Source organism: Vicugna pacos, chromosome 10 (genome assembly GCF_048564905.1).
Source record: "Vicugna pacos chromosome 10, VicPac4, whole genome shotgun sequence".
NCBI lineage: Eukaryota > Metazoa > Chordata > Mammalia > Artiodactyla > Camelidae > Vicugna > Vicugna pacos.
Genome location: NC_132996.1, coordinates 50,796,560 through 50,917,281, shown reverse-complemented (window position 1 = coordinate 50,917,281; position 120,722 = coordinate 50,796,560). Strand labels below are relative to the sequence as shown.

The 120,722-nt window shown below is 42.0% G+C and overlaps 4 protein-coding genes, 1 long non-coding RNA gene and 1 pseudogene across 9 annotated transcripts in view; all 6 read left to right on the top strand.

The window, feature by feature from the left end:
- Nucleotides 1-5,181, top strand: part of LMO2 (LIM domain only 2) — an 11,156-nt gene extending 5,975 nt beyond the window's left edge. For all 3 annotated transcript variants that reach the window (XM_072969768.1, XM_072969767.1, XM_072969769.1), the window contains exon 4: nucleotides 4,179-5,181. In XM_072969768.1, coding sequence (XP_072825869.1) covers nucleotides 4,179-4,398 — 220 coding nt within the window. In that variant the 3' untranslated portion in view covers nucleotides 4,399-5,181. The remainder of the gene's footprint in view (nucleotides 1-4,178) is intronic.
- Nucleotides 5,182-34,536: 29,355 nt separating this feature from the next.
- Nucleotides 34,537-40,846, top strand: LOC140698758 (uncharacterized). Of its 2 annotated transcripts, XR_012076657.1 has the most exons (4): nucleotides 34,537-36,141; nucleotides 36,595-36,632; nucleotides 37,622-37,713; nucleotides 38,045-40,846. It is a non-coding gene; the product is annotated as an uncharacterized lncRNA (long non-coding RNA). The 2 variants fall into 2 exon arrangements; XR_012076656.1 differs by lacking the exon at nucleotides 36,595-36,632 and having other exon boundaries at nucleotides 34,542-36,141.
- A 6,209-nt stretch (nucleotides 40,847-47,055) lies between these two features.
- Nucleotides 47,056-59,482, top strand: LOC102543593 (ADP-ribosylation factor 1 pseudogene; annotated as a pseudogene).
- A 1,903-nt stretch (nucleotides 59,483-61,385) lies between these two features.
- Nucleotides 61,386-93,370, top strand: FBXO3 (F-box protein 3). Its single transcript, XM_006198323.4, has 11 exons — nucleotides 61,386-61,515; nucleotides 65,607-65,696; nucleotides 67,586-67,749; nucleotides 76,243-76,357; nucleotides 77,852-78,056; nucleotides 79,152-79,197; nucleotides 81,929-82,013; nucleotides 82,856-82,978; nucleotides 85,189-85,304; nucleotides 86,527-86,717; nucleotides 91,747-93,370. Exons 1-11 carry the CDS (start codon nucleotides 61,412-61,414, stop codon nucleotides 91,918-91,920), a joined length of 1,413 nt encoding a protein of 470 aa, XP_006198385.1. The 5' UTR covers nucleotides 61,386-61,411; the 3' UTR covers nucleotides 91,921-93,370.
- A 2,480-nt stretch (nucleotides 93,371-95,850) lies between these two features.
- CD59 (CD59 molecule (CD59 blood group)) lies at nucleotides 95,851-114,018 on the top strand. Of its 2 annotated transcripts, none has more exons than XM_072969764.1 (4): nucleotides 95,851-95,988; nucleotides 104,181-104,265; nucleotides 106,347-106,448; nucleotides 112,491-114,018. In XM_072969764.1, exons 2-4 carry the CDS (start codon nucleotides 104,190-104,192, stop codon nucleotides 112,694-112,696), a joined length of 384 nt encoding a protein of 127 aa, XP_072825865.1. In that variant the 5' UTR covers nucleotides 95,851-95,988; nucleotides 104,181-104,189; the 3' UTR covers nucleotides 112,697-114,018. The 2 variants fall into 2 exon arrangements, with proteins under 2 accessions (XP_072825865.1, XP_072825866.1); XM_072969765.1 differs by lacking the exon at nucleotides 95,851-95,988 and adding an exon at nucleotides 98,231-98,336.
- Nucleotides 114,019-116,150: 2,132 nt separating this feature from the next.
- On the top strand, nucleotides 116,151-118,076 carry C10H11orf91 (chromosome 10 C11orf91 homolog). The gene is made up of 2 exons (XM_031681047.2): nucleotides 116,151-116,853; nucleotides 117,842-118,076. Exons 1-2 carry the CDS (start codon nucleotides 116,364-116,366, stop codon nucleotides 117,910-117,912), a joined length of 561 nt encoding a protein of 186 aa, XP_031536907.2. The 5' UTR covers nucleotides 116,151-116,363; the 3' UTR covers nucleotides 117,913-118,076.
- The last annotated feature ends 2,646 nt before the right edge of the window (nucleotides 118,077-120,722 follow it).

Here is a 120,722-nt window from a genome sequence, read left to right as displayed (position 1 = left end):
TGTTCTTGCCAAGGCACAGCAGGCAGGCCATGAAGTCAGCTATAGGTTTGGGCCCCAGGACCATGGCTTTCTAGCTCTGTAACCTTGGGCAAGTTATTTAAGCTTCCTTAGTCTCGATTTTTCTCATCTGTAAAATGGGGATAATAGTGATACCTACTTCCAAGAAGGTGGTGAGGATTAGATGGGGTGATTGATACATGTAAAGGGCCTGGCCTAGTGCATGAGTGTCAAATAGGTGTTAGCTGCTCTTGCAAGTAACCCTCATGACATTCATCATTACACTCTTTAACTATCTAATGAACAAAGAGATGGAGGAATGGAAAGGCAAAATAGGAACTCTAGAACACCCACTGAGATGGGCACTGAGGCCATCTGGGATGCTCTGGGTCACACTCTTGGCTATGTGAATTTCCCTTTGCCGAGAATGTTCTAGCATTTCCAGTTTTATATTAGCTGCTGCAGAGGTAACTCTGTGCCCTCTGCTGTCAAATCTGCTCAGCTGTGTAACTGTCAGTTTTTGCCATCTTCCGGGGGCAGCGGGTCTGTGGAGCATGCAGCCATGATACATTAGGACCACCCAACCCAGCGAAGCTTGTTTAGACTCCAGTGCCCTTGGCTGCCAGGCCATCTCTTCCTCCCAAACCTGCCCTCAGAGCATTTTACATTAAAAAAAAAAAAAAGCAAGCAATTCCATGGTGAAGGAAGCTTATCTGTTTACCCAGAGACTGACAGAATAAGCCTTTTTTTCCCTCCTAAATTCCCTGATAAAATCCTCGCAAATTTGGTGGTTCAGAGAAAAGAAGTCAGGTTTCCAAGGATCATGATTTTAATTTTGGTCAATTTTTTATTAAGTTGGAAGAAAATAGAAGCAGGATAAGTAGAGATTTTGCTCCCTACCAGTTTGCCAAGTCAGTGCAGAAAGCAGACGGGTAAATGATTCCCATTGGACCCCCTGACTACAGCCTGTCAAATCATTTGAATCTTATTAAATGAAGTACAGATAGAGTCAGGTCAAAAGAGCCCAGGCTGCTCCCTATCTCTGTGGTTTTATGTAACATTCAGGAATAAACCCCGCGCTGCCTGGGCTTGTTAATCTTTTGCATTTTTAAAAAGGAGAGGAAAAAAATAGTCTGGGAGAACCCAATGTTAATTAGCTTGTGTCTTGGTGACATGAAATTCTTCTCCCTGCTACATTCCTAGGCAACATGTTAATTAACTCTGTGTTAGCGCAGGCGTTTCCAGCCATCCTTTCATATTTATGTTATTGTTATTAAAATGGGCAGGAGGAAGCTTAAGACATGACACCTCTTGACAGAGGAGAAAAACCATTTCTTGCTGCAGGGATGGCCCTTTAGCCATGGACTTGTTTGCGTGCATTCTTAACATATCTGGCAGTGTCTTTGCAAAAGGCAAGTTGGAGGAGGGACTAAACGGGTCCTGTGATGGGGTTCAGTCCTTTTCCCAGCCACCCTCTTCACCTCTCCCCAGTCGCAGGAGAACTTCTGATGATTTCCAATGTAATTTCCAATTACAGTCCTTTTCAGACACTTAGCCTTAGATATTATGAGACCTCCATGCAGAACCTAAAGAAACCCTGTGCTATTATATTGTTTCACTGGGAACCAAGCAGTAGCTGTTAATGCCAGTGCCCAGCCCAGATCCCCTTGGATCCCCACCCTTTTTTTTAAACTAATTTTTATGAGGAGCACCCCCTTCCCGCCCCCCTCCCCCAGTGTTTTACTTTCAACATCCAGCACCTGCATCTGTTATAACCAAAAGTTTGCCCACTCCACTCCCCAGATGCCCAGCGGACCTGGCCCAGTAATGACTGGCACTGCTGGAGACTGAAGTCCTGCAGTCTTGCCTGGAGCCAGGGCCACTTGGAGACGTGACTCATACTCCTGAGTCCCTGTGCAGTCAGGCTGAATCTCCCCTCCGAGGGACTCAGCGCAGAGATAGCAAATTTGCCTGCCTTCCACCCCTTTTGTCCGGCTTCCCTCGCCACCTTACCAGTTTCCCCTGATTACACATCCTCAATAAATCCTGGCTGCAGGGTCCACTTCAGGGATATCCAGCCTAAGGCACCAATTCTTGGTACCAGGGGTGAATGCTCAAGTTTGATGTCAAGTCCTGGCTATTTTCACTATTAGGAAAGTCTCAGCACACCAGAGCTGGAAGGGGCTGCCGAGGCCTTTCTATTTCTGCCTTCTTGCTTTTCAGCTGCAGACGCAGAAGCCCGGGCAGGGGACATCATTGGCTTCGGGGCACCTGGCTAGTTAGAGGTGATGCTGGGACCTGAACTCGTCTCCCCAATGTTAGTCCTCTATCCTCTCCTTCGTTAGCTGCCTGATGTGTGTTGTAATTTACCCCCGACTTCCCTTTAATAAACGCTCTCCTCCCATAAGGGTCACACCCCCAGGCGGTTGGCTTCATTCCACACACACTGGTTTGTGAGTCGTTTATCCTCGCTCAGGCCCAAACTCAACTTACTGAATAGTCAGGAAACCAGAACTGTCTTTCCACTCCGTGACCTCCAAGGTGGCAGTTCCCTACAGCTCCACCATCTGCTGCCTCAGGATAAAATGTTCTCCCCCAGTAATGAGTTTGCTCCCAGGTGGTGCCTTGAAAACACTCGGAGATCTTCAGATGAAAAGTGGGATGTGGAGGGAAATTAGCTGGCCAGGCTGTAGCCACGAGCTCTCTACCCACAGACCACGTCTTCCTGATTCCATTCATTTTGCCCACATGTTTCAAAATTTGTCAACTGTCCTTACCTCCCCTACGACCCCCAGAGTGTACCAGCTGTTTCTCTGCTGTTCTGAAGTTAATAAGAACTTCCTGGGAGAACATGCATTCACCTGAAACTACCCTAAAGGTTTTACGTGGGAAGGACCTGCTGACATGTCATATGATCAGGCACGTGCAAAAATGATTTCTTGCAGCAAGACTGCCACCATTGGGAATACCCCTGAGATGCGTTAAAATACAGCCAGCGTTGGCTTTGCCCTTGGCCACTGGTGCTTTGACACGCTGCAGTTGATCCTTCTAACAGCCAAATGAGGTGAACGCTCTGATCACTGCCATTGCACTAGCCCAGAGCAATCATATGTCTCACCAGGGTTGCTCAGGTACTCAGGGCTAGTCCTGGACTGAATCCGAGTCTTCTGATCCCAGTGCTTGTGCCATCCCACTCTTGCGGGCTGATTCTCAAACTTCAGCCTGCATCAGAATCACCTGGAAGTGCTCAGGAACACACAGACACACAGCTGGGCATCACCCTGAGTGTCTCAATCAGGGCAGCATGAGTGTGCATTCCTAGCAAGTTCTCAGGTGATGCAAATACGGCTGGTCCAGGACCACACTCCGGAAACCACCGCCCTAGGCTCTGCCCTGTTGCATCTCTCACTCTGACATTGAACGTTGCTTGAAATCAATGACCAATCAACTGAGACTTAGTTCTGACATTTCAATGTCAGAAGAGGAGTTTCTCCAGAGCCTCATGCCATCTGGGCAGCGAGGATCTTGAATTCAGTCCTTCTGTTCTATGTGGCGAGATGCTGTTTGTCCTCCAGATCTCTGCGGCATGATTAACCACACGTGTTTTCTGTTGAACTCCCTCTGTCTCCCAGTGAACAACCAGGTGGAGATGGCCTTTGTAGCTTTGAAGGAGTTTCAAGACCAACCCTTCCCCTGGGTGGAACTAGTGGCAGTTGATGTGATAGAATTTGGGGGCCTCAGAAAGATGCCCATTTCATTGTGTTCCTGGTCAGTTTCCTCTCAAAGGGGCCCCAGGGGTTTACTCCTGCTCCTCCTCTTCTAAAATGAAAAGTTCCTCTGGGAGGAGGCACACCACCCATGCCTAATCGTCTTGAATCACTTCAGCTGAGAGTCTTTTCCACAGAGGCGGGGCCAGGGCAGCCTGCAGGCATGAAGTGTGGTTGCAGCAGGCAGGGAGAGCTCAGCAAAGGGATGTGAGTTATGCCAAACCCAAATGCCACAGATACAGTTTCATCCCAGAGGACCCTCTTCCTTCTAAGAGCAACTACGCACGAGTCGGCCGTCTGTCTGGACCCAGCTCATCCTTGCTTCCCGCCATCCTGGAAATCCATCCTCAAGCCCTGCCTTCCAGTGTTCTCTGCCACTATCTTCTTAGCTTTTCTCTCTTTTTTGTCCTCCAGGCTTTTTGGCCAGGACGGTCTCTGCGCTTCCTGCGACAAGCGGATCCGTGCCTATGAGATGACGATGCGGGTGAAGGACAAAGTGTACCACCTGGAGTGTTTCAAGTGTGCCGCCTGTCAGAAGCATTTCTGTGTGGGCGACAGATACCTCCTCGTCAACTCCGACATAGTGTGTGAACAGGACATCTACGAGTGGACTAAGATCAATGGGATGATATAGGCCGGGGCCCGGCACCCCCGGGGAGGCGTTTCACTGAAGTCACTGTCTCCGCGGGGTCTTCACTCTTAGGCATTTTGGGGGATTTGAGGGTGGGTTGAGGCATTTCTTAGGGGGTGTAGACCCTGACTGGGCACCAAGAAGCGAGACACAGCATCTAAGGGACAGAATGCAAGGGACAAAACTAAAGGTGACAAAATGACTGGCCTCTAGGGAGAACTTCAGGACAGTGCCCACAGCCTGTTGGTAATAACTGACATGACTAGTGAAGGACAGGAGTGTTGGGAGGCGCTGGGCCATCATGGTGGGACTTCCCATCTACAGATGGGGACTTGTTCCGTCAAGACTCGTTATGTCTTTGACCCTTGAAAACTAGAGACGTGCAATTGATTTCTTTTCTTCCTGGCTTTTATGACAACCCTGTTCCAATCACTGTCCTCCGCACAAGGGAAGGACAGAGAGAAGAGTGGCCATCCTTTCCTTCCTGGCCACCTTCCCAAGGCCTTAAGCTTTGGACCCAAGAGGCACTGCATGGAGACAACATTTCAGTTGAGAATGAAAACTGCAACTTTTAACCAAACAATTATTTAAAGCAATGCTGAGGAATCACTGTTTTTAGACACCTTAGTTTTGAGGTAAGAAGTTCCACAGATTGTTTCTATATAAATGTAAATCTAAAAAAAAAAAGTTGTTCAACTATTTTATTATCTTAGATTATATCAAAGTATTTGTTGTGTGTAGTTAGAAAAAACTCTGCAGACAATAAAAATGACAGACTAAAATGCAGTGTGGTTTATTTGGTGATGACTTACAATTTGGGATGGCAGAAAAATGGCTTTTTATATTGCAAAGGAGAAGTAAATAAGCAATTTACTTTTAAGTCGAATAAAAATGTGCGTTTATGGCTAGGGTTTATATGAGGCAGGTACGTTTCTATATTACTAGCAATTAGTATGTAACAGGTCATCATGTAGCTCAGAGGGATGTGGAATAATTAGACTGTTATTGTAAAACATGCATTTCACTTCAGCACTGTACAGAGTGAACGGAATGCAGGATCATTGCCTTTGGGAAACCTGTAACCTAGAAAGGACACAAATACATAAAACAGGTTCCCTTTGGGAGAGAAGGTAATTACCTAGTTTGAAATGTGGCAAAGATGCTGAGCTTGACACTTCGATTTTCCAAGACGTGTGTCTCAGGGTATTTTATGACAAGTGGTTAAGAGAACTTTACTTTGAGGATTTAAAGCACGCACCCTCCTCTGTGCATTTGCCTCTCACGGCTTCTAGGTGGCCATGAACTGGCTCAGAGCGCCACCTGCTGCTCATCACCTCTCAGCTCGCTAGTTCAAGAATGGCCCAATGAAAGACAAAAGATGTACATACTTTTCAATTGTTACATTAAAAAAATATTGGCAGGAGGAGGGTATAGCTCAGTGGTAGAGCATATGCTTAGCATGCACAAGGTCCTGGGTTCAATGCCCAGTACCGCCACTAAAAATAATAAAAATAAGAAATATTGGCAAGTACCAAAGAAGTCTGAGTGTGTGTAACTATCAAGATGTCAGAAACATGCATCTAATGCTACAATTAATTAACTGTGATATTCCTTTAAAAACCATCATCACTGAGGTTTGTTTGGTTATTTTCTTCTGGATGAGGAGAAATAATTGTGATGGCTCTCTTGGCCTGTAAACTAAGAGTGGCTGGGAAATTTGACTGCTTACGGTCACCTATTTAAAACAAATCTAATTATATTGCCTTTCAGCTCAGATGGTGGTAAGGGGCTGCCAGTGAGGGGATGTATGTTCTAAATCAACGAAGGGCAGTGGTTCTCAGATGGTGATCCCTGAACCAGCAATATCAGAATCACCTGAGAACTTATTAAAAGTGAAGATTCATGGGCTCCGTCCCAGACAAAGTGAGTCAGAAACGCTGGGGATAGGGGTTCAGCAGTCCAAGTTTTAACAAGCCCTAAAGATGATTCTGACTCATGCTCGAGCTTGCAAATGGCTGTTCTTGAACATTTCCCAGTTAGACAGATCATTTTCTCCAAGTTGTCATTACTTAATATTTGACCCAAAGGTTAATCACTGAGTAACTTTTCCACATGTAGACAAACCCTGTCTATCCATGGTGACCTATTTTGTCACTCAGCTAGCAGTTGTCATCTACCAGATCAATCCCAATTCAATCCACCATTTTTAACCATATTGTCAATAATAATAATAATAGATTTTAGTTATGTAAACTATCTTGTAGTATTAAGTAAAAATTAAAATGATTCTTGCCTTTGAAATGTAAATTTATTCTTAGTCTCCATGATAGTACAACATACATAAGGTTCCAGAACTCAGCCAATACCTTTGCCATCCTTGATAAAGCAATAATGAACATTTTCCATTTGTCAACAGCACCATCTTGTAGAATTGTGAATGCACAGGCAGAGTCTTTGTGGCAAGTCACCCGAGGGGCCCAAAGGTCTAACCCACAACTGACTTGAGAGGAAGGACATGTAAAGGGCCTTCATGAGGGACAGGTTCCCAGAGTCCACCCTGGTGGCCCTTGTCTGAGTGTGTAGCCCATTTGCCTGAGACCAAGAGTCAGGGAACCAGGCACCTGCTCCCTTCCCCAGTCCATGCCCTAATTCAGCATTTTGCTGGAACATCTTGCTTCCTCTCACCTTAATAATGTCTTATATCCTGAATCAGCTTCCTTTGATTGCTGTCTCTTGTAGAATCACTGCTTCTTACGGAATCTTGGAATTCTACCAAGTTACAACAGAGCAGTGGCTGGGAACTTTATCATCCGAGGACTTGGATTTGGATTGCAAGACATGTCTTTATTTACTTAACAAACATTTACACAGCACTTACCATGTGCCGGGCACTGTTGTATGGGCTGCACAAATATTAACTCCTTTAAGCCCCAGAACAGCCCTGTGTGGCAGCTTCTGTTTATTGTCATCTGCGTTGACTGCCAGGGAAACTGAAACAAACACAGGCTTAGTCACCCGCCTAAAGTCCTACAGCTAATACACGGCAGAAGTAGGCTATAACCACCTCACCCTGTGCCCTCAGCCTCTTTCAGACTCACCTCCCTGCACCTCTGGTTTCTCATCGACAAAATGGGGAAGATGAATACCTTTCTACCCAGGTTATTTGAGAATAGTTGAGTTCAGCCTAGCCAAAGATGTACAATAAAGTACAACAATACAGGATTAGCACCATAATAAAGATATGTAAAAAGTGCCAGGGAAACAGATAAGGGAACAATTATATCAGTCCACGGGTGTCTGTCTGGAGTAAAGAGGACAGCAAGGAGATGAGATGGGCAAGAGCAAAGACTCAGAGACCTTGACCTTGCAGAGCAAGAGGGCAGGTGAGCCCAGAGCTTTCAAGGTGGTAGCGGTGCTAGTGGTGAGCTTTGGCTGGAGAGAGGCTGAGCCCATAAGGGAATAAGCAAGGGAGATGAGGTTTTCCATAGTTTTGAGACTGAATGGCAAGTCAGGATCCAAACCCAGGAATCTCTGAGAGGCGGAGGGAGGGCTCAAGGGATGTACAGATGTGCCTGGAACATCTTACTACTCTAGGAATTAAGGAAGTGCTAAAAAAAAAAAAAAGATATTGACATGTCACAAGGAAAAAGAAGCCAGCTTGAAGGAACCCTCAGTGGCCAAATCTGGGGCAATTTGACTACCAAAATAGAATAGTAAGGAGTTATTAAAGCATTGAGGGAAAATAAGGATTTGTGAATTCATACCAATAACAAATAAATGGAGAGAAGAAAGGGCTCTTGTTTACAACAGAATCTTGAGTGCCAACTGGTAAATGCAAAAAGAGTATGGGAGTTGGAAAATCATCACTCTGCCATTAGCATAGTATAATGACAGAATCAGGCAAGAATCATCAATAGTTGGTAAATTTCAACAAAGAGCAGGATACTTGTACGGTCTTTAAGTGCCTTCTCATATATTTTTATTAGTTGCAAGCAGGGGAAATCAGTAATTACACAATGGAGAAATTGGACAGCACCTTGAGCAGGTGGTCAATGAGGGGCAGATGGACAGTGTGTACCTCCAGGTGTGATTCTCTATCCAGGACACACGGTCACTGTTAGCATTCCGCCTGAGAATGCACGGACTGAATCTAAGTATGAGACTAATTACCAGACAAACTCAAGATGATGAACATTGTATTTTTAAAAAGGGAGGAGATGGACTGACTCTATTCTCAAAATGTCAGTGTCATAAAGAACAAAGAAAGGCTGTGAGAATTTTCCAGATTCAAGAAGGCAAAGGAGACCTGACTACTAAATCCAACACCTGGTCCTTTACTCCAGCACCAGAGGGGAAAAATGCTATCGAGGACATCACTGGGTCAATTGATAACATCAAAATATGAATGGTAGATTAGTTCAAATTATTGCACAAATGCTAAATTTATTGAGGTTGATAACTATACTGTGGTTACACAAGAGAATATCCCAATTTTTAGGAAACACACTGAAATATTTGGGACTAAAGGGTCATGACATATACAACTTATTCTCAAATAATTGAGAAAAATTTACATGCATGTGTGTGTATCTGTGTTGTGTGTATGGGAAGACAGAGAGAGGGCGGGGTGGGAGGAATAAATGGCAAAGCAAATGGGTAAAAAATGTTAACAGGTGAATCCAGGTAAAGGATATACAGATGCATTATGTTTCTTCTTGCAACTTTTCTATAAGTTTGACACTTCTGCAAATAAAAAGCTGTTTTTTTTAAATTTAGAAATCTTGACTTTTTCTTGTTTGGGCTTTTAACTGAATGAGGAAAAGAATAGGAAAGCTAAAGAGAGGAAAAAGAGATATTCTATTATTTGCTTGTTACAATTTTAATGTATTTTTGACCTTAGAAATAGAGGTCATGTGTCTCAAGCCAGCAATTCCTTCCAAATATACACATATAATGTAAACGATGCGTTTAGGCGGATATACTTAGTGCCATTTTCTGAAGCAGGTTATTTCTCAACCTTATAAAATGAGCTTGCTACAAATTCTGCATTTCCTTTGAAATTAGGATCAAGATGTAATCACCTCGCTCTGAAATATGTGTATTAAAGGACTAGGAATCTAAGCTGTAATGTTTTGCATGTAGATCTAAGAGTTGAGTTGAAAGAAGTTTCAAAGCACAAAAGTGACTTTCGTCCTCTACCAGTGGCTGTGTGTTAATTCTCCCAGAAAACCATTATTTCTCTGAGTTAATAGAATCTTTGAAGCTAAATCAAGTCAATTTCCATTGTCACATTGTGAAGCTTTTGAACTGGGCTCACTGAATTATCCTATTTGATGGCCACCTTGAAGATAGCTTTGTGGTGATTCTAAGAAAACCCCACAGCCTTTCCACCTGACCCGACCCGACTCGTTCTCATTACTTAATGAGCAGCTCAAGGCAAATGCCACCACCCCACCCCTTAGATAGATAGTAGATAAAATAGATATGAAGGCAACGTAATGCGATAGAAAGAACGTTGAAATGGAAATTGGGAACCTGATTTTGCCTCTAATTAGTGGTGTGCCTTTAGGCAGATCCCAGTTTCCTCATCTGCAAAATAAGGAGTTTATTATAGACTATCTCTAGGAACTTGCTAATCAAAATTTGGTTTACAGATGCGTGAAAATTGGGCATAAGCACTTGTAGTAGCCAGTCTCCAAGATGCCTCCAGTGATTCTTACCTCCTGGCTTCATCCTTGTGTGGTCTCCACCCACATCAAATAGGGCTAACCTAACCAATAGGATGATGCACAGACAAAGAGTGTAACATTAGGTTATTTCCTAAAAGACTTCCATCAAGCTGTCTCTTGGATGACTTTCTCTGGAGAAAATCAGCTGCCATGACATGAAGACGTTCAATCAGCTCTGTGGGGACGTCCACATGGTAAAGGGGAACTGAGACCTCTTGCCATCAGCCAGCACTCCCTTATCTATCATGTGAAGGAGTCACCTTGAAAGCACATCCTCAAGCATCAGTCAAGTCTTCAGGTGACTGCAGCCCTGGCACAACATGAAAATGACCTCACAGGAGTCTCCTAAGCTAGAATCAGTCAACTAGCAGCTCCTGAATTTCTGACCCACAGAAATTATGTAAGATAAATAACCATTGTTTTAAGCCACTGAGTTTTGAGGTATTTAGTTATGTAGCACGCCATAATTAAAACACATTTAGAAACTTTAAAAGCAATTTGAATGTATAATCTTTTGTCTATTGAATCTAAGATAAAAACAAATTGGGCTTTTAGTTTGTAAGCCTTTAAATTAAAAAAAAAAAATTCCATTCACTATTTGTTGTGTTTTACTGAAGTATCAGCCCATGGTGGATTGAAAATTAAAAAAACAAAAAACAAAAAACAAAAAACAAAAACTGGTGCCACTCCCCAGTGAGTTTGAAAATTACTGATCAGAATAAAACAATCTTAGAGCTAAAAAAGCTTTTTGAAATTATCCTTTCTAAACTTACAGCTTTCTGCAACTTTTCCAGCAATAAAATTCTGATTCTCAGCAGCAGTTTTATTATCACCATTATTATTAAACATGCCTTTTATTGAGAGACCAGATGGGAGGACACTGCATAATCCAAGTGCGAAATGGCTTGGACTAGTGTTTGCAATGGGGATGGAGAAAAGTCAGGTTCAAGATATCTTCCAGAAATAGCTGAAATTACTTAGCAGACACTTAAAAGATGATTGTTTTCTTGTTATTACTATTAATAGGGACTTCTTGATCATCTTAGGTGCCATTTATTGCTGAAGAACCAACAGGATGTACTGTGTGTATATATCAATATATACACAGGGAGAGAGAGGGGGAGAAGGGAAATTTATTTTAAGGGATTGGCTCATGCAATTGTGGATACTTGGCAAGAACAAAATCTGCAGGGTAGGCTGGCAGGCTGGAGACTCAGAGAAGAGCTACAGTTTGAATCCAAAGGCAGTTTGCTGATAGAATTCCTTCTTTCTCAGGGAGGTCAATTTTTATTCTACTAAGTCTTTCAACTGATCAGATGAGGCCTGTGCACATTCTAGAGGGTAAACTGCTTCACTCAAAGTCCACTGGTTTAAATGTTAATCTCCATTCAAAAAACACCTTCACAGAAATGTCCAGAACAATGTTTTACCAAACGTCTGGGCATGGTGATCCAGCCAAAGTGACACATAAAATTAACCATCACACATGACTAGTTCCTAACTGATAATATAACATAAATCCACATGAACATATATTGTAGTAAAACTAAAGAATACCAAATAAGGAGCAAATCAAAAGAGCCAGAGAGAAAAAATAGATTGAAAAAAGGGATGACAATGGACTGACAGTAGACTTCACACAAGCAATGATTAAAAGCCAGAAAACAGCATAATACCTTCATACTGCTGAAAGATGAAAAACTCTTATACCCAGCTAAACTATTATTCAAGATATAAACACAGGCATTTATGGCAAAAAATAAAGGTATATTCAGACAAGAAAGATTGAGAGAGTTTATCACTCACAATTTCTCATGAAAAGAACTCCTTAAAGGAAAAGGGAAAGGAAGGGATAAAATACAAGAAGCAGTGGCCTTTAAAGCAACTGGTAAGTTTATATGAACAAATCTACATAAGCATTGATCTTATAAGATGATAAAAATAATGACAAATGCAGAATTATAAAAACAAGAAGGAACTAAATTACTAAGCCTGAGCAACATATAAGGCAAGAGGGCTTATGATAGGTAAAGAGTGCAGAGGTCATTGTACTATTCAACAGAAGAATAGTGATATTGATGAATCCTAGACTCTATTAAAATGTTAAGAATGAACACTAATAGAATAGAAGTCAGATGTATAACTACAAAACAGTTGAGAAAACATACAGAAATAAAAAAAACTTAACTGGATAGTAAGCAGTTTAGAAATTTAAAATTGATCATCAAGATATTGACATTTCTAAATTGTTGCAGAATAAATAGAACCATGACTAATATTTCACAATTTATATGTGATTACAATTGTTTGCAAGTCTTATTTATTGTTGGCTACAAAAATATGTTGTTCTTTAGGAAGTTGAGGGAAGGATGGTTAGGCACCACGTCCCCAACACCACCATTGTCTGTTCAATGTTTCACTTATGTTTAGAGAGTATAGAAAAGGAAGTGCAGAAAGCTGGATTTGTTGAAAAGATTGATAGAACTGATAAACCTCTAGCTAAAGTGATGAAGAAAATAGAAGACATAAATTACTAGTATCAGGAATGACACACAGGCAAGATGACTAGAAATCATAAAAACATTAACAAGATAATAGGAACTTTATGGCCAAATTTATGCCAACAATTAGACAACTTAAATGAAATTTGTTATAAGACACAAACTACCAAAGTTCATTTAAGAAGCAAGAGATAACATAAACAATCCTATTTCTAAAAAGAAACTGAATTCATAGTATAAAAATCTTCTCACAAGGAAAACACCAGGCCCAGATGGCTTCTCTGGTAAATTCTACTACTACTAAATATTTATGGAAGAAATAATACCAATTCTACACAAATGCTTCCAGAAAACAAAAGAGGAGAGAATACTTTCATTTTATGAGGCCAGCATTAATCTATTGTCAAAACTAGGCAGAGACATTTTAAGAAAAGAATACTATAAACCAAAAGCCTTTGTAAATATTGATACAAAAATCTGTCACAAAGGTTTAGCAAGTCTCATCCAGTAACATATAAAGGGCATAAATCATCATGACTAACTGGGACTCATCCCAGAAATGCAAAGTTGGTTCAAAATTCAAATGTCTATCAATGTAATTTTCCATATTAAACAGACCATATGATCAATCTATAGATTAGAAAAGCACTTGACAAAATCTATCACCACATTCAACTTTCAGCCAACAAAGAGAAAAAGGAAACTTCCTCAACCTGATAAAGAACATCTACGAAAAACCCACAATTAAATTCATTCATAATGTGAAAGACCAAATACTTTCAATTTCAGTTTGGGAAAATTTCAAGGATGCCTATTCTCATAACTTCTTTTCAACACTGTACTGAAGATTCTAACCAGTGTAGTAAGTCAGGAGAAAAGAAATACAAAGCACATGGATTGGAAAAGAAATAAAATTGTCTTTTCATAAACAGAATGACTGTAGAAAATTTGAAGGAGTCTCCCCAAAAAACTAACTTAGAACTAATGAGTTTTGCAAGGTAACAGAATACAAAAATCAACTGTATTTACATATACTAGCAATGAACAATCAGAAATTGAAAAAAATTAAATATTATTCAAAATAGCATAATATTAAATACTTGGGGATAAATCTAACAAAATGTCCCAAACCTGTACACTGGAAAGTGCCAAACACTGCTGAGAATGATTAAACAAGACCCTGATAAATTAACGGTAATACCATGTTCACGGATCCAAAGATATAATATTGTTAAGATGTCAATTCTCCCCAATTGTTCACAGATTCAACACAATCCCAGTCATAATCCCAGGAAGTTTTTTAGGCGGTAGAAATTGACAAGCTAATTCTAAAATTTGTATAAAATGTCAAGGATCTAAACAGCCAAACAATACTAAAAAAGAACAAAGTTGGAGGACTCACCTTCTACCTGATTAAGATAGTGGAATATTGGTGTAAGAATAAACAATGGAGTAAAGTAGATAGTCCAAAAATAGACTCACACATATATAGTCAGTTGATTTTTGACAAGATGCCAAGGCAATTCAATAGGGTCATTCAAATGGTGTTGAAATAACTGGAAATCTGTATGGGGAAAAAAAGGATAAATCTCAATCCTTCACACCATGTAAACAAATTAACTCAAAATGAAACAAGTCATAGACCTAAATGTAACCCATAAAACTGTATAACTTCCATAAGTAAACATGTGAGAAAATCGTGCAATCTATGGGTAGGCAATGATTTCTTAGATGCAATATTAACAGCATAAGTCCTAAAATTAAAAATCGATAAAACGGGTTTTATCAAAAGTTAAAAATTTTGCTCTTCCAAAGATACCATGAAGAAAATGAGAAGGCAAGGTACAGACTGGGAGAAAATGCTTGCAAAACATATGTCTAATAAAACATAGGTCTAATTCAGGACTTGTAATCCTGAACAAATAAAGAACTCTTACAACTCAGTAATAGAATACAACTCAACTAAAATGGGCAAAAGATTTGAATAGACCCTTCGCTAAAGAAGATATACAAATGGAAGATTACTCAGCAGTAAAAAGGAAAAACAAAAACCTACTGATACAGACAACATGAATGGATCTCAAAATCATTGCACAGAGAAAAGCTAGACACAAAAGGCTATAATTGTATGATTCCATTTACATAAAGTTCTAGAAAAGAGAAAATCATGGTGATGTAAAATAAATCAATGGTTGCCAGGAGCTGGGATGGGAGGTAGGGGGTATGGATTCACTTCTGAGGGGCAGGAAGGTACTTTTGGGATGACGTAATTGTTTTCTGTCATGACTGTGGTCATGGTTACATGACTGTACTTTCGTTAAAATTCATTGAACACTTAAAATTAGTGAATTTGATCATATGTAAATTATGCCTCAACAAAGCTTACTTAAAAAACCAGACATGATCTCTCACTGGATAGAGTTAGAAATATATGAACAGCTTTCTGTACCCTTTGACCATATACAATATCTATGTGACATTGGACAATTTAATTAACTTCTCTGGGTCTTGGTTTCCTCAGGTGTAATGTAGGGATGATTACAGATTTTTATGAGGACCAAATTAAAAATATATGTAAAGTACTTTGCATGGTTCCTGACACAAAATTCAATCACCAGCTCAGGAATGCTTTCTAAGCCTCTTGTCTTTGCTCTGACTCACACAGCGGTCTTCTCAACAACCTTCTATTATGGCTTGGCTTCCCCGGTAGTTTCCCTACAGGGAGAGTTGGCCCTAAGAGTGTCCAGTTCCCTAGACAGTTTTATTTCAGAATGTTATGACTGCATTCTTGATTATAGATTAACCTCACATGAGATTAAACTATAATCTGCCTTCCTGTATCCCACCATCTCTGGGACACTGATCAGATCACGTCTAGATATGTGAGGCTGAGAACCTGATTCCCTAGTGTGAACAAAGGAGGCCCAAATGAGTGGGCTCCCCTGGCACCATTTCTGGGCCATCATGCTCTAGTGATAACTCAAGATCGTGACAATAAATGTCAGGGGGAAGCTGACCTATGCCGTAATCTCCAGTTTTTAAAAATATTTTTGGATACAGGAAGTACAGTTTATCTTGCTCAGGAGAGAGAGAGAGGCAGGGATGCTAATGAAATAGGATTTCATTTTTCTTCGAATAGGCATAAATCTGGGTTAGTTTGTGTGGCTATTCTGGTTTTTTTGTTCTGCAAGGAATTCCTGACTTTGAAATGAAATAGACATTATGGTTGAATTCTCACTTCCAGTAAGCGCAAGTGAAAAAGAGAATAAATGCTCTTCCAAGGCTTCCTAACATTTCCCTATCCTGGAATATGCGGAACAGAGCGCTGTAGTAATGAGAGGAAGCTGCTTGTGACCCGGCAGCTTTTCAAGGATGACACAGACCCAGCTGTAACCCTTCCTAGGCACACCAGGGTTTCCCAGCACACCATGGCTCTGCTTCTGGCATGACAGCTGCAAATGACGTGATTACTAACTAGGAAGGGAAAATGGTCTAAATGCCAGCCAGTTCTGATACTAACTTTGTAGCAAGAGACCTATAAGGCACTCAGAATGCCTCAGTGTGGATCCGTGACCACATTCCTGGACAGTTTCCATGAAAGTGAATGGATACCACTACTGAATTTGTCTTTGCTACTTAGACATTGGTTTAATGTCTTAAGTCATGAATCCAGGAAAAAGGCAGGATCTGGGGACATGTTGATGAAGTTTTACCCATTCATTATCTTCTTTTTGCTTTTTTTTTTTGCCTTCTTTTTTTATTGACATATAGTCAGTTTACACCAATTTCTGGTGTACAGCAGAATGTTTCAGTCAACCATATACACACCATTATCTCTTTTTGACTGTCTGTCCAAAGTACTTCTGTAGCAGAAACAAGATATTATAAATTATTTCTTACAACTGTAAAATTGGAATAATAATTCCTACTTGCTGACTTCAGACGGTCATTGTGAAAATAAAGTATCAGAGTAGCTTTGGTCACAGAGTAAATGCACTGTAAGTGGCTGCAATAATTATTTACATGTTCACATTCTCAGAACTAATTAATAGATTAATAAGAAGAGTCAAAATGTTAAATTTGCCCAGTTCATCTTAAAGAAATACGATTTTTCTAGGTAATGTGGAGTCAAGATGTCTGGGAACTTTGTCAATGTCACTATTAGTAATAAATTGTCGAACAGAATAATAGAATCAGAGAATTGGGGACCTGGAGGAAAAGGCTAACACTTTCCTTTATTAGAAAGAGAAAATGAGACAACAGAGAAAGAAAACCACAATAGCAAACCTGAAATCATGCTCAATAGTTTCCACCCAGGGTTCTTCCTCCGAATGCTATGCCACGGATACAAAGATTTTTTAAAAGAAGTGCTTCCGAACAGCTAGACACTCTACGAACAAGAGGTGGCATGAGCACTATATTTGGGCAAATAAAGTCCCAATCTGACTATCAGTTTCCCTAACAGAAACAACCACCAGCACAAGCAAAATGCCTTGTGATTCAAAAGATAACAGGACCCAGCTGAGCAGACCTCCTGTTATTAGCAGCGGAATCCTCCCAGCTGTTACACCTTAGAAAAATATTAACGTGTTCAGTCGACAAAGACAAATTTAAAAGGAGAAGCAAATGACGCTCTACGTTGCATTGCCGCTCTGATATTCAAATGGGCTCTGCTGAGCTGTGTCTAATGCCAGCATCATTTTTTTAAAGAGACATATCAGTTTCACTGAAGGTTTTTATTTCACTTTCCCCATTCTTCACTGCCTGGACTAGGAAAAAAATAAATAAAAAGAATTACCAGTGACATTACTTTTTAATTTAATGCCCTTGAGTAAGGGCAATAGCAACGAGGCATGATAGAGATTTTGGGAGGACAGAGGACGGATAACAGTTAGTGCCACATCTTCCATGAATGTTGGTTGCAGCAGCTGTCTCTGCCATCATTCTCTCAAGGTAATGCCTTGCTTCCCATTGTCATTGTATCTCAAAATCAAATTATTTGAATTCCAGACACATCGGCCACACACTGAAGGGTCCCTGCCAATTTTTGCAGCTCTCTTGGAAAAGAGCATCATGAAGCATTACTCATTTATACGACTCCCAGGCTCCCGCTGTAAATTCAGCGTGCAGGACTGCCTGCAGGTGCGGCCCTTCAGCTTAGCTCTCTAATCCTGTAACCCGTTACCGACAACTCCTTCCCATAAATATTTGCAGAAAACCCCCCAGCCAGGTGTTCTACCTCTTTGAGATTCCGTTGGTGCAGATGGAGCCCAGAGCTGACCTGAAGGCAGAAGCCGGCTGTTTTGCCTCAGTCTGACCTAGGAGTGAAAGCCCCAAAGCACAACATGCGGAATTGTCCCCACAGCCATGCCTCCAACATTTTCATACAGATGAAGTCTGGTTAAAGTTGACATCTGTCCTGCAATAGTGAAACAGCTGATGATGGCCCATGTCTTGTTGAAATATGTGGGAACCATTAGCAAGGGTGTTTTTGAAGTTTTTTCTTTAAGACCTAGGAAAAAAATCTCACAACATAAATGAAAAAAATGTAATCCCAAACCTTATATATTCACGTAGATATACTTAACGCATATATATTTAACTAGGGGGAAATATATCAAAATTAAGTGTTTTTTTTAATCTTTTATATTTTATAAAACAAATAGTTATTACTTTTATATTCAGGAAAATAGATGCTGTTTATAATGAAAATTTCCATCAGGGGAGTTTTTTAAATAGAAGTACTGTTTTCAAAAAGTTCACTATACAATCAGCCCGTAAGCCCCAATTCTGAAAGCAAGGGCTTCCTGCCCACTGGCCCCTGCTTAGATTAGCTGCCCCTTAGCAAGGGGGTCCTCTTAGCATCCCCTTAGCAAAGGGATGCTGGTTAAGGAGTTTTGTCCAGCAGGTTCAAAAGTGACCATATTAGTCCAGTTGGATTATCTCCTTTGAATTGACCCACACAGACAAAGTAGCAAAGGCAGAAGAAGGGAAGGAAGGAGGGAAAGAATGAGCCACTTGAATGGCCAGAGTGTGGACTGCTTAGGATGGACTAAAGGAACCTGACAGCCACAGCTGCCGTAGACCCTGGACTAGCTTCTGATTCTGGGACTCGATGACATACAGGTCCACAATTCCTATTTTTACCATGAGGTCTTGGTGATTGCTCTTTCTGGGTATCAGGGAGGCAGACCCGTGGCAGAGAATCCTGTTCTCCTTAGTACAAAGGACAGCCTTATAATAATCTATTTGGGGGCCAGATTATACTTTGGTTCTTTTAATCACACGAGACAGGAATTGCAGGATACCAAAACCCTGACACCTGGCAAATGGGTTTCATAGATCATTTTATTCCTTATTATGTACACTATCCAAACTAGGGCTACCCACTAGCCCATATGGCATTTTATACAAATTTGAAAAAGCTAACCCTTCCTCAAATCAAAAAAAAAAAGTTAATTATTTCTCAATAATAACAATTACTAAAGGAAAATAGTAATTTTATATAAATTACATAGATAAATGATTCATCATAAAATGAAAAAATTCAAATGTTTAATGATAATATCAGAAATTTAAGTCACTTGGATCTAAACATTTATTATAAAATTGATAGACATCTTGCCTTGGTAGAAATAATTCTTTTTGACAGTTTTAATGCTTAATTTTTATAGCTTATATTTTATAGAAATAATCACCAGATTGGTAGGTAGTCTTTCTTATAACCTTGTGAACTTTACATTGGTCTTAACATATTTAATTTTGAGATGCCACATTCTTCACCGATATGGATATTGGCAAAACTAGTTGTACCTTGAAAGTTTCAAAGTTATTTGGAAATGGATCTGGTAAATTATTGTCACAAAAACATTACAATATTTTAGTTGGATAATATCAGACTATAAAAAGACCCCTTTATATTTTTAGTTCTTTATGCGTTGATGAATGATGCATAAAATTCTCTAATATGCTCATCAGTCAATTTCAATTGTACGTTTTTACTCAGCTTTGGTACTTCATATTGACAGTAATTCTTCAAATCACATGAGATATCTAGAACTTGGCTACTCCAGGCACCTGGCATCGGGCATCTTGTTAAAAATGCAGAATCTCAGGTCCCAACTCAGCATCACTGAATCAGAATTTGCATTTTCATGAGATGCCCAGGTACTCTGTATGCACATGAAAACGTGAGAAGTGCTGATCTAGGTCCCTATAAAGGCCATGAAATTCTTTCAGCAATATAAACCTTTCTTTTAAAGATAGTGTTATTGTTAACAATATGGAAAAAACAGAAATAGATTTTGGATCAGAGGTGGATTGACTGTGGAAATATCATTTGAAATAAATCCCCCTCCGCTCTCTGGTATTTTTCCTTTGGAGAAGTTGGGGTCAATATCAAGAAACTGCAGTTTGTTGAGCAGCAATAATGTCCTTTTGTCCATTGTCCATAAATTCATTTCTCTTAAAAGATTTTCTTAGCCAGTTATATGCTTTCAAGGAAATAATAGACATTGACATTTGGCTCCCATCTAATTTTGCTTACAACATTAATTTTACCTTCACGTCAAATTAGTACTGAGCAATACATTTTAAAGAGAATATTTTCAAAAGCATACTTTTGACTTATTTTTGAGAATCTGTGTTTTTATTCATATCATCCATATGCACTGCAGACTCCCGCTAATTAAGTTTTAGTAGCAAGATGGCATCTACTCAATTTTCCCACCTCATATTCAACAATGATTTAAAATTTTATGTCCCGTAAATGCATTTTCAATATACTTCAACATTTGGTTGAAGCAAAAAGAGTAGTTATGTAATTTCTTGGATGATATTAAAAAATTCAGTGCTGTCAAAATAGATTTTTGCCACATTATTCAATATCAAATATAAAGAAGGAGCAAAACAAAAAATATAGAATGCCCTCAAATATTTTTTGAGGATCTTCTGTAGCAATGCTTGTGGCATTGCTGAATCCAATTTTTCTTTAGATTCAGTTGTTGTAAGTTGTCGTCTGAAAATACATATATGCTCTCTTTTATCTTGTCATTATTTGATAGCCTCCTTTGTCCAAATATTCACATACAAAATGTTTACTTGTTAGAAATCCACAAATTTAATAATATTATGGGTTCTCCATAGCTTATACCAAGTGTTGTATTTGAACTAATCCAATGATATTTGCATTTCTAACCTTTTCCAAAAGTAATTCATTCATTGCATCCACAATAATCTTAATTATTTAGTTTTATATTTCATGCCTTAAACATGTGCCTAATGTTATTTGTTAATCAATGTGCCATTAGGTTATCGAATTTTGTATAGTTTCTGCCAAAGGAAGGCAATTCCCATCATTGTACCTGTAGTTTCCTGGATAATCTCTCTAGATGTTGCCTTACCAAAAGTTGAATTATGAATAATATGCGCTTCCAATGTTGTTTCTCATTTTGATAGTATCCTTCTTTGTCTGCACCTCTCTCAACATGCAGCTTTCAAATCATATATCAACTTTGAATTCTTAACACGATTATTGAAGTGCATTTTACCTTCTGTTTATTAGTGGTATGTGATGTACACAGCCAGTCCATGCTCACGTTTTCATTTCTGAGTTGATTTTTTTTTCCATACCTGAAGAATTTTTAATAAAGGTAAAACATAGAAATTACTGAGGTAGAATAATGTGGGGTTTTTATCATTAGTAAGAATTTATGAATAAACAATTTATGAAAACTTCCCACCTGTACTGATGGTAGTTAAATTTGATAAACTTTGATGAAATTTGATGAAAATAAATTTAATAAAACATTACATAATTTCTTACATAAGATAGACAACTTTCAACTAGAGTGTTGTTAATATTAAAATTATTAAATATTCAAATTACATAGCGAGGTACCAGGAGAGATCGACAGATAGATAGATAAACAGATAGACAGACAGATAGATCTCCTGTTTAATGTATTCTTTTTCTCTTCTGCATCCTAATCCAGTAGTCTACCTCCCATTCCATCTTCTCCAAAAACGTGTTTAATGGTCTAAATTGTTCTTTTTGATTTTCTTCTCTGTTTTCTGATTTGAAATCAATTTTAAAAACTCTTTCATAGCGTCTAAGCAAAAATCAATAATTAGTATTTTATTTTGGAACTTACATGTATGTAACATACAAAATCCATAACAAGCGCTAAATATCGTCAAGTGTTAATATTCTTACTAACAGACCATCCATAACAACAAGCAATTGCCATTATATAATTCCCAGATCATTAAATAGCGATTTCTGACTGACATGCATCAAATTTATCTTGTGGATAATTTGAGCATATGTAGTTTGATGGTGATTCATATAATAATGAAAGTTCTTGTAGATTTACACTGGGAACTCAGCAATACCTTTTGAGGACAGCAAATAAACAGCAGATGATGTGATTTGACATCAAGCATTAGATTAGCTGGTGCGCTAACAATGGGGATTTTTCTCTTGACTTTTGAAATACTCACCTCTCAGCATGTCAATTAGAAAAGCAGTCTCTTGTTTAGAAGCAGAAATAATTTTAGATGACGTTAGATCTGTTGTTGGTTTTGATTATTGACCCATTTTTCTTTTGTGCGTGGAAGCTGAACAAAATATATTAAACCTCTTAAAACAAGACACTTTACTGCCATCTGCCGGGAAGTTGTAATAAATAGACAAACCACCTATTTTTACAAGTACTAAACATGCAAACATTTTCAGAATAATAAAGGTGTCTCTGACGTGAATTGGTGCCATCTTAGGTAAGAAGCAGTGTGCAGTGCCCAACTGCAATAATCACAGGTGGCTGCCCCAGTCCCAGCTCCATCTAGATTTTATTCTTGTTGCTTTCCATCTTCTGCCAAAGGGAAAAAATTCCAATTATAAAGACATTCTTGGTGTCCAGTCTGGTGTTGCTCATTCATATTTTGGGTAGATAAATCGAGGAGGGGGACATAACCTACAATTCAGCCTCTACAGAATGGCCACTCACTCCAGCAGGGAAGACTGACTGTTTAGGACTTCCCTCACCCGCCCCAGGACAGAGGGTTGAGCCATACTTAGTCTCCTATGGGCTAAAGCCGTTGACTCTGCAGGGAGCGGGCGTGGGGGAGGGCCTGGGCCCAGGCAAACAGTCAAAGGGAAAAAAAAAAACCTCTGCCTAAAATTAGGGATGAGCCAGCAGGATCCCTGAACAAGAGAACTTTAAGTGGGGGTGGGGGTGGGAGTAGTGAAGGAGCTTTACACATATTAGTTATCCTTCCGTGCAAACTCACAAGCATCTTGCTAGAAAATGGTAATATAACCTCTGGCGTACTTTGCTTAGAAATGATGGTCATAAATCCATTAATATTTTTTATTCTCAGAAGAATACAAATTGTTAGATGGCAAGGTGATAAGAAATGCCCATTATACAATCTCACATATTTGAAGTAAAATGTTGAGTAAGTCTATGTTCCTTATAATTCAAATAGTAAAACTCAATATTGCCAATTACTAACACAGGGCAGAAAGTACTCCGAGCACCTGGCCCATCCTGGGCATTCATTAATTGAGTGAATAAGAACAGTTCTCCTCCTGAGCTACCCCAAAAGTGCTAAGAGAGTACAAAGGATGCAAAATTGGAAGAACTGGGGAAGGCTTCCAGGAGGAGGTGTTAATTGAGTTAGATCTTGACAAGGAGGTAGAACGTTGACAGGCAGAGATAGAGAGAAAAAGCACCCCAGGTAGAGTTAACAGTAGCAACAAGACCGGAGAAGTGGGAGAACCAGGGGCATCTGTTGTCCTGGACAGGAGAGAACACCAGGAGAGCGTGGTGACAGTGTCTGGCGAAGAAGAAGTGTGTAGCAGGAGCCATAGGATCTGGTGACTTTGAGGGTGGGCATGGAAGCCAGATTGCAAGGAAGGATAATGATTGAGTGGAGAGGAGTGAGGGGACAGGGTACAGAAGACAGGCTACTCCCTCTTGTTAACTTTTATTGATGTAATACATATTTATTATTCTATTCTATATATTATAATAATTTACATTAATATAATATAGAATGTATATTCTGTAATATTATTTATATTTATATTCCTAACAGCATAGATTAGTTTTTAGAGCTACTTTTTTTTTTAAAGAAAGAAGTAAAAGGACATAGTAAAAGGAGATAAATGGGATGGTAGCTTGAGTGGTAGGATCAATGGAAAGGGATATTTTAGGCCAAAGAAGCATTGTTCTTATGCCACAGGGATCCATTTAAGAGGAAGAGACTGGATATGTAAGAAGAGGGAACCATTGATGGAGCAGTACTAACGGACATGAAAGGAGCACGCTCAAGGTTATGGATGTGGTTGATATTAAAAATAGAGAGGAAATTTCTCTTTGCAGTAGCAGGACTGAAGCAGAGAGATCAGGGTGGGGCAGTGGTTGGGTGTGTGGTCCTGGGATCAGACAGTCCCGGGTTCCATCTCAGCTGTGCCAGTTACACAGACTGTTCATAGTTACTCTGGCTCCTCGTCTAAACTTGAATCACCATAATAAATAATGCATCAGCAACAAAAATAGCAGCGACTCCTTTCGGAGTCCAGTAGCCCTGGGAATGCCCTGAAATGGGACCTGCTTTTAAACTGCACTCGACTAAGCCCATAAGAATTCTATCCTGACCCTAACCCCTCCCTATAACCTCACTGGGGTGAGCCCACTTGAGGTTAGCCCTGAGTAACACAGGAAGCACTGTGCCAGCCTCTGAAATTTCAAAAGATATTCCAAGCCAAATCAGTCTGATGTTCTTGGGGTAGAAGCTGGAAAGCCCAGCATTTAGGGGGACCTTGGCCTCCAGAGCCACCCCACTGGTGGGTGGCACTGGGGAAGGATGATGAGAAAACTCAGATGGGTCCGAGGACAGAACCTCCCCTTCTTGTAGAGATGGCCAGAGCAGAGCATGACCAGCCAACATATGTTGCCAAACTGCCTTTCCGAGGCCCTTGTTCCCAGGGTCCATGTTTCCCAGAGAAAGGATTGGGGAAGAACGCTTCTGTTTTGTTCTTTTTGGTGGAGCATGGGGGTGGTAATTGGGTTTATTTATCTTTATTTAATGGAGCTACTGGGGAGAAGCCTTCTGAATTCAGCAAATAGTTTCTGAACGGTGACCTCCTGTTGGCCCTGATCTTGACTGAGAACCTCTCTCTGAAGGAACAGGTGCACTATGGCTAGGACAGACTCGCAGGTGAGGCTGAGCGCATCTGGGACCCCAATCAACAAGAAAGCACTGGACAGGAAGAGAACTGAGCTGCCATCTCCAAACCCCAGTCAAAGCTAGACTCTGAGGTGAGAACTGAAGGACACACGGGTAGGGGGAGGCCAGACCTGGTGGCTGCATTTTCACCTTTTCTTTGGGTTACCAGCCTCTCACTGCTTTTTCTGCCACCGACATTCTGGCTGCACAGGGGCTCTGCTCACCCATACTACTCCCTTAATCCCTTGTAAGGCATCTGGGACAAGACTGGAAAGTACAAATAGGACCTTAGCAGATGCTGGAGTGAAATCTAAATTCAAAGCCCCATGGGTTATAAATAGGGCCACAGAGCTACAGAGACCATGGGATCCAGAGAGGAGGTGAGATTTGCTCCAAGATCGCTGAAATCCATATGAAATTTCCGCTGCCTCAGTCAAATCCAAAAGTGGAAAAGAAACCCAGCAGAGAAGTAGCAGGGTGTCATGGTTAAGGGACCAGACCCAGGAGCCAGATAACCTGGATTCATATTCCAGTTCTGATAGTTGTGTAACTTTGGCAAAGATCTAGTCTCTGGGAGCCTCAGTTTCCCCATCTTGAAAACAAGGATTATACTAGTGCCTACAGCTTAGGGTTCTTACAAGGATTGAATAAATTAATATGTGTAAAGCACTTACAACAGTCTTTGGCTCTTAGTAGGTGTTAAGATTGAAATTTTATTATTAAGGACATGCTCAAGGTGACTAAGGGAAGAGAAAAGATGGAGGCCACCTGGGAGATAGGGAAGGAGGCAGGAATGAGATGGAGAGACAGGAAGGGGATCCAGGAAATGGAGGCCACCAAGAAGGATGGAGGACTGAGAGAAAAACGACTTACAGGGTGGGACAGGGGTGAGGCACAGGAGACACTCAGGCAAGCGAGACAGAGGTGGAAAGAGGCACTGCCGCCTTTAACCTGGAGAAAGAGACCCACACTTTAGAGAGCCTGGCTCTCCTCTAGACTCACCACCCTTCCCACTGGCTAAGAAATCCTGGGGTCCTAGGGATGTGCCCCCTCAGCACCCCCTACTGTAATTCCCTGTCCAAACCGCAGGAACCCTACTGCCAGGTGCTGCCCTCTTCTGGTCACGCCATCCCAAGGGTACAGGCTTTCCCCACACCCAGGTGAGCACACCCCTATATTCAGAGGTGGCCAAGGGGTGGCTGTTTGCAAGAGGGTATGGACAGGGCTTTAACGCGGGGCCTAAGGTGTCCATATGTGCGCTTTGAAGGCCCCTCATGGTGCGGGATGGAACTGGGGGTGAAGGTGGCGTGCCCCTGTGAAAGGGGGAGGGGTTCCCAGTGGGGGGAGGTTGGTCCTTCGCTTTCCTTTGAGGTCTTTCTAATAGTCATCGCGCTGATCGCGAGGTGGTGCTCCTTCTCTGCCAATGTTCCTGTCGGACCCCAGTCCTCAGTCTCCCCAGGGAGCGCAGTGGTGCTGCTAAAAAGACCGCGGGGAAACTAAGGGAAATGAACGCGGAGGAAATCAGGTTTCCACCGCAGTTTCCTTGCTGCGGCTGGGTTTCCGCCCAGGTGTCCGCTGGGCCATGCGTCGGGGTCACCCCGGGTAGGAGGTACTAGGGACCTCGCTCCAGGCTAGGAAGGTGAGGCCGCCGTCTCCCACTTTGCAAACTCCGTGTTTCTGATTTTCGCTCTGTGAGCCGCCCCCTTTCAGAGAGAAGGCCGAGGAAAACCTCGCAGGCATTTACCAGGATGCATGGATTTAAGCGCCTGACTCTGGGGAGCGCGCTGTGGGGGGCTCCTGCCTGCGGCCCTGGCGCTGCAGGGTCCCCATGTGCGTCGAGGGGGCAGGGGGAACCTGGGGGACCCCAATGCATCTGCGCACTGGCCTGCGCCCCGCTCGGCAGCACCTGGCGGGCAGAGGCGGGCCGAGACGGCGCAGGGTCTCCGAGCATGGCCAGCGCCACCTTCGGGACGTCGCTGGTCACCTCGTCCCAGGGAAGGTGAAGAAAGGAACAGGAGGGCACAGAGGTTGCAGCGACGAGGGAGCCTGGCTTGAACCGGGGAGAGAGGTGGTAATATTAGATGGTGCCGGCGAGCTGGGACCCAGGCCCAGGCAAAACTCCTCTTCCCTCCTCTTCCTGCCCAGGCGCTGGTTCCACGCTCGCTTTTCAGGCGCCTCCAGGACTCCAAGGAATCCTCCAACCCGGAGGGGAGAGCGCTGGATCCAGCCAGCCCCGCAGCGCTGCAGGGAAGCTGCATTTCCGAGGGAACGCACAGAGGGACTTGTTTTTCGCAAGAGGCAGCGTTTGAGGACTTGCTACCCCACGCCCTAACCCTGAAGATCTGGAGAAAGGCTTTCAGGGCTCTCGACGCTGCAAGGTGCCCAGGAGCAGGTGGAGTGTGTCAAGTGGTGGGGGCTCACATCCTTCCCCATCGGACTCCGGCGTCTGTGTTGAGGTTGTGTGCCCTGTGCTGGCCTCCTCATGTCCTGCTCTGTGTCTCCAGGGTGGGGAGAGAAGGCCTGGCCTCTCAACTAACTGGATTCTGCCCTTCTTACCTAGCTTCCTAGCAATCTGGCTTTGGCAGGAGCTTTTGAGGAAAGAACTTTATCGGGCGTTCCACCGACAAGGAGACAAGAGACAAAACTCTCAAATCCATCTCCTTGATCCAGGATTCAGGGTGAAATTTAAGGGGTTAGGGGAATTTCAAACTTAGAAACTGATTGGCCAGTCTTGAATTAGTCCCTGGCTGCTGGAAGCCAGATTTTCCTTATTGAAAGACATCGCTTTTTAAAAGGCTCTGGTGGCAATGGTTCTATTCTTTGAGTTCTGTAGACTAAAGAGTCTTAGTTCCAGGGTCATCGTGAAGACAAGGGTTTCCGGCTTGCACAGGCACAGTGCTGTTTCTTTAAAATAACTCAAGATTTGATTAATCAATCAACCTATTTAAGAAGACAAAAACCACTTTAAGCTGGTGCAATTTTACCTGCTGTTTCACCCTTCTACCTCCTTCAGTGACTGTGGCCAGCAGGGAGGTCCTGGAGGGCAAGTTCCCCTTGAGGTGCTGGGCTTTCATTCCATCCCCAGATCGTGACACTGACCAGGCTTTGGGATGAGGAGTGTCTGAGCCAGAGCACTGCGGGAGTCTGGGACCGTCCGGCCCAGTTGGGATAGGACCACCAGATCCCCCGTGGGAAGAAATAGAGACCAACCTGCTGCAGGGGGACTCTAAGGCCCCCTGTGATGATCTGTGAGGAAGAAGGGGTATCCTAAGTGGGCTCTCCCCTGGTAGGACTAGGGGCAGGGAGCGTGTCAAAATAGGAGTCTTGTGGGTTCAGTTGCGATCAGCGCAAGGTCAAGTCCCACTTCAGGGTGACCCCAATAGCAGTACTGTCATTGTTGCTGTACATGTTGCTGCTGGTCTGTCTGCTGATTTGAGTTGAGAAGATCAAGAAGTCTGTGCAGAAGGTACAGGTTAAGAGCAGAGCAGTCTGGGAATGGGGAGGAGAGGGGCTCTGAGCCCTTCAGCCTCTCTTCAGCCAAGCATCCAGAGAGAGTGACGCAGTACGTGGAACTGTGGACATTAACACCTTTCTCCACTAAAATGAATCAGGGCTCCATGGAGGAAGGTTCTATAATTTTGAGAGCTGGGATTCTCTTAGAGCATGGGAATAAAATGATTGTTTCACTATTTGCTAACAACCGATTTGCTAACAAAACAAACGGGACCAATAAAGTACAAATTGTCTAAGCTTTAAGCAGTGGGGAAATCTGCTACCAATGTAACATTGGTAAAGATCACAAGTGAGTCAGGGAACTGTTGACTGAGTCATTGAACAAATACTGAGTACCTACTATGCTCTAGACACTGTTCAATAAATAACATATATATAAATATAAAAAATAAGAATGCAGCTATAAATAACTAGACAAAAACCCCTGGTGTACTTATCTCACTTGTATTTGTGCATGTGTGTCTTTGGGATAGAATTCCTAAAAATGGAATCCCTGAGTCAAAGGGCAAGTACAAAGGTAATTTTGCTAGATAGTGGGAAACGTCTCTTTCTAGGTATTGGATCATTTTACGTTTTCATTAGTAGTGTAAGAGCGTACCTGTTTCCCAAGCCTTGACAGCAGAGTTTGGTGTCAACTCAGATTTTTGCCAACCTGATAGATGTGAAATGGTACTCAGTATGGTTTCCCTTATTATGAATGAGGCTGCTCACCTTTTCATGTGCTTATGGGCTTTCTTTTCTAATAACAGTTTGTTCATATTTTTGATCTTTTTTTCTGTTAGGCTACTGGACACAGCTATGGAAACAATAGGCAGTTGCAGTAATCCAGGCCAAGAATGGCTAGTGATTTGGATGAAGGTGGTAGCAGTGGAGAGGGGAAATATGGTCGGACTCTAATTGTATTTTGGTGGTAGAATCAACAGGATTTACATATGGATGTGAAATAAAGAGAGGAGTCAATAACAACAAGGTTTTACCTTGAGCAACTAGATGAGAGGAATTTGCCAAGACGGAGATGGAGAAGATGGGGAGAATCAGATGTGGTGGGTCAGAGCAGGATTAGAAATGTGTATTAGACCTCCAAGTGCAGAAGTCAGGTAGCCAGTTGGCTATATGAGCCTAGTGGTCTGGAAGAGGTCAGGGCTGGTGGTAGCAATTTGAGAATCATCAACAGATGGTTGGAATTTAAAGTCTGAGACAGGGAGTGAGCATGGAAGAGGTCCCAGGACTAAGTTCTGGGGAGCTGCAATGTTTGAAGGTCAAGGAAAGAAGGAAGTGACAAAGGACACTTAAGGAGAGGCCAGAGGAGGAGGAGCAAACCAAGGGTACATCACATGGGAGAAACCAAGGGAAGGAAGTGTTTCAAGGAAGAGAGTGATCACTCATTTCGAATCTGCTGATAAGTCAAGGAAGGTAAGGCCTGAGAATTAACCACTGGAATTAGGAACAGGAAGTACTGGGTGATTTTGATATATTAGGCAAATATTCTTCTATATTTTCCCTTTGCTCATTATATATTTTTTTCTTTTTAACAAATGTGATATAATTCATGGGACCAGTTCTTTTCACTTAACAACATATCTAGACATCTTCCAAGGCAATGTTTAAAAAGATCTCTTTCTTACAAATAACCAAATAATATTGCATTGTAAGGATTTTCCATAATTTGCAGAACTCTATTGCCAGGTATTCAAATTGCTCCAGTTTTCGTTATTAAAAACAACTTCCTATCTGAGGATAGTTTTGTTTTGTTTTTCTAAGACAATTATATAAGGTTTAACTGCTCAATCAGAAGCACTGTGGGGGATGGAGGGCATAGCTCAGTGGTGGAGCCCATGCTTAGCAGCATGAGGTCCTGGACTCAATCCTGAGTTCCTCTAAAAAAAGAAGAAGAAGAAGAAGAAGAAGAAGAAGAAGAAGAAGAAGAAGAAGGAGAAGGAGAAGGAGAAGGAGAAGGAGAAGGAGAAGAAGAAGAAGAAGAAGAAGAAGAAGAAGAAGAAGAAGAAGAAGAAGAAGCACTGTGTAACTGAATATTACTAAGTCTTCATAAGTATGATGGGAGAGTGCAGCAAGAGCCATGGAAGGGACAGATGAACAAATCTAACTTATCAAAGATGGCTGAAGCTGATATTTACCTAAATTATTACTTAAAGACCAGCAAAAGCCAATCTTTTGAGAAATATTCAATAGTTCCCAGGTCTAAGCCAAACACTCTTAATCATTTTGAGATCTATTGCATGTGGACAACTACACCTATTTTTCTGAAGATGGAAACAGTGCATGGATAACGGCTTGAGCTATGGACAGGTGAATATAAAAGCCTGGGAGGAGCCAGAGTTTCACCGAGGAATGAGAACGCTGTAACATTCCACGTGAGAAGGTCTAACTACCAAGAGTTGCAAAACTTCCTTCATGTAGAAGGGTGAATGCCAAGGGGTGACAAGGGAAATTTGTGAAAGCACAGGTTGAGTGTTTATAGCACCTGGATGAGTGAAAACAGTTCACTGGTGTCAGTACATGCTTAAATTTGTATCTTTTACAATTGTTATGAATTGTCCACTCTTCTTGTTAGAATAACACCTTCAGGTTGACAACCCTAATGTCCTAGTCTCCTCATATCCCCCGCCCATGTTCCAGCATGAGAAAGCAGGTTCCCTGCTGTGTGCTTCTTTAGAAAAAGGGGATAACTTTTCTCTGTTGGATTGAATGGGTAGTGTTGATCGGAAATCCCTGGACTTCAGGCCCCTAATGTGAATGTGCAGGATGGAAATCAGAACACATCTTCCCCTCTTTATCCCAGGAGGTCGAGGTGAGGAGTCAGCGAGATCATGAATTGAAATGAATGTGTATCCGACACAAGCAGAAGACATTGCTTTATGGGGCTTCGCTTACCCATGTTAAGAACAGTGTGGTTTAGTGGAAAGATAGTGGAATGCGGAGCCAACAACGGTCCAGGGCTCAGGTGCAGGCACCTGTTTTTGTAATGTATATGCAGATTAAGTCTCTGAGCCTTGCTTTGAATGAAAGTGAAGAAAGACAATAATAGTTATTAATAATATTATATGGCAGCTCCACTTTACTATTAGCCATGAAGTGTGTTAAGCACTTTTCAAACACTAACACTGATTTTCTCACTGAACCCTTAATATATCCCTTTAAGATTTACTCTGGGACTTTGAGAGTTATTCTGTTTTGTTTTTAAGAGGTGTAACTTTTGCATCATAATATAGCTATTTGGTTGGTATTTCCTAATGACTGTGAAAAGCCCTCCGCTTAGGGCTTAGCTTCCCTTGGTTGCCTCACTGGGAAGGCAGCAGCAGAAAGTAGAGCAGAAAGAACTTTGGAGTCAGACAGACTCAGTCAATGAGCCCCTCAGAGACTCCGTTTCAACACCTACCAAATGTGTTGAGTGTGGCTCCAGTCTGAACCTAGGGGCAATTTTTTATTTCCTTTTCAGGGGTCTGGGTCCTGGTGTCAAGGCTGCTTTGGATAATATTGCTTCTCCTTCACTCTCTCCGCTGGACGTGGATATGGCCCCTGTCACCTTGTGCTTCCTGCTTATCCAACATAGGACTGACCTACATCCCCTGTTCTTTTGACCTTTCCCCCAACTGATTTCTGGGGCCAATCCGGAAAGAGACACCATGCAGTAATTTGAACAAGGACGTTTAATATAAAGAATTGTTAACTGTAACAAGGAATTTCAGTAACAGAGGGTTGCCTAGTAAGAAGTAAAGGGAACTCTAAGTGATAAAGGAATAGCAAAGTCCACAAACGTAAATGCTGGAGAGGGTGTGGAGAGAAGGGAACCCTCCTGCATTGTTGGGGGAAATGTAGTTTTGTGCAGCCCTTATGGAAAGTAGTATGTAGATTTCCTTAAAAAACTAAAAAAATAGAGTTACTATATGATCCAGCAATCCCCTCCTGAGCATATATTTGGAGAAAACTATAATTCAAAAAGATACATGCACCCCAATGTTCATAGCAGCACTGTTTAGCAGCCAAGACATGGGAACAGCCTAAATGTCCATTGACAGATGATTAGATAAAGAAGTTGTTGTATACATACACAATGGAATACTACTCAGCCATTAAAAAGAATTAAATAATGCCATTTGCAGCAACATGGATGGACCTAGAGATTATCATACTAAGTGAAGTAAGTCAGAAAGAGAAAGAAAATACCATATATCACTTATATGTAGAATCTAAAAAAAAAGACATAAATGAACTTATTTACAAAACAGAAACAGACTCACAGATGTAGAAAATAAACTTACGGTTACCCAGGGTGGTGGGGAAGGGGTAGGAAGGGATAAATTGGGAGTTCAGGATTTGCAGATACTAACTAATTTATATAAAATAGATAAACAAGTTCATACCATATGGCACAGGGAACTATATTCAATGTCTTGTAGTAACTTAAGGTGAAAAAGAATTTGAAAACAAACAAAAAGATTAGGGGGTGTGGGCCTGTAGGTGAAGAGGACAAGTTACAGACTTAAATAGCATGGTCAAGGTCAGCCTCATTGTGATGATGAGATGTGAGCAGAGACTTTAAGGAAGTAGGGAAGAGAGAAGAACATTCCAGGCTGAAAGTACAGCCAGAACTATTGCTCTAAGGCAGAAGTTTGCTAATACTGTAGGAACAGCAGGCTGGAGTGGATGGCCTGAGTGAGGGAGGAAATGGGAGAGAGAGTCAAAATGTAACCAGGACCAGATCTTGTAGGGCCGTATAGACTGTGATAAGAATTATGATTTTTATTCTGAGTGAAATGAAGAATCCTTCTAGGATTTATTTTTTATTTAATTTTATTTTAATGGAGGTACTGGGGCTTGAACCCAGGACCTCATGCATGCTAAACATGTGCTCTACCACTGAGCTATACCCTCCTCCCCTCAAATCCTTATAGGGTTTAAATAGTGGAGTGACTTGATCTCCCTTAGGTTTTAATAAAATCACTTTGGCAGCTGTGTTGAGAAGGGACCATAGTAGGGTAAGGCACAAGCTGGAGAAGGGTAGGAGTTTACTCTAGCAATTTATGCCTGATAAGAAGTAGCCTGTGCTAGGGATGAGCAATGGAATGGTAAGAAGTGGGTGGATGCTGAGTCATTGTACCTGCTGTTCCCTTTGCCTTGAGTGCTGTTCTCTGTATATCTGCTTGTCCATCTTCTTCAGGTCTCTGCTCAAATAGCACTTTATTAGGGAGGCCTCCCTTGACCAACCCATATAAAATAGCAACATCATACCTATATATACCCTCCATTTCATCCTCGTGCTGGTTTTTCTACATAGCATTTATCACCATCTGGCATATCTCTTTCTTTCCTTTAATTATCTCCCTCCCCTGACTAGGGTAAAAGCTCTGACAGTAAAGACTTTGGCTATTTTGTTCACTGCTCTATCTCCAGGACCCAGGATCGTAGCTGACCCATAGTAGCAGCTCAAAAGAAATGTGTTAAATGATGAAAGGATGGATCCCATCTTCTGTATTAGCTACCTATTGCTGTGTAACAAACTACCCCCCAAAAATCTAGTAGCTTGAAATAACAGACATTTATTATCTCACACAGTTTCTGAGGGCCAAGAATCTGAGAGCAGCCTACTGGTTCCTCCTGGCTCAGAGTCTCTCAGGAGGTACAGTCAAGCTGTCAGTTAGGGCTGCAGTCATCTGAAGGCTCCAGTGGGACTGAAGGATCTGCTTCCAGGATGGGTCACTCATGAGATGTGGCTTTTGGCAGAAGGCCTCGGTTCCTTGCCTCGTGGGTTGTCTGAGTATCCTTACTTCCCTCATAGCAACAGGGAGAGAGAGAGACCCCAATGGCTTTTATAATCTAACCTCAAAGATGGCATACCATCACTTCTGCCAGTCACACAGACCAACCTTGAGACAATGTGGAAGGAGGCCAAACAAGCGCACAAACACCAGAAGGCAGTGATCAGGGGATGCGGGCCATCTTGGAGGCTGAACACAGCGCTCTCTTTTAGCAAGACCTTTATCCTCCCAGTTCCAGCTGTTTGTCTGTAACCCACAGGGAGTAAACTGGTGACCCACAGCTATAGTCAAGGTAACTAGGTGGATTTTTTTTTAAATTATCATGTTTTAGGTTATTAGAGTCAACATTTAAAAATAATGGGAAGGGCAGGCAAGCCATTGGGATGGTCAGTTAGTGAAGAGTTGGTGCTGGTTGACTGTTGGGCAGTTGGAATGAGGCAGTTGGGAGAAATCTGAGAGGCAGTTGGAAGGCAGCTCTGACCTGGCTGGTGGGATGTGGGAGACAGAGGCTGGTGGGAAGACAAGGGCAAATTTTCAGAGGCAGGAAGAAAGGATAAATAACAGTTCCTGAGCAGAAATTGAGAGATTGGGAGGGGATATGATCTGAGAGAGAATTGAATCTGCCATCAGTGTCCATGAGGCAGAGAGAGGCACCATAAGGGCAGGGTTCTGCCTTCCAGTAGCTCATGCCGGGCACAGGAGACAGACAGGCTTACAGGAAACTAGCCTGCAAGGCTAAAGGAAAGAAATTTAGTGACAGAGGTGCAAGACTGCATTGTTTGAGGCCAGAGGAAGGGGTGTGAAGTAAGTTTGGGGCTCTCTGATCCTGAGATGAAGATAGGCGATCAGGAAGAGGGAAGGGAACTGACCTTGGGGAATAAATCCACAAAGCTTTGTGAGCAAATGATCAGAGAAAGAGAGCATTGCTTCATGCGGAAGAGGAGTCCCAGACCCAGCCTAGGGCACTCAGAGCCACAGGCAGAGTGGAGGCGTGGCTAAAGGCAAGGGGCCTGGAGCCAATGGCATGGATTTGAACACTGGTCCTGCCCCTTGTTAGCTGTGTCTTCTTGAGCCATTATTACCTTCTCTGTGCCTTAACACCTCTATCTGTTAAATGGGTTCTATTATTGTACCTGTGGTGGAAGCTACACATATTGATGAAGTAAAATGTGGGGAGCATTACCTGGTACCTAGTAAGGGTTCAGTCGATGCCAGCTAGATTTGAGTGCATTTGGAGGGGGAAAAAAGAGTAGCCAGGCTGGAATCCACACTAAGGTGGTGCAACGTCACTGAAGTTTTGGGAAGAGAGGGTTTTAAAGAGAATGGGGTCAGGATGAAAACAGGAAACAGACATTGAGCACATGAGTGCATTATTTCATTAACGAACTGTTATCAGCTCGTTTATCAATGAGAAAACCGAGACTGATAGACAGGAAGAGAGTATGAGCAGGTCACACAGCTCGCCAGACGTGCAGATGGAATTTGAAGCCACGTCTGTGCAGCCCTATAGCCCAAATGCCCACACCGCCCGCAGGAGCCTCTAGAGAAGGCAAGGAGATTGAAGACAGAGGAGGGGCCACTTGAAGGTGGGAGGGGAAGAGGCAAAGCTTGCAGCACAGTGAGGCTGCAGCCCAGGGTCTGGATCAGAGCCCCAAGAGAGGAAATGGAAGTGGTGGTTGGAGGTCACTCATCTGAGAACTTTGGCCAAGGACGAAGTTCCAAGGAGGAAAGATGCAACAGCTTGGGTGTGGGAATCGTCCTGAAGGGGTTTATCCAGAGCGGGAAATGAAGGAGGTACTGGAGAGCCAGTGGGGTGTAACTGATGCAGAAAGGCCCTTTGGGGTGTGGGAAGGGCCGAAATCAAGGCCACTGGTGAAGGAACTCAGTTTTGGACAATGAAGAAAAGGAATATATCACTCTACCGAAGGAGTCAAGGGTGGCACCTCTGCTGGCTCTGAGGGGGGACGAGCTGAACCCTGCCTTGAGACACAGGTATCTGGGTAGCTGGTAGGACACACCCAGCTGCAAACCTCAGCATCCGAGCAAGGGCTTGGGGGTGGGGTGGGTTCTGGGGACAGAAAGCAAAGCTGGGTCCCCGGTGGGGGCCAGACCAGCCTGCACTCTGTCCACCCACACCCCCATCCGGCCAGGCTCTCCGTGAAGTGTTAGACCTAACTGGAGAGTTGAGTTTAACAAAACAGAGGTTCTGCCTTCACCGAGGCCATTCAGTCTGTCGGGAAGACAGACAGGGGGATGCTGCTGTGATGGGTGAAGCACATGGTGCTGGGGGCACCTGGGAGGTCATAGCGCAGAAGTGAGGTCTCATCTCAGCTAAGAGCTGAAGGGAGAGGCGGTGGGGAGGGGAGAGGCAGGTGAGAGGTTGCAGGAAGGGGCAGTAGCTTCTGCAAAGGACTGAAGGAGAGCGAATTATACCACACATTCCAGAAATGAAGTTCACAGCTGCTGGAGTTTTGAGGGGGAAGGTAATTAGGTTTACTTATTTATTTTTTTAATAGAAGGACTGGGGATTGAACCCAGGACCCTGTGCATGCTATACATGCGCTCTATCACTGAGCTATACCCTCCCCCTGCACTTTGTCTTAATGAGGCTAATGGGGCCATTGATGTCTTTTGAGCAGGCAAAGCCAGGACAGAATTTATTTTAAAAGCTGCCTCTGTTTCCTCCACGTGAGGAGGAGCATGCTGGTGGTCGTGCAGGAGGCGGGGATCTTGGCCCTGAACACAGAGCAGAAGGGCAGACTCAAGAAATAGTCCAGAGGAGGACTTGAGAGTCTTGGCAGTTGTGAGGACGGTGGTGTTGGCTTCAAGTGCGAGGGTCACATGGGGGAGGGATGGGGGTTTTGTGGGAGCCTGTGAGATAAGCTCAGTTTTGAAGCTAGGTTTCTGTGTGCCTGTCGGCCCTCTGGTTGGCGGCCTCCCGCAGGCGGCTAGAGTTGTGGGACAGCTGGGCAGTTTGGAAGAGATCTGGGAAGGAGTCGATGACTTGGGAGCTGTCAGCACAAAAATGAAGTCCCAAATCTGGGGCCAGTGTGTGTAAGAGTCCTGCTTCATCTCCTGGGGAACAGAAGACAGCTCAGCCTGGGAGAGATGAGGAGGTCAAGGTTTGGTTTGGGTTTTTAAGGCAGAGGAGACACTGGCGGGAAGGACAGGACAGAGGGAGCTGATGGATGCCCACTGGAGGGAGGGGACAGTTATGGATGGAGGCCTCCAAGAAGTCTGGAGTGGACAGGAGTGCAGGGGTCTGCCTTGGGCAAGAGAAGAAGGACAGAAGCAGGGGCTGAAAGTTCGGGGATGGGGGATGCAGATTCACACGCTGCTCTAAAGGGGAGGAGAGAGAAGGGAGCAGGGAAACTTGGGGAGACCTGGCCAAGCAGCACAGGGGGCTGGGCTGGGCTTGGGAGACGGTCACTCCACAGGGGCAGAAGAGGATAATCTTTGCTTTTGTCCACAGGACTCACAGCTCAGGTTAGGGAAGGAAACTGACAGGAAGCTGAGGCTTAGTGGACCACCCACCCACCCTGCATTTCAAAGAAGTGAAGTGAGGTATGCAGGAGAGGTGGTGGGACCGCCCTGACAGACCTCTCACCCCAGCGGTTTGGGTAGCCATTTCGTGGGAGTGTAAGGGGCCTCCCAGAAGAACCTTCACCCTGAGAGCATCTGGGCCAGATCTGATCACAGACCTTTTGCCAAGAAGAGCAGAGAAGCGCCTTGGAGGGTCCCATAGGGCAGCAGCCAAGCTTGATGAGAGAGGGGTCATTTGTGAGAACATATATGTGATGCTCCTGGGGGAAGGGGGGGGCAGGGGGCTCTGCGGGAGGAGAGGGGCTGGGGGAAGTGAAATGACCACAGGTGCTTGTTTCTGCTTTACACCCAGCTGCTGCCGCCCTGGGGACGCTCCATCAGTGTCCTTGCACGCGGACTGCCTTTAACACGATGCTCACACCCACCGTGTCCAGGCCGGAAACAATTGCCCACCAAGTACACCGTTGAACGCTCACAGCCTCACAGATTAGATGCCCATTTTGTAAAGGAGGAAAGAGCGAATCGGAGAGTTTAAGTGATTTTTTTCCAAAGATGATGCGGGTACAGTGGAATCCATCCTCAGTTCATCCTCACCTCTTCCTCTCCAGCTCACACTCCATTGTTGTTACAAGCAGTCTCCCATCCTTGAGCTTAGCCTTAGCCGGCAAGTGGCAGCCCGGTCAGGATCGACTCCTGGCTGCTCCCGCCTCCAGGAGCACAGCTGGAGGTGGCTGGAGAAACCTCCCACCCTGCTTAACAAACTCATGACCTTTAAGCTCAAGTAGGCCCAGGGGGCCTTGCTGCTGTCTGGTCATGCACTCTCCTGGACCACTGGCTCATTCCTCCTCCTCCTCTGAGCTCCCACCTCCCAGGAGCACCCAGGGCCCCAGCGCACTCCCTGGTTTGTGGTGGGGAAGACCCATCTCTGACCAAAAGGAAACTGAGGTCTGGAAGGCAGCACTGATGGCAGAGGTGTGCTTCAGTCCTTGGCTCCCTGACCCTGAGTGATTAAGGGCTGGGCCTGATCCTGCACTGACCGCTCCCCAGCCCAGTCCACAGGGATCAACTAAATGCAGAAACCATCCCTGGCGTGGGGATAGCTCCTCTGGCACTAATTGGCATATTTAATATGCTCTTTGAGAGTGAAGATACTTTGAAAAGAGGTTCCACTGATACCCCGAGTTTATCTCTGAATGCAGGGCTATGGGAACCATGACAACAGCCCCCCAGGAGGAAGGCAGTGGTGTGCTCCCTGTCCTGTACTTCTGTTTGCACTGGGAGAGACTTGGAACTGCAGAAGGCGGCCATGTCTCACCTGGGAGGATGGGGTGACTTGGGGGAACACACCACTACGTGTCTAACTTCTGAAACCCTTGGGGCCAGCAGAGCTGCCATGTGGTCCACCTTGGCCTCGGGCACCACCTTTGCCTAAAGAGCACCTGGCACCAAGGAGAAATGTGCTGTCATGCTGTCCTTAGAGCAAGATAACTCCTCGGTATTAGTGCCAGGCCCAGGGTCACAGAGCAGGAAGTCACACTAGGCCCCAGCCTCTCCCTACCCCAGGGCCACTATCCTTTGCTTACAAAGATATTCACCAAAGTTAATTTAAAAGCATTCGATTTCTAATAGCATTCTTGCTCCCTATCTAATGGCTGCTGGAAACAGGTAGGCACTTCCTCCTTAGGCTCTGAGTCAAGGGGCCCTTCCTCAGAGGCCAATATTGTTTTTTAAAACCACAGATCTCAGAGTTGGCTCTGGTAGGGTGAGTGTCTGTACGGCTGTGTAGCCACGCAGGTAACCTGCCTCCTGTCCCCGATAAGAGTCTCTGAAGGGTAAGACACACAGGAATCAAAGTTGAAGAAGTGACAGGTGTCCATAAAGTCCCCTCAGTGGAGGAGATGGTCCCCATGGAGGAGGCTGGAGTTGGTGTCCTTCTAACGAGGGAGACCAGGCTGGGTATCTTGCTGGGAGTGGGCTTGGCGGATGCCTGTTTGCCTGGATGTTTGGCAGCCCCGGGAAAAGCCAAGTCCACAGAACAAGATTTTTCTGTTAGGTCTCAGGTCTTGGCAGCTTGCCTCCTGCTCTGTCCCTGTGACTGCCAGGCCAGTTCCCGGCCCTTCGCTCCTGTTAGATCATCCCTATCACCACCATCGTCCTCACACCATTGGTGGAAGCCTCTCTCGGGAGCTTCCTAAGTACCCTGCTTCCTGAGAACCCTCTGCTGCCTGGAAGCCCTCAGGGCCCTGGGAGTTGCAGGGTCCTGGCAACAAAGCGGAAGGCTTCACAGACGGATCCCCTGCAATCCCCTCAGGCCACGTGGCCTGGAGTTTCCATAGTGATGGTAACAAGTCTAAGAGTCTAAACTGAAACCACAGCCTCTTCAAGCTCTCAAGTGGGACGGTGACAGGGATGAGGAATTGGAGGGGAAAAAGCTCCAAGGTGCAAGGCGGTGGGTGGGGGCCGGGGCAGGGACAGGGAAGGCTGGGTGCAGACCCAGGGTCCGTTTTTCTCTCCCACTCTCTGAAATGACTCTCACAACTTTCCGTCTCCCCTCAAACCTCCCACACTCTCCCTCCGCTCCCTCAGCTGCTGAAGTGGGAGGACGGGGGGGGGGGGGGGGGGGGGGGGGGCAGGGCACAACCACTGAAGGAATGACACAGCAGTTGAGGACAGGACAAACTGGTTAGAACCAAGATAGTGGAAGATGCAGCTTCCAGTAGACCTTGAACCTCATGGTGCACCCACAGGCACCATGACAGTTGCCCGGCTGACCATAAAAGGACCAAAAGTGGGTGAGGGGCATTGCCTGGAAATCCTTGCCCCTTCCCCAAAGTAGTTGGAGTAATCCTCCTACCCATTTGCATGTGAAATTGCTGAGCCCATAAAACCTGACAACCCCGCACCTTGGTGGTCGCTCTCACTCTGTTGTGCTCGCCTTCTGAGACGGCCCGCGCTCCGTCTACAGGATGTGTGTCTACTTTTTACTTTAAACACCCCACACCTCTCGGCTTCTCTCTCACCTTTCAGAGATGGCGCACATTCTGCCTATGGAGTGTGCATCTCCTAAGCCATTTTCCCTTCTGAGAGAGAGACTGCACCATGTCTGTGGAGTGTGTATCTCTAAATAAATACACAAAAACTTGCTTTCACTTTACCATGCCTTGCTCTTGAATTCTTTCCTGCACGAGGCAAGAACTTATTCTTCCCCTCAATACTGCCACACTGCTTCCTGTTGAGCCAAGAAAACAGATAAACTGCCCCTGATATTATCAATCGCCAGCTATTTCACTTGGCCTGTGGACCCCACCCCACTTCCTAGTCAAGGACATTCCTTCTGCAATTGACCTCTATCCACCCACAACCTTAGAAGTTCCCTCTCTGTGGGACTGTTTTCCAGCCAATGAAATCACTCCGGGAGAGTGAATTTTTTAAAAATCAACTCTCTTGAGGTACTGTGCACCCGTTGAAAGTGTAAAGTTAGATGGGTTTTGACAAATACGTATCCCTGTGTAATCACCACCACCCCTGGCAAGTCATAGATCTTTCCCTTCAACCCCTGAGGCATCCCACTGCTGAGAGGCAGTCCCTTGGATGGACGCTGCACCAATTTGTTCATGCATTCGCCTGTTGCATGCAATTGGGCTATTCCTACTTTTTGGCTATTATGAATAAAACGTGCAGTGAATATTCATGTATAAGTCTCTGTGTGAACATGTTATCATTTCTCTTGAGTAAATATCCACAGGTGGAATAACTGGGCCATATGATAACTATGTTTAGTCTTATTAGAAACTTCCAAACTTTTCTCGGAAGTGGTCCCACCACTTTACATTTCTATAGCAGCCTGTGAAAGTTCCAGAAGCTGCACTTCGTACGGCTAGTCTCCCTATCTTGAGGCATTGTGTGTGTAAATGGATGCTCACTTTGGTTGTAATTTGCATTTCTCTGGACTAGTGATGTTGGGCATCTTTTCGTGTACTCATTGGCTATTTATATATCTTGTGAAGCGTAGTCTCCTTATTTGCCTATTGCATTGGTTTTCCACAATCACAAATTGATCAGATTAAAGCAAGTACATGTATTGTCTCTCAGTGGGTCAAGCTTGGCTGAACTGGGTCTTCTGCTCAGGGTCTCACAAGGCTGCAATCAAGGTGTTGGCCAGGGCTGCAGGTCTTCTTCCAAGCGCACATGGTTGTTGGCAGGATGCATTTCCCTGCAGCTGTAGAACTCATGGTGATTTGGGCCAATGGGAGAGCTCTGCTGCTGCTACAAGAGCCTCATTTAAAAAGGCTCACCTGATTAGGTCAGACCCACCCATTGGTAAACTCCCTTGTGATTTACTGCAAGTCAACTGATCAGGAACCTTAATTATATCAGGCAATCCCTTCATATAATGTAACCTAACCACAGGAGTGACAGCCATAGTATTCACAGGTCCCACCCATACCCCAGGGGAGATAAGTACCGTATGTGGGCATGGGTCATCTTTGAATTCTTTTTACCACACCCGTTTTCAATTGGTTGGTTTGTCTCTCTCTCATTGAATTATATGAGTACCTTATACATTCTTGATACAAGTCCTATGCAGATACATGTATTGTAAACATTTTTCTCCCAGTCCCTAAATTGCCTTTTCATTTTCTTAACTGGTGTTCTTGGTAGAAATTTTTAATTTTGATGAAGCCCAATTTATAACTTTTTCTTTTATGGTTCACACTTCATCATATTTCCTCACAGGAAATCTTTGCCTACCTAAAGGTTACAATGTTGTCTCCTATGCTTTCTTTTAGAAGTTTAATAGTTTTAACATTTACATGTAACTTTTTTGTGTGACTTAAGTTAACTTTTGTGTATGATGTGAGTTGAGTTGAGATATACCTTTTTTTTTAAAACCAAATGATACACCGTTTTACCTGCACTATCTGTTGAAAACACCATCATTTACCCCCATTGAATTACCTTTTGATATGGATCAACTTCTAGACTATTATTCCATTGATTTCTATTTTTATGATTAAGTCTATAGCAACCTACTTAATTACTGTGTATTTATATTGTCTTAAAAATTACATAGATTCCATTCTTCTGCTTTGTTCTTTCCTGAAAATTTTCTAGCTATTTTATGACCTCTGAATTTCTATATAAATTTTTGCACAAGCTTGTCAACTTCCAAAAAACAAAACTAAGCCTGCTGGGGTCTTGATTGGGATTGCATCAAATCTGTAACTCAGCCTGGGGGGAAACGCCATTTAATAGTATTGTCTTCCAACCCATAAACCTGGTATATACCCCTATTTATTTTCTCCCAGCATCACTTTATGGTTTTCCGTGTACATGTTTTTCACATTATTTCATTAAATTTTCCTTTAGTGTATATCACCTTTTTAGATGCTTTTATATGTTATTTTTAATTTCCCAGTTGCTCATTGGTAGTGTTTGGAGTATAATTAATTTTTGTAATATTGACCCTGTATTTTGTGACCTAGCTAAATTCACTTAATAATGGTAACAGTGGATTTTAGAATCTACTATTTATTTAATGGTAGATTTAAAAAAAAAGATTCCTTAGGATTTTCTATGCACATGATCATATCATCTGTGAGTAAAGTTGTGGTCTTTCCTTTCCAATCTGTATGCCTTTTTGCGCTAGCTGGGACCTCCAGCACAATGTTAAATAAAAACAAAAAACAAAAAACAAAAACTGAGAGACCAGACATCTTCGCCTCATTTTCTCATTAGGAGAAAAGGCAGCCTTTCCTGAGGATTGTTCAGTAGCTACTACGTCTCAGGCAACAGTTCTGAATGATTTTTTCTCAAAGAAGCACGCACATACACACAAAATTTCATATAAATTTCAGTGGATTGATCCCCTTGGAGGCTGTATATGTACCTTACTTGGTTCCATGGACCCCAACTTAATAAATCTTTGATGGAGGTCAGCCCCTACCTACGGAAATGAGAGGAAGATACAAGTGGGGTTTCAGCTGCTGCCAGAGAAATGGAAACAAGGGGAATTCAACTGCTGAGAATTATGAACAACACCCCTCCTCCACCACTACAAGTCTAGCACGGGTCGATGCCTGCACCAGATCTATGAGGGTAGCAGTGTGTGGTCCCCGAGCCCAGCTGAGGACAGGGGTAACCTGAAAGGCCAGGGACCAGATCTTCCCTAAGGAAGGAGAGAGCAATGATGCCACCTCGAGAAGGTGACATCTTCAAGAGCTGCCAAGTGTAAAATAGGAGCAGATGGGATGGGCTGGGCTGGGTGATTCCCAAAAGCCTTTACAGTTTTCAGGATTCAATGTTCTCCAATAATGATTCTCAACCTTTTACATATATCAGAATTACCTGAGAAATTTAAAGACTAGCAACACCTGTGCCCCATCCCCATGGATATAAGCTACAATTAGCTTATGATGGAGCCCAAGCACCTGTGATTTTATAAAAGTTCATCAGGTGATTCCAATGTGCAGACAGGATTGGGAACCTGAGCTCCTCAGCCAGCCCGGTAGCCTGCTGATTAGAAGGACCTGTTTAATGTTCAGGCAGGCAGAGCTGTGGTCTCATGCTGCCATCTCATGGTCAATTGCTCACTACAGGCACATCTCCTCATGTAAGTGTTTTCAACCTGGGTCAGAAAAAAGCTAATTAAGAAGAGAGGAGGAAGGGGAAGGATAAAAAGATGATGAACAGGAAGCAAGGAAAGGAGAAGGCTTGGATTCTCCATGACTCCATGGGTATACAGGCATTTCCCTTCCCGTTTTTCCCAGAATAAATAAAGTGTCCCCGGGCTGGGTGTAAGGGAAATTCAGAAGGAGAAAGGTTCAGAGGCATTCCTGAGTCAGCAAAGCCAAGCAGGAGACTTGAGATCATGTGCTAATACATGTAGAGTGCCCGGGAAATGAGGGCTCAGTGTGAGCTTTATCCTTATTTACACTTCACTGCAACTTTGGGCAAGTTCATTTCTCCAAGCCTCGGTCATCACTGCCCACCACGGCACTATTCTGTTTTGTTTTTTTTTTCCCATGTCACATTATTCTTTAATTCTATGCAATGAATTCATCTCCAGGGTATAGATTTTTGGATTCAAAATGCTCAAAATGAGTTAAGTTTTGAACTCTGATAGCATTTTTCTGAAAAAAAATTTTTTTGCATAGTATTTGGATTTTTAAAAATCACTTCCGAGTCAATTAAAATAAATACTTCTCATCCTTCTTATCATTTTTTTTTCTTTTTAAAAGATACCCTGGTGAGAGATGTGAGAACTGCTCTTCTGAACTGTGGGTTTACCAAGCAGTTCAAAGTTCATGGATCCTACAAATAATGTTGAGTACTCATTGATCTGGGTCTGGAAAAGCCTTTCCCCTTCACCTCTTCGTGAAATTAAACCTGAACGAACTCTGAAAAGGCTAAAAAAGTTTGTCGGTAATTTTCCAAGACATTATGACTAAATACTGCTTACAAAATACTGCTTACAAAACTGCATCAGCTTTGTCCCTTTGATGAATGCCCCATCATCACCTGTCTTTATCTGCTTCATGTTTACATTGGTGCAGCAAGGGGGTGTCACTGGGTCAGTATCTCTGCGCTCTGGTCATGTTTAGAGGCTCATTCTTAGAAAAATCAATCAACTTTCAATTAACAATTAACTTTCCCAGCAAAAAAAAAAAAAGTTTAAATCTTGATCTGTCTGGCCAACATCACATGAGGCCATGGAAAACCAAATAAAGTCCCAACAGATTCAAAAGATGTAGTGAACACAAACAATAACCCATCTCTTACAAGGTCAGCCAGCTCGCAAGAGCCTCTCATGTGATGACAGCTGGTGGCTGGAACCAACCTACTTTTGAAGCCCTGATTTCTTCCTAAGCAAGAAACCACATGAGTATTTTGTGGTAGTTGTTGATGGTTTCCCCTCGTAGAAAAAAGAAGATAAACCGCTGAATTGGCTTATCATCATTTTCATATGAGTTTAGGTATCAAAAGCTAGACTTCTGATGACCTGACCACCATAAAAAAGATGAAAAAGACTTTGTAGACCAAATCTGGCAGTGGAGACTTAAAAGCAAAATGTAAAGTCTCCCCTTTCATAATCAGTCAAAGTAATTGTCCTCCCAACGCTGGATGTTACAAACTCTAAACTAATTAAGAAACTGTTACAGTTTGTACAGCTCTTAAAAATGTAAAAATCTAGTTTAAGCACCTTATTGGTTCAGGTGATACTAAGACATTAAATGACTTGTCTGAGATCACACTTCTTGTTCCCATCAAAGCAAAAATTAGCATCTGGGTCTTCTGACATGGAATCGAGTGTTAACATCTCTCCCCCTATGCATGTGAAACACAATACCCCTCCTTATGGGAGAAGAACATGAACGACAAAACAGAAAAGAAAAGCACAGCAGGGCAGGGACCGCATCTGTTTATCGCTGTATCTGGTATAGCCCAACATCAGGTACACCAGCACTCAGTAAGTATTTGTTGAATGACTTGCAACAGATTATAATTCAAGAAATGTTTTCCAAGTGAGCCACCACTGGTTAGGCAGTATTCAGGGCACATTTACATCATTGCCTTCATTTTATATGACTCTATTACTGTCACCATTGTTGTTATTATCAGAGTTGTGCACAGTTAACACATTAGCTAAAGACAGGGGTCATCATTTCCTCTGATTTGGGAGAGAAGAAAAAGAAGGTCGCGCAGAAAGGGGTGGGTAGTATTTCTTGTAACCTGAAGAAAGAAGGGTGCACCTTAGACATAATTTGAAAATTGGCAATTTCTACAGTTTATAAAAAATTGTCTGTTTTCACCAAGTACATTTTTGTACAATAAATACTAACCCCTGAATTTTGACCAGCTGATGAGATTCACAGAGGAATGTCCTTATTAAAGGAAAGAAGTGAAAGGACACAGTCCATGGGTATTCTGATGGTTAGCTCTTCAGTCTTCCGCAGGAACTAGTGCTTCTCAGCTCCGTTGTTTTTTTCTTTTTTTCTTTTCCCTGAACAATTTAGAGATATGTGAATATAGGAATAAATGACTTAGAAGACACAAAAAAGGATGGCAGTCATGTCTAAGGATCTGTGCCAAAACTGCCCAATCGACATCCTTCAAAACTAGCCTCTTCAGGAGAGCATTCCTACGGAAGAAACATACACAAAATTTCTACCATATAAATCTCTTGATTTAGCATTAAATTTTACTTTTGCTACCTGCTACTATTCCTCTACCTGCTAAAACCTTGAGTGAAAGAGATTATAATACAGATCAAGACGGAACTCAGTTACAATGATGACCCCACCCTTTGCTGCTTCCTATATTGCCCCCTGGCACAAGGTAGCTGCTAGAGAAATGCTAGCAATGGCCCTCACCACAGCTATTACCTCCACATTGCCATCGTGGTCATTGTTCCAAGCCTCCCGCTTCATCTTTGATGCTCTTCCCTGTGTCCGCGTGGACCCGCACAGATCTACCATATCCATTGCTTCTCCCAAGGTGACAAAGAAGTCACTTCTGCACTTCAGCACTGAATTTTTTTTTATCTAAATGATATAGTACCTGCTCCATCTCTTCCTGTCTGGTCAAATTACCAAAGATGATTTTCAGGTTTTTCCTCTAAGACAAATATAAGATTTTTAAAAGATCTACAGCATGTGAGACCTAATACTAATACTAATGCAATACTGATAAATAGTACTCCTGGTAATGCAGTACTAATAAACCAACATGTGTGTTGGAGGTAAAGGCAAGAGACAGACACAGAAGCAGAGAACAAATGCATCTGAGTATAGAACACCAGAGAAAGTTCAATGGATCCTGACTCCAGGAGGATCTAAGAAAACCAGCAAAGCTAGGCTTTTCTGAGGAATATCCCTCAGTTACTGAACCTAAGCCTTTTGACCATTTCAGGGTCATCTTTGAAAGTCATCGCCCCTCTCCATAGAGAAACATTCACATACACACTAAATTTTGAATAAATACTGCTGGTTGACCCATGAGGGTGATACCTGGACCTTGCTTGATTCCCTGAAGCCCATTTGAATAAAGCCTTGTCTAAAATCAGCCCCTGCCTTTGAAAATAAGGAGACGAAAGTAGACTTTGTGTCTCCCTGGCGAGAAGAGGAAAACAACGTGACCGGGACTACCAAGAGACAAAACCAAACTCTGCGCTGAGGTGAGGACAGGTGTCATTGCAAGATGGAGAGCTAGATTCCCCCTATATGTTTATAGAGGTCACCAACAGGGGTCGCTATGAATATATCTAATCAGGACTTATCGAGAGCCCAAGATCGTGCATCACAATTGCAGAGACGCACAAAAGAACAGACTTCGACAACCACTGCCAGCCCCGCAAGCTCTGATCTCCGGCAGATTCAGGACATTTGGAGCCTCCTCTTGAGGGAGAGGGCGAGGTTAGGGACTAAATCCCAGACCTAGTCCTGGTTCCTGCTGGTCCAGTGTCTATGTCACTTCCCTAGAACCAGTCCTGGTTTTTTCCCACTGGACCCTAAGCCTGTCAGGGTCTTTGCCTCCAGGAGCAGCGAAATCCGCGTCAGGCTCTCCTATCTGCGCACCTGCCTGGCTGCGAGTCGGGCAGCTAGGACATCGGTCTTCTGTCCCGTTGCTGCCTTTCCATCCTTTTCGCTTCTGCCGCCCACTTCCCCTTCGCTGCCGTTCAGCAGCCTCGCGACTAGGTTTTTCCTTTTGTAGGGAATCTGCCTCTTTTTCGAATAGCGCACTCGCTTTTGGGCTCCAGGACCTGGCAGAGTCCCTGCTACCCCTCCGCTGCCCTCCCGCGGCTCAGAGCTCCCCCTGCAAGCAGCTGGATTCCTGAATTCCCGGGCGCCTCACCCACTCCCGGGCTTGCAGACGTCTGAGACTCTGACCCAGTCTCCAGCCCTTCCCGAGACCTGACGCGACCCCTAAGAAGAAGCGTTTGCCATCCCTAAGGTGGCCCAGCTTCAAATGAGTACTTCCAAAAACTAGAGACAAGGCGACTTGTGCCTTTGTGGTTGGAACCCTCATGGGGAAATATAAGGGCACACACCCCACTAAGGTCGCACACAAGTACAAATAGAGGTCACGGGATACCTAGGAGCAAGGGAGGCAGAACCTCCTCCCCGCGCTCAGCTCCGGCGCAGGTGTGTATGGACCGGGCAGGGCCGGCCTGGACACAGCAGTAAGGTCTTGGCAGGGTGTTGTTCTTTCTCCAAGAGGGAAGGGAAGAGGGGGGTGACTTGGGGGTTGTCCACAGAACAGCAGAGCTTCTTGGTTGAAGAAATGGCTTTGTTAGGGGGAGGGTATAGCTCAGCCGTAGAATGCATGCCTAGCCTGCTTGAGGTCGTGGGTTTGATCCCCAGTACCTCCACCAAAAGTAATAAATAAATAGATAAACCTAATTACCCCCCACCACCAAAAAAAATTGGAAGAAAAAGAAAATGTTAGAAACGAGGCTCTTCTGGAGTCTAGGCTGTCCTGCCTCTGAGCTAACCCAGACCTGCTGAGCCAGGACCTTGAAAACCACCTCCTTGGTCCCTCCTTAAGTATTGCCTTTCTTACCTCTAGGGTCTTAAGAGCACAAACAGCATCACACCAGTCTTCATAACCCTCTCAGTACTGAAGAACAGCCCTGCCGTTCATCAGGCTGGGATAACAGACATAGATAAAGACAACTGCAAAGTTCACAGTACACAGTATTTCTCCCAAGGACACGCTGAACAGTGCCACAGGACCCCTTCTTAGAGTGACTACTGCTTGCTTACTCAAAAACGTGTCCTCTAAAATCAGACTATTGGAAACTTTGCTGTTTGAAATTATTTCAGTACCACCCTCCCACCCCTACCCGAGTCTTGCCTGGAGGATCTAGGACACTGACACCGAGAAGCGACCTTGATTTACAACCCAGGTGCAGACGTTCAGATAAAGGTGTCTGGACATAAGAATCCACATTTCTTTTAACTTAGTGGTTTCCAAGGAAACGTGACCCTGTGTCCATTTCACAGGGTAGACCTGATGTGACCCTTTTATACTCACCCTGCATTGCTTAAAGTGCATTAAAACACTATTTCATCTGAATTTCACCCAGACTGCATCCTTCCCCCAAATTCTGTAATAACTCTATTTTTGTTGAGAAGCTCCATAGTGACTGTACTGTGTGGTTTTTCTCATTGCAATGAACCAATAAATCTGACTTTGCCAAACTGCAGGTTTGTTCCCAGTGGTCCTAGGCTTATTGGGCCCTGACAGTACCAAGCACAGACTCACATGTAATGGAAGGAGCTTCCGATGGGTTCACTGGACAGTCAATGTGGACTGTGGAATAGATGACGATATGGTGTAATTATATAGAGATGGGCAGTTTTCATTATTCTGAGTATTTTCATTTCTGCAGTATTATCCAACTGTTTTCTTGAGAACATGTAGTTTAGGAGAAAATGAGTAACTTTGTCTTTAAAGTGTGCAGTTCAGTGGTTTTTTAATACAGTCACAGAATTATGCAATTTTAACCACTAAGTTCAGATATTTTTATCACCCCAAAAGAAACCCTGTACCTGTTACCAATCACTCCCCACTCCCTCCTCTCCACATCTTCAGGCAACCACTATTCTACTCTCTGCCTCCTTGGATTTGCCTACATGGGACATTTCATGTGAATGTAGTCAGACAATATGTGGTCTTTCTGTGATTGACATCAACATGGAGCATAATGTTTTCAAGGCTCATCCACATTGTACCATAGTCCTTCATTTTGTTTCGTTTCTTTTTTCTTTCTTTTTTTTTTTTTGCCAAATAATGTTCCATTGTATGGATGTGTACCACATTTTATCTGTTCATCAATTGATGGACATATGGGTTGTTTCCACTTCTTGGCTATTATGAATAATGCTGCTATGAATACTCATGTAAAAGTTTTTGTGTGAACCAATATTTTTAATTCTTTTGGGTATATACTTACAAGTGGATCATATGACAACTCTGTATTTAGCTTTTTGAGGAACTGCCAAACTGAGGGATCTTACACTAGAACTAGGACCCGCTATTTTGAGGGAACTCTTACTATTACATTATATAAAGCAGTCATTATCTGTTTGGTCCTTAATACAATTTTAATTTGAACAGACTTGTTCTAGTCAAGTCGTAAGTATCAACATGTAAACTTGCTTTGATTAAAAATTTCTTCCAAAAAAAAAAAGGTGACAACAATTTTGCATTCCCACCAGCAATATGTGGGGTTTCCAATTTCTCTGTACCCTGATCAACACTTGTAATTATCTGTCTTTTTTATTATAGCCACCATAGTGGATGTGCAGTGATATCTTATTGTGGTTTTGATTTGCATTTTCGTAATGCTGAACACCTTTCCACGTGCTTATTGGCCACTTACATATCTTCTTTGAAGAAATACCTATTCGAATAGTTTACCTAGTTTTTAATTGGGATATTTGTCTTTTCATTGTTGAGTTGTCCTTTCCATGTTCTTTATAACTATTATGTATAAATAGTATACTACATACAGTATACAAGCCCCTTATCAGATATATATTTTGCAAGTATTTTCTCCGATTATATTAGGGTTTTTTTCTTCAATTTCTTGATAGGATCCATTAAAACACAAAATTTTTTCATTTTGATTTTTTTAAATATTTTTTATTTTTTTAACATTTTTTATTGATTTATAATCATTTTACAATGTAGTGTCAAATTCCAGTGTTCAGCACAATTTTTCAGTCATTCATGGACATATACACACTCATTGTCACATTTTTTTCTCTGTGAGTTATCATAACATTTTGTGTATATTTCCCTGTGCTATACAGTGTAATCTTGTTTATCTATTCTACAATTTTGAAATCCCAGTCTATCCCTTCCCACCCTCCACCCCCCTGGCAACCACAAGTCTGTACATTTTGATTTTTAATTTTTTTAATTTTTAAATTTTAAAATTAAAATTTAATTTTTAAAATTGATTTTTTAATTTTTTTCTTTTGTTGCTCATAGTTTTGGTGCCATATCTAAAAATCCATTGCCAAAGTCATGAAGATTTAGCCATAAACCTTCAAAGACTTTTATGGTTTTAGCTCTAATTTAGGTCATTGACCCATGTGGAATTATTTTTATATAAGAATTCAATCTCATTCCTTTGTATGTGGCTACCCAGTTGTTCCAGCCCTATTTGTTGAAAATATAATCCTCTCTTCACTGAATTGTCTTAATATGTTTGATGAAAATCAACTGACTTAAATGTACGGGTTTATTTCTAGGCTCTCAATTCTATTCCATTGATCTATATAATTCTTTTTATGCCATACTACACTTTCATGATTGCTGTAGCTTTCTAGTAAGTTTTGAAATCAGGATATGTGAGTTATCCGACTTGATTTTTCTTTTTCAAGATTGTTTTGGTATTCTGAGTCTCTTGCATTTCCATATGAATTTTAGGATCAGCTTGTCAATTTCTCCAAAGAAACCATCTAGGATTTTTATAGAGATTGAACTGAATCTATAGATCAACTTGGGAAGTATTGCCATGTTAAGAATAAGTTTCTATTTATTAAGTTCTTCTCTAATATCTTTTGATGATGCTCTAGAGTGTTAGTGTACATCTTGAATTTCTGTTACATTTATTCCTAAGTATTTTATTATTTTTGTTGCTGCTGTAAGCACAATTCATTTTCTTATTTTTCATTTTGGATTATCCAATGCTAACATATAGGAAGACAATTAATTTTTGTATATTGATCCTGTATTCTGCCACTTTGTTGACCTTGTTTATTTAGCTATAGTGCTTTTGTCTATCTGTGGATTCCTTAGGATTTTCTACAAACAAGATCGTGTCAAATGTGAATATAGTTTTACTTTTTCCTTTCCAATCTAGATGCCTTTTATTTCTTTTCTTGCTCAATTGCTCAGACTAGAATCCCCAATATAATACTGAATAGAAGTGATAAGAGCAGACTTCTTTGTCCTGTTCCTGATCCTCAAAGTGAAGGCTTTCAAATCTTTCACTGTTAAGTGGGGATTTCATGGATGCCTCAGGGTACTGATTGGGATGTTAATCTTACCCAAAACACCCTCACAGGCACATCCAGAATAATGTTGGACCAAATGTCTGGGCACTCCTTTATCCAGTCAAGCTACATAACATTAAACATCACACCAGTTATCACTATAACAACAAGATGGTACAAATGTATAAAAAGATACAAACTAATCATCTCCCTTCATTCCCTTACTTTTCTCACTCACCTTTTCCACAGCTGCCTCTCCATCCCCAGAGAAGTAGTGTTAACAGCCAGTTAAAAAAGAAATAATCTTTCCATACCTTTCTTCATGATTTTACAGACACCCTCACACACATATACACACACAATAGCATTGTTTCTTTTCCCCCTTAAAGGACTCATACTGAATTTGTAAGTTTGAGCTTTATAAAAAAACTCCTAACAACAAGGACAATAAAAGTGTACCTTTCTGGAAAAAGAAGTTCTACATACCTCATTTTTCCTATTACATACTTAGTATATAAAGGACTATAACTTAGTCATGGGACACCCATGAGATAAATTCCTAAAAATTTTAAATTAATAAGATTTCCACATGGGTTTACTGACTCTCCGTTCCCTGACCACACTTAGATTCCTGCAACGTATCCTTTTCATAGAGTAAAGTAGGTTTTGAATCTTTGCATGCTAATATCACCACCTAAGTACAGATAAAAAAAATTAAAAAACATTTAACCTCTGTGAAGTTCATTTTTTGCCATAAGTACTAATAATATAAAGCGGGCCTTAAAATTAGATTACATGAATCAAAAGAATTACAGCTCTAAAAGAAAGCATATAATTAAAAATGATAAGGTTGCATAGTCAATAATCCCATGAATGTCAAGAACTGACTAGGCATGGAAAAAAATTCTAGCGCCTTGAAAACAGCCCCACACCTCTTCATTTTACTTGGCAAAATCTGACTCAACCCATGAAGCTCCACTCAGCTGTCACATCATGTGGGACTCTTTCCTGCACTGACCCGCCCACCACTAAATTAGTCACTTCCACATTTGTGTTTTCATGACACTGCTGACACTGACATTTTCCCAGTTAATTCCACTGTGAGTGTCAGTTGGATTTAAGTTTCTTTTGTCTCCTGAACTGTCAGCAAAATGTGGGAAGTTTCCATATTTGTCCCTACTCCTTGGAGCACATGTGAATACAAACACACACACACACACACACACACACACACAAATGCACCAACACTTACACACACATAGAGCAAATTACAGAATTTACCTGTCAATTCTGCTATTTTCTATTCCCAATTCCTTCCATTATACTTTTCCTTTTTTATATATATCTGGCTTCCTCTGAGTGTATTTGTTCTTTTATAACTTGAGTGGAATGCTTTATATATATATTTTTTCTTCCTTGTCTAATACAGAAAATGTTTAAAATTTTAAATTTGCTTCTAGGTAAAGTTTTGCCAGGAAACATCAAAAATGTATTACATGCCATTCTGGTGGTCATTACTGTCAAATAATTCTGTAATATTGGCTTTAGTTTCTTCTTTGACCAAAGCGGTTTTTAGAGGATATTTTTATTTATTTGCTTTTTGAGGTGAAAATGATGGGGCTTTTGAGGTTCTGCATTATTCATTTTTGATTTTATTGTATTTGGGTCAGAGAATGTGGGTCTCCTGTACTACTATACCGGGAACTCAGTGTTTTGTCTGTAGTCTATTTTGAGAGCCATTTAGAAATAGGTGACAAACTGTAAAAATGTTTGCAGTGTGGGAGAAACCAACGCCTGCCTCGGAATAGCAGCAGTGCCTGGGCCGTCAAGGGTTCTCTGGCCAGTGTTGTATCCACCTGTCTACAGCAAGGGGATTATTTTTGCAAACCTCTTCAAGGTCTTCTTTGGCAAGAAAGCAACGCGCATTCTCATGATGGGCCTAGATGCTGTGGGAAAGACCATCATCCTATACAAACTGAAGCTGGGTGATACTGTGGCCACCATTCCCACAATAGGCTTCATCATGGAGACTGCGGAGCACAAGAACACCAGCTTCACCATGTGGCACTTGGGCGGCCAAGACAGGATCCGGCCTCCATGGTACCACTACTTCCAGGCTCACAAGGTTTCATCTTTGTGGTTGACAGCAATGACAGAGAGTGTGTGAAAGAGGCCCTCGAGGAGCTCACGAGGATGTTGGCAGAAGATGAGCTCAGGGATGCCATTCTGATCGTGTTTGCAAACAGACAGGACCTCCCAAATGCCATGAATGCAGCCGAGATCATGGACAAGCTGGACCTACACTCTCTGTGCCACAGGACCTGGTACATTCAGGCCACCTGTGCCACCAGCGGGGACAGGCTCTATGAGGAACTGGATGGTCTGTCCAATCAGCTCCGGAACCAGAAGTGAGCTGTGCTCTTCTCGCCTCCCCTCTCACTCCCTCCTTCTACCCTGGCTTTTCTCTCATGTGGCAAATGTGCCCCTGTGGTGTGAGTGCCAGGAGCTGTCTCCAGGGTTGGTCACGGTGTGCTTCACCATGCTGTAAATGTGCAGACGTAGCCTGCAACTGGGTTTTTAATTTCATGTAAATAGTTTTTGTTTCCAATGGGGCAGTTTCTGGTACTCCCATGCAACATTACTCAGCTTTTTTTTTAATTGCAAAAAGAAAAGCAACCCACTATTCAGTGCTGAGAAGGGATTTTAGGCACATGGGTCATCCAGGAGTCTCTGGGTGCTCCTCCTCTGGGCTTTGGATTTGTGTTGAGATCCATTTTGGTGGTTGGTTTTTAACCCAAACTTGGTGCATTTTAAAAAAATAGTTACAAATACAAAATAAGGAGAACACTTGAACACATAGAAAGGAGAAATGTGCCTAGTGTAGGTTCTGCTGTAATGGCCTGAGCCCAGTCCATCAGTGGTCTGTTTCCCGCTGGGAACGTGAGACGGGGCAGAACCAGCCATGATCCATTGTGCGTGGTCACAATAGGGTCCCTGTGATCCGCTCTGTCTCGGGTCACCCCAGACACTCATAGCATTTGTGCTTGTATTTGTGCTTATACAGCTGCCCAGGAGATGGGCTGGAGGCTGCAGTCACTGCTCTCTTGGCCTTTTCCTGGGTCAGCACAGGCACTTGGGTCGGAACGCTCTGGCTGGAGCGGAGCCCTGCAGCCCCCCTTGCTGGTCTGCCCCGGGCCTTCTGGGGTCTCACCGGCAGGAGTGCGGGCAGTCATCTTAGAGCCCCAGCCCCTCGGAGCCCCTGTCTACATGTGCTCTCACTCCCTCAGCCTGCAAGGGTCAGATTTGCTGTTGAAAATGATAACCTCTACTTTTTTCTTTTGTAGTTAGACAAACACTGAAGAAGCTGGAGCTGTTAAGTTTTATCTTGGGGAAAACCTCAGAACTGGCTTATCTGGTGTCGTGGAACCTCTTACTGCTTTCAATACACGATTAAGTAATCAACTGTTTTGTATACTTGTTTTCAGTTTTCATTTCAACAAACAAGCACTGTAGTTACAGCTCCTAGAATAAAATCTCTCAACTCTTTCAAAAAAAAAAGTTTGCAAATTTGACCCAGCAATTCCACACCTTAAATTTATACTATGAATGTAACTGAAACTATTTCAAAAAATGAATGTATAAGACCATTGATCACAATGATGTTTATAGTAAAATTGGAAATTTCACCAGTTAGTTTTGGCCATGACTGTGTTTCTCTGTGTAGACTAACTGGTGGAGATTAAATACTCTAACTTCTCTTTTCTCTCTGCTTCCCCAGGTGCCAATCAATGCTTCCCACTGGCTGAACCCAACCAGAAGCCAGAATACAAGGGGACCCAGGCGAAGGAGTTCATACAGATCAGCCTCCCAGGGCACAGAGCCTAACATAGGTCAGAGACTGATTTTTCCCTCCTTCCTGGAGAGTATCCCCCACCACCCACGAGGAAAAGGGATTGGCCCATCCAAGCCCACATACCAGGTATCACTGTTTCAGCCACTCTTATAACGTCTATCAGAACCTACAGGAACAACAGTGGAAAAACTGACCTGTTTAAGCCTCAAAAGGACACAGTAAGACTCCAAACACTAGTGGCTTCCCCAGCCCTAAAGGCTACAGAATTGGCGGATGGTGTTATCTGACACCCTGGCCTATTTAATAATTTGTATGAGAACACTGCATTTTCTCTGTCCCTGGTAGGACACATTGTTTCAATGACACCATCTGTGCAACCTTTGGGATTACAGGCCATTCTTGGCACATCCTCAGTATTCACCATTTTAGAAGCCACCAGTAGGGGACACTTTATGTGTTCAATCAACAGGTCCACTCACCATCCATGCAGAAAGTTCATATTAATTATACAGGCTGCAAGAAAACAAGAAGCATGTTCTGGATAAAACAAAACAACATTTGCTTGGTAAATGCAGGAATATTTTAAGTCTCGCCTAAGAGAAGAGCAAGAGACCAAGTCTGAGAATCTAGTTTGCATGTCTGCTGAAATTGTGCATTTACATCTTTTACATCCATTCTAGGCTTCTCACTAGTCATGGGTTTGTCTGTGTTTTGCTTCACAGGAACAGCTAAATCCATTCCAAATTTTTGTATCAACCCATCAGGCTGGCTGCCTTTCTGAGCAGCAGCGGCAGCCCCTAATCTCCCTACCACCCTGTAATTTTATCCTTCTCCCTGCTTTCAGCCATAAAGCAAAAGCATACTCTTAAATTTTCCTGGGCTCTGCAGAGGCAGGCCTCCTTCTGACCAATCAATATTAGCCTTTTGGCAGGTTTTTCTTTTGGACGACGCACCTGTTTGGGGGCACTGGTATCTGGTGGTTCCATCCTGGTCCTCCCACTCCAGCATCTCCTGGGCTCCCAGATGTTGCAGCTGTCTCACCATCACTAGGAGAGCTGACACCAAGGCTTGTGTGGACCAGTCCCAGGCCTGCCCTGCAACCTGACAGGCCCCCTTGAGACTCTCCTGAAGAACATTTCCTGCCCTCTGGGAGGCCCAATTGGACAAGACTACTTCCCAAACACTTAGCATGAGACAAAGTGGAGTGTGACCTTCATGCAGTTACAGCTCGTGGGCCCAGGACACACACCATCAGGCCATGCAGTGTAAATACAAAATATTGGGGCAGGGTCTACAAGCAGAGAAGGAGGACAATGCACATGAACCATCCCCCACCCCCTTACCCTCCCACCCCAGCTACTCCCTCACCCCTCTTCCACCATCACCACCCGCTCCCGTCTCTCTCCCAATCTCAACTGACAGTTTTCATTGTTCCACTGGGAGGTGCATCTAGGCTGGGCAGAAGGAGACTGGACACATCTCAGAGGGTACTCGATAGAGAGGGGCCCTAAACTATGTCGGTTCACACATGGGGGGCGGGGCACAACTAGGCCACCATTTAGTAGGAGCCGCTGAAGCTCAGTATCTGGTGACTGCCTGTCCTGCCTCCCAGCAAACTCAGCTCTGCTGATGCAGCTAGTTGCTAAACTATGAAAATGAGGGAGAAAATGAGACTCCAGGGCCATGTGGATGTCTGTCTCCCCAAGCAAACAGGGAGTGGATCTCCCACCTTCTAAAGAGTAATTGCATCAAAGCAGGAACAGCACTGGGTTCGTCTCGATCCCTTACAGTCCTGAGCCCAGACCCTTGCATGTGTTAAGATACGAAAGGATGTCTGAGGGATTTGGGATTTTCTGGAACAGCCAATAGGAACCTTGAAGCCGATGGAGCAACAATGTAATTACCTAGAGGTAGGGCATGTGCACTGAGAACTATTTGCCATAGACCACAGTGACACTGAGGTTCTAAAGAGAACATGTAAGTATATTTATTTCTCAGGCATTACCTATTCCTATTCCTGACAGAATAGAGAAATCTCTTTTTGTTTTTAATGCTACACATGAACTTTTCTTCCAGAAACTTGTGCTTTTTGATCTACCATAGGAATATTAATGACAAGCAAATACTATTTTGGTGAAATCCTTCCATGCCCTTTATTTATTTATTTAATTTTTCTTTTTCTTTTAATGGAGGTACTGGGGATTGAACCTAGGACAACCTCTGAGCTACACCCTCCCTCATCCTTCCCTGCCCTTTAGAGACTAGCTTCCAAAACAATTGGCAGACTTGGAGGGACTGTTTCTCTCACTCGGGCACAAAGGCTATGGAGCCCTTGCCCTTAGCCTTAGTCCAGGGGATCCAAATAGCCACATCCTGGCTCCCTCTTCCTACCCTGGTCCAGCCATTATTAGAGGCATGGAGGGTGGTAACAGGAAGCCACAACCCAGGAAAGGGCTCTCCTCCATCCTGCTCACCTGCATTGCTCCCCTAACCTCCTCTACGTGCTTCACACCATGTTGGGGAGAAAAATGGAGCCTGGGCTGAGACCACTTCCCCAGGGAGGCATGGGCTGACACAGAAGGGGCGGGCAACCTGATGGCACTTCCAAGGTGGGAAGTGGCAGGGGATGACAGCCCAGGAAATATGGAGGATGGCAGGTGCTCCGAGCCCAGCCAGTGGGAGAAGTAAGTCCTCTCCCTGAGTGCCTGTCAGATCTTTAGGGGAAAAAAATAAGCATTTGAAAAGACAGAAAAACATGTATTTAAGTGCACATTTTTTCCTTTTGTCTTAGGCTCCAATATGGGTTGCACATCACTGTGGGATCCTGTTTCTGTTTTAAGATTTTGTTATTTTGCTCATCATGGGTTTTTTTTTTGCATTAATTTTAATTTTTAAAAATACTGCATTAAAATATTATTCATCTTGACTATTGAGGGATGTTTTGGTACCCCTTAAATTTTGAACGCTTCTTGCCTCACCTTAATCCTGGCTGTGACAGGGTAACTTCATACTTTCGGTCTTCTCATTAGGTCATAACTGGATCAAATCCAAAGGGAAGGAAAATGCAACGGGACAGCAGAAGCAAATGCAGTCTTTAACAAGTATTTAAAGCAAGTAAAGTAGCCCATCTGGGTGAGAAATAGAGACAAACATGAATTAGGATTAAATGTCTTTATAAGCATTTACCTGTATTAACAGGTTGGTTCCCTTGAAAACAGAAATGACAGTTCTGTCTTCATCCATTCAACCTGAATTTAAACTTTCTACTTGTTGAATGCCACACTAGGCTCTGGGATTACAAGGATGAAAAAGACTGAGAGTTTACACTCTGGTGAGGGAGACAAACTGGGAACAACTGACCTGAATCCAATTCAGTAAATGCTCTAAATATGTGCAGAAATAGTTTGGAAGTACAGAGATGTAAGCAGAGGGTTTTGTTTGTTTGAGTTTTGTTTTTTGCTGGTTGAATCTCTCATTTGTACTGTGGGATTTTCGTTTATGGAGGCGACTGAATGACGATATGGCAAGGTCAATGCCGTGGGAAGATTTTTACTACTAACATTTCCCTAAAGAAGGGGGTCATGCAGGGTCCCAGTGGAAGCATCAGATTTGGGTCAGAAGACAGAAGCAAGAGCAGGAGGAAAATTTAGGCCAGAGCCTTTATTAGGGTTCGCACTGGGCAGGGCACAGTAAACAGCTTGGGACTCGCTAGTGTGAACAATGAATAGTGGGCTTTGGGCTATAGGAGTGTTCTCTTCTTGCCTGGTACCTGGTGGTCCTGGGATGATTGATTTAGGACAGGGGAAATAGTGACTAGGTGTGTGAGTACTAGATAAAAGGGGTAATTGGCTTGCATATGAGAGCTGTACTCCAAATAAATTGTTTGGTATCTTTAGGAATTAGCTAGCCCTGGGAAAATGCAATCTCTCTCCAGCTAGCAAGATTTTTAGAATGTCAAAACATCATAAGATACAGAAAATAAAGAATATGATTAATACAGTGGTGGGGGTTATAAATATTACACAGACCATAAATATAAAGCATTAGTGGTAAATAGTATGGTGAATTGAAGAAGTGGAGTGTTTCGTTGTTGGGGCATGGGGTGCTAGGGGGAGAATCATTTCCACTTTTCCAAGGAGTTGGGAGAAAACTTTCTCCAGGATACAGAAAAGTTTGGAAAACTTAGCGACCGGTGTATGTATAGACTTGGGAAATTAACATTTGTTGAATATCTAGCCAGGTACGCTACACAAGCAAATCTTTATTGGTATCCATAAACCACTTTAGAGGAATAGTCTTAAGAGATGAGTAAACAGGCTGATAGAATTTAGGCTGGGCGAGGAAGGCTGAAGAAAGAAATGAGGGATTTCTAGGTCGGAAAACGAAGAGAAGCGACGGATTTGGGGGCCAAGGGCGGAGAAAACGTATTGTGAGATTTGGGGCCACAATTGGAGAATACTGGGTGTAAAATTTCGCATGAGGGCTGGAGTGACTCAGGCAGATCTGGTTACAAAGGCTCAAAGGCTCCGGGCTGGGCCAGTTTAGGTGCTAGAATGAGAGGAGAGAGTCCGGGAGATCCAAGAGCGAGCTCGCGGACAGCTGGCAGAGTTCACGTAGGTCGGCGGAGCGGGTGTATGAGGTGCAGAGGAATTCCGGCGCGCGGGCGCCCGGCAGGCAGGGCGGCGGGCGGAACCTTCCAAGGAACCGCCCCTAGGCCCGCCCTATGGGCGGGGCGACCCTGTCCGTTACATAACAAACCTGTGCGAGCGGCTGGGGAGCGGCTCGGGCGGTGGCGGCGGGGGGCGGGGCCAGGGCGGGGCCAGGGCGGGGCCAGGCCTGCACCGGACCAGGCAAGATGGCGGCCGTGGAGACCGAGTCGGCGCCGCTGACCCTAGAATCGCTGCCCACCGACCCCCTGCTCCTCATCTTATCCTTCTTGGACTACCGGGACCTAATCAAGTAATGGGATGATGCGCGTGACACGGGTGTGGTCATGGGTGGGGGAGGAAGCAGTAAGGCAGGAAGGACTGAGGCCCCGCTCGCCGACGGGACCCGGACTCCCGCGTCAGCCAAAAGGTGACGCCGGGGCCGCCCCTGATCCTGCAGAGCCCCTCGGGGGCCGGGGCGAGACGGGGGCAGAAAGGGCCCCGCTTTGAGGTCGTCCTCCCGTCCAAGGCCCAGGCCTGAGGAGCGTCGAGAGCCCCCTCTCCCAGGCCTCGGCGAGGCCCTGTGGGAAGCGGGGAGGTACTGTTCCCCGCTCCCTCCCCGCGGACCCCTGCGCCCTGCACCTGCCGGCCCTCGGGGTCTTTGCCGGATTTGGCCAGCCCTGGCCGCTTTGGAAAGGTCCTCATCCTGGCCGAGTCCTCTTCTCTGCGAGGGTCCCGGACCTGCGGAGTCGGGCGCCAGAGTGGGCAGGTGAGATGCCCGAGAGGAGCCAGGCGACCCTCTGAATCTTAAGGTGCGACTTCTGCGGCAGCATAATATCTCGCAGGGCGCACTTTCGGACTTTTATGCGAGATGATTGTTTTGCTTTCAGCCTCCCGGCTCACGGCTGCGTGTTGGATTTTGTGTTTTGGTACTGACTTCCGGTGGTGCGATACAGGTGACCATCTTCTCTCCTGTACGCTTTGGGTTTCCCACATTACTGACATCTATTCCAAAAATAAACACCGGTTGCTGGTAAGAGTGGTTAAATGCTAGTTCCTTCAGCGCTTGGGGCTGCTGGGGATAGTGGAAGAAATGGCGCTGTTTACACCCTTGACAGCTAGTGGCATGGCTCTGCCTTTCTTGTGCCACCGTGTATCTTTGCAGAGGAGGCAGAGTCGCCCTCTTAAGGATGGGTAGCGAGATTTCGTTTTGTCTTTTGGATTAACCATTGGATTGTAGCCGTTTGATGATTGTGCCTTGTGTTGGCAGGCATCCTTTTAGAAATACAGGCTTCTAGGAATTACTGGTAGCTGTTGGTTGATCTAGCTAAGTGGTGACAGAGGGAAAACTCCAGTTTCTGGCTGCTATCTATATTAGTACCTGTAACACTTTTATTTTTCTAGAAAACAAATTTTTATCTGCTCAGGCTTGTTCTAAAGCAGAGAAAGAAAGTTTATCTTTTCTTCGGAAAAGTCTCTTCCAGTTGTATACTCTTTTCATCTGAAATATTCTGTTGATAGAGTATAGTCTCTTAGAAATCTAACACATACACACCCCCTTTTGATCTTTGGGCTACATTGCTCCCAGAGTGATCTAGGATATATCTTTCATCCTCCTCAAAAACCTATAATGCCCCTTGTTTACAGATTATAACCTAAACTTCTGGGAGCATTTAAGTCCCTCATTATTTGGCATAGCCCACTCTAGCCAAGTAGACCTCTGCCAGCATACCACAACTTGTGGGGTTTTTTTCTGTGTATTAAGCTCTTGACCCTATCTGGAATGCCTTGCTCTCTTTTCTCAACTTGGCAAAATGGAATTCCTTTAAGATGCCCTCTCCTGAGTCCTAGCTCTACCTTCTTCCTTCCTCTGCTTGTTTATTTATCATACCAAATAAATAATGCATATCTTAAATGTAGAAACTATGTTTACCTTTGTCGTCACCATTTATTCAACTGATTTTTTCTTCGAGTGCCTGCTATGTGCCAGCCTGTTAAATGTTTGGGATATACTAGTGAACAAGACAGATAAGGCCCCTCTCAAAAGCTTACAGTCTAGTTGGGAAAGACAGAAAAAACAAACATGTATAATTATAGGAGCTGCTATGTGCTATGAAGGAAATAAACCAATTGCTCTGTTAAGGAATCTGTTCAAATTGGAAGGAGCTGCCATATATGAAAGACAGCATATGAGCAGTCTTGGCAGAAGGTACAGTGTTTTCAGAAGATGATTGGACAATAGCATAGCCTGTTGGAGGAGCTAGAAGACTGGTGTTGCAGGAGGTAGAGAGTGACTCACAGGCAGAGTAGCTTGAGAAGAGACTAGTGAGATCATGCAGGACCAGGTGCAGAGATCAGATTTTATTTGAAATGCTTTAGGTAGTCAAAGTTTTAAACAGAAGTGACATGATCCCTCAAAAATGTTTGTGGAAGTGAACTGAGTTGAATACCGTATTAGCATTCTTAAGAGAAACAGAGCCAATAGTGTGTGTGTGTGTGTGTGTGTGTGTGTGTGTGTAATTTATTATAAGGTATTTGCTCGTGAATTACAGAGGCTGAGAAGTCCTACGATCTGCAGTCTGCAAGCTAGAGCCCCAAGAGAGATGGTTGTATAGCTTAAAGGGCTGAGAGCTGGAGAGTTGATGGTGTAGATTCTGGTCTGGGTCTGAAGGCATGAGAACCAGGAGTGCCAAGGGCAGGAGAAGATCAATGTCTCAGCTTAGCTGTCAGGCAGAGAACAGATTCAACCTTCCTCTCCCTTTTTGTTCTATTCATGCCCTCAATGGATTGGATGATGCCCACCCACATTGGGAGGGTCATCTGGCTAATTTAGTTCACCTATTTAAATGCTAATCTTTTCTGGACAGACACATCAAAAAATAATGTTTAACCAGCCATCTGGGCATCCCTTAGCCCAGGCAAGTTGACACAAATACCATTGAATTTTATCTACAGAAGAGTTTCCTGTGTACCACAACTTCTTTCTTGCACTATACACCCAACTTTGTCGAGTGTCCTGGCCATTGCTAAGCTGTGAAGTTTGGCATACATATTTGCTGAACTGGAATGGGTTGGATTGGATTAGTCCATTGGGATCATTGTATAATATAAAGGGCATAGTTTGAATCTCCTTCTCCTTTCCAGAGTGATTTATTGTGTATCATTCATAACCCTTAACCCTCTATGTATCTGAATTACATGTGACACTTTTTAGATACACACTTGCCTGCGGTACAGATCTCACCCCATGCAGACTGAGTCAGAACCTCTATAACAGTAGATCTCATCCTTGATGTGTATCACAATCACCTTTGGTGCATATTCCAGACAATCTTTTATGTTGTTAACACTTGAGACAGTGGAGGGAGAGAGATGAAAAGAGGAAATGGACTCTGAATTCCCCAAACTGGAGGGATTCTTATATTTGCAACTGTTAGTTTGGGCATCTCCTGAGCTTGGCAGAAGAGGATGAGAATGTTTCTGTAAAATCTGAAAAACAACAAAGGCTCTTCTATTTACCTTCAGTTGTTTTTTGACATGTCTCACTCATGGCCTTCACAAACCCCATGTGATTGAAGAGTCCCTTAATTGATCAGCTATTGCCCAAGTAAGATCTTTGAATACTTACTTTCTCTAACTTGTAAGTTCTCTTCTGAAAGGATAGAAATCTATTTTTTTTAAATCTTAGTTTCATTCTTTTTACAAATTAATTATGTAGGGTAGGATTTACAGGATTGGAGCACTATTGTATTAGAAATCTCTGTATAATAAGAAAATCATTTGTTTCTGACATTCCAGGTTTTTAAGCAGCTGATACTTACTTGAACAGCTGTGGAAACTGAATCAGAACTGTTGTGAATCTGACACCTCTTATAGGTGGGCTTTCCAATAGCTGCTGTAATTAAAAAGTGTTTTGGCTACAGTATTTCTTTCTTTTAAGAAAAGAATTAGAACAAACCAAAGATCTGTGTATTTAATACAAATGTCTCACAGATCTTAAAAAGAAAAAAAGAAAAACGACTTTATTTACACTTGAATAACATTTCTTTCTATATGTAGAAATGAACTGCTCCAATAATAAATATAGGGAAGCTTTCTGATTTGAAATGAACTCTATTGGTTTATATGTTTTATAGACTTTTGTATGAAAATTTCAGTTGTAGACACTTTGGGGTTTATGTATGAACTCAAATAGTTAAGATTTTACTACTCACAAGGTAATTATACTAGCTAACATGTTAAACAGGTTTTAGAAAATACTGTTTCGCAATTATAAGGGTAGAAAGTGGAAAATAAGAAAAGCAAAGGGAATAAAACAAAACTTAACATTGAATATTTTCATCTTTATTTTAAAATTATTTTCCTGTTTTCTTTTATTCTAAACATGAATCTGGTTACTGCCAGTTGTTGCTATGTCAGTCGAAGACTTAGTCAGCTATCAAGTCATGATCCGCTGTGGAGAAGACATTGCAAAAAATACTGGCTGATATCTGAGTGAGTATTTGGGAAACATGTATTCTTGAATTTGGCCCTTGGCTTCCACAATGCTAGTCTAGCATGATCCTCCTCTCTGACCCTTGTCTCTTTGTCTCCTTGGATGGCTCTTCTTGTGCCTGTCAGTAAATGCAGGTATTCTCCAAGCTTCTGTCCTCTGCTCACTGCCCTTCTCCCTCTGTGAAGTCTCCTGCATGCACTCTTGCAGTCTGTGGAGACTCCCTCCATGCTTCTAACTCCCAAACCTGAATGTCCACCCCTGTCTGTACAACTGTTTTCTGGATCCTTCCTTTGGATGGCCCATACGGTTCACTGAATTCAGTAAATGCTAATAAATCTGACAGAATAAAAAAGTGTAGATGACAGAAGGTGGGAGTTGGAAAAGGTGAAAAAAGGGTAGGATTACTAGTATCTTTTTCTTAGATTGAGGGGAGTCAGATAGTGACGAAAGTTGGTGAAGCAGGAAGTAGAGGTTTAAATATATTATTTAAAGCTGCAAGCTACTTGATAGAACTAAAAATTAATAGCAGACCCACCAAACATTGGGAGGAGAAAGAGTAGGGAAGAGGGAATTTTAAGTATTGCTGTATCCTGATCTTTTATACTTTGGGGTACCAGTAGATAGGTGTAAACTTGATAAATCAAGAACTAGAGGCATAAACATTTAGAACTATAGAGATTACTTCCAGAAATAACTGAAGTTTCCTTTGAGGGTTTGGGCTTAGAACAGCAAACTGCCTAGTTTTTCATCATATGTTATTTGATATTTTTTGGTTTCACTAACATACGTATATTATTTAGATTAATAAAGAGATACTTCCCTTCCATCACTGCCCCCGCCCCCAAAAAACACACATGGCACACAACACCCTGAATTGTTCTTTTTTCCATCCCTAAACCTGATCCTCCTGCACTCATGTCTTCATTGCAGTGTTGTCCATCTGGGCATCCAAGCCAGAAACAGGAATCATCCTAGTTCTCTTCTCTCCTCTCTCTATATTCATTCAGTTACCAAGCCTTTTTCATTTTAGCCCCTGTACATTTTTTGAATCTTTCTACTCATTTCACCTAGCCACCACATTTTTAGTTCAGTTAATCATCTCTTACCAAGAGTGCCGCAAATCCACCTACCTCATCCCTGTGCCTCTGGTGTACACCACTCCCACACCACAGCCACAGAGAGTTCTTTTAACTCTCCTGTGAAAACCCTTCAGTGGCTCTCCATTGCCTACAGAATAAGGTCCAAGGTCACTAGTATGTTACCTTAAGGCCCTTTCTAGCTGCCTTATCCTGTACCACTTCTGACTCTTAAATTTATACTTCATTCTTTCTCTCTGATTAGACTGTACATGTTTTTGAAGACCAAAAGTGTGCCTTATTTTTAATGTCCTCATTGGCTAAGTAGACAATAAATGTTTGTGGAATTGTACCAAATAGAAATATTGAATTATGTGATTCCTTTGTTACGCTGTGATTCTCTGGCTAATATAATGTAGGTAAATTAGATTAGTATTATTGCATCATTAGATTCTAAATATTCTCTAAAATAGAGAAACTACATATATGTTTTAAAATATTATAGTTGGCATGTTTTTAGGAGTAAGCTGAAATTCATACTCCGTATACAATTCACATTATATCTTATTAAGGATTAGAACACTTGGAAGAAAATAAGTCACTCACCATCCCACCATACCAGCAATAACTCTTGTTAAATTTTGTGATGTACATACCACTTTTTGCTATCTAGTCTTCCCTTGTAGCTAAAGTAAATGAAAAGGAAGACAAACGGAACCACAGATTCCCAACAAAGTACATTGGTAAGTGTCTGAAATATATGCTAATTTCATTTCAAAAGATTTTTAATTTTACTTTTTAAATCTACTTAGGGAAGAGAAAACACAGAAGAACCAGTGTTGGAAATCCCTCTTCATAGATACTTACTCTGATGTAGGAAGATATATTGACCATTATGCTGCTATTAAAAAGGCCTGGGATGATCTCAAGAAGTACTTGGAACCCAGATGTCCTCGGATGGTTTTATCTCTGAAAGGTATTGGAAATGCATGGTCTCCCTTCCCCATTTTAGTTACTATGGTATAAATAGCTTAAATAACTTTGGGTTTCTATCATCTATGCTGGTCTGTGCTAATCCAACATTATCTGCTGTTCCCCATTCACATTTGGACAAGGAAATAGAAAGCCTGTATTGCTAAAAGGACCCTGGTCCAGCGCTTGCCCTGTTTTTGCCTATCTCAGGATCCACATGATTCTTTATTAAAAAGGAAAGCTGAACTTTTTTTATCCTTATATTTGTTTCACATTAAAAAAAACTATTTATTCTAAAACTGCTTGAGGATAACTATTGTGATTTCTTTTAAAAGACCTTATTTTTGTAATTGAAAAATTGCCTGCTGTGTCAACCATCTTCCCTATTTTCTGTAAAGTGTTTATTTGACAGTCTAATATTTGGAAAGACCAAATATCTCAGACTTGGTCTTTAAACATGTAAGAGCAGCACAGGGTAGGGAAAACTTCCATCCCTGTTTTGATATTTATAGAATAATGAAAATTAAGACTTGAACCGAGGTCTGTTTGACTCCAGAATCTGTGTTCTCTCTCCTATTATTGTCCAATTTTGGCAAGAAATATTAATAAGCTATTTCCCATTGCTTGAATTTTTAACTTATGCCCAAGAAATACATAAATGGATTGCAGCTATATTGCTGCTTATCTGCTTTAGCCTCCAAATTTTTTTCAAATTTCTCCACTAAAAGGAATTTTGTATGTGTTTTGGTTTTGCTAAGCTGAAATTGGGATCAGTTCTTCTCAAATGTATTCCTTTTGAACCAAGGTCTCTTTTGAAGTGGCATTCTTTTTACATGTCATATTTCTGCTGCAAATATGAATGCAAATATGAATTTCATACAAATCATGATTGCATGACCAGGTACTTAAAACTGAATTGCTAGGAGGTAGAAGAAAGAATGATTTGGCAGAGAGAGTAGAGCTTTGAAGGAAAGTATCCTTGATTAATATTTTTAATGGCTTTTTTCTTGGAAGAAAATAATAGTATTATCTACTTGGTATGTAGTGTTAAATAATTTCAAGAGGAAAATAATTCTGAAAATAGATATTTGGAGGTAATAAGTAAAATAGGTAAGGGTTTGCGGTAGCTATTACTTACTAAACACAGAGCTAGGCACTAAGCTAAGTACTTTGTATTATTGCATTTAAGTTGCTAAAATTCTGTGAGGATAGGTAATTGCTATTCTCATTTTATAGGTGAGCTACCTGAGGCATAAGAAGCTAAGTAAGTTGTGTGCAATCACAAAGCAAAGTCAGAGCCAGGATTTGAATGTAGGGCTGACTCCAGAGTTGTGGTCTTAATAGCAGCTGAAGGGAGAGGGGACCTATCCTACATTGTTCAGAATGTCTTAGGACTCTTAGAGAGCTAGTCCAATATTAGGATATTTGGAATATGAGAGTGTAGACATGGTTCTCCTTTGAGGCACAGAGCTACCAGGAAAGGAAGAAACTTAAGGATACATAACAGCTTCTTCCTTTTTTCTTTTTCTTTATCTGCCCACCCCCACCCCACCCCACATACACTCAGTTTGGTATCCTCAGGCTCCCTGCTCACTGCTCTGTACCTGGTGGTTGGAGGTGAGGCTGTCAGAGAATTCTTTGACAGCTCCCCCTGCTTTACTCCCAGGTGCCAGTTCTCTGGGGTCTTCCCCATGAGTTGGAATAGGATAAAGGCTTTGATATCTAGAAGCTGGGGATTCTGGAAATGTAGGCCTAGGAGTTTTAGGATGGATTCAGGAACCTAGCTACTCAAGACCCATAGTCCCTGACTTGGTTTTGAGGTTGTAGAGATCACAAATAGGAAGGAAACTTGGAAAGCAAATAGGCATTGGGCTTGGTAAAATTTTTATGAAGTATCTTGAAATTATGATATATTGACATACCTTCTACCAATCTATCTAATGGTATATATCATGTATCTTCGAATTGCTTATTAACCTTAAGTGTTGGCTTAGACTTTTAGAGCTGGAAAGGACTTTGGAGATCATTTATACCCGGATTGACAAACTTTTTCTTTGAATGACCAGATAGTAGATATTTTAGGCTTTAGGGGACCGATGGTCTCTGTCACAACCACTCAACTCTGCTGTTGTGGCAAAGCAGCCATAGACAGTACAAAACCAAATGTGTGTAGCAGTGTTCCAAGAGAATCTTATTAGCAGAAACAGGTGGCAGGCTGGGACTTGGCCTGCAGGCTGTAGTTTGCCGATGCCTGATTTATACCAGTCCCCTCATTTTATAGGTGAAGGAACGGGCTCTGAGAGTTTAGGTGACTTTTGCAAGGTCCCATACCAGTAACTAACAGAGAACTCTAATCTAGGTTTCTTGGCTCCTTTTCACTGCTTCCTCATATAAGTAGGCCAGGGGCAAGGAAAGTAAATGAATACCTGTTGAATGCCAATAAAGCATTTTATTAAGTACATGAAGCTTATTTAATCCTCAATGTAATTCTCTGAGGTAGGTGGTATTATCTTCTATTTTGCTGATGAGGAAACCAGGTAAAAGAGGTGAAATAACTTGCCAGGGGTCACAGTCAGTATAGTCGTCCCTTGGTATCCTCAGGGGATTGATTCCAGAACCAGCTGAGGATATCAAAGTCCGCAGATGCTCAAGTCCTATTGTTGTAATTGGTAGAGCTATTATTTCAGCCTGGTCTGTCTGGCTCCCAAATTCTATTATAGTAGAACGCACCTTTAAACTTTGATTTCACTGTGTTGTAAACACTGTATTGTCTTTTGCTTTGTTTGTTTGTTGTTGTTTTAGTTTTTTTTGGCTTGCTATAGCTTTTCTTAATGTTGCATGTTAAATATCCAATATGTAGCACTAACTATATAAAAGTTTTTTTCCTCATTCACCTTCTGGTTCAGGCAGCATATTCAGCTTGTTTTCTTTTGTACTAAGCTTTTTTTAGTAACCTTTTTATTTCGTAGTAGTTTTAGATTACAAGACAGTTGCAAAGATAGTACACAGAGTTCCTGAGTTCCTGTACACCCCTCACCCAGCTGCAGTTTCCCCTAATGGACCACCCTGTGGGACATTTGTCAAACTAAAGTCTTCATTGGGATATCACTATTAACTAAACTCCATACTTCATTGGGAATTCATCAGATTTTCCATCAGTGGAATCCTTTTTCAATTCCTACATCCAGTCCAGAATACCACATTGCATTTAGTTGTCATGTCTCCTTAGGGTCCTCTGGTCTGTGGAAGTTTCTCATTTTTTTCTTGCCTTTCATGATCTTAACAGTTGAAAGGAGTACTGGTCATGTATTTTGCAGTATGTCCCTCAAACTGACTTTTTAAAAAAGTATTATTCATGGTTGACTGGGGTAATGGGTTTTCAGATTACCACCAAGGTGAAGTGTCCTCATCACATATCTTGGGGTATGTGATACCCACAGGCTATCACTAGTGATGTTGACCAACCTGTAGAAATGTGTACAGATCATAAGTGAACAACTCAGTGAATTATCACACTACGGACATGCCCACTGTAACACCCTTCAGGTCTAGAGGTAGAGTAATTATGTGTGCCTAGAACCCTCTGTCTTTCTCAGGCATGACTACTATCCTGATTGCTAATGCCACTGAGTAGTTTCCTCTCTTTTTGAACTTCATATATTTTGCATGATTAAGTGTGTATTTTGTGTGAATTATTTGTTTCATTTGTTAGATTCAGTTGTGTTGTGTGGTAACAGTAGTTTGTTCATTTTTGTTCGGAGTATAAATAGTCCATTATATGGTTAGACCACAGTTTATATATTCATTTCACTGTTGATGGATATTTGGGTTACTTCTAGTCTTTGGCTATTACAAATAATGCTGTAAATCATTACTGATGTACATATGAACTTACTTCTATCAGATAACTATCTAGGATTGAGTTTGCTGGGTTGTAGAGTGTGCTTATATTAAATTTCAAAAGATACTGTTCATTTTCCAAAGTGGTTTTATTACTTCACATTCCTACTAACACTTTAATGTTGATATTCTTTTTATTTTAGGCTTCCTGGTGGTTGTGTACTGGTGGTTTTAATTTGCATTTCCTTGAAGATGTAGAATAATGACAGTTTTATCGCTAGTTTTCCTATCCCTAAATGCCTTTTCTTTATTTTTCTTGTTTTATTGAACTGGCTAGAGCCTTCAGTACGAAGCTGGATAGAAATGAATAGGGAGCATACTTATCTTTCTGACTGCAGAGGGAAAGCTTTCAGCATTTTCCCTTTAAGGATGATGTTTACTGTCGGTTTTTAGTAGGTACTCTTTAGCAGATTGAAGAAAGCTCCTTCTGATCCTAGTTTGAGAAAAGGGTTTTTTGTTTTGTGTTTTAAGTGGATACTTGAATTTTTCAAATGCCTTTCCAGCCTTGTGATTATCATATGACTTTTCTACTTTATTTTGTTAGTGTGCTGAATTATATTGATTGATTTTCTGAATGTTAAACCAACTTCTCATTCTTGGAATAAATTTACTTTGGTTGTCATGTATTATTTTTTTTATATACTGTTGGATTTTATTTGCTCGTATTTGGGGTTTTTACTTCTATGTTCATGAAAGAGTTTGGCCTGTAATTTTCCTTTCTTGCAATGTTCTTGTCAGGTTTTAGTATCAAGATGATGCTGGCCTTGTAAAAAGATCGGGAAGTGTTGCCTCTTTTTCTGTTCCCTGGAAGAGTTTATGTAAGCTTGGTCTGATTTCTTGCTTAAATGATTAGTAGATATACTACTGAAGCCATTCAGTCCTGGAGTTTTCATTGTGGGAAGGTTTTACATTAAGGATTCAATTTCTTTATCAGATGTAGGACTACTCACATTTTCTACTTAGTCTCATGTCAGCTTTGATAAGTTGTGTGTTTCTAGGAAATTGTTCACTACATCTACATTTTCCAATTTATTGCCATGAAGTTTTTCAAAATATCTTCTTAGCTTTGTAATGCTTGCTGGATCCATAGTGATTTCACCCTTCCATTTCTGATATTATTTGTGTCTTCTCTCTGTAATTCTTGATCAGTTTTGCTAGGTAGGAGCTAATCAATTTTATTAGTATTTTCAAAGAGCTGGCTTTTGCCTTTGTCAATCCTCTCTATGTTCATTTCTTATTTCATTAATTTCTCTGGTTTCTTCTCCTTGAATTTACTTTGCTGTCACTTTTTTCCTGGCTTGAGATTATCACTTAGATCATAGATGTTTCTAGCCTGTCTTGTTTTCTTCAAATGCATTTAGGGCTGTAAGTTTCCCTTTAAACATAGCTTCATCTTCATCCCACAAGTTTTAATATGTTGTATTTTCATTAACATGCAGTTCAAAATATTTTCTGATTTCTTTTGATTTCTTCTTTGACCCATGGATTATATAGAAATGTATTGCTTGATTTCTAAACATTTGGGGCTTTTTTTTGTAATCTTTTTAATATAATTTATATTCTAATTCCACTGAGATCAGAGAATATACTCTATATGATTTCAGTCATTTGAAATTTGTTGTGATTTGTTCTATGGTCCAGCATGTAATCCGTCTTGGTAAATATTCCATATACACTTGAAAAGAATGTACATATTGTCATTATTGCCATTATTGCCATAATTACATATATGTAATTAGTCAAAAACTATTAATCATGTTCAAATCTTCTGCACTCTTACTAGGTTTTTTGGTCTCCTTGTTCTGTTAGTTACTGAGAGGTGTGTTAAAATTTCTCACTGTGGTAGGCATAATTGAGAGAGTTCCCAAGATTCCCATCCCTGGTGTACATTCCTGATACAATGAAAGCTTCCCCTTGAGAGAGTGAGTGGTGCTGTGGATATAATTGATTTCAGTCCTGTGATTAGGTCATATTATATGACAAAAGTGAAGGGGTTTTGCAAATGTAATTAAGGTTCCAAATTAGTTGCATTAATCAAAAGGGAAATTATCTTGAGCAGGCCTGACACAATCAAATGAGCCCTTAAAAAGAACTGGGCCCCCTAGAAGTCAGAGAGATTCAAAGCATGGGTGTCTCTTATCTTGGACATGAATAAGCAAACTGGCATGTTGTGGAGAGGGCCAGGTGATAGGGAATGGCAGGTGGCTCCTAGCTGAGAGCCTCCGTCCTACTACTACAAGGAACTGTGTTCTTCTAACAACCAGTGTGTTTGGAAGAGGACCCCAAGCAGAAGGTGCATAAGATGAGCTAGCAGCCCCAGTTTACACTGTGATTCAGCCTTGTGGGACCCGAGTAGAGGAGCCACTTCAGTCGTGCCTGAATTCTGACTTACAGAAACTGTGAAATAATAAATGAATGTCGTTTTAAAGCTGCTAATATTGTGGCAGTAGAAAGCTAATACACCCACTGTAATTGCAGATTTATATTTTTTCCCATTTTAATTCTTTTTAATTTGAAGCTGTGTTATTAGATGCACAAAATTAGAGTTAGAATACCCATGTAGTGAATTTAACCTTTTTTGCAATTACAGAAAGCCCTCCATTATCTCTAATAATGCTATTTGCCTTAAAGTCTATCTTGTATGATTTGAGTAGAGCTATTTTAACTTTCTTTTCTGTATCTACATCTTTAAGATGTGCCTCTTGTTTATAATTATGTTTTGTTTTTCATCTGGTCTGTCTTTTAATTAGATTATTTAGTCTATAGTTAATATAATTACTAATATATTTGAATTAAAATATACCATGTTTCTTTTTTTTTTGAGTAAAGGTAGATAAAAGATACGTTCTACATAGAGTGTAAGGCAAGAGAAAGGCAAGGAGAGGTGTTGGAATTGGGTGCTCAAGTTAAAGTAAAAGTAGGTACACACTCCATAGACAGAGTGTGGGCCGTCTCCAAAGAGGAGGGAGCAAAAAAGGGCCCATGTTTCTATTTTTGATTTGTGCCAAGTGAGTAGGTGTTCCTTTTTTGCGTCCTTCTTATCTCTTATTCCATACCTGCTTTCCTTATTTATCTAACTTTTTTTAGTGATTAGCCTAGAGATTAAAACGTGTATCTCTGACTTAAAGTCTGTTGTAACTTAATGTTTTTACCACTTACTGGACAATGAGAGAATCTGAGAGTATTTCAGTTTCAATGACCTCCCTCCTGTCTTTGTGCTGTGCTTTTGTAGTTTTGGTTTTCAACATATTTTATATCCTTGGAAACATTATTTTATATATTCAATACTACCTTGGATTTACCTCCGTGTTTACCTTTTCTGCTTACTCTTCATTTCTTCCTGTATCTTCATGCCTCCACCTGGGACCATTTTTCTTCTGCCTAAAGAATTCTTTTTAGTATTTTATTTTTAATGAGGGACTGCTACTGCTGAGTATTTTCAGATCTTTTTTTGTCAAAAAAATGTATTTATTTCATCTTCGATTTTGAAGTATATATTCACTGGATATAGAATTCTAGTCAGTGGTTATCTTTCTCAGCACCTGAAGATACTGTTCTGTTGTTTCTGTTGAGAATTTAACTGTCATTGTTGTTCCTCTGAAGGCGACTGTGGCTTTTCCCCTTCCCTGGCTGCTTTTGAGATTTCTCTCTGTCTTTGATTTTTAGCAGTTTTCCAATAATGTGTCTAGATAATGATTTTCTTTGTAATTATTCTCTGTGGAGTTTATAAGATTGATGTTTTCATCAATTTTGGAAAATTCTCTCAATCCTGTGGTACCGCTGAAAGCTTTGCTCAGCTTCTCGATCTGTCAGCTGTATGTATGCTTTCAGAATTGGCAGTTGCCTCAAAGACGAGGTGGCTCCAAAGGCCTAGCTCGCCTCTTAGTTTCCCTGTTCTTCTGGACCTCCTCCCCAACCACCAATACCCCCAGCTCTCACAGCCTGTAAGTTCTCCAAAAGCCTTGAAACCAGTTTTCTGTTGTTCAGTTTTTCTAGTTCTCAGCAAGAGGTTTGGTCCAGCAACCTGGTGGGCCATTGCTAGGAGTGAATCTCTTCCCTTGGTATTTGTAGTTACTGCTTTCTAGAGCTAGAATGTATGGCAAGCTTGCAAACATGAAAAATTGAGTCCTAGGTAATGACCTCACAGCATGAACCTACACCAAGCTCTGTATTTCCCATTAAGAGACTAGGTTAAAACTCTTGAACAACATCGGTTTAGAGAACTTCTGGAGAGCTTTTAAAATAGAGAAGTGTGAGTATATTAGATTAAGAAAAATGGGATATGCTCTAAAGTTTATGTTGTAATGTGAAAAAATTATTGCACGTCTCATTGGTGCCTACTATTCCATATTTTACTTAGTGCCAGTGTTTTCCCTAGTAAGAGAAAATTGAGGAATTTGCTTGCTCAGTCCTTCAAATGTCAGAGCCCATCTAAAGTGATGTAACATTTCTCTGAACTTTCAGTGCATTTCCTTATATTTCAGCAGTATATTCTGGACAGAATTCACTTGCTCATTGTCTAGGCGATAGATTGCATTTCTTCTTAGATTTAAGGCTTAGGGTTTCTGCATAATTTGCTTTTTTTGTGCATTTGCAGAGGGTGCTCGAGAGGAGGACCTGGATGCTGTGGAAGCTCAGATTGGCTGCAAGCTTCCTGATGATTATCGATGTTCATATCGTATCCATAACGGGCAGAAGTTAGTGGTTCCTGGGTAAGAAATTCACTATTTTGGTTATTTTTAATGATACAAGTTATTTTCTAGAAATGAAAACAAATTGTATTTATAGTTAGTTAACAGATTAAAGGAGTATAGATTGTAGCAATCTATAAGACAAAATCTACAGCTTGAATTTGATTTTACCAAAGTAAATGTCTCAAAAACATTATTTTTATCCACACATCTTTATAGTTAAAATGAAGTCTTGTTGGAGGGGGTACTATGGGACATAAGGTAGATGTGTGTATGAGTATAATTTAACTAAAACTGTTCTGAACCCTTGAAATGTTTATTCTATTACAGGCCAAGTAAATTGTTTTTGAGAGCTTGATGTAATTTCTATGCATCATACATGTAAAAAGCAATAATTTGTTCAGAGCTACATAACTCAACTAAGGAAAATATAATTTTGTCTTGTTCAAGCGTAGCCTATAATTGAGTGGACTGTTTTAAACTTACTTCTAAAAGATATGAAATATCACTGTGGAACCTTTTGGTAAAAGCAGACCATGCATTAGCTGTCACATTTGCTTACGGTTTTAAAAGCTCTATGCTTTGAATGGTTCTACTCTTTTGTTCCTTTATGAAATTAAGCGTTTTCAGAGACATTGCACTTGTGACATGCTAATGAGAATTTAGGGAGCTTTGCATTGTTACCATTGCAGATTAGAGTTGAGTGAGTGCAGGCAATCTGGGAGGTGATCGCACTTGAGATTACAGGCGGTATTCAAAAATCAAATATTGGGCCATTAGGACTAGATTAAGCCTAAATTAGTGGCTTTTTTTTTTGTAATCTATTTTCCTGTCAGACTGAAACTTGACAAAATTGAAAAATTGTCATATTTCAAGAGCAAACAGCAGGGAACTTCATTAAAAGGGTTGCTCAGAATTGCCATGACAAACAGGTCATGATTCCAACACAGGGATTTTTATCTACCTTCTGCCCAAACAGTGAGACTTAGTCTGGGAGTCTCATCCAGCCCCGACTCCTGGTTGTTGTCATGTGTAGTGTTCGTGAGATGAAGTTAGACCCCACACGTCCCAAGGTTTTGAAAATTTGGACAAGGTTTAGGCTGATTTACATCTATACTGTCTGGTAGGATAGGGTAAGTTAAAGGTTGTATCAAGATAAAGGTGTCAGAATTTACCCCTTTAAACATTAAACTAGTCATACATGCATATATAGAAAAACACTGGCAGTTTATGGTAGGATAGGTTTTTGAAAGCAGTAACACTAGTTCCTTTTTAAAAGATTGATGTTTAGACAGTTTAGACATTTAGGCTTTTAATTTACATCAGAATCTTTCCACTCAAGAGTTTGAATTTATTATATACAGAAATTGTGATGTTTTGGGTATTCTCGGTTTGAATTGACATGTTATCAGTTCTCATAAAGTTGTCAAAGTGAAATTATTATTCATCAAAAAGATGAAGCACAGCTGGGTTTTTGGCATTGCAATTGATTAAATTTTGAGTCTGTATTCTCAGGTTGCTGGGAAGCATGGCACTGTCTAATCACTATCGTTCTGAGGATTTGTTGGATGTCGATACGGCTGCTGGAGGCTTCCAGCAGAGACAGGGACTGAAATACTGTCTCCCTTTAACATTTTGCATACATACTGGTTTGAGTCAGTACATAGCAGTGGAAGCTGCGGAGGGCCGAAACAAAAATGAAGTCTTCTACCAATGTCCAGTAAGTAGGAAGTATGCCTAAATGTGGCTGTAAGTGGTATGAGCGTATAAAGGTGTGCATTAGGAATTTTCAGGTTGTAGAATGGGTATAGAGCGTTATTCAACTTAATTATAGACCTGTCTAACTAGGGGGCTAGTATTCTGATATAATGGCGTGGAATGTCAAAAGAAAATTTTACCAATGGACAAACAATGCAAACTTGTACATACAGAGGGGAAGCTGTGATTTGTGTAACATCATTTTAAGTTTAAGGAAAACTAGTGAGCTTTTTGTTGAACTGACTAACTGTACTATACATTTCTAACTTAAAAAATTTAACTTTTGAACTTCATTTGCTTCAAGTTCTAAGTATAGTAGAAACATTCTAAACTCTTTCTTCAGTAGGTATTTGAGTTGTTGAAAAATGTAGATTGTTCTTAGACTTTTGTTATGATTTCAATATAAGTACTGAAAATATGGCATTTGGTTTCTTAGTCATTCCTCAGTTGCAGACCTTCTGCCTTTATTTTTGCCTCTTTTAACTTAAAAGAGGAATTGAAAATAGAAAACATTTTTCATAGTTATCTGAGACGTGTAACTCCATATAACATTTGAATTATTTAAAGAGCTTGCATAGCTGTTAAGTTTTTTTTTTTTTTCTGAGCATTTTCACGTAGGATAATGACTTAGTCTCTGCATTTACTGAGAGAAGTGACTAATCTAGAATCATTCAGGTCTCTTGACTGAATCCAAAGCTCTGTCTTCTGGGTTCATAGGCCATATATCTTCTTACCGTTTTAACTTCCTAATTGTTTTCTTGAAGGATAATTTTTTTGATTTATTGTAACAGTAATAGCAGTATATAAGCACTTTAACTGTTATTGAGAAGTACCTGCACTCTTCTAAGGACTTGATAGGAAGAGCTTAAATACAGAAATCAAAAGAGCAGAAACTGAAAAGTGTGAGAAATGTCTTAGTGTTGGGTAGAGCACTTAAGTTATTTTTATCTGTTTTGCCTTGTCCCCAGGGAAGGATACAGATAGTGAACAATGAGAAATTAAATAAAATGTATTTTGCTCAGTTATAATAATCTTATAATATTCTTTTTCTCACTAGGACCAAATGGCTCGGAATCCAGCTGCTATTGACATGTTTATCATAGGTAGGAGAAAAAAAGTCTTCTTTTTCCCTTCTTCCTTCTGGTCAGAAATATTCAAGTTGGTAAAAACTTTTCAGTTACTTGATCAGCTAGCGATTTCATATTTCTTAAAGCGTGCTGGTTCATGGAGTACTATATCTAGTCTCTCATTAGAATAGCCCTCGTATTGTATTTGAATTTGGTTTCTATTTGGAAAAAAGCCATGCCTTTACAACCTTGTGCTCTTAGGACTCTGCTGTAGAACAGTAAGATGTATAGAATTGCTAGGAATGTGTATAGAGTTCCCTTACACACACATGCATTTTCCGTCAATCATATTAATATATAATTAGAGACATAGATACGTGACATAACTATACTTTTTCTCTCTTGGTGCCAGTGCTGTAGTAAATCACTGGTAAGTCACACCGGAGACCGCAGAACAGCAGTCTTCAGAGACCAGTGTAAGCTCTGGGCCCTGTAAACTGCTTGGCACACCTGATTTTTCTTGGCCTTAAAAGGATTTTGAGAACAATTTAATTTGTATGCAAGTGCAGCTCACCCTTTTGCCATTCATGCATTCTTGTTTTGCTTAGATTTTGCTCACGTAAGAGAAGATTCCTGACTGTCCATTCTGCTTTTTAAAGGTGTCTCTGGCACATATTAAACATCCTCATGTATTAATAGTAAAGGGGCCTTGCAGGCCAAGGCATCTGTATCTAATTATGTCTCCTATTGGAACCTTGAACAGAGTATCCGTCTCTATGTGTTCAAACTATGGCACACTCTAGGTCTGACTTCACAACGTCAGGAAGTTCTCACACCTATGTAGTAAGTTATAAAACACTTTGAAACTTGGCTCCTAGCTTTCAGCTCACCCTGATTCGTGTGGTCTGTGGTTTCTAAGTTAAGCACCCTCTGGGTTTATGCCCCTGCTCATTGCCCTCTTTGGCTTCTCTGTGTGAGAGAAGATGATCAGCCTGGCTCTAGGCCACAGGTGCTACTCAGTTTATAAACTAAAGGCTTCCTGAGCTCTAAGGTGAGCTCCTGGTGAGGCTTTTAGTTTGGTGCTGGTCTGACATGGTGTGAAAGACAGCACCGTTACTGCGCAGTACCAAGGGCTGAGGATACTCTTCTAGGAGCTGGATTTTCTCCTAGAATGAGAGAGCAAAGCAAAAGATTTGAGATGCACTAAGAGATGAGGTGGGAAGCTAGTGCTGTAAGGAAAGATGGGAAGGCATCTGATCTGCCTTTACACTACCTGATAAAACCCCAGTACCATCAAAGAAATGCCAAGGTATGGGCTTACTTTAAAAGGTAAACCACCTTGGAACGTATAAATTACATCTTGATTCAACTAAGTTTGACTTTCTTTGAATTTTTGGTAAAACATAAGATGGAATCTTCTGACATTAAGAAAACTGGAATCTATGTGGAGATAAGTTTAGTGGTGAAGGCTGCATGAAAAATTTTGTCCTCATTTTAAAGAACACACTTTGGTATGTATTATAATAAATGAAGGTACATTAAAATACAGCATGCCAGTTTCCTTTTTTGTGTAAATCATTAGAAATTTATTTTTTCTTAACATTGTATTTCATGAAATACACAAAATGATTTTTAAAACTCTACAGGGAAACTACTTCTCAAAATTGTACCTTCTGTGAGTTTTAATGACATTCATGTGGCCCCTGTAGATAGATGATCAGTGATCATTTGAACACAGTAGCATTTAATAGAGGATCAGAGTAGGCCATTAATAGACATTGAGAAGAGTAAACTACTATAGTTTACCTTCTCTCAATTGATAAGTTTAAAATTTTAAAGCTGTAGACCCTCAGATTCAAGCTTAAATTGTATCTTCAATCATCCCCTAAACAGAATACTAAATAAATACATACTTTAAATTTAGCATCTGACATTCAGTGTGGCAGAGTGCAGGAACTGGGTTAGTAGAAACAAGATTATGAAAAAATTCATTGAACAACATTGATTAAGGGACTAATTTGTGCTCAAGACTGAGATGTATTAACAGTAAACAATGGGAGTCTGAGAAAGTTATGTTGTACTGCCTAGAAGAGGCAACATAATTCACGCAAGTACTTGTTATTCACTCAATCACTAGATCATGGCAGTATGGTCTAGACTGGACCATCCCAGTCTTTCTTCTCTGCTTCAAGCAGGTCGCTGAGACTATGGAGGGCCACAGTACATTTGAATCTGTAGTAGTGCAACTAGATCACTTGGGGACTGGCCTGATTCCCAGAATTCCACAGTGCTGTACCCCTATTAGATGTCCAGAGTGAGCTTGGCTTCTGCCAGAATTTTGTGCATGAATCAGGATGTACCCGGACTAGGGATGTACCCTGATCATCTGAGGACAGGTGCTGGTATTTTTTCTGTAGTTTCTTTCTAGACATAGCTGTATATCCTTTGTTTCATATGTTCTAGAAATTATAGACAGAAGGCTTTTCATTTTTGTACCAAAACAAATTAAAGTTTAAAAGTCAACTATTTAATTATAATTGTAAGAAGTGATTTGAAGGTAGGTCGAGGATTCCTTAGCAAGGTAGTTGAGAGTAAGATGCATAGAATTGAGGATAGAAATTTACTTAATAAAGGATTAGTCGAATGATATCTAGAATGTTTCTAGTTTTGATAGCACACCTTAAGCATAGGGAGGTTGTAATTGTTTATTTCCTGTATAGATTTTAAAAATCTATTTGTCCTTTTTCTCCCCCTTCCTTGTTTATAGGTGCTACTTTTACTGACTGGTTTACTTCTTATGTCAACAATGTTGTATCAGGTGGCTTCCCTATCATCAGAGACCAGATTTTCAGGTATTTCACTTGAGGCTTTTTGGATTAGAATGATTATAAATTAGAAAAAAACCATCAGTTACAGATCATGAGATGAAGTTTCCCAAGAAGGTTAATAACAGAGGCTCTCATCTGAAATCTCATTATTTTATCCGCACTTTAAAGCCAAGACATCCAAACAGTTGAACAGCCAGTATTTTTTTCATCTTGAGGAATCAAGAGAAAAAAGTGATTTTGATTTAGAAGTTGTATCTTTATAGTAGTTATATAATTTTTTTTTCTGGTGAGGGGAAGCTGTTTGCCAATTAATAGCTTTATCATGAAAATAGCAAATCAGTAACTATTAACTCCTGAAAACTGTTATTTATTATCTCTAAGTGGAACATTCAGGTATTAGAGACAGTATTAGAGGTAATATTGGTTCACAGTAGCTTGGTGGACAGAAATGACAGGTTAATTACACATTAGAGGACTCTAGAATAACATGCTAACACATTTTTATTGTCAGAGTCACTGTTTATAGGACATAGCTCGGTTTTCAGATGTCCCAGTAGTTTCCTTAGCTCTGAAAACTGAGATGAGCTCTTTTTTAGTTTCTAAGGTAGTTACGGAGCCATTATTGAACCACTGATCATTGAACCTTGACTGCTGTCATTACTGATTCAGAGTCTGCAAGATTTTCTAGTTTGTAATTTCTAGTTTTCTTCTGAGCTTAATGACTATACCTTTAAGGTCTCAAAAGTGATTTAAATTTTTGATCCTAAAGTAAAATATAAACTATTTTGCATTATATCTTTAAATCTTTTGTCTGACAGAATTGACATTTATTGATTTTAAAATGTTTAATTTTTAAAATTACCTAGATACGTTCATGATCCAGAGTGTGTAGCAACAACGGGGGATATTACAGTTTCAGTGTCCACGTCGTTTCTGCCAGAACTTAGCTCTGTACATCCACCCCACTATTTCTTCACATACCGAATCAGGTAAGAATTTTAAATGGGGTTGACTTTCAGTTAATAGTGGAATATATCCTATGGATATGTCATTATTGCCTGATCTGACATGCTATATAAAACACATTTTGAAAGGCAGCTTCTGGCTGAAGTGTGACGGTAGGTGGATAACAAAAAATTTTCCTGAAACATAGTGTTTATAAAGTACCTTGAGTTTACATCAACCTGTAAGTTATTTCTTCAGATATAAGTATTGCACCAGGTACCACTGACCATTAAGTTGTAATTATCTTGAAAGGTCAGTATTCGAGTTATAATGCATTCTAACAGCTATGAAATTGCCCAAGATAAAACCATGCATTTATTGCTCAATATCACTAATTATCCGAGAAATGCAAATCAAAACTACAATGAGGTATCACATCACACCAGTCACAATGTCCGTCATTCAAAGATCCACAAATGACAAATGCTGGAGAGGCTATGGAGAAAGGGGAACCCTCCTGACTGCTGGTGGGAATGCAGTTTGGTGCGGCCACTATGGAAAACAGTGTGGAGATTCCTCAAAAGACTAGGAATAGACTTACCATATGACCCAGGAATCCCACTCCTGGGCTTGTATCCAGAAGGAAATCTACTTCAGGATGACACCTGCACCCCAATGTTCATAGCAGCACTATTTACAATAGCCAAAACATGGAAACAGCCTAAATGTCCATCAACAGGTGACTGGATAAAGAAGAGGTGGTATATTTATACAATGGAATACTACTCAGCTATAAAAACTGACAACATAATGCCATTTGCAGCAACATGGATGCTCCTGGAGAATGTCATTCTAAGTGAAGTAAGCCAGAAAGAGAAAGAAAAATACCATATGAGATCGCTCATATGTGGAATCTAAAAAACAAAAACAAAAACAAAAACAAACAAACAAACAAACAAAAACAAAGCGTAAATACAGGGCAGAAATAGACTCACAGACAGAGAATACAGACTTGTGGTTGCCGGGGGGTGGAGGGTGGGAAGGGATAGACTGGGATTTCAAAATTGTAGAATAGATAAACAAGATTACACTGTATAGCACAGGGAAATATACACAAAATGTTATGATAACTCACAGAGAAAAAAATGTGACAATGAGTGTGTATATGTCCATGAATGACTGAAAAATTGTGCTGAACACTGGAATTTGACACAACATTGTAAAATGATTATAAATCAATAAAAATGTTAAAAAAAAAACATGCATTTAAGTTTTATCTTGCCAGTTAAAAGTCTAATAATTATTTATCAAGTGCAGCCTGTATACTAGGCATCGTGTTAAGCACTGGATTTGGTTAAATAAAAAACAGATGTTAAATTCATTTTAATTAAAAGTACACTGTACTATGAGATAAAGACAACTCATTGCTCTAAGGGATTAAGAATGCTTTGTTTTTAGATATATTTTAAAATATTTTATGATGTATGTATTTTAAAAATACATATACTTGCATATATACATACTGGAAATAATAGTAATGATCAGGAAGCATTCTAGGATTTTGGGTATTGGATGCAGCCTTTGATATGTCCAGTTACACATGTACAGACATTTGTTGTTTTAATTGTTTAATTTAGATCCTGCCTAGGATTGAGATATGCTTAAAATAGTAACACATACACATGCTTTTAAGGTACTCGAAAACAAGAGTCAGCAAGTTCTCAGAGAAAGGGGGGAAATAATAGTCAATAGTCAATAGAGTCAAAATATAATCCCAGTAACTGAATAGTGGGTGCCCTAAATAGTGACATTTTGCTTTGAACTTTCTGGAAGCTAATGGAAAAAAGAAAAAAATGGGTTGCATAGCCTTGTAGTGAAAAAAAGGCTCTCCTTTTTTTAGAACAGAAGTTTTTCTTGGCCCTATATTCTAGAAAGCATTTCCTACACTGATCTTTATTTGAATAGAAAAGATTATTGTCACCATTGTGTTTGTAAATTTTTATTCTGCCCTTTCTGTTGTTGACCGTAACTGAAAGTCAAGTGTGTAAATTGAATGAAAACATTTCTCTGGGGGAAGTCAAGCTAATCAGGTCAGTATCTTTGAGACCTTACAGGAATAGATAGATGATTCACACAGACTTTAGGTTGGTTTCTTAATTTCCTTTGGAAATTCCTTACAAAATCTTAGCCCAAATACCATAGTTCTTAAATAGAAGAAACCAATGTGTCTCTACCACCCTGTTCTCTTCTCCAGGATTGAAATGTCAAAAGATGCACTTCCTGAGAAGGCTTGTCAGTTAGACAGTCGCTATTGGAGAATAACAAATGCTAAAGGTGATGTGGAAGAAGTTCAAGGACCTGGAGTCGTTGGTATGTAACCCAAGATTTGGGTTTATACATCAGTTGCTTCTCAGACATTTTGGAGAGTATATATGCGAAGCATAGCTTCGCAAATGTGTGATGTAGTTAGTGGATAGGACTGCATCTTTTTAATAGCTGTGTTTTAATATGAAAGATAATAGATTCTGGATTCTCTTAACTACAATACTTTGCTTCATAAATACAATGTGTAAAGGTCATTATTTTACCAGTTTAGTTCCTTAAACGTGAACTTTTCTAAAATCATAGCAAACAGTTATTCAGGGATTGAATTTCCATTCTGTGGATCACATGGGCTCCTTGCTTTTTCTTCTCAACTTAATTTTTTTGTCTAGATAAATTATTTATTATCATATTCTATAGGGTTATAAGGCCTAGGGCAGAAAGAAAATAAATTTCATGTTGGCTATCTTTTTGAAACTTCAACGGAAATGTTAAAATTAATAGCACAGATTTTTACTGTTTGTTGATTCCAGTCATCTCTAAGCCTCTGATTACCACTGGCATTTGGCTTTTTAAGAAATTATGATTATCATAAGTTTCTGAGCCCTCAGATTTTTCAGGTTTTATGTGTGTGCTGCAGGAAAGTGATACTATTTAAATTAGGTACTTCTGCTATTTATCCTAAGCACATATAAAATTCAGGTTAAATTAAAGTTGTTCTAATTAATTGCCACAAATAGATTCATATTCTGCATGTCTATTTAAGGAATTTTTCCTGGATTTATTGAAAGAACTTTTTTAAAGCTGTAATTCTTTTTCTGTCATTTGGTCCATTGGTGGAAGAACTCTCCCTTGTGACTACCATTTTGTCTGGGCTAAATGCTTAAGATGCGCCTTCAGAGTTTTATGTCTCAGTCTCTTGCTACTTTTAAACATTTAGAGTATCCTTATCTCTGTTTGAACTAGTGTCTGTGATACTTTTTATTCCCATCTCTTAAAGATGCTGTCTTCAGTGCCTCTCCTTTTTTGTGTTTTATTCTAATAGATGTCATCCCCCAACCCCCACACATACTATAGGGAATTAGGGGAGTACAAAAAAATATCAAAATACTCATAATCCCATCACTGTTAATATTTTGTTATATTTTCTTTTAGACTTTTTCCCTAATTATGCACTTACTTTAATATAGTTTAAAGAGGACACATCTTATTCGCTATAATGAAGAACTAAATTTTATACTTTGGTTTATTGTTACTGTTTTCTCTGCAGGTGAATTTCCAATCATCAGCCCTGGCCGTGTATATGAATACACAAGTTGTACCACATTCTCTACAACATCAGGATATATGGAAGGATATTATACCTTCCACTTTCTTTACTTTAAAGACAAGATCTTTAATGTCGCCATTCCCCGATTCCATATGGCTTGTCCGACATTCAGGGTGTCTATAGCTCGATTGGTAGGTTAAATTTTCCTCTGGTGCTGATTTACATGACTTTGTAGAATTAACTCAATAGAGGATCTTTGTTGATTAGCCAGACAGATAGTTTGTAAATGATATTCCAGAGAACCCTAGAGATTTTGAGGGAAGTATCTTGGAGGGGAGCAGAAGGGATATGTGAATATGCTGGGGAGGTGGACAGTAAGTAAACTAGGCCCCATATTCTTCCATCAGAGTAACTCTCCTATTATGTTTTTGTGTTGTTGTTGTTGTTTGTTTGTTGTTTGTTTTAAATAGACGTTATCTTTTAGAGCAGTTTCAGATTCACAGCAAAATTGAACAGAAGGTACAGAGATTTCGATATAGCCCCTGCCTCAACACATGCATAGACTCCCCAGTTATCAGCATCGCCCACCAGAGTGGTACCTCTGTTACAATTGATGAACCTATGCTGACACATTATTATCACCCAAAGTCCATAGTTTACATTAGGGTTCACTCTCAGTGTACATTCTATGAGTTTAGATGAATATATAATGACATGTGTCCACCATTATGATGTCATATAAAGTAGTTATTGGTTTTAAAGGTTCAGTGTCTTTTCCAGTTTCCAAAGACAGTTTTGTTGCCTAATGAGAATCACCACACTAGACCAGTTAGAATTGCCTTTATTTTATTTCATTAAGACTGGAGAAACAATTTCTTACAGTGTTTTCGCTAAAACTCCCAATTTTGTAAAATAATACAAATACCCTATATAATTATTACAAAGAGGATTTAATGGGTAGACTTGTACTTTTAGTAGTCTCTCTTTGGGATCATTTCCTAAGTCAACTATTATGTTTTTAAAATCTCATTTTTAGGGTTATGGCAGGTATAGCAGTAACCCCAATCTTACAGGCTATAAAGTGATAAAAGAAAATTATGAAGCTCCAGTGTAATCAAGTCGTAGGTGTCAAATGTTCAGAAAAAGATCTCTGGCTCCTGGGATGACCCTGATGGGCAGGTCTGAAATCAGTCTGGGAAGGTAGACATGGCATTAACCTGACTTAGAGCTGCTGCATTCCTAACTCCAGTTTGGAAGAGAAGGATGAGGAGGAGACTTTAGCCCACTATGCTTGTATTTCTGGTGAAAAGAACCTCCAGCCTGGGTTTGGAAGTGAACTTTAGCTTCCCTCCCAGTGAAGGCTTGCTTTCTACTGTATATTTCCAGTACTGTGAATTTGCTACTTCCTAAAACAGTCTTCCATTTTTGCCTAGCCCAGTTTCTGTATGAGATTGGTATCATCTTATCCTTAAATGTTCGATATGATTTATCAATGAAGTTATCTAGGGCTGGAGCTCTCTTTGTGCAAAAGTTTTGAAATATGAATTTCATTTATTCAATATTCACATATTCTGTTTCTTGTTTCACTTTTGGTAATTTGTGTCTTTCAAGGAATTTGTCCATTTTGTCAAATGTTGATTTTTATTTCCATAAAGCTATTCATAATATTCCTTTGATATCCTTTTAACAGCTGTAAGAGCTATAGTCATGTGTCCTGTTTTATTCTTAATATTGTGATTTATATCTTCTCTTTTGTTAATCAGTTTAGCCAAGGGGTTATTACTTTCATTGATCTTTCAAAGGAACAACTTTTCGTTTCACTGATTTTCTCTATTTGCTCACTTTCTATTTCATTGATTTCTGGAGTTTTCTTCATTTCTCTCCTACTTACTTTGGGTTAAATTTGCTTTTTTTTTTTTTAACTTCTTAAGGTAGAATTTTAGATTATTGATTTTAGATCTAAGCACTGTGTGAACTGCATTTCACAAATTTTAATGTGTTTTCATTGATACTTGATTCAAAATATTCTCAGATTTTCCTTGTAATTTAATTTTGATCAATGACTTCTAGAAATGTATTAATTTCCAAACATTTGGAGTTTTTCTAGTTACCTTTTGGTTATTGATTTCTAATTTTGTTATGGTTAGAGAACTTGCTGTGTGTAATTTCAGCCTTTTTAAATGTTTTATGGCCCAGCATTATGGTCTACCTTGATCAATGATCTTTGTATATTTGAAAAGAATGTATATTCTGATATTTGGGAGAGTATTATTCTATAAATGGCAGGTTAAATTGGCTCACTGTTTTTCAAGTCTTACGTATACTTACTGATTTCTTTTGTGTGTTTGTTCTCTGAGAGACGATTGTTGTAATCTCCAACTATAATTACAGTTTTGTCTATTTCTTTTTAATTCTTCATGTATTTTGAAGTTCTATAGTTACATGTAAATATGTTTAGGATTGTTATATCTTTTTAATGAAGTGCTTCTTTATTGTTATAAAATCTCTATCTCTGCCAATATTCTTTGTCCTAAAGTTGCCAATATTCCTGACCTAAAGTGTAAAGAGTGTTGACAGAGGCAGTTTGTGCAGTTAAGTTTCTGTTGGGTCAGCTTGATCCTGTTGAGGCTTGTTTTTAATGTTTGTTAGGGTAGGTATAAAGTAGTCTTTACTTACAGACAGTAGTTCTCAGATTTTTCTGTCTCATGATCCCCTTAAGGTCTTATAAGTTGTTAAGGACTCCAAAGAACTCTTGCTTATGTGGGTTATATGGTATTTATCATGTTAGAAATTAAAACTGAGAACTTTTATAACATTTACCCCTTTTTTAAAGTTTTAAATTCTTAAATTTATAATTTCAAATTATAATAATAAACTCATTCCATGTTCAACCCTCTGTTAATTATGTTCTTACTTAGAGTTTTAGTTTCCCCCCAATCCCAAATAAGCATATAAAATCTTGATCTGCTTTGTGGGAAATATTTTCTCTCTGTCAAAGATGAGAAATCAATGAAATGAGAATTCTGAACTTACTTCTAATCAACATGAAAGAGGCAGTGGGGATTGTGTTTGTATTGTGTTGTGTTTGTATTGTACCTTTCCTGTTTAAAAATTAGTTTTCTTGATATGGAAGCTGAGTTGTTCTCCATATTTGTCTTCTAACCGTATATTATCGTACTTAATACTTCCTTTTGCTTTATACTTTGAATGCTGCTATAAAATTTTCTTTTGGTTGGTCTTGAGCCTTTTCTTGGTCTAGGTGGTTTGCTTTTGGACACTTTAGAGGCTCCTGCTGCTTATTTATTTCCATTCGTGTCCGTGTTTTCCTCTTTCCATCTGCTGTTTGTGTATGTACGCTTTTGTCTGAGGTCATTAGCAGTCCCCCTCTTTAGCTACACTGATTTCTTTAACAGTTTTTGATTTTTTCTCCATTACGATAATTCATACTACCTGGATTTAATGTTTCAGAATTTCCTAAGCCTTAACTCTCTCCCCTTTTTGGACCTTCTACTGAATTTTAAAGTTTTCATTTCCTAGATTAAAAAAAATCAAAAGATAAAAAATAATGAAATGTTGTATTTATGTATATTTTCTATAATTATTATTAGTGTTATAATAAATCCTAAGTGATGATTCCTTTGACAAATTTAAAGGGCAATTCTTTTCTACCATATTAATTAATTTGCTGGCTCAACAAATATTTATTGAGTACCTACTAGGTGCTGAGGAAAATGCAATGAATGATACAGTCAAAATCTTGACCTTCAGGGATGTAATGTATTGCATAGCAACTATGGTTAATAATACTGTACTGCATATTTGGAAGTTGCTAAGAGAGTAAATCCTAACATTCTCAATATAAGAAAAAAGCTCTGTAACTATGTATGGTGACGGATGTTAACTAGATTTATTGTAGTGATCATTTTGTAATGTATACAAATATCAAATCATTGTTGTACACCTGAAATTGATATAATGTTGTATGTCAATTATACCTCAATAAAAATAAAAAATAAAAGAAGAAGAAAGTTGAGGAAATTAAAAAAAAAATCTCTGGCTTGGAATTCACATTCTAGTTGGAAGAGACAAAGTGTAACAAATACACACTCTACTTACATCAAGTGGTAACAAGTGCTCTGGAGAAAAAGCAGGGTAAAGGGGCTGAGGAGTGTCCTGTTGGCTTGTTCTGATATAAAGATGTGTCAGGGAAGGCCTTGGTGACATTTGAGTTCAACCTTGAAAGAAGCAGAGACAGCAGGGTGGATGTGTGATTGAAGGGTGTTCCAAGCAAAAGGACAGCCACTACAGAGGTCCTGAAGCACCAGTGTGCTTGGTAGGTCTGAAGAACTGCAAGGAGGCCAGTGTGGCTGGAGAAGGAGAGTGGCTAGAGACAAGATCACAGGGCTGTGGGGTGCTGTACATGCAATGCCAGAAAAGCCTTGGTGGAAGGATTTTTGCTGCCATCACATCCCAAGTTTCCCAATACTTTCCTACATTACCAGCTGTTCAGAATTCTGTCCAATATGGCAACCCTTTCACTGAGTCTTCAAATGTATAAGAGAGAAAACTGACAGCAGAGTAAGTCAAGACTTGATTAGAGACACTGCTTAAAAGGAATTGAAGTTTCTAAGAGATATTCAGATATTTGATGTTCAATGTCACTACTGCCTTATTCTGAGAGACTTCGACAGGTTAATTTAAGAGTAGAGGCTACCTATGGTGGTTGAGTTGAAATGTTATTTCCTTATAGTAGGAGTTAAATAGCAATCTTAGACCTCTTGTTGACAGTACATAAAAGTTACCAGTAGAGGTCACACTTTATCAATCTTTTCACATCTTTTTTGTAAGCATGTAGGTTAATAAAGAATTGTTACTTAACACATTAATAAATTCATTAAAATTTCATATTGGGTTGTTAGGAGTGGTCTGTTCGCTACCTTGTATGAATTCAACCACCATGTAGGAAATAAGTACTATATTGATGAAATATATTTACCATTAAAACCACATAGAACATTTTTAATAGAATATATAGTCCAGAATCTTGTGTCAGCATGTGCATTATGAAAATGTATAAAAGTCTGTAATATTCTATAAAAGTATAAAAAATTCATATTTGGCACGTCCAGTTGTTTAGATTCTAGGTAAATGAGAATTTGCATTAAATAAATATAAAAAACAGATGGAAGTTCTTATCAAAAGATTGTTTTCTCTTTCAAGGAAATGGGTCCCGATGAATATGAAGAGATGGAAGAGGAAGAAGAAGAGGAGGAGGAGGAAGACGATGACGATTCGGCAGATATGGACGAATCAGATGAAGATGAGGAGGAGGAGAGACGGAGGAGAGTCTTTGATGTTCCCATTCGGAGACGCCGCTGCTCTCGCCTTTTTTAGCGATCCTCTGCCAATGGAAGCGCTGGGATGAACCCAGTCGGTTAAACAGATTTCTCAATAATGTAAATAACTAAATTGTTCTCAGCTCATAGCAGGAAGCTAGCATGAAATATTGTGCCAGGCCCTGGGTTCTATGCGAACGCTACCTTAGGAACTGGATTGTTTGGGTTTGCTTTGTGTTTTTGAGGTGGAGGAGGAAATGGGAGTCTTCTTTTTTTCCTGTCTTCTAGAAGGCAATGGGAGAACAGTTCTCTAGCTAAGGAACAGACAGTTCCTTGTTTTAAAATATTTTATACTTATGAGAAAAAAAAGGTACTGGGAGGGAAATTGTTTCGAATAAGGATTTTAAGTGAAGCAGAAATGCCTACACAAGGATAAAGAGAAACTATGTGACTGAATGATTCTGTGAAAAGATTTATAGCATAAGTTACTTAGAAATGAACAGAATTTGTAATTAGGCTAATCCATTTAGTGATTCCTTATATATTTTGTACTCACAGGGAACTAATTGACTAAATAGCTTGAATGCTAATTGTCCTTTCTTAGACAATCTGTCCTTGAATTTAGAGTTTTCATCACAACAACCTTGAATTTAAAGTTGAACAGTGTGACTTTGACCTTGAATTTAGTCATCAACTCTGCCAGCCTTGATTTTAATTTAAAATCTTCAACACGACAACCTTGAATTAATTTAGTCTTCGGTACTATGACCTTTATCATATTGTTCACAGATGCATCATTTTTGAAATGTAGTGTGTAAAAATATGTATTGTTATTAACAAAAGAACTCTTCACAGTGTCACATGTCTAAATTTGTAAATACTGCTTCTGTTTTGTTTCCCCTTTATATACTTGACCGTCTTAACTTTGTGATAAGTGACATGAATTTTATGTTAAAGATTATGTTTTCCTGAAACATGGATTTTTTTGTAATTATATAACTGAGAACTTGGAATGAAATCCTCCAAGTGTCAAAAACTCACATTTTGCAAACAAATTTTGGTTCCTATCCTATATTTTTTGTAAATGCCTATTTTCCATAAACCAGTATTAATAAGCCGTTGCTCTTAAAATGGCAGATGAGATCAAAACTCATTGGCCTATTGCCAGAGGCCCATTCAAAATCATTTCCTGGCTTTGACTACACCCTGTTTGTACTCTACCTTCCATTTCCCCCAAGAACAGTTTTTTTTTATAGGGAAAACTGTAGGAAGAGGGAGATACAGATAGGATTAACAGCTGTCCTCAGGGGCCATGAAGGCAAATTTAGCCTTTCATATTGCCACATGTCAAAATGTTCTGAAATTGAGTAAGTAGTTTTTCCTGCTTAATTTTTAAATAGAGCATTAGGCTACCAAATCCTTCTGTTATGCCTGTCTCTTTTTTCTTAAATCAACCCACTGGTTGTTTGAAAAACAAACTTTCCCAATAAAGCAGTAATTTAAAACTAGTTGGAAGTTAAAACTGGCCCCAGGATCTCTTGCCATTCTTTGCATCTTTCTTTTTGAAAGGGCTTCTTCTTTCTCTCAGTTCTCAGCGTAGTCATGGTGCCCCAAATCTCTTCTGCCACCCCAGCCAGTCCTTGCTCCTCAGAATGCTTCAAGCTTATTCCTCAAAATCCATGGTCTCTTAATATGTTGAATGAATGGGCTCTAGTTCATACTAAGGTGTGATTGACTAGTTGATAACAACCTCAGGTGTTTTATTTCATTAGCAAGAGTTTGTATTTACACAGAAGAGGGATCTAACGGTAGGTCAGAGTATGCTTTTGGTGGAGTGAAGCCCATTATACCAGTTCCCTTCAGAACACTACCTCTTTTACTCATTTATCTAAAGCTTGATGTATCAGGATGAGATAGATAAGTAAATAAACACTAGCTGAAACAACTTAGGGATTTTTTTTCTCTTGTGAAAAGTCAGAGGTAACTAGTTCAGGGCTGATGGTGGCCCAATGGTGTCAACTTTCCAGGTTCTTTCCACCTTCCCGTTCTGCCATTCTTAGCCTTTAATCTTTAAGGTCACCACATGGTTGCAGGTTGGCAACCAGAGTCATGTTGTATTCCAGGACAGATGATGAGAAAGGGGAAAAATTAGATGGAAAGTAGAAAGTCCAACATAAGACTTATGGAGAGGTAAGTCAGCCAGGTCTTCAGTAGGAGGCTAGGTAGAAAAGGGGCAGGAGATGCAGGTATCAACATGGGTAGCATGGAAACCTGGTATGAAGGAATTGTAATGGCCCAAGTGAGACATACTACAGGTCAGAATTAGGGCAGTAGCACTAGGAGTAGAGTGAAGAGAGGATGAAACTGAAGCATCTAAATGATTAAATAGGCAGGAGTTGGTGATTGGATGTGTGGGAGTGGAAGAAATGGAAATTGATTTCCAGGTATGGGGCTTCATTTATGAAAAAAAGAATTGCAGGAAAAGCAGTGGAACACTGGAGATGAGTTCGGATTTGGACACATTTTGAGCTCAAGGTGTCTGGGACATATAGATGGAGATGTCCAGCAATCAGCTGAATATGAATATGAAGATCCAAGAAGTGGTCAAACTGGAGAATAAAGATTCACAAATCATCTGCACACATGTATACAGCTGTCCCTTGACACCTGTAGGGAATTGGTTCCAGGACTTTCACAGATACTGAAATCAGCAGATGCTCAAGTCCCTTATATAGAATAATGTAATACAGCCAGCCCTCAGTAACCAGATTCTGTGGTTGGCTGAGTCCACCAATACTGAATCTGGATATGGAGGGCCAACTGTATTCCCAAAGGAAAAAGTGGGTGCACTGTAGTCTCCCAGGGAATACATACAGTAATGGTGCTTGTTCCAACCCTGGCAACACCAGATTATGAGTGGATAGGGGGAAAGAATCTTACAACTGAAAGGTCAAGGAACTGGAACCAAAACCAGGAGAGAGTGGTATCAGAATCCAAGAGAATTTTAGACAGAGAAGAGCTTGTAGAATGCATAGAAGAGACTGTGTGTGAAAGAGCTTTGTAAACAAGCTATTGTAGGAAAGACATGTATTACTGTTTAAACAGACACTTTAAATATCAAAGCAAGTCCTTCAGATTTGAGATTCCCATTCATATAAAGAAAAGCCAAGATTAAGGCACCACCAAGAGAAATTCATTCTCTGACATCCCAAAGCCAACAGAAGATCATGGTGGAAGGCACATACCATAATCAGTTATCATATGATTTCCCCTGCTTGGATTTTATCTCATGCGTTCCTCCTATCCCAATTCAGCATAAGCACTCCTAAAATGTGATACCTTCTTACCCATATCCTCAGTCTCATGGTCCCCAACAGAGGTCAATCTCTTGCAGAAAAGACATAATTTTGGCCTATTTTTCCCCACTCACCCTTCCATGGCGCTCTTTAAGCCAGTTCTGAAGGGGTGATGGCAAAGTGATCAATGGAAACTTTAGATTACATCTTCACATAAAAATGTTCTAAATGGTTCTGGTCCCAGCCTGGCTAATAGCCTCCTAAACCACAACAGAGTTTATCTTGGCTCCAAACAAGTCTCAAGGCACAGATGTGGCTCTGAAGAATACTGGGCGGGGGCACAAGAGCCTGAAAACAGAAAAGAGCTTGGCATGGACACACACAAGTTTTGAAAAACATTTTAATATAATTTTAACAAAGGAGGAAAATTCCTAAGTCTTTGAGTTTCTAATTGTTTTTGTTTTCGAGAACAAATCTAAGGGAAAACACCATAAACTTTGTTTTCAGGGCTTTCAAAACAAAAGTCTTCATCCACTCCTGGCCACAGGTCTTTTTCTGAACCAGGGCCGGAGCCAGAGTCACCAAGCGCGCCCCGGGGGCTCCCGGACCAGGGTGCGATCGGCGAAGGCCAGGGATCAGAAGCCCGCACTTAGGCTGGGTCTGGTGACCTTGGGCGGGCCGGCTGCGGCGGGCGCGCGGGGGCTGCAGAAGCGGGCGCGGATGGGGCCGGCGGGAGAAGGCGGAGCCTGCCCGAGCCGAGGCTATAAAGACGGACTGGGCGGCCCCCGCCGGGGTGGCGGCGCTGGAAGAGGGACGTCGGGCTCCGTTCGGTAAGGCGGGAGGGCCGGGCGGTGAGCCAAGCGCACTCCCAGCCCGGCGCGGGGGTCTTCGGCCGGCGCGGGGGCCCCCGGGCGGCTGGGCCCGAGCTCTCGGGGACCCGTGACTGGGGTGTTCGGAGGGTCGGAGCAGGCCGTGCCCACCTTGCGCCGGCCTCCGCGCCTGGGGCCGACGAGCCTCCGAGCCCTTCCCCCGCCGGCGGCCCGCAGCGTCCCCGCGCCGGAGACCCCTGGCGTGCTCTAAGCTCCCGGCTTCCTTTCTGTACCACGAACGAGAAGCGGGGAGCGGGTACGCCTTCCGAACCACCCCACATTCCGCGGGTCGTGCTCTCTGTCCCACCCCTCCCCCGCCCGGGGGTATTTTTTTCGAACCTGACCACTTGCCCTCACCACTAGCCCTTTTATCTTGGGGAAAGATACCGCACCTTGAAAGGAGATTAATGCTGCCCCTAAGAAGTCATGGACAATCATTTTTTTCCCCTGGGGGTCTAAATTTTGAGTTTTAAAAAGCGGAGTGGGGCCGTTACTTAGACGTTTTAAGTTCAAGTTTGGTTTTCTCGGGCCGGCTTGGGCCGCACCCTTCGTAGATTCTGATGGCTGACTCTTAAAGGAAGCGTTAGTGTTTTTTTCCATGGATCCTGGAAGCAACGTTCCATTCTCCTCTGACGCATAAGGCTTTTCCATCTTAGTTCAGAACTCACGGGGAGGAGAACTGGCGTTTGTGACTCACCCTAGCAGTAGTTGTGTGACTTCTGAAACTCGGGTCTCCTCTGTGCCGGGTCCTTGCCAGTGAAATAGTCCTTTGGCCTGGTTGCCACCTTGTGAAGGTGCTGGAGGCTTCCTCTGGTTTTCCTTTGACCAGTCTTTGCTTCCTTTCTGTAAATACGCCATGTCCACTTTGACCAGCTGATTGGTTGTGATTTTGTGGCCAGCTGATTCTTTTTAAAATCGTCTTCTTACTTGGTGGCGACTTTCCTCAAGACATCAGGGGGCCCCAGCTGAGACCTGACTGCCCACCTCTCTCAACTACAATAATTCTATTTCATTCTAAATAAATTGGCCCATATATTTTACAGACCTAGAGACATAGCCCACACTATATCAAGAAAGCTTGTGATAATGGGCATTTCTTGAAAAGGAGAGAGAGACCTCAAATACTTGTGAGATAATCCAAAGATTTATTTGTGTACAATTCTGATGATTGCAGATCCCGGAAACAGCTCTTTCCTACTACTTTGCTTTGCCTTATGTAGCTTCCACTGACGGTGATGATGGCTCAGCATAATCTGAATTGTGATTTGCTTGCAGAGACGTGACATAGTGGCCAAGGGCCTGGGTTTGAGTTTTGGTTTTGCTTCTTCCTGGGTAATCCTGAGCAAGCCATTTAACCTCATTTTTTTATTGGTAAAATGACAGGCCTTACTTCTTAGGGTGTTATAAGGAGTAAGTGAGATAATTCATGGAAAAGGTCCCATGTGACACCTGCTAATGGAGATCAAATGCGGCTGTTAATATTTCAGGTACTCGTGTTCCCCATTGGAGGCATCTTGCTCTCAGTTCTCCAAGGAAGGCACACGCAGCTCAGAATATTAGTTGAGGGAGATGCCTAATTGTGGGCCAGATGTGTGAAACTGGCTTTTGTATTTTCAAACAGAAAACTGTGCCAAACTTTGCTGTAAGGAAAACATCCTGTTATGCTGAGTGGCTTGTAAAATAAAAGCCCATATGAAATGGATGTTAGGGGTGAGGAGAGCGAGTGTCTGATGAAGCGCATCTTTGATAGTTGCAGATTACAAGCGCTTGAAAAGAAATGCATTAAAAATTCTGGGCCAGCTCTGGAAGAACCTTATCTAGCCCACCACAAACAAAACCACGCCCAGAGGCACTTGAGGTTTTCCAAAGGGGAGGACATGTTTTTACCATGCCCCATATCTTCGTTACACAGTTGGCTCTGCAGGTACAATCTCAAAGGGCGGGGCCGTGAGGAGGCTATCTGTGACAAGAGGCCCTGTTTAGAGAACTAGGGAGCTCCTGGAACAAATTGCAGGGAAGGCCCTTCCCTGTAGGGGGAAGAGGCACATTTGTGTGGTTTAGAGGGTTTTGAGGTGATTGCCAATGGCAGCGAAAAGTGGCTCAAAGTGGCTGGGAGGGGCTGTTCATTATGATGATGGCTTTCCGTTTGTCTCTCCTTGCTGATGTAATTACTTCTCTGAACTGAGTGATCTTTGTGTAGGCATCTCAGCTTGGCTGGTTGCAGCAGGCACTGTACGTGTCCAAGGAGCTAAGAAGGCAAGGCCCTGGGCCCCGGACACTACTAGCCTCCGGATAACGTTAAGCTACTTGTGAGTTCCCAGCCCCTGGTGAAAAGAAGCAAGGTCCACCCAATGTGGCTGTGCAACTAACCTGCTGCCTTGGAAGGGGTAACTTCATCCACCAGGGCCTCCATTAATTTCCTGTAAAATAAGAACATTGGATTTAATTTTTGAGGATACTTCTAGCCTTTAAGTTTATCAGCCTCTAAGGCTCCAGGCTCCCAGAAACAGTAACCATGGCTTGGGGCATCTGTGAATCTCCTGGCGACATTGCAGATGTGAAAAATCTCTTCTTGGTGGCCTCAGTTTAACCAATTTATTTCAGAGGCTGAATTCACAAGAACTCTCCCAATCATAGAGTCAGTATAGTTAAGAGCTCAGGCTTGAGAATGCTGCTCTGCTATGTACCAGTTCTGAGGTTGGTGTATTCATTTTCTACTTCTGCTGAAACAAATCACCACAGACCTCGTGGCTTAACACAAATTTATTAATCTCCACTTCCACACATCAGAATCAGGGTGTTGGCAGGGCTGCATTCCTTTCTGGAAGCTCTGTGGGAGAATCGGTTTCCTTGCTTATTCAGGCTGTTGGCACAATAACGTCCCTGTGATTGGAGGACTGAGGTCCTACTTCTTGGCTGAGTGTCAGTCGAGGACCATTCTCGGCTTCTAGAGGCCACCTGTATGCCTTAGCTGTGGCCCCCTTGCTCTGTCTTGAGAATCCACATTAGTGGGCGAAGTCCATCTCACTCTTCGAATCTTTGGTTCTTAGTGTGGTCCCCAGTTAGAAATGCTAATTCTTGGATCCCACCCAAGACCTACAAAATCAGAACCTCTAGGAGCAGGGTCCAGAAATCTGGGTTCAGCAGCCCTCCAGGTGATTCTGACGTCTAATAAAGCTAGAGAACCAGTACAGTTCCCTGATTTTATCTTCTTCCTAGTCCTTAGCATTAGTTGGTGTCCACCTCTGCTAGATTGTAAGGTTCTTGAGAGGAAGGCCTTGCCTGGTTCAGCAGTCCCTGTAGCCCAGTGCCTAACATGGCACCTGCTCACAGTGGGCTCAGAGATGGTCTGAGAGATGACCGGGGAGGGTAGGTGTCAAGACTGAACTTACTTCACAGAGTAAGTGTACCTTCCAGTGAATTCCTTAAATTTAAGTTAGGTCATTAAATAATTGGAGTTCTAAATGTTTTATGTTCACATTCATTTGGATTGTATAGATAGATATTTGGGGGGACTGGGTGGGGTTTTTGGGTGGACTGCAACACCTCTTTGTTTTTCTGTTTAAAATAATGGAATATAGGTTCACACTATCCATAAATTTGCTACCCAAAACTTTCAGGAACTTAATTAGGGATACCTGTATTTGTAAATCACCTTGTGACTTTTAGCTTCCCTTGCGTCTCAGGTGGAGGGGATGAGTTTTATGGTAGATGAGATTGGGTTGGGTTTTCTTTAGTACTTCAGAGACCTTTTGTTTTAAACCCTTGCTGCTTTCTGCAAGCAACTTTCTGCACCATCTCTGATCTGTGTTTGAACATTTCCAAGTGGTAGGGAGTTTTTCACAGTTCATCAAGGGAATTGATTTCCAGGTGCACTGGCACGTTGCACAGTGCCTGGCACATGGCAGGGAGGGAGGAGCGGGTAGGGGGATGGAAGCCGTTGCTCGTTAGGGAGTCCAGAATGCCCTCCTAATTGATCCTAGTGCTGTTTCTGGAAATAACACAGAATAACCTCTCCCTCCCTTCCTTGGTGGCTGTTATCATTTTTGAAGATGGTAACTATCTCTGACTATACCTTTCCAAATAGAACAGCCCTGGTTTCTCCCAATCATTTCTCCTGACTTCTGCAACTGTTTATTTTGCTGTCCTGATAAACTGGAAGAAATTTAGAAATCTGGCACCCAGAAGTAAAAATATTATTTCCAGGTCAGGCCTGAGCCCAGGACAGAGTAACCTGGATTGTGTATATATTTGCCTATTTTCCCTTCCCTGCTGTGTCACATTTTAGCCCATACTGAGCTGTAAAACCCTAAAGTCTTATTTCTGTATTTCATCATTCTATAAAACCATTATTATTCCTTCACAAATTAGGAACTGAAGTAAAGGAGTTGACTGCTTTAAGGTTATATACATGGTCAGCAAAGTGGGATTAGAATATAGGTCTCCCTTTCAGGACTATCCGAACATCACTCAAGCCTCATTTTTTACAAATACAGAGTGTGACTACAATAACTATTTTCAGACAGACATAAGAGAATATATGTACACGAAACATTTTTTACCTCGATGTAGCCAATTTTGAAAGGTGATGTATGTTTTTAGTACTTAATCAGGTTAAGTAGTAGAAAAATAAAAAGTTAAACTGCAAATGAAATGACACGGAAATACATTAAAATATTCTATCATACTGAGAGCTCTTTCTATAAAAATGTTTACTGTTAAGAAAATATATTTAAGTATAAGTAAGCTGCTCGTAATTCTATCATTCTGTTAATCAGATGTTCCAGAATGTTTGGATAAGTTGATATGGTGTTCTAAGCATTTTTTGTATGTGTGTGTATGTGTGTGTATAAATATATTTTTTTTAAGAAAAAGTAATAAAATAGCTATTTTTAAACTGACTTTTTATACTTTGTTGGTTTTCTTTAATTGAAGTATAGTTGGTTTACAATGTTGTGTTAGTTCCATGTGGACAGCAAAGTAATTCAGTTATACATATATATTCTTTTTCAGATTCTTTTTTTATAGGTTATTACAAGATACTGAATATAGTTCCCTGTGCTATGCAGTAGGGCCTTGTTTTATATATAGTAGTGTGTAATGTTAATCCAAAACTCCTAATTCATCCCTACCCCTTTCCCCTTTGGTAACCATAGTTTGTTTTCTATGTTTGTGAGTCTATTTCCAGTTTGTAAATAAGTTCATTTCTATCATTTTTTTAAGATTCCACATATAAGTGATATCATATGATATTTGTCTTTCTTTTTCTGGCTTACTTTACTTAGTATGACAAGCTCCAGGTCCATCCATGTTGCAAAAAATGGCATTATTTCATTCTTTTTTATGGCTGAATAATATTCCACTGTACACACACACATATACACACAACCCCCCCACATCTTCTTTATCCACTTGTCTGTCGATGGAAATTCAATTTGCGTCTGTGTCTTGGCTATTGTAAATAGTGTTGCTATGCACAATGGGGTGGGTGTCAGCCTTCCATGTCTGTTACTCTCATGGCTGTGTAGTTCCCAACCATGGAATTGTACCATAATTTATTCATCTTCTTGTTGGACATATATGTTGCCAAATTTTTATTATTTTAAACAATGCTTATATATCTTTGACTGTTACTTATTTCTCTGATGAAAAGTCTATTTGGAGCACCCCTGAAGGAATCCCTTTAGAGTAGTAGGCTGGTTCTTTCTGATACACATCGTCACAGGACAGTTCTCTGCCTGACATCCTGTTTATTGTAAAGCTGTCATTCATGCCAAGGACCATTCCAAGGGAGGTCTCCTGGAGCTTGCAGCTCCTGCCAGCCCCACCTGTTTCCAGTGCCTAATCCCTGCCAGGACCCCACTCCCTTCTCTGATGGGGATGCCCAACCAGCGCTCCCTGCCTCCCTGCCTGGGAAACTCAAATGGATACCTTCCTCTCCTTGTTCTATTGCAGCAATTCTGCCTAGTCCCAGGGCCTATCTAAGCTGAGTGTGTAAATCATCCTTTCTACCCAGACACTGCTGCATGTAAGGAAGCACGGAGGGAACTGGAGTGGGCCTGGATCATAAGCTGGGAGGGGACGGCTGTGATTCTTTCACTTCACTCAGCTGGCTCCGGCAGAGGGCAGTGCGGGACATCACGTGCCAGCAGGAAGGATTGGTGGGGGAGGGTCTTCCTGATCTGTAAGGGTACAGAGATCTCAGTGCCTCCATCTCTCAAGACCCCTGGAGAGTCCAGAACTCCAACTGGAGGTGTAGACGTGCCTGTCTGACTTAGGGCCGGATTTCTGGGTGTGGTCAGAGAGGGAGGTCCAAGGCAAGGCTGGAAGTGGTAGCTAGAACCACCACTTCTGACCTCCCTTGTCAAGTAAGTGGTTGTTTTATCTCACCTAGTTCTCCTGATGTGGGGAAGCACCCATGGAACTGCCCGCTTGTTACAGATGAAGAAAATGATGCTCGGTTGCTGTAGCAGAGCCAGGCCTCATGTCTAGGTCTTCACCAGCCCGGAGTCTGAGCTTCTGACCACTAGCCTCGGGCATGGCATTAGTAGGCTGTGGTAGGTTTTGAGAAGTCAGGGGAAGTGGGGGTTATTCAGCTTGTAAAGAGAGGCTAGATCCAGGTAGATTTTCTTCCAGCCTCCCCACACTTGAGAAAGTGACCTCTCTCTCCCGGGCATGGCTTACTCAATGGCATTTCCTCTGGGCAGTGCCAGGCCCTGCCCTTTTCACTTCCTAGTTCTCCCCTGGCCTCTCTCAGCCAATTTCTGAGCATCACATGACCTTCAACAAAGCTATGAGAGATGCCATTCCTAACCCAGAAGAGGGCAGGGGCTCACCCACCAAGAGCCCCATCTGTCTACCAGGCAGAGATCCTGCCTATGGGTTTCATTCAGGAGAATAGGATGTGGAGCCACTCTGATTTGGAGCAGCTGCTGCCCCCCCCATTGGAAGATGGGCTCAGGGAAGTCAGGGTGGGGTCAAGAGACTCTTTAGATCTGCTACTCATGGTTTGGACTTAGGAAAGTTGAAAACCTCCCTGTGTCACAGAAAACAAACTTATGGTTACCGGTGGGGAGGGGAAGGGGGTGGGAAAGGATAAACTGAGAGTTCAAGATTTGCAGATACTAACTACTAGATATAACAGGTAAACAACAAGTTCATACTGTTAGAGCACAGTGAACTATATTCAATATCTTATAGTGACCTATAATGAAAAAGAATATGAAAAATGAATAATATATATATATGATTGAACTATTGTGCTGTACACCAGAAATTGACCCAACATTGTGAACTGACTATACTTCAAAAAATAAATTAAAAAAAGTTAAAAAACCTCCGTGTGTCTTGACCTCCTCAGGTAAAACGTGGGTTCAGGGCATTTCAGCTCTCCCCTCCTCTCCTCTGATGCTCACTGCCACACGTCTAGGTATTAATGTAATGGGGACTAGTTACCAGAGTTACCTGGAGCCTTTCTTAACTTTCCCAGAGTGAACAAGGAGGCATCCCCATCATACTTGCGGAAGTGAGGAGCCGGAGCTTCTGTGCACGCTAATAAACCTTTGCCTCCTGCTTTGCCGCTGAATGCATGCAGGTGCCCTCTAGAGTCACCCCTTCTGTCTGATGCACTTGGTGGCGTGGCCTGGAGAAGTGGCCCTCACTGGGCTCAGGCTCAGCTCAACCAGCAGCTTCGGGGTGGGGCCTGCAGAGCTGGAGTTGCAAGTGCTGCATTAAATACTTCCTCATATTCTCATTTGTGTCAGTGACCCTTATGGGAAAGATAGTGCTGTCCCCACTGCATGGTCATGAACTCGGAGGCTTGGAGGGACTGAATTTATTCAAGGGCACACGGTTACTGTAGGTGAGAGCTGGTGGGCCTGGTGCGCTTTGACTCCCTGCTGCCGCCCCTCCCACCAGGCCCGACAGCGTGTCTTCAGTAAGCTGAGGTCTTGGGGCCGGGGAAGGACCACGCACTGCCCCACCGGGGAGCACCCTTGGTTCGTGTCACCTGGCCTCGTAGGTTCTGGCTTTCCTTGTCTGCTAGCTCCTTCCTATGTTTTCCTGAAGCCCCCAGGCCTTCCAACTCTTGGTTTCTGAGATACCCAGCAATTGTCTGTTTATTCGTGACAGCACTTTGTGTTCCTTCCCTCCAGATGCTGTAGATGGTCACAATGGGAAGCAAAGGAGGGTTTGTCCTGCTCTGGCTCCTGCTCATCCTGGCTGTACTCTGCCATTTAGGTGAGTAGCCCGGGGGGACATGGCTCTGGATCATCTAGGCCCCCATGGCACTGAACTTCCTTTTTCTTAGTCCTCAGGAAGACCAAGCTGTTGTCACTGACCCTAGGCCGGGCTTTGGCTCTTCCGCCATCCGGTGTTACAGGTCCTTCCTGCCTTATAGCCTTGTCCTCAGTGGAGCAACATCCTGAGTTACAGTTCTCCCTGGATTATAGAGCTGCTTTTGTGGGGGAGGGAGTACACTTGGCAGCTTAAATTTCATCCCTCTCCCTGCCAACTGCAGGGGCTACCGATGGATGCGTCATTCGAGTGCTAAGTTCAGCCCTCCCGCCCTGGGCTTCTCCTGTGTGATGCCACTGCTGCTGGGGGTGACCATACTTACAGCAGCAGCAGCTACTGCCCAGGGCATTCACGTGCTAGTCACTGCTGTAAGCATTTTACATGTGTTTGCTTATTTAATCCTCATGTCAACCCTATGGAGCAGGGACTATTTTTATTGCCATTTTACAAATGACAAGACTGAAGCCCAAAGACATTAAAGACTTCTAAAACATCACACTGAAGTGGTACAGCCTGAAATTGAACCCAAGTAAGCGTAGCACCAGAGTATCCCCTCTCAATTCCTTCACTGGGCCACTCCTCCCTGGTTCCCGAGGGTAGTCGTTACCTCTGCAGCAGGAGGAGCAACTGTGTTACCTGCTTTGCTTCATGATAAAGTTCAAATGTCATCTTCTGCCTGTGTCATGTTGGTACTAACTTTTTTTTGAGGGGCAGGGATGGGAGGCAGAAAAGAAAGTAGCTCTGCAGTGAGCAGTAACAGAGGGTCTCTGGGTGCGGGAGCGTGTCTTACAGCTTACAGCTTTGGTGGCTTCCGTATAGTGAATGCTTACTGTGTGCTGGGGACTGCGCCGGGCCCTGTCGCATTTCATCTTTCCAGCATCCTGTGAGGGCTCAGTGCTGTTATGCCCATTTTACAGTTGAGGAAACTGAAGCAAAGAAGACACATTGGAATAAGTTTTCCCTTTCTGAGAAAAGAGGGGAGTCAGAACTGTCCTCCCTCCCTGCCTGTACTGATTCTAGCCCTGGTGGTTTGTGATGTGGTTCACATTGCTGTCTCCATTCTTCCACGCAGTGGATGTTCTGTAACTAGAATGGCCTGGTCATACCCACTTTCTGACATTTATCTACGGAGCGGGCTTGGGTTGGGGCCATCAGCTGTCCTGTGACAGGTCTCGGGGCACTCAGGTCCTTCCTCAGGGAGTTGGGGTATGAAGCAGATCCCCATACCATCAGTTCTGAAGCCCACTCTTGGTTTCCCATGATGGTCTTCTAATCGTCCTGAGTGGGAAGAGGCAGGAACCAGCAGCACTGGTGGGGCAGACCAGGTCAGAGGCAAGCAAGAGGTCAGCGGTGACGGTTTGATATTCTAGCTCCTCACATTTGGTCTTGGTTTAACCATGTCATTCTTCTGTGAGATTTTACATATTTCATCTTTGAGAATGTCTTTTCACACAGATAGGCACCACCAAATACTGATTATTAGCCCATGAGAATGTGATGTAATAGGGCGTATTTGTTGCTTGGAGGGTGTTTATAGAATTCTGTTAGTTTATCTTTTTGATAGATTCCTTTCTTTTAGGAGAGTGGAGGTAATTAGTTTTACTTACTTATTTGTTTAATGGAGGTACTGGGGATTGAACCCAGGGCCTTGTGCACGCTAGGCATGCACTCTACCGCTGAGCTATGCCCTCCCCGCCTTGATAGATTCCTTTTAATATGTCGTTACATTGCAGATTAATCACTTCCAGTTAAAGGCAGGAGAAAGCTTTTCAATTGCAGTTACATGCATTTTGAAATACAGAAGTTCCCTTTGCACTTGCCTCAGGGTCCAAATAAATGCTGCTGGAACTGTAATTTGAGCTTGGAAAAATATATCTACTTGAGATTTGTGTGGGAATGGAAGTCCGCTGTGAGTTGCGGACCTCTGACCCACACTAATGGAGACAATGGGCTTGCCCCTGCTGCCAGGAGGGCGAGTCCATGTTGACCTGCCGGGTCCTGACAGGCTTTCTTCCTGACCCTAGGTCACAGCCTGCAGTGCTACAACTGTGTTGACCCACCTCACGAGTGCACCACGACTGTCAATTGTACACATAATCAGGATGCTTGTATCGTCGTTAAAGCTGGTAAGAGCCTCCCCCTTCCCTCTCTTTCTAAGTGTAATGGGGTGGAGAGTGCTTGGGGGAAAAAATCCGTGCCACGCTCATTCTCTTTAGACTTGTGTTCAACGAGTAATAGCTACCATTTAACAGCACCAGTTGTGTGCTGCACTAAGGCCTTTCCATGCTTCCCACCTCCCACTCGGGCTCATATTTTATTCCCATTTGGTAAATGAGGAAACTGAGGCTCAGATTAAGCAACAGACTAAGGTCAAGGAACCAGCTCAGGATTTGAACGTTGAAATCCATCTGATTCCAGTGCTTCTTAAGAAACGGCTACACTAGCTGCCTCCCAAACTTTTGAGGGCCTACCATGTGCCAGAGCCTGAGCCAGGGGCTTGGGATACAAAGATGAAGAGAGGTGACAAGGAAAACTGAAAGAGGCCTGTGTGGCTGTCACAGATGCCTTTGTTTATTTGTACCCCTGTCTCATTGCATGCGGAATTTAGCACACATACAGTCCTGAGGGGACTCGAGCTGAGCTCAGGACAAGGAGAAGGTAAGAGGACTAAGAGGGGGAGGGTGTTCCCAAGAGAGGCAGCAGCAGGTGCCAGGGCTCAGTGGCCTCAGAGAGCACAGTACTCATGGGCATGGGTGGGGAGCTGCCATCATTGACAAGTCCCATCAAATCCACATTTTCCAAATTAGTTAGACTGTGGAATCGCCACTTCTGTAAATCCTATTAAAATAGAGTTTAGGAAGTGGTGGACAGAGGCCAGAAACCAGCAAACACATTTTCCCCTGCTCTTGCTGGATGTGGTTCTGGATTGAATTGATGTGTGGAGGTGATACTGGTGAGGAGTGGCTACTTCAGAGTCTCCTCAGTGTACAGGGTAAAGCCCCGGACTTCCATCTCTAAGAGATGAAAATCAAAGCACCGTTCAAGGGTATTCACTCTTACACCCTCTACGCAAATTCTTCCCAGTTTCAACCTCAAGGAATGCTCAACATAGCAGGTAAACTCATAAAAGAGTTTTATGAGACACACAAGTTCAGAAAAAACCTGGTAGAGAGGAGGAGATTAATTTCTCCAGAAAGGAAAAAAAAATCCCTCAATAAGTAAGGACAAATGAGAATTACCCTGTCTAAATAACAAGAGTATCTGGTGATTTTGATAGAAATTTCTGGAATCCAGCTCAGATTCCAAGGTCTACATGCAAGGCCCTTGATTCTGTAGGGGGACAGCCCTCTGCCTCACCTGGAGGACCGTGTTAACTCATTGTTAAGGTAGTAAGCATGGTAAGGCCCTCAGAACAGTCATTCACTCCACAAATACTTGAACACCAGTTACGTACGAGCACAGAGACCCACTTCTTAATTTGATGGTCTGTGTCTCTTGGACCCCCACTACAAAAAGTATCATTTCCAAACAAGAGAATAAAGGCAGTATTACATGTGGAATAAGTCTTAGGCTAGCAATTAGGAGCTTTGAGCTCTGATCTCTGTCCTGCTACCAGTAAGTTCTTTCTGTTTTTTATTTGCAAAATGTGTGTGTTGGATGGTACAGGTAGGGAGGAGAAGGAAAGGCGAAGTCGACTAGAGCCAGAATCTTTTTCCCAACTTTCAAATCCCATTGTTTCCTATTTGAATGGTTAAACTTTTGTTTTAATTTTTCCCCAACTTTTTTCAAGTATAATTGAGAAAAGCTGTATATATTTGAGGTATACAACATGATGACTTGATATATATATATTGTGAAATGATTACCACAAGCAATCTAATTGACACATCCAGCACCTCACATTGTCACCTTTTTGTGTGAGATGAGAACACTTAAGATCTACTCTCTTAGCAAATTGCAAATAATCAACACAATATTATTACCTATAGTCACCAGACTGTACATAAGATCCCCAGAACTTACTTGTCTTATAAGGAACGGTTATGCTTTTTAAAATGGTTGATGTAAACAATTTGGCAGGCCTTTTTGAATGGCCAGAATCTGAAACACTGACAGTACCAAATGCTGGCAAGGACATGGAGCAACCTGAACTCTCATTCATTGCTGGTGGGAATGTAAATTGGTACAGACAGTTTGGCAGTTTCTTAAAAAACTGTACATACTCTCATCATACAATTCAACAATTGCATTCCTTGATATTTACCCAAATGAGTTGAAAACTTATGTCCATACAGAAACCTGCACATGGATGTTTATAGCAGCTTTATTCATAATTGCCAAAACTTGGAAGCAACCAGTATGTCCTTCAGTAGGTGAGTAGGTAAATAAATGTTGGTACATCCAGAGAAGAGACTAAAAAGAAACAAGATGTCAACCCACGAAAAGACATGAAGGAAACTTAAATGCATATTACTAAGTGAAGGCAGCCAATCTGGAAAGGCTATCTACAGTTATCATTACAACTATACGATATTTTGGAAAGGGCAAAACTAAGGAGATAATGAAGAGGTCAGTGGTTGCCAGGAGCTGGTGGGGAGGAGGGAGGGATGACTGGTAGAGCACAGGACTTTAGGGCACTGGGACTAGTACTCCGTAGGAAATGGTAATGATGGATACATGTTGTACATTTGTTAAACTCCATAGAATGTACAACAGCCAGAGTGAAACCAAATGTAAATGATGGGCTTTGGGTGACAATGATGAGTCTATGTAGGTTCATCAGTTGTAATAAATGTACCACTCTTCTGGGAGATGTTAATGCAGTGCAGGAGGTTGTTTGGGGTGGGGGGCAAGGGGCTAGATGGGAACTCTGTACTTTCTGCTCAGTTTTGCTGTGAATCTAAAACTCCTCTAAAGTATAAAATCGATTTTATAAAGGATAATGTGAATCTTAAGTATTTTTCTTCTTCTTATGAATGTAAGCCCCAAAACTTCAGCTAGACATCAGTCCTTGAAATACAAATATTCAGACCTTACAGTAAGGCAGATATTAACAAACATCTAAACTCCCTTCCAACTCTCATTGACATCACCCTGGGAGAGGCAAGGCACACTGTCATAAACATGAGTCAAAGGCCAGGCATATGTCAGAGAAATAATTTCACTAGTTCAGCCACGCTTTTCTCCCAGTCCAAATGGGACTACTTATCTCCCAGAGTCAGTAGGGCAGGTAGAGGAGAAATGTGTAGATAGTGCTGTGCAGATTAAATCTAGATGAGAGACAGGTGTTGGGTGTTAATTCAGCCACCACTTACAGCATCCTGGCATCCTGGCTGGGTCCTTGACGTGTAAACCATGTGCTTAGAGTTTGGCAGAGCCTCTGGTTTCAGTGCCAAGCAGTCATTGCTGTAATGGCCTTTCATATAAGAGACACATTTAGGGATGCCTAAGACAACTGGGGACTGTTGCTTGGTAAAGGTAGACTCAAGGCAAATCTTCAGAGAGATTGGGGAAGATGTGCACAGCAGAGAGAACTTCTAACATTCCAGTGGCTCTGATGTAGTCCCCTTTTATTCTGGTGATTCTGATAGTGGCTTTGGTAAGAAACTCACCATTGTTAGGTAGTTATGCAAATAAGATAATTTAAGTAAAGTGCTTGTCTCACTGCAGGACATGTAGTAAATGATTATTGGTAGCAATTATTAATAAATTACTGTCTGCTCTCCCCAAGCTGTTAGTCTTATCTAATTAACATTCTGGTAGCTTTAATGCTTCCCCAGTTCCAGTGCCTGATCGCTGTTCCATAAAGCAGTGACTTGTCCTATTCAACAGCATCTTTTAGTACAGTGTTAGACGCGTCCACTTAAATACTTACGACTTAAGTAAGCAGAGCCACTGAAACACTCGCTCTGGCCTCTGCCACTTGACCTAACTTCATTAAAGTCCAGTCCAAACACTCATCCCCTCTGAGGGGGAGGACAGAACAGTTATACCTGCAGTTATAAACTATAAAGTTTTATTCCAAACTAATGTATAAAATCAGGTAAATTAGCTACGAGCCTTAAATAAGGAAATAGGCATATGTATTTTTTTTCTTTCCAACACAGAAGAAAAGAAAATGATTCCAGGGCAAGGACCAACCTTCTGTGTCTGTGTGTGCCCAGCACCTAGCACACAGTCTTGGCCCATAGACAGTTATTTTGGGGAGGAAAATCTACCATACCCCCTCTCTCTCACCCTAGTACCTTTTTTTTTTTAACTTATTTTTTCTAAATATTAAAAAACCACCATAAGATACTTGGCATATATACTTTTGGCCTTTGTATGCAAACATTGGGATCGTAATGGCATGGGTTTTTTTGGAAAACTTTCCTGTGTTACTGAACAGTCTAATGATTTTTAAGTGAAATTTTAAAATATTTTTAAAATAAATTCATCCAGTGACTTTATTTTAAATCTCAATCCACACAGAAACATATGAATTAAAGATAGTCTTCTGTGAAGGTAACACTGATAAATTATCTGGGAATGCTTCCAGAGAATATTAATGTATTTACCACCACACGTACACTCAATACAAATGGATCACATTCTGCATACCGTTCTACATCTCTCCTTTTCTCTATGGAGATATAATTCACGTATCTCAGTTCCAAAGTATGTTTTAAAGTGTACAGTTCACTGGCTTTTAGTATATTCACCAGGCTATGCCTCTATCACCACTAATTCCAAAACATCTTTATCATCCCAAAAGGAAACCCCACACCTGTCAGCAGTCACTCACCATTCCTCTGTCCCAGCTACTAATCTACTTTCTGTCTCCATGGATTTACCTATTCTGGACATTTAATATAAATTGTAGTCCTTTGTGACTGGCTTCTTTCACTGAGCATAAGGTTTTATTAAGGTTCATCCATGTTATTGGATGTATGAGTACCTCATTCCTTTTTATGGTCAAATAATAGTCCATTGAATGGACATACCACATTTTGTTTATCCATTCGCCAGTTAATGGACACTTGGTTGTTTCCATTTTTTAGCTGTTTTGAATAATGCTGCTGTGAATATTTGTACAAACTTCTGTGTGAGCATCGTTTTCAGTTCTCTTGGGCAATATATTTACCTAGGAGTAGAATTGCTAGGTCATATGGTAACTATTTTTAACCATTTGAGGAAATGCCAGACTTTTCCAAGATATGTGCACCATTTTACTTTCCCATAAGCAATGTATGAGGGTTCCAATTTCTTTACTTCCTTGCCCACACTTGTCATTTTTCAATTTCTTGATTATAGCCATCATAGTAGGTGTGAATTGATCCTCATTGTGGTTTTGATTTATGTTTTCCTAATGACTAGTGATACTGAGCATCTTTTCACATGCGTATTGGCCATTTGTATATCTTTGGAGAATATCTACATCCTTTGCCCATTTTTTAATTGGGTTGTCTTTTTATTGTTGAGCTGCAAGTGTCTTATATATTCTGTATAATACACTCATTGGATATATTGTTTGCAAATATTTTCTCCCTGTTTGTGCGTTTTGTGTTTTTAATTTTTTTAAATAGTGTCCTTTGAAGCACAAACATCTTTAATTTTGATGAAGTCCAATTTGTCTATTTTTCTGCATTAAAAAAAAAACTCAGACTCTTCTAATGTCTACCCACGTGGCCTACGGCATTCCTTATCTGCATGGAACTTCATTGTATGGAATGCTGCCATAATTTCTTCAGACACTTTTTAATTGACAGACTTTTTTAGTTTCTTGCTGTTACAGATTCTAGCTCAGTGACCATTCTTGTGCATGTATCTTGACTTATTTTCAAGTAGCGTCATAGAGTAAATTCTAGAAGTGGGATTGCTGAATCAAAGGGGGCATGTGTTTGAAAATCATGGTAAATCTCCAAACCATTAGTATGATTGCCTGTTGCCTCCCATCCTATACCAGCTCTGATGAGACTTTGGTTTTATGGAAAAGTTCCATTCAGAGCTATATCATCATGAACTTAACCTCTATAACCTAACTGGGATGCATATTCTTACCCAGTTGTCTCTACTTCCACAGGATAAATTCGAAGAGGTAGAGCTGAGGGTTCAAAGACAGGTACAGGGCTTTACCTACATCGTTGCTTATCCTCATGTGTGTGTCTGTGTGTGTGCTTCCCCCACAGTGCCATCGAAGTCTTACTACCAGTGTTGGAAGATTGCCGATTGCAAATTTGAAGTCATTGCGAAAAGCTTAGAGGAGAAGGAGCTAAAGTATAACTGCTGCCAGAAGGACCTGTGTAACAGCAGTCACGTGATGAACACGGCAGGGAAAGCAGTTCTGCTGGTGTCCCTGCTGCTGCTGGTAGCAGTCTGGCACTTTTGTCTCTAAATCTGTATCAGGAGAGCTTCTCCTAAACTTCCTGTTTCTGTATGTTCCTTATTTCCTGTGCTGCTGCATCCCAAAGGCTTTATATTTTCCAACTGGATCCTGTTGGGAAAGACTGAAACTAGCTTGAGCAACTTGGATAAGACAGAGGAACTCTGAGACTCTGAAGCCCAGTCCCACTGGCAGAGAAGACCTGTTTGAGGGGATAAGTTTGAGTGACGGGGATCTGAATGAGGTTGCATGTGACAGCTTTGCAGTGACAGCTTGAGTAGATTCTCTGCAGTCCTCAGTTATTTCCCTCTGGTTCCTTGGATATAGTTAGTGTGACCAGTAGTTTTGGGGGTGAGTGGGCCAGGGCAGGGTGCTCCTTTCCATCAGTCTCTCTCATGAGGAATACTTTCTTTCTCTCCCTTTATGGCCCCTGTCTTGCCTGGTAGGCATGATGATGTTCCAGATGTGGGCTGTCAGTTAGGGACAGTGAGATTCTTAATGCACAGTGATGGGAATGACTGCTGTATTCTCAATTGGGAAGTGTCTGGCTGGGAAGGAAGTAAGCTTTCCACATAGTGCAGCATGGAAACACAAGGTTTGTCTTTAGAAAGGTATCAGTGGCTAAAATCTGAGTTTTCCTCTATCCCTAAATTTTCTGTTGGCTTTGCTGTCTTTCACTAGAAAAACTCAACAGCATAAATCAGTGTTGTGTTAAAACTGTCCCTCTCACCACCCCTTCCACCTTTTTTATTGGAATGGTAGGATACCTTGGCATTCTATGCTACATGTGACTTGCAGTTATTAAGTGTGCTTCTTTTAAATGTTACTGGTAGGAAGACTCTCATATGTATATATATCAATGTATGAATGCAACAAGAAGAGCCTTTGGAGTTGCAATTTGAGACCTCCAGATGTCATCATGAACAGTAACAGATTTGCAGGGATGTGTTTTACCGGCCAACATCCAGCCTGTTGAATCCTGGTTGAGTTGGCACAGATAATGTAAAATACATTTGTAAGGGTTATTAACATAATCACAAATGTTGAGGTTTTCAGAAGCTCTACCAGTTTCCTGCAAAGTGATACATCTTTTCAGGAGGGCAAAGCTTTGCCTTTTTTCTTTTGGGTGCTAGTGAATAATTTTCAAGATCCAGTAGACTTAATGACATTTGTATGCTTACAATCTCGGCTATATTAGCAGCATAGCTTGACTTTTGCAGATGAAGGTGGAATTTTCTTGATTAATTTTTTGGGTAAAATTCCATGATTATGTAATCTGTTAGACAAACTGGAATGAATCCTGCCTTTCTGGAAATAAAATCTAATCAACTGCATGAGTTTGGTGACTGACCCAAAAGGATAACAATATATGCAGCGTGCCCAATGGTAGCAACTGAAAGGAGAGAGCTTGGGCAGAACCAGCTTTCTTCTGTTGATTCCATTACTTGAACACAGAGACTTCCTTACCAACACCGAGCATTGCCTTGGTGCCTGTGTTCCCTATTGGCTCAGTGTCTTTCCTGAGGTCATCTTTAATCTGTTCCGAGACAAAATACTCACTGTGACTCTTTCCTCCATAGGACTTTTTCTGCCAGAGGAACTTCTGATCATGCCCACAGCCATTGGCTGAGCAAAGTGGCTCGTTTCATATTGTGCTTTTTGGTTCTGAGGAACAAGAACCAATTTTGACTTATCTCACCAAGCAGAAAATGAACTTTAGGGAACTTTGAGAGGGAATTCAAACAGACTGCAAAAAGCCAGGAGTTTGGCAGTTCCAGAATTATTGTTCAAGATTCAGATGCCAGGGTGAGACTGACTGCTCTCTTGGGTCCTGTGACCACTTTGGGACCAGAGTACATTGAAAAGGAAATTCTGTAGAGCAGAATCTGGGTGCTGCTAACTGGGGATCTGGGGAGAGGGCTTCTGGGAATCAAAATCAGCAAGGGTCATACAGATGGCTTTAAGCTTCAGGGTTACTTTCTGCAGAAAGTTGCTATGACTCATGCCATAGACTAAGGGTTGGGTATCTGGACCCAAAGGCAATACAGCAAAGGCCGGATGAGTGGAGAGTCAATAGCCTTTGCACGGCTCTACAGGAACTTTCACAGTGGTTTCAATATTGGGTGGCGATAATGCCACTGGCTTTTCTTTTGGGGGATGAGCTATAGGTGGAAGGCTCCCCCAAGTGGAATTCATAGTATGTCCTGAAGGATACTAGCCCGTTGTCTAACTCGGAAGTAGAGCTTCAAGATATGTGTCTATAATTCTTGCAGCCTTGCAGTTGGCCCCATAACTTACCATGCAGTGTGTGTCCTGATGGGAGCCTGCCCACCCACGTGTTTTGGGCTTTGGACCTTGAGAGTATGAACCATGCCTGATATGGTTGAATCCTTGGCAGGGCCAGATGATTCATCTTGCACATTGTATGTCCCTCATCAATATTCAAAGTCTTCTAGCTCACGTTGGTCTTGTTGCTTGCAGACAGATCTTGACTAATGACAACAGTTCCCTGTAAGGGATTCTTGATATGCTGAGAAGCCATAGAGCTGGCTGGAGGCAGTACTGACCTGACGTGCGTGGTGATGAGGGGTGCTTTCTAATACGAGGTTCTATGCTCCGTGATTCACATGTATTTTTTTATCTATCATCATTTCACCTTGCTTAAAAGGAAATCACATTTGGGGACGTTAGCTGAATTGCTCAGTCACCAAGTTAATATGTTGGAAAGTTCAGGATTCACGCTCAACTCCCCAGGTCAGCCACTCAGCTGCCCTAAATGTACTGCCTAAATGCACTCCGGTCGATTTTAGAGAGAAACCTAGAATGGGACCCTGGTGCTTTTGTGCTTTGAAGAAATCAATTCCTGTCTTTTCTTAGAAAAGAAGACATTAAGTTGTATTTTATTGGACACGTAGGTTATCCAGCAGTGTGAGCTTTACATACCTAGTTAGAACTTTCTGGAAACAGGAAATAATTTTTCAATGTTACCGGTATATATTCCATGCCATAGCACTCCATGTCCCTAAAAGCCATCCAGAGCCAAGGCAGGCATGACAAATCAGAACATCCCTCAAGAGGCGGAGAACCTGTGAAGGCGTGATGGCCAGCAGTACATCGAGATGCAGAGCTGGAGTGATGGAGGGGAAGGGGCCTCCTAGAAGAGGCTTTCTGGACTATCTCTAGCAGTCTGATGGCTGAGAGAACCAGGCAGACTGCACCCCAGGTAGTCCCAGGACCTCCTGGCTGGAGAGGGCTGTGGCAATGGAAAATTACAAACTCCAACTGCTGTGAGGCAGCCTAAGTTAAATAGAGATTTAAATCAGAGTGTAGGGTGGAACTTCCACCCCACCACGTCAGGTTTCTAAAAGAGTGTTGTCGCTAAGGGCGTGGGGGAATCGCCGGGAAATGATGGGGAGCGCAGCCCGGCAGGCCTGCCGGATTTCGCATTCCTGCCGCTCCGCAGGCCTTTCTCACGCCGGGGGCGTGGCCTGTCGGGGGCGGAGCTACATTCTGGGGCGTGGTCGGCCGGACTTTAGAACCCGTTAGGGGCGGGGCGAGAGGGAGGGGCCGTTCTCCCTCGGGGCGTGGCCTGTGGAACCCTAGAACCCCCCGGCGACTCGGGGCCAGGGCGCGCGTCTCTCGGCACGGGGTTCCTCCCACGCAGCCTCCCATTCAAAAGATGCCGAAGGGGCGGCGCGGCAGCCAGAGCCCCACGATGAGCCAGCGGCCGGCCCCGCCCCTCTACTTCCCGTCCCTCTACGACCGCAGCATCTCCTCGTCCCCGCTCAGCGACTTCAATATCTGGAAGAAGCTCTTCGTGCCGCTGAAAGCGGGCGGGGCACCGGCGGGCGGGGCGGCTGGGGGCTGGCCCCTGCCCCAGGCGCCCTCGGCCCCAGCGCCCCCGCCGCCGCCCGGACTGGGTCCTCCGAATGAGCGCCCCTGTCCTCCGCCCTGGCCCTCTGGCCTGGCCTCCATCCCCTACGAGCCTCTGCGCTTCTTCTACTCGCCGCCGCCAGGGCCCGAGGTGGCTGCCTCGCCCTCGGCCCCTGGCCCCGCGACTCCCCGGCTTGCCTCTGCCTCCCACCCCGAGGAGCTGTGCGAGTTAGAGATTCTGATTAAGGAGCTGGAGCTGCTCACCATCACTGGGGACGGCTTCGACTCCCAGCGCTGTGCGTGACCTCGACCGAGCCCACTGATAGCCTGCCTCTGCTGCCTCGTTGGCTGCATGCCTCCCCCAAAGCCCCTCCCTCGAAATGTGGCCAGGGGCTCAGACACCAGCCACCAGGAGCCCCAGATCCCAAATTCATCCCCCAGAATCCAGACACCACCATCCTGGATTTCAACCGATTCCCTCCCCCACCTTAAATCTGGACTTCATGGACCCTTTTGTCCCAAACTCTAACCTCCCTCCATCCTGAGTCCTTTCGATAAGCTAAACTCTGAGCCTCTAAACCTGGAATTCCATCCACCACAACTCCTAACCTGAACTTTAAGCCTTCTGCACAATACTACTACGATGCCCCGAGTCCCACTGCCCACAGACAGCCCCTATCTCTAGAGACGGAACCTTTAGTGTTTATCTTAAAGGGGAGTCCTAGATGAGAGGAAGGGGAAGTAGGTGAGGGTCAGTTGGAGTGTCTATAGGGGCAGATGGGAATTGTGCAAGACCCAGAAGTCCCAAGGACATTCACTGAGGGCTTTGGGACCCTCCACTTCTCCATGCGGGAAGCTTGCCTCCTGGTCACCCCTGACCCTGGCAGCCACCTGAACTAAGGTATGAAGTCTTAGGCAGACCAGGTGTGCTGATGTGGGCAGGATTCCTCTAGCATGCAAACTGAGTCCTCCTTGTTAGAGGGCAACGTTGTTAAATCCAGTTCTACTCCCAGAAAAATTAAATTGCGCTGTGAAATACTTAGTAGGCACAGGCTGTTTCACAGACTTTCTTTCCCAACATCTGGTCTAAGGCTAGCACTTGACCACTGGAGGAGGGCAGGTGGTTCTAAAAGGACCATTCCCACTATTGTGAAATAACCTTGGGTCATAATGGGTTTGGGGCTCATGTAGGGAGCACACAATTGCTTCCCGGAAGCTTGCTTTGAAAGTATTAGAAGAAGCCCTTATCTTTCCTACAGCTAAGCTTGTTTTGCTTTCCTGCAGATAAATTCCTGAAGGCACTGAAGGATGAAAAGTTACAAGGACTGAAGACCAAGTCAGCCTCTCTTTCCTGAGGAGCTGCCCACCAGAGCTTAGGCAGCTGCCTCCTTAGGTGTTAGTGCTTAGATAATGTGTCCCATTTGTTATTTCAAAGATTGTTATTTTCTGTTCTGTACTTACTGCTGTTCTCGTTGCTCCCAGCACATACTCCACATACAGTGCCAACTTGCATGGTAAATCTCATGGTCTCTCTCCTGTCTGTGCCGCTGCTGGGGGAGCTCTCATGGGGTCTGGAAGCTGCTGCCCAGCTGGCATTTCAGGGGCTCCCAAGACCAAGGAGGAAGGAATCCCCAACACTGCCAAGTCAGGAGAGGATTGGGGAAAGCCAAAGTTAACATACATTTGGTTCTGTTGCCCGTGTCCCCACTCAGAAAGGCTTTGAGTACTGGAACAAGGGGTTAGTTTTCAAACAGCTTTAGTCCTTGAAAATATTTTGTTTAGTTTTTTTTTTCTTAAATGGATTTTGGACCACAAAACTCTTTGATAACCTGATCAAAGTCATGGTTCTTCCTAGAAATTCATGTATTAAAGAAATATCTAAGTATGTGCTAGGCACCCTGCTAGGCTGTTGGAAATGGGGGTGGACACAGACAATAAATGTCAGTCATAATATGCTGTCATAGAAGAGGGCAAGCTAAGGGCAAGAAAAAGAGTAGGGAGGGTGGAAGGAAAGCAGGGTAGCATTTCAAAATAGTTTCTTGAAGAGGGAACATTTAAACAAGGTTTGACAGAGGTTGAGGGCGATAGCCAGGTGGCACCCTGGGGAAAATTTCAGGCTGGAGGTTGGAGTTCGCTGGGATGTTTGAGGCTGAGCAAAATGCCCAGATGACAGGAGCAGGAGAAGTGAGGGGGAAGTGGTAGGGATGAGAGCAGAGAGGGTCCGTTCATGTGGGACCTTACAGACCATGGTAAAGATTGTGGCTTTTGCTCCAAGTGGGATGAGAAGTAGTTAAGAGGGTTTTCAGCTGACTTGTGCTGTGATGAGAACAGAGTAAGGAAGGACACAGAGAAAGCAGGAGGCTGTGGGAATTAATAATCCAGCTAAGCTAGAAGTGATGTCATAGCACAGAGCAGCACAGCCCCATCTGCTTTCCCCCTTGCTGGGCGAGAGGTGTCTCAGGGGCACCCGCTGCCACCGCCCCTCTGCCAGGTGCTGTCTCTGGAGAGGAAGAGCAAAAGCTGAGTGGCACAAATACACAAGTAAAGGCTAAAGTATTTGATGAAACGCATCTTCCATCAAGAACATTTTGATGCTTGGCCTCTGGACTCCCTTGTGCCCTCGCTGTGCCAGCAGCACGTAGATCACAGCCAAAGAATCTGAAGTTTGGGCCGCTTTCGAAGGAGAATGAAAAGGAGTAACGGGTAAGCCAGGCATCCTAGAAGAGAGGTGAAGAAGGGGTTTGGGTGGGGGCAGCATTCGGCTCTGACAAGTAGCGCTGACAGGCCAAGATGAGCCTAAGCGTTCCGTCTCGGGTTTAGCAACATCGACTTAGTGTTGATGATCTGGTCGAGAGCACTTTTGGTTGAGCGATAGGGGTTAACAGCTGACTGGAGTAGTTTTAAGAGAGAACAGGAGCAGAGGAATTAGAGACAGCGGGTGCAGATGACTTTTTAGAGAGCTTAGCTTCAAGGAGAGCCGAGATCTGAGCAGTAGCTGGCAGGGCAAGCAGGGTTAAGAGAAGAGTTTTTAAGGAAGGGAAAAATGACCATGTTCTTGGCCAGATGGAGAATGATCCCGTAGAGAGAGAAAAACTGACGTGGTGGAAGAGATGCTTCTGAACCAGGTTCATTTGCTCGACACACAGCAAGCCAAACACTGAGACGCCGAAGTTTGCAGCAGAGAGGACTTATTTGCAAGGCAGCCAAGCAAAGAGAGAACGGGAGAACAAATCTTAGGCCCGCCTCCTGGAAGGCATGGGGCTGGGGTATTTATAGGAGATATATATATATATACATATATATATATATAAAATATATATATAATATATACACATGTCTGTCCTGCGTCACCTCTGGCGCCCAGTGTGGGCGTTTATAAAGAAACAGGGCTAAAAGAGCATAATCTCAATCTGCCTATTGGGCTACGGCTCCCCTCTCTTCGGAGGGTGGCAGGGGGCTTCTCCCATGTTGTGCAGATTCAAGTAGCCCTTAGGTGGTGGCAGACGCTGCCTGCAGGATCTGGCGTAGACCAGCTCTCAAGCCATGATGGAGCCCACTGAGCCCAAGGCTTTTCTCCTCTGGATCTTTTCTCATTCTCTCTATCACACTATCTCTTTGGACTCGAGAAGATCCATTAAGGCAACCACTCGGACATCCAAATTAAGACCACGTGGCAAATAATTGGCAGCCTGACTGGGTGAGATTCCCCTCCGTGGCTCTTTTGATGCAGGAAAACGGATGTGGGGCATGAGGAGGGCTGAGACCAGGTCTCGGTTGAGCCCCTGGGACATGCCCTGCCAAGTGTGGGTCCTTGGCTTTGTGCAGGAAAGAATTCAAGCGCGAGCCACCGTTGAGTAAAGGTAGATTTATTCAGAGAGATACATAACGCATAGAGTGTAAGGCAAGAGAAAGGCAAGGAAAGAGGTGTGGGAATTGGGTGCTCAGGTTAAAGTAAAAGTAGCTACACACTCCATAGACAGAGTGCGGGCCTTCTCCAAAGGGGAGAGAGCGGAATGGCCACTAGGCGTGGTGGTGTCACTTTTTATGGTCTCAGTCCCTTCACAGGCCTACAGGTGGGATCAATCCAACTGCCCTGGGGAAGGGGCTGGGATTCCCAGGCATTGGGCCACCGCCCATTCTTTGGCCTTTTGTGGTTAGCCTTGGG

What these genes read in the sequence shown, in the direction of transcription:
- FBXO3 (XM_006198323.4), top strand. Translation starts at nt 61,412, where the DNA reads ATGGCGGCCGTGGAGACCGAGTCGGCGCCGCTGACCCTAGAATCGCTG. An exon ending in CAGAAGTTAGTGGTTCCTGG is followed by an intron (nt 76,358 to 77,851) that starts GTAAGAAATTCA and finishes CTGTATTCTCAG; the next exon opens with GTTGCTGGGAAGCATGGCAC. An exon ending in TATTGACATGTTTATCATAG is followed by an intron (nt 79,198 to 81,928) that starts GTAGGAGAAAAA and finishes CCTTGTTTATAG; the next exon opens with GTGCTACTTTTACTGACTGG.
- CD59 (XM_072969764.1), top strand. Translation starts at nt 104,190, where the DNA reads ATGGTCACAATGGGAAGCAAAGGAGGGTTTGTCCTGCTCTGGCTCCTG. An exon ending in GGCTGTACTCTGCCATTTAG is followed by an intron (nt 104,266 to 106,346) that starts GTGAGTAGCCCG and finishes TCCTGACCCTAG; the next exon opens with GTCACAGCCTGCAGTGCTAC. An exon ending in TTGTATCGTCGTTAAAGCTG is followed by an intron (nt 106,449 to 112,490) that starts GTAAGAGCCTCC and finishes CTTCCCCCACAG; the next exon opens with TGCCATCGAAGTCTTACTAC.
- C10H11orf91 (XM_031681047.2), top strand. Translation starts at nt 116,364, where the DNA reads ATGCCGAAGGGGCGGCGCGGCAGCCAGAGCCCCACGATGAGCCAGCGG. An exon ending in CGGCTTCGACTCCCAGCGCT is followed by an intron (nt 116,854 to 117,841) that starts GTGCGTGACCTC and finishes GCTTTCCTGCAG; the next exon opens with ATAAATTCCTGAAGGCACTG.